Source organism: Panthera tigris, chromosome A1 (genome assembly GCF_018350195.1).
Source record: "Panthera tigris isolate Pti1 chromosome A1, P.tigris_Pti1_mat1.1, whole genome shotgun sequence".
Taxonomy (NCBI): Eukaryota; Metazoa; Chordata; class Mammalia; order Carnivora; family Felidae; genus Panthera; species Panthera tigris.
Genome location: NC_056660.1, coordinates 32,010,673 through 32,154,851, shown reverse-complemented (window position 1 = coordinate 32,154,851; position 144,179 = coordinate 32,010,673). Strand labels below are relative to the sequence as shown.

The 144,179-nt window shown below is 33.3% G+C and overlaps 1 pseudogene; it reads left to right on the top strand.

Annotated features, from left to right (window-relative positions):
* The first annotated feature begins 26,390 nt into the window (after positions 1-26,390).
* Positions 26,391-134,682, top strand: LOC102971125 (annotated as a pseudogene).
* Positions 134,683-144,179: the final 9,497 nt, after the last annotated feature.

Sequence of the window (144,179 nt, the reverse complement as noted above, 5' to 3'; positions counted from 1 at the left end):
TTGTTTTGTTTTGTTTTGCTTTGTTTTGTTTTGTTTTGTTTTGTTTTGTTGTCTTCTAAAAAGATTGAGGCTTTCTCTACAACTGTCTCTCCTTTTTTCTTTCCGAGCTCTCACCAGAATCACCTTTAAAGGCCCTTTGCAGCAATGTAGGCCTAAAGCATGCGAACTCCAAACTCTTCTGGACTCTGTTATTACCCAATTCCAAAGCAGCTTCCACAATTTTTGGTATTTGTTACAGCAGCGCCAAACTGTTATCAGTGCCAATTGCTGTCTTAGTCAGTTGGCCTAAGGCAGTGGGGTTGAATAAATTTGACGATCTGATGATAGACTTTATTCAAAGATTAATGAATTGGGCGGCGTCCCGTCTGCAAAATAGAAAGTAGTTCCAGGAGTTGTATAAAATGGAAGGTTTTATAGGCAGAATGAGAGAGGGACAAGCAAATTAAAAGAATGGGTTATTTCGGGCAGGTTGACCTTCTCTTAGGGACAAGGGGGTCTTAACCAGGCAGGTTACCTCACAAGCGCTGATGAGAAAATTCCAGACTGGTTCAAAATGCCACTTCCAAGAGAGGCTGAAATGGTAATTTGGGTATTAAGTAATTTTTGCTAAGCATGCGAAATTACTCCATTTGGGTCTTGTTGTTTCTTTTTAACAGCTGCTATAACATAATAGCATAAACAGGGAAACTTACAAACAGAAATTTATTTCTCACAGTCCTGGAGGCTAGAAGGTCCAAGATCAAAGGCACTGGCAGATTTCTTGTTTGGTGAGAACCCAAGGAATGCCCACTTTGTGATCCTACTGGAGTAGGCAGTGAGCAGCCATCCATTCCTCTTCACTGGTCCCTTAGAACAGTGGCTTTTCTATCCAGTGCTTCTGTACATGCAGAGCAGAAGCATTCTAGATGCCTCAGCCATCATTTTTGGGAAGGTTTTATAATTAGAAATAGTAGACAGTGCTTTGGAAGGCTTTCAATACTCGTTCATTTTCTACCCATCACCTGGGGAAAAATTAAATTGCGTATTAAGAACTTATTATGCTTTCAAGGGCCTGCATGACTATATTTATTCAGTCATTTCCTGACATTCTCTTCCTTGAATTTCATTCTATCATAACATCAAGCTGTTTGTACTCTGTATTTAAGTTATCATCACTCACTGTATAATTCTTCTTAGCTTTTTATCATCTTAACTTCTCAATCTCATGTTGATGTGCTCTCCCAGTAGAAGCTTTGCTTAAACAACCAGGTGGATCTGGTATCCTTTGCCATGCTGCCACTGTTCCCTGAGTATACTTTATCACAGCACTAATATATGTATATATGAACTTATTCATTTACCTGCTTATGGTCTTTTTAGATTATAAGAATCTCAGAAAAAGCACTTTTTTTCTTAATTACCTTCATATTTTCAATAACAAGTATACCTAGACATAACTGTCAGCCGGTAAAAACTTCTGAGCTGTTGCTCGATAAAAGCCTTTGTTATATTACAGGTAAAATATCATTCGGGTGCAATAAATTCTGAAGCCAAAGTTAGTCATTCAAACCCAACACACTTTTACCAAGTTCTGTTATACTTACATGATGTCAAAATTGAGGTTAGAGAGAATGCATATTGTAATAATAAGATTTTAATTTTACATCCTATCTTTCTTATAATTTTATGACTGAGAAAAGTCATTGTTCCCTATCTTTGTGTTCTGCAAAATTGGTATAATAGTTACGGCATCTAATTTGCACACCCGAGCTTTTGAAACTTTGAAGTATAGTTCTAGACACATTCAGTGCTGTTTACAATGAGCTTCTAACTTCTCACTGTACAAAATATATATATTATATATATTTATATGTATTATATATAATATTTATATATATTATATATAATATGTAATATTTATAAATATTATATATAATATGTAATATTATATATATATATTATATATATATATATAATATATATATATATAAAATCTAAGTGAACCCACTGGAAAAGGGTTAGAACATAGTTTATGCTCATAAATTCCTTAGACTTTTTTTTCCCCAGAAGACAATTTTATTTGGACCTCCAATCCTCAGGGTGTTAGACGAGCATCACATCATCTATAGAAGTAGGGGTAAATTTTGTCCCTGAAACTATTTCACCTGTGTCAGAAAGCCTACATGGTAGTTAATACATGCTTTTCTCTTCTCTGACTTTGTAATCCTACTCTTCCTCAGCTGACTGAAAATCACTGTATCAGATGTTTCCGGTATCTGTAAAGATCCTCTTGAAACCCACTTTTATTATGTGACTGCCTCCCTAGTCCAATACTAAGCTATTTCTAATTTTTACACCACACTTAAGCTTGACTTTTTAGAAACATTTTATTATGTAAGGTCTCATAACTTTGTAGGTCTCATAACTTTGTGCCTTCAACATTGAAGAAAAAATCATTCATTAATTCCTCTCTTTAGTAAAAATATTTATTGAACATCTGGTGTACGTCAGGTGCTGATTTAAGCCTTTAAGAGAGATTTATAAAGTAAACAGGTAGATTGCTGTCTTTTGCAGTTTGCATTCTGGGACGTCTCTATTGAATGACACACGTGGTACTTTTTTGTTGTTCCTACCAGGTAATTCTGGTGTTGTAACTCTATTTTCATTGCATTTCCTGGACTCCTCACAAGGTGGCACTAACATGCCCTTGTTGCAATGGAGCCTCTCTAAGCCATAAGGATATTCCAAAGTGTTTCCAATGATTGTGGTTGATTGCTATGTCTCAATGATCCCTTAGAAAGAAGTCCTTTCCTTAAATAATTAGCACTTTCAGATGCAGACCTCATCACAGTAGGGAAAGATATGAATAGTTATATCTTCTATTGATTATTCTTCCACTTTTCCTAGAACTCATTTGTACTTGAAAAATATGGATTTGATGTAGACTTTGTCTCGGTGAACAAAAAGAACTCCTCCTGGCAGCTAGAATAGCTGCTTTTTCTTGGAACTTAGATGTGGGTTGTATTGGGGTAGAACTCAATCATTCACGGTATTTCCCCCGCTCTTTGAGTGCCCATGCCCCATACTCTCCACAGAGTTTGTCAGGAATGTCAGAATAAGTCAGTCCAGGGTTTAAGCTTTGTCCCATTTAGTGCTCAAACTCTAGGTAAATTAGAAAAGTCAGGACACCATTTCTGTGCCTGAAAGTGTCCCAGGTGAATTAGGTAGTCTAGGAGTTGGAAGCCTGAACCTGCCAGGTTCTGCCATTTTGCATATGATACATATTTGTGCAATGTGAAAAAAGATAGGATATTAGTAATTTAATGGTTGTGCTAGTTTTCTACTGCTGTGTAATAAATACTCCAAAAATCTGATGACTTAAAACAACAATTTAAGATTTATTACCTCACACAGTTTCTGTGGTTCTAGAATTTTGGAGCAGCCTAACTAAGTAGTTGTGGCTCACTGTCTCTAATAAGGGTGACTGAAGTTATCTGAAGACTTGACTAAGGAAGAGAATACACTTCCAAATTGGCATAGTCAAATGTCTGTTGGCAGGAGGCCTTTCCATGCCCTGTGGATGTCATATTGTTGCTTAAGTGTTGTCTTTCTTTAATAGCTGGCTTCTCCTAAAGTAAATGATCCAAGGTGAAATTCTTTTTATGATCTCGTCTTGGAAATCACACAGTACTTTTCCACAATTCTTATAGGTTATACATATCAGCCTTACTCAGTGTGAGAGACAATACAACACAAAGGTGTAAGTGACAGGAGATTAAGATCATTGATATCTGCTTTGTAGTCTGGTTGCCTTCAAGGGTGGTGTCATTTTTTTACACTACTGACATCATTAACAAAATCCTCATGAACATACCATTACTGATATTGTCAGCAAATTGTATTGATCAAATGGAATAACCTATTAGTCAATCCTTTCATTTAAGTCTTGAATCAGATAAAACTTTTAGGCAACCTTTAATGCTCTCAGCCCTACAACTTACCCCAACTACTGCTGCAGTGATCAATTCTGCATAGGTTTTTTCAAAGATTTACGTCTGTTCAATTTTACAGTGCCTCACCTTTTGTCTGTATCATAAAATATTACTTTATAGCACCACAAACCTTTCACATGGGCTTCCTTTAAAAATATTACGCCTAAGGGAAACTGAAGAGCACTGTGAATGACCAACTTATAATTTGCAGGAATAAATGCACATAGCCCTATCCTTAAAATGTGGGGATGAGAGCTGTATGAATTAATTATTTTCCCTTTTGCTCCTCAGATAAATATTTATAAAATTCATTGCTGTGAATTTTAGAAACTTCCATGAGATCAAGCTGCATTGGCCAGCACAGGGTAGATGATACAGTAGATGCTTTCAGGAATGAGGAATGAATTCTTTCAGCTGCTAGCAGTGTTGGTTTCCAGTAGTTCATGGATGAGTCTCTCTCTAGGAATTGTCCTCAACAACAGCAACAGTAACAGCAACACCAACAACAAAAACCTGTCCATTTTATAAGTATGTCCCTCATTTGGGAAGATTACATCAAATGGATGCAGGACCACAGAGGCCCACATCCTTCACTTGATATGGAAAAATTGTGAAAAGCCATTACAGCTCCAGAGCTCCTTGTGGGATGAGAAAGTGAGGTCTCTGGCAACTGCACTGCAATTCAGATTCTCCCTCTGCCCAATCCTCCTTTGTTAAGCGATTGTCAGTGAAACTCCTGCATGCAAATTTTAGAATTTCAACCTCTGCTTTCCAGAGGACACAACCTGACATTTTCACCAGGATTAATCTGATGATGCAGACTCTTAAATGAAAACTGGTTCACCCACTGGGCAGCTGGCAATGAGAATTATCACCACTAATGCTGGTAGAGTACTGATTGCACTTGGCATGCAATTGTATTGAAATCATTAAAACTTTAACTGAAGGTGAACTGGAATTGGTTGTCAATGGAAGGGTATTTGCTCAAGGGTGAAATATGTCAGGATTTTGAGAGGTAGGAGAAAAAGAGTACTTACAAGTTGCAATTAATTTTTAGGCCCAAGATGGAGCTGTTCCTTTCTTGGATGTCATGCCAGCAAACTGAAACTTAGATAATTTTTGTGTCCCTCTAAATATTCTGCCTGACCAGCAATGTCATATATCCACCCAGCCAGCCAATCCCTGATCACCAAGCCAACTCTGGACTTTCTCACTCCAAATAAGTTGACTATGTGGCCCGAGCCAATTATATATTTCCTATTTATCTCCTCCTTGTTCTTTATTCTTCATTCTAAAAAAGCTTTCTGCGGGGCACCTGGGTGGGTCAGTCTGTTAAGTGTTTGACTCTTGGTTTTGGCTCAGGTCATGACCTCGCAGTTCATGAGATCCAGCCCTTCGTTGGGCTCCACACTGAGAGATTCTCATTCGCCCTCTCTCTGCCCCTCTCCCACTTGGGCTCTCTCTCTGTCTCTCTCAAAAATAAATAAACATTTTTTTAAAAAAGCTTTCTGCTTTCCACTCTTGTTGTAAGAGGTTGTCAAGAGGCTCTGACTGGTACTTGAATCTAAGAGTTAGACCCATGCAAATGGACCTTCTCTCCCGTCTTTGGAATGTGTGTTACACCCACCTTTCCCACACTAGGAACTATTTCAAGTACATAGATTTGAGATAGAAGGATGTTGAGACCGTCTGGACTGAATACGTGACTAGACCCAGTTAAGGCTTCTATATAACTTTTAAGATTCTGGAAAGGAGGTACAGACATCTACTCATCTTGTGTCTGCTCAGTACAAGCCTCATATGTACGTTACCTTTCTTGTGAAACCTGCCACCTACCAAACTGCAGTTCCCTGCCTCTTTCTTGGGTATCTCGTCCTCTGTGTGAAGGAGTCAGTTTTCAAACAAACAGCACTGTTTTGAGTTCTCTGAAAGAATTTTCCCTGCTTCATGAAGTGTTGAAGTTGTTTGTATCTCCTAAATTGTTTCTTTAATCATTTTTCACAGTTTTTGGTGATAAGATCCAAAGCTGACTGCTAATGTCCTATGAGACAATGAGATGCACAGGTGAGGAACCTGCTGAATCCTTTGTTACTTTTTCTGTGGTCATTACCGAGGGTTATGGGTAAGTCATTCTCGGATTTGAGCTCTGCTCCCTTGCATGCAGTTCTCCAATTCAAACTTTATTTTTAAAAAATGCGTGCACATGTGTGCATATGTGTGTGTGCGTGTGTGTGCGCGCGCGTGTGTTCCCAGAAAAGTTCTAGGTCCTGCCAAGTTTCTGGAGTTTACTAAAGTCTCCAGAAAGTTGGAAAGTTTCTAGGGTAGTTATATTGGGAGTCTGCAATGTTGGCAGCTGTTAGGGAGCTCACAATGCCTTCAGGGCAGTCCATAGCATAAACCACTGGGAGATTTGGGAAAATAAATTAAGACAAAAAGTTCAGATTATTTAGACCATCAAAATCAAAATCCAAGTAGTCACAGTTTACACTATTGAAAATCAGGGGGGTGTCTGCCACTAAAAAGAAATCTGAAAGGCTTAATAGATCCATTGCTAATGGGAATCTCAGAAGCCAAAGCCACAAAATTGGTGGGCAGGGTCGAGCACTCAAAAGCTGCTAGAACACTTTCTGTCTACCTCTAAAAGTAGGATAAGTTGGTCACAGAACTGGCCAGACTGATGCTCGGTCATCTGTCAAAGTTAAGAAAATTTCTGTGCAATGAGGTATACTGTAAAACACCTCAAAATCCCCAATGTCGTGCCATATCCTTCTTAGGTATTAATTTGCTCTACAAGATCCAAAGCTTAGCTAAAGAAATGGTATGCTCAAGTTTCAAAGAATTGAGCACAGCACCTTCCAGTACACCTGCATATCTTATGTCTAAGAACCGTGGTCCTGGAAGCTGTAGATATCTATATAACTGATTGTTTTATATAGTATTTTCCTATCAGTACTATTTATGCCATCTTCCAATTTAGTATCACCTCCAAATTCAATGAAGTCACTGTTCATAAATCTTCTAGGGAATAAAATTGTCTGTTGAAATTAGTTAGAATGCCCAATCTTATGAGAAGAGAATGCTTTCAACTAAATATATTTTCTCTTTAAATAATTTAACCTGTTTTTTTTTTTCAGATCATTTTGACTTATTTTTCAGTACACATTTAAGTGCATTTGTAGGAACTTACTTTTATGTTTAATGAAATTCAATAGACTATAATGGTTGGCATATACAGTGAAACCTCTTCCATAATTCATTAACTCACTAACATTTTATAATTTTGCATAAAATTCACAGTCTGAGTCTATATAACTATGGGAAAACAAAAAGTAAAATGTTCTGTGGTTTTACCTCACTGTTGATACATTACCTGGCAGGAATTCCTATTTCCAGGTTTCTAATAACCCCAAACAGGATCATCCTTGGAGTATCAATAGGAGAAATCTGTAGAAATAAAAAAATCTGTCACACTTGTCATGTGGAGGAAACATAATTTCCTTTTTCCTCATTACATATTTTAGTTAATATTTTCTTTGTTTGATATTTTCTTTCTGTTTAATTCTTTCCTTCTTGCCACTCTGGATTTGTTTATCACTTCCCCACTTTATCTCCTTGGATTCCAACGTGTTTTTAGTGTTCTTTTCTGCCATAAGTTTTATATTTAACCCAGTTTTGCCTTTCATAAAAGTGTTCCTTGCATTTAATCTTTACTGTAATGATTCTTAGTAATTTTAACAAATTAAGTTTAACAAATATTTACTAGGTTTCTACTTCATGCAGCATATTATATGAGCTGATGTGTTTCTGAGATATTTAAGACTCAGGTAAGTACACAGGCAGTCATGATATAGTAATTATAATAACATGGAATTGTAAATGCTATTGGATTAGAGAGAAGCATTAATGCAGTTTAGGAAAGTTAGATGATGTCTTTTAAAAGACTTGACAGAGAAGGTGACTGAAGCATTCCTTGAAGTTAATAAGATGAAAAGGAGTGAAAAGGGAATGACGAAAGAAAAATCAAAGTTAGTATTCTAAGGAGAAAGGGTAACGGTACAAATATAAGATGGTGTAAATGTTCATACCAATTTTTACTAACTGCATTGACTGTAATATTGGTTAGATTTTCACATGTAGAAGAATCCAGTAAACACTAATGTTGAGGTAGAAATTACTGGGAAACCCATGAATATATAAAATCCTCAAGACTGGAGTCAATAGTATCAGTTTAAAAATGGCAATAATTTATAAAAATTATGGGAAGAGCACTGGATAAGACTGTGAATGTAGCCATGGAAACAAACAAATAAAATGGGCTTGGTAATTTACAGAATGGGAACATTTTGTTAAACGAAGAAGTTCAAGAAACCTTAATTTTTAAATCTTGATTACCAGATGGATGATAGAAAGACCTGAAATCAGCAAAGAACTGTAAAAATGATAATGATGATGTTAATAATAATATTACTGCAACAGAACAATAACTATAGTATTCTCTTTATATGTGCTAGAATCTGTGCTATTGATTTTACATGCATTCTTACATTTAAATTTTTTTTAATATTTATTTATTTTTAAAAGAGAAAGAGACAGAGAGAAAGTGGGAGAGGGACAGAGAGAGAGGGACACACAGAATTTGAAGCAGGCTTCAGGCTCCGGGCTGTCAGCACAGAGTCTGACGCGGGGCTCAAACTCAAGAACCGTGAGATCATGACCTGAGCCGAAGTTGGATGCTCAACCGACTGGGCCACCCAGCCTCCCCAACATGAATTCTTACATTTAAAATTTACAGAAACTCTATGAGAAAGGTTCTGTAAATATTCTTTATTTACATCTGAGACTCAGAGGTATAAAATTATTTTTCCAAGGGTACAGAGTTTAGAAAATTTTGAATCATATTTGAAATGACTGGAACTCATACTCACAAACAGTGGACTTGATGTAAGATTTGTTAATATGTTTTTGCATGAATACAACTCCATTTTAGGTTTTATTGGGGTTCAGGTGACAATGGTTCATTCATGTGCAGATAGACATTTTTCATTTAGAGCTAGAGCCACATAAAAATGGGACATAAAAAATGGGAAACATCAACTCTGGAAAATTTCTTGTTTTGATTCTTTGATAACCCACCCCTCCTTGTATCCCCTGCATTTAATTATTGTTTTAGAATTCTGATAGCATGAATGATGAATCTCTTGGACTTGTTTTTATTTTTACTTTTTTAAATAATATATTCAATGCATTTTAAAGTTTTTCTACATTTGCACAGTTTCCTCAATTTACCTTATGAATAACAAGTTTTATTGTTTGGGCTGTACTTTAAATTGCCCAGTCAAAACAAGATGGGGTTTTTTTTTCTTTTATTTATATTTCTTTCTTTCCTCTTATGTATTTATTTATTTTAATATTTACTTATTTTTGAGGGACAGAGAGAGAGAGAGACAGAGAGACAGAGTGAGAGTGGGGGAGGAATAGAGAGAAAGGGAGACACAGCATCTGAAGCAAGCTCCAGGCTCTGAGCTGTCAGCACAGAGCCCAGTGCAGGGCTCGAAATCATGAACCATGAGTTCATGACCTGAGCTGAAGTCAGACACTTAACTGACTGAGTCACTCAGGCAACCCCTTTTATTTTTAATTTCAAAATCATGTTTTGAAAAAAAAAGTTATCAGAAACTGCTTCATTTTCTGATTTTTCTTTTTTATTATACTGTTACTGTTTTTTGGGGTATAATATCCTCTCAAATCTATCTGAACATATATAAAATGTTTAAAGTATTTTTCCTATACCTCTAAATGTTTCTAGTCTCTTTGTATAGAATAGTACTTTGAAACGTTTGTGAAAAATTCAAAAAAACCCCATGAATAGTGATCTAATGAACGTGTATGTTTTTATTCCCCAGCTTCAGTAGTCAAACCATGGACAGTGTTGTTTAATTTAAACTCTCATTCACTTACCTCACCTAAATTATTTAAATAAATCTCACACATATTAATACGTAATCAATAGAAATACTTCATTATGTTTAAAATATATGTATTATATTATGGTATCAAAATGTCTTTATCATATGTAAAGAAATAATTCTTTACTGTCATGAAAGATCTAGTAAGTATTCAAATCTCTTTCATTGTCTCTGTTTTTACAGTTTATTTGATGGATTTAAGAAAGTTACAAAGTATATATTTTCATTTTTTCATATCTGAAGTCTCTTTTTAATAGCCATTTCCTTTCCCTCTACTTTTTCTCTTTGCAATTTATCTGTAAAATAATATAGTTATGCCATTCTCACTTTCTGGATTTTGCATGCTCATGGTTTTATTTAAAATGTTTCTCTGGCCTTTTGCTTTCGATTTCCTGGCAATTAGATCTTGAGACTTTATCAGATTCTGATGTGATTTATTTATGCACTTAAGAAGACATTATACAATGTTGAATTTTCTCTGTTTATGTGACATAATTGATACTGGACAGGCCAAGACCCAGAGAGGGAGGTCCTCAGGACCCCTTGCCAAGAGGATTCTTGGCTTTGTATGACAAAGAATTCAAGGGTAAGCCATTTAGAAAAAGGGACAGAGATTTATTAAGTATAGAAGTAAGAAAGGAGCTACTTCACAAAGTAGCTGTCTCTCCTCCCAGGTAAGGAACAGGACCACACTTTGCCTCTAAGGGAGGATTTTAGAAGTTGTTTTTGTTTTTTTTTTTTTATGTTTATTCATATTTATTTATTTATTTATTTATTATTTTATTTTATTTTATTTTTTTTTTTTGAGATAAATTGTCACAGACTATGAGTCTGGAGTTCTTTCTTGTCCAGCAAGAGCACAGACACAGAATTGAATATGAGAGAGGCTAATGTCCAGGAGGAGACAAGAGCCCCAAACAGCAGTTTTAGCTCCATATTTATTGAGCTCACAAGATACTACCCACGTGGTGAACGTGAAGAAAACAAGATCTCACACATATGAACGTGGAGAAAATAATCAGAAAGTAGTGATCAGAAAGTTTGTGATCAAAGCACAATAGTATATTGGCGTCAGATGGAAAGTAATTTCTGGCAAGTGATATAACAAGTTATTAGTGATCCTATTATAATATATCATCAGCTATCCTCAAATGTTTTGCCCTGTGGTGGTGGCTTTCCGCCCTAAGTTTTTTTCTAACCCACTTATGTAAATAGAACCTATTTCCCCACAATAAATAAACATACTCACATGTGAATGCAAGCAAGAGAGGGGAGACAGAGAGGGAGAGATAGAATCCCAAGCAGGCTTCCTGCTGCCAGCACAGAGCCTGACATGGGGCTCAGTCTCACAAACTCATGATGTCTTGACCTGAGCTGAAATCAAGAGATGGAGGCTTAATGACTGAGCCACCCAGATGCCCTAATCTAAGTTTTTGTTTTGTGTTTTTTTTTTAATTATGTAACCTTATATGGAGGGGCTTACTCTTTAACTTTGGGTTTATCATTCACATTGGGTGGTTATATTTTCCAGTGTCTCAGGGCTGTGTAATTACCCACAAGGAGCAATTTTAAGAATGTCCAGCCTGAATGGCTTTTACTACTGGAGGGAGTGTGGTCTTGTAATTTATCATGAGTCACATCTTGTGACTCTTTGTATGACCTGCTAACTTTTAGGTTAAGGGTCAGCCTAAAAACAAAATGGCTTTACTTTGCTCAACTTGTGTCCTAAGCTTTCCTTCCCTCCTACCTCATAGGTAGTCACTATTCATCATTGCATGGAACAATTGTTTCATTAGGGATTGTAAAGTGAAAATATTATTTAAAAAAATTTTTTTAAAGAGAAAATATTCTAATATCATTCCCCTTTCACTTATTAGCTAGACTATTTCTATAGGGAGAAAATCTTTATTAACTCTTGTTTGACCTTGAAGTAAGTTTCTTACAATGAAGGAAGATAAATGTCTGAATCTCCACCACCACAATCTTTATTTATCTGTATTCAAAATATCTGGTAACATCACTAGCGTTGCCTAAAAGTGACTAAAGAGGCTTTATTTTGTTTGTTTTTGAATCATTGCAAACATAATTAATGTATTATGGTTCAATACATTGCAGTTACTATTGTTATTGAAAAGAATCTCATTTTTTTACCTATGTGAGTCTCTTAGAGTTTCTTGCTTCCTTTAGACATGATTGCAGTAGTTTTCTTTTCTTTCTTTCTTTTTTTAATGACTTTTTTACCTTACTGTATGATCATATTCCAGATTCATCTTCTAAATGTTCTGTCTTGGTGTAGTTATCTGCCATTTCTATTAGGACTCCTGACTTCTTTTAATAGAAAATGGTTTGGGGCACCATAATTAAGACACTAGGGATTATCATGGCTACAGGATTACTATGCCTTTTCAGTAAAGAGTAAATAGTTATTCTTATTAAAATATATCATAAGTTCATTCTGATATTTCCTAATCAAATCTAGGATCATGAGAGTTTTACTTACCATTAAAAACATTTTTTAATGCTTATTTATTTTTGAGAGACAGAGACAGAGCACAAGCAGGGGAGGGTCATAAAGAGAGGGAGACACAGAATCCAAAGCAGGCCCCAGGCTCTGAGCTGTCAGCACAGGGCTTGACATGGGCCTCAAACTCAAGAGTTATGAGATCATGACCTGAGCTGAAGTCAGGGGCTCAACTGACTGAGTCACCCAGGTGCCCCTACTTATAATTTTTTAATTTTTTAAATTATATTTTTATTTTAAAAAAAAACAAAAACACTGATAAAGGGAAGCACACAAACAAATGCATAGGTTAATGAGAAAACACTTATGCAAATGGAAGATGTAGCTTTTTATTGAAGTGAAACGAAATGTGTAAGAGAACAAATTTTCAGGAGTGTATAATAAATTCAGTTGAATTTATTCAGTTGAATTAGAGTTGCCATGATATATTTATTTTGAGACCTCTCATAGACTGCAGAATTATATAGTCATCAGAATAAAGATGGTTATAAACAGACATAAATAGGGTTGAAAATATACCCTGAGTTCGTAGAGTTAAGGGGGAAAGGGGTTAAGGATGGGTTCCTGTGAATTTAGGTTGTTATCAGATGTGAAAAAAGAAAGTAGACCCAACCATAAAGATTAAAGCTAACACAAAGGGAGGGATAAATCATGACCTTAGAGTGAAAAGGAAACAGGAAGAAAAGTTTTAAAATTCTTACATAAAAAACACTTTCAGATATCATAAACATGACAAATAAAAAGAGAAGTGAAGAATGCCCAGGAAATGGCCACTAGGTGGTCATCCATGACACTATTCAGAAGAGTTGTACTGGAGTGTTTGGATTAGAAATCACATTTCTGTGGCTGGGAAAGTGATGGGGATAAGAAAAAATAAATTGTAAAAATAATAAGTAGACTTTAAAGTTAAACAGCAAATTTCAGTTACCTGATCTGCCCAATTTATTAATCATACTAGTTTTGAACTGAGTCCTTAGAGACTCTCTCTAGTCAAATGAGAGGCCAGGCTGACTCAAGTTTTATAAAATTTTATATACTAGAGTCCTACTGAAGATACTATTTAAATGAGTTGTTGTCTGTTTTTAAAACTAAAAATTTGAAGACTGTTGCTCTCCAATTATCTTTCTTTTTCAAAAAAAAAATGTTTTACTTATTTTAAGAAGTATATGGTTTAAAGAAAGATATATAAATGTTTTAAGAAATAATATACTGTCATCCTTTTATCCTTTTAAAAGAAAAATTTCATTTTCTCCTCATGGTCCTTGTGTATTATCAAATTCTGTAATGTAATGTAAATCATCTGAAGTTGTCTAAAATTTTTCCTAGAATTTAGAAAACCAACAATATAGAAAATTATTACGTATTTTCAATAGATAATCAAATTATAAATATCACTTTCTCTTAAAAAGTAAAGCCTTTTTAACTCTCTCACTTATTAGAGGACAATGTTTTTGTATGTTTTGAAGTACTAAAATAGTATATTGTTGGAACGTTCTCATTTGTAAAAAAGGCATTGGTTAAATTTACTTTTTTCTTCAGTCAGCAGAAACAGCTGGTAAAATTCTCCATCATTATCCATTCTTTCATATATTTTTTCCTCTTAGTTAAAACAAAGCATATGAATCTATTTTGAAAAGAAAGTAAAATTAATTGATATAATTTAAAATTTTACGATTTAGTTGATAAAAGTTAATTTCCTAAAATACTACTTTTAGTAGTATTTTTTAGATAAATACAGTTGCATTATAGCTATCTTTTAAATGTACCAGTTATTTGATAAATAAACCTTTCTGAAAATCTTCCATTGATAAATTGACTCAATTTTTTTACCTGTCAATTATTTTTTGAAAAGTTAGGTCATAGATAGCTTTGCAGATTATTCTGATTAGAGTTATTCTCTTTTCTTTTTGCCAAAGGTAGCATTTCTCTAAACTTTCTTTCCTCCATGTGTTTGCTAGCTCTGTAGTATTTTTAAAATAGTGTTTTGTTAAACAAATATAACACCAGTGTGTCCACTCCTTTCCCTCAACAGATGGTCGACAGCAGATGGTGCAGATGATTGTTCATAGATTTTCTTAGAACAGAATCAAGAAAAAATAGTCCAGGTGTGTTCATTTGTTGATACTACACCCAAATTTAACCAATTAAATATGCTCAAAAGAGTGTTTTTGAATTTAACTCCACTTATATTACCCTGAGAAAGATATATACTTAGAGTCCTCTCTTGATTGATTCAGCCTGTTTCCTTGTCACTTTCATCCTAGTAATTCATGGCATTTCCTTGGTAATTTGAAATACTTTAGCTTTTAAAAGTTGGCTAATAATGTGTTAACAGAGAAAAAAGCCACATGAGCAAAACAAAAATGGTACACTGGAGTTTACAATGAAAGTTCCATTTTCTTCCTAGTCTTCCTTGCATATGTCAAGAAAAATTATTGTGTGCTCATATACGTATATAAACATTCATAAATATGTGTATCATGAGTAACTTGCAGATCTTTCATATCCACACCAGAACATTTATTTCATTGCTTTATTCCATTGTCCAGGTAATTTTAATATTCACCATTTTTTTAATTAACATTCATACATAAGAATTGTATAGTTCTTTTTTGTGCTTTCTCTATTCTTTAGGAAGGTTATAATGGAGAATATTGTGGTATTAGAAGCTTTCCTAATTCCCTGATGCCCTGCCCTAGAGAAAGTTAAATACTATCAGCTGGTAATCTTCTTAAAATTTGGTAGGCTTTTCTTATGTAAGTGTCTGTGTTTTTCCCTTGGCTTTAGCAATTTTAGCAGACACGTGTTTGTGCGCATGTGTAGTGTTTATTCATGCAGTGACTGTAACTTATCAACTTTCTTTTCAATGGCAGATATAAATTCATTTAATTTATTTAGTTTCCTTTGATTTCATTGTTTCATATTTTAATGAGGAAACATGTATTGTTATTAAGGAATATATAAATCACATAAAATAATGTAACCAACATACGTAACAACACTACTCAAGTGAAACTGATGTCAAAATTTTGCCTTCTTAATTCAAAAACCCAAAATATTATAAATGTATCTTATAACTTACTCCTTTTCCCAGAAGTAAAAAAAAATCTTGAAGTTTGTGTTTTTATAAATTATATTGAGAATTTTTTAAGAATTACATATATTAAAAATCATACATATTGCCATAAGTAGATCTAGTTTCTTTATTAAGTAGATCCATTTCATTTCATTTATATTTCTAATGAAATGTTAAAAAACATCTAATCTTATACTTTATATTTTATTAATTTCTAATTTCATCTTTATTACTTTTATTATTTTATTATAGTCTTCATTTTGTTACTCTTTTACTAAACTGGTATTTCAATTTATTTTATATAGCATTACTTTGAGAAGTAATTCATCAAAGGATGGCCTTAACTTATATACTGACCCATGAGTATTTCACTGTATTTGTTTTTTGACATTTTGCAATTTTGTAATTTTGGTTATTATTTTTTCTGACAGAATATTTGCCTTTAATGTTAAGATTTATTTTTTTTTAAATATCTGGAATTAGAGTTTTTGCCCCATTTTATGATATGTATCCTTTTTACTACATTGAGATTAGGAACTTGTCTTTACTCTCTCTGATTTCTATGGAAATTAACTGAGTTTTAATTCAAGGTCTAATTCATGACGATTTTAAGCTGATATTTTTTTCAATTAAGTTAATCCATTTAAAAAATTGTTTTAGGGGCACCTTGTTGGATCAGACTTCAGATTTCAGTTCAGGTCATGATCTCACAGCTCACAAGTTCGAGCCCTGTGTCAGGCTCTGTGCTGACAGTGTGGAGCCTGGAGCCCACTTTAGGTTCTCTGTTTCCCTCTCTCTCTGTCCCTCCCCCGCCCCTGCTCACACTCTGTTTCTCTCTCTCAAAAATAAATAAACATTTAAAAAAAATTTTTTTTAATTGTTTCATCTTTTGTTTCCAGAAAATAAAATTGCCTATTTATCTATCATCTGTATCTGTATCTCTGTATCTTTCTATATATAGCTATTTAATGAAAGAGTGCAGCTCTGGGGCACCTGGATGGCTTAGTCAGATAAGTGTCAACTTTGGCTCAGGTCATGATCTCACAATTTGTGAGTTCGAGCCCTGCATCGGGCTCTGTGCTGACAGCTCAGGACCTGGATCCTGCTTCAGATTCTGAGTCTCCCTCTCTCTCTGCCCCTCTGTCACTCATGCTCTGTGTCTCGCTCCATAATAAGTAAACATTAAAAAAAAAAACATTTGAAAAAAGAGAGAGGGAGTGCAGCTCTATAGGATGCAAATAAAAAGCATTACTTTTTTTTTTTTTTTTCCAATAGCCATTCAAAACCATTTTATGAGTCTGGTTTTTCATAGTTCCTCAAATGAAAGTTCTGATAGTTCCCATAACTTTTATTTACCCTTAGATAACATAATAGTCCCTACAATTTGGATAAAATTTCTACTTCATTCTAATGATGAAGATCTCAAACTTCATGTAAAAAAATTTACTCTCTCCCTTGGCAGTGCTTCAAGCTACAGAACTTTCAGTGAAGGAATAGGTCATGCTTGATTTGTTTTCTTTCCCTCTTTGTGTTATTCCCCCACTTATCCCCCATTGGACTACCTCTAGTTCCCGTAGGGATCCAGCTCTAAGAGAGAAGAGTGATATAGGTCAGGAAATAATCTGCTTGACTAATACTGTCTTTATCTGTCATTGGTAGTTAAGGGTTTAAGGAAAGCTCTAATTGATTTTCCCAGGATGCTCCTTCATAATTTCCTCAGAGATATCTTCCTGCAGACATCTAATTGAAATAGCTTCTTTAATAAAGCCAAAGCTGCCCTTTTCCTAATCATATAGCTACCATCTCAGCCTCAGTACCTGCCAGCATGTCTATAGCCTTTCCAGACTGGCCTCACTTCCAGCAGGAAACACTTTGGTTCACGGAGCTTTATGCTAATTCTCGGGCCAGGGGCATCCTGCCTACCCCAAATCTGATTAGAAGGAAATATTTATTATATTGAAAGTGCAGAAACTAAGTGGGGTGTTATCATAAAGTAAATATCTTCCACTCTTAAGACCTATAAATCTTTACACTCATTCTCCTTTTGTTCCTAGGTGAAACCTGAACTATTTTTAGAGCTCTTAGAGAATATTAAGTTATCTGGTCATACCCATCACAAAAAACAGTGTCACCTTGGTAATTAATAAGTCATTAGTCCTAGAAGATATCGACACATAGTGATTTTAGACCATGGATTCTCCAGACACTTTGCATGTGCTCAAATCCCAGTGTCAATGCTCAAAAACTCTGTGACATTGAGAAAATTCATGACAAATGTATGCTTGTTTTCTGATCGTAAAATTAGAAGAATAATAGCATGCACATCATAAGGTTTTGTGCATATTAAGTGTCATAAAAGTGACTGTTCATAAAACTTGGAATATCTAAAATATATCTTTTCTTGTAGCTTGGGCTACTCCAAGTCTAAAAATTTCATTGGGAAGATGTGGGGGTATACCTTGGGAGCTTTATTTCCATTTACACAAATTCCATTTCTCTCTCCACTTCCATAAATAGCTACTACTTTTTGCCAAGTTCTTGGATCATGTAAAAGAAAAATAAGAGAGTAGAAATATCATACCAGCCTTGACTTTGCATTACCAGTTTAGGGGATTGGCATGTGTCTGTTTTGCTCTCATTGTGGCTACGTGACTGTAACTCCTTTAATATTTCTTCACTGACTGGTAAAGACCATGTTCTTAAAGTTCTGAAAATGAGCTCTTGATGACTGGAGCGTATATCGGTTAAGTTATTTTGTATAGAATTTAATTATACCAGAAAGTCAAAATGCATGTACTTTATGACCTTTAAATTTCATTTCTAAGTGTCTACCCTAGAGAAACTCTCACACATGTGTACAAGTAGACTGATATGAGAATGTTTATGGAAGCACTCTCTGTAATGATGAAAAAGAAGAAACTACCTAACTAGTTCTCAATTGACATTTAAACTAGTTTTCTCCTATGTTACCTGAACTCTCAATATAACTCGTCACAGTTTCTCCATTAATTTTTATACTCATTATTTCTATACCATTTCATTTGAAAATATTAACTTATTTAAGTTGTAATATCTTTCCCACATTTGCCTTACTTATCTAGTATATGCACGTAATTCTTAAGGATGCATGGAATTACAATTCCCAAGTTTTGAAGGCCATAATACTTAATAATGCTTATCTCAAGTGATTATTAAAATTGAAAGTTCTGGATTAGCTTGGACAATAAAAATTTAAAGCATATCATCCTTCTCTGTACTTTCACTACAATAAAAACATTCAATATCTTTTTAATGCTTTTAAAGTGACCTAAGAGGTCCAACATGCTTTGGCCCCAGCCTGGATTTTTCGTTTCCATATAACATACTCCTATTATCCTTCTGTGGCTTTCTGAGTGGACCCATAGCTTTTCATGTTAGAGTTTAAAAATGCCTTTGCAAATGTCAAAATCAACACCCTTATATTTTCCTCACCCATCACTCTGTTTCTTTCTCATTCCCCGCACATTCTCTTTCAAATACACGCACACACACACACACACACACACACTCATACACCATGCACATAAATACAACCTTAACAAAGTCTATACTGATACAAATTTTTTGTCAGTGTTTAACATCACTTCCTTGGGGAAGTCTCCCTTGATGACATGTGGCCATAAGCTCTCATTGCAAACTACAATCTGTTTTCATAGTTATCATTACAACTACAATTAGATAATTATGTTTCAATTACTTTTGTTTTATATCCATCTCTCCCACTAGACTGTGCACATATTGTTAAATAAATGGATGAGTGCATGCATGAATGATTGAATGGATGGAATCAGGCCAACCTAAATTAGAATTTCCAATTAATGTCAATAAGCTACAGGTTTCTTATCTGAAAAACCTATGGTAATAATACATATTTTACAGAGCAGTTGAGTATTAAAGTCAAGTATGTAAAGTGCAATAAAGTATGTAATGTATATATAGTAAATTGATAAATCACTGTCTCACTGTCAACTATTAGTAATAAAGCTCTTTTCTCTAGAGGACTCTTTAAATATAAAAAAGTAATAAAGTATACAAAAACACTATATGAGAGATTAGATAATCTGAAAACTCTCTTAAATACAAACACTTAGAAACACTTCAGAAATGAGTAGATAATTTTCAAAGAAACTAAGGGAAATTTCCAGGAGTTAAAATCAAGTGGAAAAAAAAAGAACACTATCCTGAATATTTCATAATGTAGATTGATACTTATGGAACCAAGAAGATTAAGTTTTGATGTCTCACTAGGGATAGAAATCGAGATTTTGAACATGAGAAGTAAGAGGTTGAATTGAAATAAATATCTCTATTTAGCATCCATGAAAGGCTTTATACTCAGCAAGAAGCTGACTAGGATAATAAAATAATTAACACAGAGAGACAATAAGGAAGATGGGAAGAATTTGTTAGCACAGTGGGGGTGGGGCAAGAAATATCATCTCAGAGGGATGTCAGGAAACTTTTTTTTTTCCTCGGAGTGTGGTCCAAAACGATGAGTTCACTATCCAAAATTATAAAACACAGAAGGAGGAAAACAACCCAACATACTCTGAGTTAGCACACATATCAAATAAATCAATGGACAGTATACAGAAATAATATCTTTAACAACACTAACAGAATAGACCAACTTTTGACCAGTTTATAAGTGAAACAGAAGCAAGATACTCATAAACAAATGGAAGAAGTAAAATGCAAGTTTGTAAGTTTTTGGAAAACAGCCAATCTTATTAAATACTAGAGAATACATGCACTAATACTCAGAATCTATCAATATGTTGCTAGAAGGCATGGCTAGGCTAAATTAAAATTACAGACGGAATTAAGAATTAATTTGTTACAGCATCAGAAATAAGTAAATGATATAGTTGCAATTTGCCTTTACTCTAAAGTGACATAATATATCTTTGCCCAGATCCTTGTGGGGTACCTCAGTGGCCTTACACAAAACACTTACAGACAAGATCTTAACCCCATCCTATTTCCTCTAGGAGATATCATTCTGATGATATCTTCCTCTGGAGAGAATCATTTGAACACTACTCGAGAGCATACAAATACTCACAAAGGAGCTTACTGGAAGGGGGGTGGACCATTACCCTACACATAGTACAAGGTTCCCCTTTCTCAGTTAAAATCCTAAACGTTAGTTGGAAAAACCAGGGCCACTCCATCCCTGACATTGTCCAGTAATGATTACTCACCCTCTCAGCATCCACAATGTTACTACTAGCTCAGCATCTTTTAGTTGTCTTTGAGTTCTAGAAGCAACACACCCTTCACCAATAAGTTTTACTGAAGCTCATTTGTTGTTACTTGCAAATCCCCACAGTTTGTATAGGGCTCCCTCCAGCAAAAAAAAAAAAAAAAAGCCCTAAAATCTGCCCAAATTGCAATAAAACAGGTGCTTCTATTAATGCCAAAGAAAAGAAGAAATATTTTCTTTAGAGGCTTTGGCCTGCTGAGTCTCAGGACCACCTATGATGTCCATAAGTTGTCTGTTTATTCTCATAGAAGAAGTTGCCCTCCTCAGGCCCATTTTATGTTAATGAAAGGGACGATTGCTGGCCTTATAGTGAGCTATTCTGGAAACAAAGTCTCTGATAGGACCCATGCCCCCCATCCTCTGTACCTAGCTGCTTATTGTACTTTGAGACAGAAGCAGCACCCTACTCGTTAGGAATGGGCACCAAAGCCTGTCTGCTAGAGCATAGAGCCAAATCTGAGCCCTCTGGCATATCCAGTATGCAGGAAGGATGGCCTCCCAGTCTTCTGTCTTTTGCAGTCCCAGTTCTGGAAGATTTCAGTCTTCTCCTAGACTCTTGGTGCTATAATCTGAGTGTGACGCCCAAATTTCATTTAGTTGAAATCCTAATGCCCAATATGATGGTATTAGCATGCAGGATCTTTGAGAGATGTATAAGTCATGAGGGTGGAATCTTCATGAATGAGATCAGTACCATTATAAAAGAGACCTTATAAAGCTCCCAAATACCTTCTACCATGTAAAGACACATCTAAAGATCTACAGTCTATAATCCAAAAGGGGCTCCACTAGAACCTGATCAAGCTGGCACCCTGATATTGGACCTCTAGCCTTCAGAACTGTGGAAAATAAATTTCTGTTTAAAAGCTACCTAGTCTGTGGTATTTTGTTATAGCAACCTTAATGGACTAAGACACTTGGTTACCTAGGGAGTCATTTGGATCCAACTAAGTGAGTATCAAAGGAGTTCACAAATTTTATAGATGGTATCACTGTTATTAAATATCAAAAAGCTCTGTGGGGAGTTGCTGCCTTTTCATCCCTTAAAGAGAACATACCTAATAAAGAATAGCACCTGAGCCAAACATAATGTAATGTTAGCATAATGGGCCAAACATCAAGTAAGCATCTTGGCAAGGGATGCCCTGGCCAGAAATAAGCAATAAATGCACGTTAACGGAATTTTGAGGGGGTCACCTGCTGGCCAATGGCAGCAACAATGATTCTTTATTTAAGGGAGAAGCCTTGTCTTGCCTTGTATTTATCCAAAATATAAATCAAGGTTATGCTTGTCCCTACATCCACTAAAACAATGACATGAGGTCTAACCAAAACACTATTTATTCCCTTCATACAGTCTAGACATCACTGGTAATGAATGACCAAGGTTCTGATTTTACTTCACAGAATGCACGATGTTGAACTCTTTTTTTTTTAATTTTTTAATTGTTTATTTATTTTTGAGAGAACAGAATGTGAGCAAAGGAGGGACAGAAAGAGACACAGAATCTGAAGCAGGCTCCAGGCATTTTGCTGTCAGCACAGAGCCCGACATGGGGCTTGAACTCACAAACCGTGAGATCATGACCTGAGCCAAAGTCAGATGCTTAACCAACTGAGCCACCCAGGCATGCTGTGTGATGTGGAACTCCTAAATAAGCTTTCACCGTGATTTTCACCTCCCTTACCAGTCTCAGTCTGCAGGCATTATAATGCAATAATGGCTTGCTTAAGTAAGTTAAAATACAGTGAAATGAAACATGACCCATTTCATTTATCAATCAAACATTATAGGTTAAGTGTAATAAAGAGTCTGGCCATTTTTTGATCTTTGGCTGCTGAGAGCTTTTAATCCTCACCTCACTCTTCCTCCTGTCATTTTATCTCACATCTGGGAAAACTGGTAAGAAAATTTGGGTGCTCCCTTCTCTTGTGCTGGCAAGAATTTAAAGTTTAAACCATGTGTGGGAACACTCAGCAAGGCTTCATCCTAAAAAACACAAGCCAGTCTTCTTTGCCCACTCTGAAACCAATTTCAGACCAGCTTTGGAAAATGGACCTGCTCACTGCATATTTATTATGTAACCAACTTTCACACCCTCTTGGTGTGTGTGTACATCATTAGTCCTCACACTGAAAACTAACACCCTTGTAAGATGATCATAAAACACAGGGTATATAAATATTTACTAAAAATCAGTTGCAAAGACAAAAAATTAAAAAGATAATTGGGTAATAGATCTGTTCAGAAATTTTAGGAAGAGATCATAAACATAACGAGGTGACCATGGATATGCTAATGAAAACTAGAAGTATATAATTTTCCTACATCAGACTAGAAAATATGATGTAGGAAAATTTTGGCTAGAATGGAGATCAAAGGAAATTCTCAAATACTGTTGGTTTTATCTTAGCTTGGAACTAATTTACAATTTAGTAATATCTGGTTAATTTGAAGAGGCATATGCTATATGACTGAGATGATTCTAAACATTAGTTTTGTATGGGATAGTCCAACTATTCACCTGTTTTCTGGCATAATAATGAATATCTCCCCTTTTTGTTCCAGAAATGACCCCAGTTTGGGCAATAAATTATTTAGTTATTCTATTTATGACCTTATATTTAGACAACTATATACATCCTAAAGAAGTACATATACATATGTGTAAAATAAATTCATAAGAATGTTATTATGGTATTATTTATTACAGAAAAATTACAAATATAATTTATTCTCTTTTTCTTAAAAATGTAAACTTGATTTTACTTGGGTGTTATTGTGCCCAGTCAGAAAAGAAAATAAATTACCAAACCTCAATTGCTTTTAGGAACATCTGTATGACATGGCATTGGTTAATCATACGCATATGGAAAACTTCACGTGGAATTTTGAGGAAAACTCTTTAAGAGGGAGATCAGTTGGCACATACCTGTATGCACTTTTCTTCCTTTATCCTCCTCATTTCAAAATGACCATAATGTCTATAGTGTGGTCTTCATAATTCAATTAAGAGGGGAAGACCAAGAGAATCACATACCCTTCAGTACTCATATCCATGAACTGTGAATTCAATACTAGGAACAAACTAACTTCCTGTGGATAAACATTATTTGGAAAAAGTAAACTACTTTTTGTTAGATTAATGTTACTCTCCCCTCCCATTATATGCAATTTAAATATCCAAATATTGAATACAACAAAAAATCTGGTATAATCATAGACTGAATCATTATCCATTGGTTAAAATGATTAAACTAGAGTTGTATATAACAACATGGATATATAGTTTTTAAGTTGTGGAATGATAAATCCAATGTTTATATAAAAATTTTAAATATGCAAAAGTGCTCTACTATATTAGCGAATATATTTATATATGGAAAAGTTATATAGGGATAATAGGGAAAATATCAACAACAATATCATTCTTATCTGAGGATAGAAAGAGGATAGAGATTAAGGAGGGGACACAATGACTTAATTTGGAACGACTAATTCCTAGTTTATCTAAAAGTAATTATAAAAGTGAAACAAAAAATGGTAAGACAACTGATTTGTCACTGAATAGTGGTCAGTTATATTATTCATTGTATTTTGTGTTTTTTTCCTATAATAGCTGATGATAACTGACAATTTTCATGTATGAAAACTACATAGGACAGAAAATGCAAAATTCTCATTCACTACCATGAGATTTTCTTTTGGATCTAATATCTTGTGTGCTATAATTAAAGAGAAAATGTTAATATTTCTCAAGGTAGGGTTTTAGTCAGATTATTACACTTAAATGGAGTTCAAGTGAGAACCATACATTTCATGTAAGTATATAAACAGGTCATTTTATCATTGTTAGGTTTGAAATTACATTCATTAAATCTCAAATACATCCTGCTTTCTCTTGGAATGTTTTACCTATATAATTTCCCAAAGCTACTGCCACTTAATAAATTCTATATTTAATGGTCTGTTTACATATGATAATTATTCTGTTTACTTTCTCTAAAGACCTTTTACTTGTCAATTATCATGTGCCTTTTCCTTCAATGAAAGTTTGAAGTCCTCTAGTAGGTGGATGACAAGCAAAAATTTAAACCACAATAAAGAGATTTCATCCATCTTAATTTTTTTTGTTACAGAAAAAATACATGTTTTATATTAAATTCATCTTATTAAGTGAAAACTGCATAGTGGTTAATTTTGTCCATTTTTAGCAAAATTTTCAAATGACTACCATGCTAGTAGATATCATCAGCTATTTTATCAATTTTACCTAAATTAACACAAATAATAATGCTTTATTAGCATATAAAATAGAATATGAATGAAATAATCATTCAGTTCAAACGGTTCTAAAGGCATCCCTTTTATTCTTTGGCATTTATTTGCAGAACTGGGAGCGTACATTTTCTTTATGTGTTTGTGGGATTCTACTCTTTCTTACAATCACCATAATTGATTCAACACCACCAATGTCGTAGACATATACTCACCTACCTACTTACTAAAGAATATCATGGGCAATGAGGCCTAACATTTTGGCCCATTTTTCTATTAACATCTGGGTAATAATTAGTATACTAAGCTTCTCTAATAAATGATGCATTGTTTTTTCTTTCACTGCTTTTGAGAATTTCTCTTTAACTTTGACTTTCAATATTTTGACTATTATATGACTGGGCTGAATCTCTTTCATTTTACCCTTCTTGAAGTTTGCTGAGTTTCTGGGTGTATAGATTAATGATTTTCTTCAAATTATGGAATGCTCTCAGCCATTGACATTATTTCCTTGCATATAATTTCCATTAGTGTCCCTCTCATATTTCCTCCATAATATCCCCATTCCTCAACTTTGGTTGAATAATGGCGTTCCACATTTCTAAGAGAATCTGTTCCTTTGCCTTTTTTTGTTTTTTTCCAGATTGCATAGTCTCTGTTGATCTATGTTCAAGTTCATTAATTCTTTCTTCTGCCAGCCAAAATCCACTGTTGAAGACATTTTGGTCAATTTTTCATTTCACTTAATAAACTTTTTATCTACAGAATTTCCATATGGCTCCTTTCTTTTACAGCAATATCTTTAATGATATTTTCTCCTGGATGTGACATTATTTCATATCTTCCTTTATATTTTAAATGTTTCCTTTGGTTCTTTGAATATATTTAAAATAGTCGTGGTTTTTTTTTAATTTATTTAAATTCAAATTAGCTAACATATAGTGTAGTATTAGTTTCAGGAGTAGAACCTAGTGAGTCATCACTTACATATAACACCCAGTGCTCATCCCAACAAGTGCCGTCCTGCATGCCCATCACCCATTTAACTCATCCCCCAGCCCACCTCCCCTCCAGCAACCTTCAGTTTGTTCTCTCCAGTTAAGAGTCTCTTAATGCTGGTATGAAATATTTGTATCCTAAGTCTCAGTCTGCTATGGCTGGGTAGAGCTTCTGCCTGACAAGTGAGGGCAGGATGGGACATCAGAGACTTCATTTTCACAGCTGTACCTGCTGGAAGTACAGCTGCTGCTACGTGCTTCAGGGAGCGCGGGGATGATGAGGATGTCAGAAACCTGTCCTTTTCAGGTTGAAATTGCAGTATCACACCAGGAGGTGAGAGGTGAGACAAACCCCATCTTCGTGGCCATGCCTAACCAAGATAGAGCACCCTGTGTAAAACTTCCACACCACATAGCTAGAGTGGGAGTAAGGGAGTAGGCCCCGTCCCACATGCCACAGATGCTCTTACTGTTGTCACTGGGATTTTGTAGATTAAATGAAAGATTCTCCAGTGACTGTGTTCTTTTAGAACATTTTCCAGAGTTCTTAAGTGATTTTATTTTATAATTTTCAGGAGTGAAACTATTGTTTTGATGAGGAGCAGTTCTGTTGATGTTTTTTTTTTTCTTGTGCCTTTACAGAAGTTCTACACCAAAATGTATTATTTTAGTCATCACAATATAGAGAAATAAATATTATATAATACATGCCTATTAGTTCCTACCATTTATTTGGTGAGCTTAAATATCATGTTACCTTGGGAGCTAGTCCCACACGTGCAATGTAAATTTGCCTAATCCTCTTCCCTAGTTATATATCAGTTTTCTTTCATATCAGCTGTTTTTATTTCCATAGTAATTATAACTTAATATAACTTATATTAATATAAACCATCTTATTGTATATCTTCTGTCTCCCACAAGGACTATGTTCATTTATTTACCGCTTTTTCAGAGCACACAATATGTATGAATTTACTATTTTAATTTTTTTAAAGTTTTTAACCGAATGAATGAATGAATAAGTGAATACATTTTCTCCAACCTATCTGAATTACAGTATAAATTTAGAGTATAAATTAGAGTATAAATTTAGATGTATACTCTATGACAAAATTTTAAAAATATATCTTCACTCATTTTGATTAATGTGGTATAATACTAATGTAGTGTCATCATTTGTGAAATAAAAAATGTTATCTTAGACAGAGCTACCTTGAATGTAAAGAAGCTCAAGCCTTAGGGCCCATTGCTTGTAAAGATCCCTTCAATATTTACCCTATATAATATATAATATACTATATAGTATGTACTATAATTATATATAGCCTGTGGGTATATAAATTACATAGTATTTCAGTAAATAAATAAATATATATACACACACATATATAATAAACAAGCAATGTAATGCCTAATTATTTAGATTTATACACTATCATGTCAAATTCTAAAGGAATTTGAATTACTGTTTCATATGTCTTATTACCTTATTAAATTTATTTGTTTTGTAGAAATAATGATTCTATAAAATTAAAACATAATTGAAGAAACTATTGCAGTTGAGGCTCAAGGCATAAACTGAGAGAAAGAAGATTTCATAAATTTTGTAATGTCGAAACTTTTATACATGAAATAGAAACTAAAAATTTTATGGTCATTTTATAAAGACAGGGAATAGAGTCATGATAGTCACTAGACTAGAGATAATGAAAATTACAACAAAAGATAAAGAACATGGTGAGAATCATAACATTGCCAAACTAAAAATGAAAAAGCAGAAGGAATATGCAAGTAATGGTAAAGAAATACACAGTTTATAGGGTCCGAAAAGCACATAAAAGTGTGCCAATAATAGCTTCATTTTGAGGAACTAATTTTGGTAGATAAAATGAACTTGTACAATTTTTATTGAAATACAGTTTATGTCGTCATGATGTAAAATTCATAATAAACCAATTTGAAGTAGATGCTGACAGCAAAATAGTGAGCGTCAGGAATTAAAAATTATTTCAGAGTCGTCACTACACAAGAATAGTTAAAATACCTTGAACTCTTACAGCCCATATAATACAAGCACTTAAAGTTCTCCTTCTTGACAAGTATGAAAATGTACACCACATTACCAATAAAAAGTTGCAGTGTAGGAGCGCCTGGGTGGCTCAGTCAGTTGAGCATCAGACTTCAGCTCAGGTCATGATCTCACAGTCTATGAGTTTGAGCCCTGCATCAGGCTCTGTGCTGACAGCTCAGAGACTGGAGCCTGCTTCAGATTCTTTGTCAATCTCTCTCTGCCCTTCCCCTGCTCTCAATCTCTCTCTCTCTCTCTCTCTCTCTCTCTCTCTCTCTCTCTCAAAAATAAACATTAAGAAAATTTAAAAACAAAGTTGCAAAGTGGAGGTGTATTTCTTTAAGCTATCAATGCTGATGAGCAAAATTAGCCAACCATGCTAAAGAAAAGGTTGAATTTTCTTTCTGTTCTCTCTTTAGAATATTATTTTAAAAGTTTATTGTCATCTGAAGAGAAAATTTTTTAAAAAATAGGTAACCAAAATGTAAATAAAATGTAGTTATTTTGGAAAGTTAATCAATATCCTTTGTTTTCTTCTAAATTAAATGTTTGTGGTATACATAATAGTTTTATAATTTATAGTTCATTGTAATTTATCATTTCAAATACTCACTTTCATATGTGACATTCATAATTTTGTAGACTATTATATATAATTTTTTAGTCCCACAAAATTGAGATATGACCCAGGGTGGTGATAAATATTTAATAGATTATCACCTTTTATTCATTCATGTAACATGTATCAAGGTATGTGACATAAACATATAATATGTATCAAAACATTTGACATCAATGTGTAACATGTATTTATAAAGTAATGATAGGGCATTTTCCCTGCATCTGTAAGCAATAGGATATTATAGAGCCCACAGATGAGTCCAAAGTGACTCAATTGTTAAAAGCCCACATCAAAGAGACTTGGATCCTGACTCTTGTTATAAAATTTCCATCAGTCTGCAACAGCTGTATTAAAAAACAAACAAATAAACAAACAAACAAAACAGAAACAAAACAAAAAACTGAATCATGCCCAGTACATCTATGAGATCCTGAAACCTGAGAAGTTTTGGGTATTTTAAATTGCTGGTAGAGGCAAGAAAGTCCACGTGATTGCATCTCAAGGAAGAGTTGGGTTGGTTTTGACAAATATGACTATAAGAAAACATCACTGATGACAAGCTTGCCAAATTAGCCAAGGATATTAATACCAGTCTAACCAAGGGGACTTGGGGGTTCTTCTTTCGTCACTGAAAGCACGTGATTGTGCCTTTAACAGCATCACCAAATCTCACTGCCAGATTACAAATAGCTGCTACCCTCTCTGCTGGCCAAGGGTATTGTATCTTCCTCACTGGAGTCAAGTTGGAGGCAACAGGAGGAAGGTATGAGAGAAAAAAAGGCATAGGGAGTGATAAAGAGCCTGTCCCAGTTGAATTCCAAATCACTGAAGATTTAACTTCATCTTGTGTGGGATGAGGGGGTGAGCTACAATCAAATATGAAATCTAATCTTTAAAATACAAAACACATGATTTTAATAACATACAGTTATCATTTTTAATCCAATTATTCTGTGGAAACAAGTAGGTGATTTCTCCAGAGTATAGTGTGTATTAGTTACTGGCAAAAAAATATTCCGTGTTGAATTCAAAAAATTAACAGCAACAATAAATACCTAATACAAATGTGAAAATATTTTAAGAATCATATACTTAGTTGTAGATTCAGATTTCTAGTCTTTAGATATTACCTTATAAAAATAAGAGTAAGTACGCTTTAAAATGTTATTTCAAGAAATGATTATATATTAAATAATCTGGTAGAAACACTGATAAAATATTATGGTATCTGAGGGGAGGGAGATACTTCTTTCAGTTATTGTTAATAGAAGAATGTTTGTGGATGTTGACCATGAAAGACTAATAGATTTTTAAATTCTGGAGAGATGTGAAAGAATGTAATTTATGGCACAGAAATTTTAAATGAGAGATATAGTTTGTGTGGGAGATTAATGTCATGAAATATGCCTAAATTTACTCAACACAAACTCACAATAGTATTTTTTTCATTGGAGTGTAAGTGATAGAATTAAACATCTGTATGCTTAACTCAAAAACTGGATGCATTTCACATGCTTATGATTTTTATTGTACCATAGTAAAAGATTAAAGGTAAAGTTTTACATATTTTATTTGTGGGTCTTTTCTGTTGCTATCTAATTCATAAAGTGGCAATATGTTTTCTAGAAACATCTTTTTTTTAATGAATTACTATAAACCACATAGCTTTGCTATTAAAAAGGAGGCATGGAATCAAATGACAACTACATAGATGATCCAAAGATGAAAATGATGTCAACAAGGTCATATCTGCAAGAAAAACTTGATTCATTCAATTGGTTAATAATATGTTGCCTTCATTTCTCCCTGTTAAGTAGAAACCAATCTGACTCCTAAGCAACACAAAAGATAAATTGTACCTTTTCTACTTATTTCCTTTATGGGATATTAGAAGTTTACTTAAAAGAATCCCTGGGAAGAAACAGCAAGAATTCTCAATTATTTTCTATACATATGCATAGGGAACTTCTCTAGGGTAGAAATAAACTGAGAAAAACTCATTCTCCTTGAAAACAATCCTTAGCTGAAAACAGGGAAATTTCCTATGACAAAAACACTTTGTAACAAACACAAAAAAGAAAGACAGTTATGATCTTAACATACTCACTTCTGTTGATTTAAAAGTGTTTGGTAGGCATCTTGGATATACTAGAATTCGGTTCAGATATAAAATTATTTAAAAATGAAAAATAAATTTTGTCTCTTCACCCTTGAGATTTTAAAGAAACCTTATGAAAAGATAGACCAGTATCAAAATACATTTTATTCTCTCCTTGAGTCAACTATAAGCTCTGTGTCTTCAAAGGTTGCTTTTTTACTTCAGAATATATGTTTGAAAAATATTAAAGATCTTGTTTCTCTAATTTGATTTTATTAGTGGATAGTAAAGCAGGAGAAATTTAGATTAAAATGCTAAAATGTTTATGTAGGGTGTTTATGTGACACCAATGCATTTGTGTAGAAAACAGAATAAAATTACCAAACTAACATTTATGCTTATATGATAGATAAATGTGTCAATGGATATCTCCCATTTTGTGGAACTTGGTGTATGTGTGTATGTATATATATATATATGTTTTATAAATGTATGTCATGAATTTGTTTAAAGGATATAATTTGTTTTTGTTAAAAACTGTGAATGCATATACTTATTGTAATTTCCCTGATAGAACTTTGAGTTGATAGACTGAATACAGCATAGGGTGAAATGGGATTACATTTGCAATTACGAGATAATAGGTAAAGAGTTTGCATCAACTTCAACCAAAGATTATAAATTGCTGAACTGTGCAAGAATTTCATGCTTAACAGAAATCAGAGTACGTTTCAAAGTAAAACTTTTTCAAAAGCCACAATATTTTGAAGGTACACAGTAATGTGATCACTATGGACTCTTCTATATACATGTTTTATAAATACCTGTTTGCTTTTCAGCAATTGTTGCTGAATATTTTAGTGTTGTTTAAATTACATATTTTTTCAAGTTTTCCATGAAAAATTTCTAGAGCTTTAAAAATGTATTCAGCACAAAATTGCTGAGAGGATTAATCTATGTGTTTGAAAATAATTTTAGGTAAGTGTTTTACTGAAGTACATGATGTTATATTATACATAAATGTACATAAATCGTAAACAGATTTTCCCAAAATTAATGGACCATTGTAACCAGCACTGAGATCAACAAAGGAGGAGGTCTTGTTTTTTAATCTATTTTTATGTCTTTTGATTGGGGCATTTAGTCCATTTACATTCAGAGTGATTATTGAAAGATATGAATTTAGTGCCATTGTGTTACCTGTAGAATTGGTGTTTCTGATGATGTTCTCTGCTCTCTGGTCCTTTCTATTTTTGTTTTTGTTTTTCTCTCAAAGAGTCTTTCCTTAAAGCTTCTTATAGGGCTGGTTTAGTGGTCATATTCTCTTTTAGTTTCTGTTTGTCTGGAGCACTTTTTATCTCTTCTATTGTGAACGACAGTCATGTTGTATAGAGTATTCTTGGCTGCGTATTTTTCACATTCAGCATGTTGAATAGACCACTCCTTTCTAGAGGCCAAGTATCTGGGGACAGAGCTACTGTGAACCTGATCTGTCTTCTCTTGTAGGTTAAGGACTGTTTTTCCCTTGATGCTTTCAGGATTATTTCCTTGTCTGCATTTTGTGACTTTGACTCTGATACCTTGGTGATGGTCGTTTTTTGTTGAATGCAATGGTAGTTCTCTGTGCTTCTTGGATTTTGATGTCTTTGTCCTTTCCCAGATTCAGGAAGTTTTCAGTTATAATTTGCTCACATAATACTTCTGCCCCCTTTTTTTCTCTTTTCATCTTCTGTTACTCCTATGTTATGAATGTTTACATTTTAATAAATTGGTGAGTTCCCTAAGTCTGCCTTGGTGATCCCTGACCTTTGTTTCCCTCTTCTTTTTAGCTTCAGTATTTTGCATAGTTTTATCTTCTGTGTCACTAATTTGATCCTCTGCCTCATCTACCTTCCTTTTTATGGCCTCCATTTGGGTTTGCATCTGGGTTATAGCATGTTTAATTTCCACCTGACTTGATCTTAGTCTTTTATTTTTACAGAAAGGGATTCTCTGGTGTCTTCTATGTTTTTTTTTTTCAAGCCCAACTAGTTATTGTTATAATGGCTGTTTAAATTCTAGTTCAGACATCTTACATATATCTACATTGATTAAATCCCTGGCTCTCATTTCTTCCTATTCTTTCTTTTGAGGTGAATTCTTCCATCTTGTATTTTAGAGGAAGAAAAACCAGTAATAACAGAATGAAATAAAAATTTGAAAATAAAAAAAAAAATCAAATAAAGGAAGTAGATCCTAGGTGTGTTTTGGTCTGCTTGTTAAGAGAAACTTCATAGAAAAAAGAGAATAGAGAAAAGAAGAGAGAAAAAAATAAAAAAATAAAATAAAAAATAATTTTTTCTTTCTGTATCCAAGAAACAAAAGAAAAACAACAAAAACAAAACAGAAGCCACAGCAGCAACAAATAATGAACAAATAAACAAACAAACTAAAAAAACCCAAATGAAGCTAGATCCAGTTTCCCTTAGAGCTGAAACTTTGCAGCATTCTAAGGTCAGTAGATTAAGCTCATGGAAGAGATTTTTGCTGGTCTTCTGGGTGAGGGGCCTGCTGCTGCTCTGACTACCAGGCCTACTTGCCCTACTGGGGATGGGTCTGAGGACACATAGAAGGGCTTGATGTAACTGCTCTGTTCTCGAGTTGGTGGTGCTGTTTAGCTCATTGGAGTTGAAAAGTGTTGGTGGGCTAATGGTGAAAATGGTTTCACCCCATTCTCTAGTCTCCAGAGCAAGAGTTCATGCCCTCAGAGACAAGTGATCAGTCACCCCTTCCATGTCCCTTACTTCTGTCAGTTCCCTGCCTTCCCCATGTCTGTGTCCAAGCTATCTACCTACCAGTTGGTGCCTCTCTCCAGAGTTTTATCTCAGGTGTGGCTGTGTTTCAGAACCACACTTCAGAGACCCCTAGGGCTCAGACCCACACTGATCCTCTTAGGGAATGTTTCCCCACACTTTGCCTGGTACTGACTTGTCCCAGGAAATGGTCACATGACCACATAGAGGCTTCAGAGTTTGTGATAAATCACAACATAAAGCTGGCACCAGGATTTGCTGCCCTAAGCTGGTGACTTTGTTCCTATATGGGTGAACGTGGTGACTTGATGGCTCCCATTGTGTCTTTTGTCCGTGGAGAGGTAGTATCACCTCCACCAAATACACTCCAAGCAGGGTAACTGCTACTCCCCATGCCACCCAAAGGATCTTTAGACCATGCTGCCCGCTCCCAGGCTCTGCCCTGCTTCCTCCCTGGAGCACTTCCGGGTGCTGACCTCTGACTTCAGACTCTGTGTTCCTCTGTTAATAAAAAAAAACAAAAAACAAAAACTGGCGGTATTGCAATCCTCTACTTTTTCCCCCATCCATGGTTTTGGGGAACAGTTTTTTTTTGTTTTTTGTTTTTTGTTTTTTTTGGTACAGTACTCTGTGCATGTTTTCTTTCTTTCTAGCTGCCTTCTAGGAGAGTGCTTTCTTGTGCAAACCTGATGCACTGCTCTACCCCTCCTTCTGTCTTCTCTTCTACATGAAAATGGCTGCCTGCCCTCTGTGGTACTGTGGCTATTTTCTTCCCCAGTTTGCCTCTCTACACCATGTACCTGCTGCATTCTCTCCCTCAAATTATGCAGATTGTTCTCATAATTCTCACATTGATTTCCTACGTGTTCAAAATGGTTTGATGTTGATCTAGCTGTGTTGGAAAGATGAGACTAGCACAGGGTTCCCTAACTATGCAGCCAACTTGTCCTTTGGTGATTTTGAACAGCCTTCACCTATTACCTAATTGCAGAACTCCTCAGTTGTCTCCTTGAAGCTGAATTCTTGTAGTATTGGGTGTAGACTAGTCCTTGACTTACAATTAGATTAAAACATATGTTAAATTGAAAACCAATGGGTTGTTTGTTATCGGAATAAATAAGTACATTAATTGTCTTCTTATATCTATGATCGAATCTTTTTTTTCTTTTTTTTTAGTTGCATGTTGATGTGTGTACCATCCATAAGTCCCATCTCTGGCATTCTTTGCACATACTATTTTAGTGGTATTAGCTTATTATCTTAGGGCATGGCCCTGACTAATATGTATACATTAGTCCATGTTCCTCAAATATGTACTTAGCTAGCCACATTTTAGTGTTTATTGGTCTCCCTTGAAATTTTCTAAATCTGCTTGATTCAATAAGTTCAAATTTACACACATTTTTTCCTTCAAAATATAGTATCCATGTCAAGCCAGAAAGCTAGAAATCTTTTAAATTTGCATTATTATTTTTATTTCTTACCACTACATGCAGTGGGTTACCACATCTTAAGAATAGTGAAGTAAATCTAACTTTTCTTTGACTGTAAGTATAATAGAAGTCTCTATTAAAATATTTTAAAAATAAATTTAAAAGAAAAAATATGAAATGATCTTATGACCTAGTGTTAAAATCTACAACTTTGATCAATCTCTTCTATCTTATGCATATTTTTCAGTAGGTTCGATATTATAGACCATGTAATCTTGTTTTTGCTTTATACTATTAAACATCTACTTTTTAAAAACTGTACACTAAAAAATAATTACTGAATTGAAGATTTAGGCACTTTCCATTTATTTTACTATTATAAATAATGCTTTATTGAACTCCTTGTGTAAGACACTTTTATTTACAGTTATTTCCATATGATTGATTCCTAGAAGTAAAAATAACTGCCAATGATCATGAGTAATTTGAAGACTCTTTACACATATTACCAACATATTTCCCAAAAGAGATATAACAATGTATACAATCTTCAGGAGTGGCCATTTCCTTTTACCCTGGATAGTATTGACTATTTTCATTTTAAAGGGAGTAAAAGACATCAAAAATAAAATTTATGCTTGATATATATGTTACATTAATTCTACTTCTTAACAGTTTCTTAAATCAATACACTCCTGTTTGTTATTACTGCAACTGCCTTGGATTTGGCTCGTATAATTTGTCTGTTGTGTGGCATTTGCCTCTTAAATGGTATTTCAGAATTGGTTCTAATCTTCCCCCATTCTTTTGTCAACATTTTAAAAAATGATTTTCTAAAATTCTAATTTAGTTCTCTATCTCTCATGTGTATAACATAATCTGTAAATAATTCTGCATGCACAATAAATACACAATAGAATCTCAACCCTATGATACAGAATTCAGAAGAGACCTCATTTCAACAGATAAATGTTTCTGGCCTTTGAGTTGCTGCAAAATCCTACCTTACATTTCTTTATCAGGGCTGTATGTCCTCACACCATGTTTTTATGATTATTTTCTTAATACCTTTTCTGTACCTCCATTCCCAGTCCTTGCCCCTTTGATTGTAAGGTCTGTGAAGACAGGGATATGTCTATCTCATTTGTTCACATAATCTCTAATACCAAGCCTAGTGCATGATACAGACATGACATAATTTTCCAAGTGGATTGTGAATAAATTATCTTTACTGTCTCTTTCTTAACATCTCATTTTCATTCTCACAGATTTCTAAAACAAATATTAATAATATATTATCAGTAATTCACTGATATGTAGATAGTTTCCAGGGTATACTATGCTTTGTTGTTCTTCTTTTCTTTGAATATGCTTTTTGCTGTTCTATGTCTAAGAAATCACTTCTTACGATGGAGTCTTAACATGAATTAATCTTTCTTTCTCTGTAAATTTCTCACCCTGCCTTATCACTCATCTCAGGAAGATTTAAAGGGTCCCACACTATAGTCTCCATAAACCTATTTGAGAACCTCTATGTTAGCAACTAGCTACAATCCCTCTCTCCCCGTATTTGTCAGTTTCTTGCCCTGACTGAGATTTCCTTGAGGAAGTGTAGCTATGAATCAATTGCTGCTTTAACATTATTTGTTCCATTAAGCAAAACAACAAGGAAGAATCAACTATTTTTAGTGTTTTGTAAGGAGAGTGACTAATAAGCTTTAAAAAAATAAGTGATGTGCCCTATAGACCAGAAGCTGGAATGAGTGTTTACTAGAAATATAGATAAGAGTATAATTTAGATGAACCATGGAACCTAGTTCATATTGTTTAACATAAGGCTCTTATGCAGACTGTGTTTGTTGACCTTACAAGGTTCAGGTGAGTGAGGGGAAGGCTATGAGACAGACTATTTGTTCATGATAGTAATTTAAAATTGTATGCTGCATCACCAATCACTGGAAATTATTTGAATATTTTGTACAGGTACAAGCACCTGTCATTTAAGTCATGAAGGCTAAAATGAACCATATCACTAACCCTGTAAAATTGGGCCTTCAATTATTACTGAATTCGTGCTAACTTAAAACTGAAATGCTCTTAAATTCTAATTATACTATGCACCACATCGTTACCTGACTCCATGAATCTAGCTTGTGATCTTGCTACCTAACATCATAGTCAATTAACTCTGCTTATTGTTAACAATTTGAATTATTCCTCTGAAATTGATGCCTAAGGCCATACTAGTTAATCAAGAAGTTCCATTCAATTTAACCAAGTTCAGTGCCATATATTCTTTATTTGGTTCCATAACGGGAGTAGAGAGGTTGAGTAGGGAGAAAAGCTCACTTTATCCAGTATCAGTTCAACTCTTTCTTAACGTCCCAATTCAAAGGCTATGTCTTGGACTTCCAGAAGAGAGAAGTTTTAACATGTTTTATAGACAATTCAATATCACTTAAGGCTACCTTGAAGTTTCAGAGATGATAATATATACAACCCCAAATAATATCTATTAATACATTTAAAACAGCATTTTTATTTTAATGGTACTGAAACCTATAGATTGTTTTAAATTTTTAAAACATTTCCCTGAGAATATTTAAAAACTATAGAAGATGATAAAAAATAATGTTTCTGAAAATAATGTGGAATAGGCAAAGCTAGGATATGAGAAAATAGAAAATTAATGATGCTGCTTCCCAGCAGAGATATTGATATGCACATTACTGTGTTACTGGAATAAGACCAGAAGCAATGAAAGAATCAATGTGAGTCTGGTCCCATATTTCAAACATCCTTTTCTTTTACCAAGAGAAAAATATATAAGCATACATAAAAAACTACCCTGAACTCTATTTTCTCTCAGATTCATTTTTCTAGATCTTTATCTAGAATATACTGGCTTTAACTAGTTTGATCTCAGAATACTTGTTTTTCATGTTCTTGATTACTCTTGATAATAGAGAACCTTGCATTAAAACATGAAATTTCTGTTTTGTGGAAAAAGCACAGGTTGTAGGGGCACATGAGAATACTAATTCTCATTAAATCCTAAATCACTTTATCTGAAACAATCACTTACAAGAAAATATTGCCTTAGGTTCAATTAGAAAATTCACCTATCAATGGAAAATTTCAGTGATTCTTATAGTGTACCTTATAATAGTATCATTACATGCTGTATAATACATTATTATACATTATGTACCTTATAATAGCATCATTAATACCCATATTTCCCTTCACATTTCAGGCATTTTTGGGCCTTTTATATATTAAGACAATTCTGCAAAAGAAGGTGAATTCTAAGTAGACAAAGGAATGTTTTCTAAGGGCCATGCCAACATCTTACATGGATGTACCCTAATTAATGAATACATCCAACTTTTAATTTACAGATATTACTTAATTAAATACTTACAGATGTTAAATATTTTGTTTTAAATATAACTGTATATATTTATTTTCATATATGTTAATGTATGAAAATATTCTCATGCTAATTCCATAATATATGCCAACATTTTATAGTTTTGGGCACATAATAATATTACCCGTATGAAATATTTGGCTAATTCATTTCATTATTCTACTATCAATGTAAGATGATGGTAATTTTTGACATAATTATTCTTAATATTTCTTTTCTAAATATCCTAAAAGTTAAGATCTTTAAATTTTTTGTGCAACCATTTTCATAAATTTTATTTATGCATATACATTTTTAAAGAGATTCCTTAAAATATGTCCTTAAGAAATTTTAATTAGCTTTTTGCTTTAAATAGTCAGTATTTATTTATATATATCAATGTATTTACCTTTATCATGGTCTTCATTTCATTTCGCATGGAAGTATGGCTTCTTGCTGGGATTGGTTTCCTTCTGCTGGAAATACATTTGCAATCATGTCTGCTGAAATCAACTCTGCTGTAGACAAACAAAACTTAACTTTTGTTTGTCAAAAAAATTTTTACTTTCCTTTCATTTTTTTAAATCAGGTTTACTAGCGTGTAATTTACACACAGTAAGCTCTACTCTTTAAAAGGTAAAAATTCAATGAGTTTTGGCAAATCTTGACAGTTATGTAACCACTACCAGTATTGGTTTTGGAACATTTTTATCACTCCACAAAATTCTCTCCCTCAGGTGCCTTTGTAGTGAATCTCTTCTCCCCACCCACAACCCATGGCAGTCCTGGATATGATCTTGTCTCTATAAATGTTACTTTACGCAAATGTGTCATTTTCATCCTTTACCAGCAATATGTGAAATTTTTACTAATTCTGTTTTTTTTTTATTAACACATATATGTCAGATATTGCTTGTTGTTTTCGTCTTTGGTTTTATAAATTTTAGGCATTCTAGAAAATATGAAGTCATGTTTCATTATAGTTTAAAGTTTTATGTACCTAATAGCTAAGAATTTTGACCATCTTTGCATGTGTTTATTTGATATCTATTTTTCCTTTTTGGTGAATTGTCTGTTTTTGCCCAATATTGCCCAATTTTAATCAACTGTTTTTTTTTTCTTATTTAATTGTAAGAGCTTTTTAAATTCTGCTTATCGATCTTTATCAGATGTATGTTTCGGAAAAAATGTTCATCTTGTCAGTGATTTATCTTTTAATTTTCTCAACAGTGGTTTTAAAGAGCCGAAGTTTTAAATTTTGGCTCAGTATATTAATTTTTTAAACTTTTATTTTATTGATTTATTTTTTATTTATTTTTTATATTTGAGAGAGAGAGAGAGAAACAGAACATGAGCAGGGGACAGGTAGAGAGTAAGAGGGAGCCACAGACTCCCAAGCAGGGTCCAGGCTCCAGCTGTCAGCACAGAGCCTAACACAGGGCTTGAACTCATGAACCACAAGATCATGACCTGAGCTGAAGTAGGATGCTTAACCAATTGAGCCACCCAGGTGCCCCAGTCTTGTACTTATTGTACTATGTTTTGTTCTAAAAAAATCTTTGGATAACCCAGTGTCACAAAGATTTTTCTCTTCTTTTTACTTTAGAATTAAAAAGATAATGAAATTTAAGTATGTAACTTATTTCATCTTATTTTTTTAACTATAATATGGTGTAAAAGATGAAATATATTTCAATTACTTTTTCTTGTGAGATGTTCAATTGTTCGTGTAACATCTGTTGAAAACACTAGACTTTTTCCCAATTGCTTTTCCTTAATACCTTATTCAAAAAAATCAATGGATTCTATATGTGTGAAAGTATTTCTGAACTATTTCTTTTGTTCTATTTTCCATATGTCTGTCTTTATGCTAATATTAAACTTCCTTAATCACTGTCTTAATTTATATATATTAAATCATAATGTTAAGTTTTCAGGGCGCCTGGGTGGCTCACTCAGTTGAGCATCAGACTTCGGCTCAGATCATAATCTCATAGCTTGTGAGTTCAAGCCCCACATTGGGCTCTGTACTGACAGCTCAGAGCCTGGAGCCTGCTTTGGATTCTGTGTCTCTCTCTCTCTCTGCCCCTAACCCACTCGCATTCTGTCTCTGTCTGTCTCAAAAATATATAAACATTAAAAATATTTTCATTGTGTTAACTTTTCCAACTTTGTTTTTCTTTTCACAAAATTAATTTGACTGTGATAGCATTTAAGCTATACATCAATTTGAAAAAATTAACATCTTCAAAATATTGAGTATTAAATACATTGAGTCTTCTGTTCATGAAGATGGTTTATCTCTTATTTACATCTTTCATTTCCTTATCAATCTCCTTTAGATTTCAGAATATATATATTACACATGACTTGTTGGATTTATTATAAGAACTGATACAATGCTGGGTTGTCAAATTAATCTGTTGATTGACTCAAGTTATTGTCACAAATATATAAAGTATTAATTATAAACTCGTGCTCAGAAATTTTATTGAATTAATCTCAGAATTTTTGACTGATTTAACAATAATAATAACTAATATTTATTTAGTGCTTATTATGCACTGGATCACTTACAAAGTATTTTACACAAATTTTCTCAGTAATGCCAAAAATCCTAAAAAATGAATGCTATAATTTTCTTATTCTATAGACTCATAAATTGAGGTAGATTCTTATGTTGTTTTAAAGTGTATAGGTCAACACAAATAAGAACGTATGCATGCACATAAATACATATGCACATATGCACATATATATGCATATACATATATATAAACAATAGAATTCACTAATTAAAGCAGAAAAAATTGATAAATGGACTTCATTAAAGTTAAAACTATTGTTTTTCAAAAACTTCCATTTTAAAAAATGGAAAGTAAAGCCACACTGGAATACAGTGTTCACAGTAAATATATATGACCAAGAATTTGTATCTTGAACATCTAAAAAAAAAGTATAAGTCAATAAATAAGAAGAAAAACACAACAAAAGTATTTAGAAAGTTAAAGACACCACACGTATGAATGTACACACATAAACATGCATATAACTAATATCCCCAGAAAAATTGTTCAGGTTTTTAGTTATCAGAATAATGCAAATACATATGAAAATCACAATAAGATGCCGCTACACACTCACTAGAAGCCAAAATTTAAAAAGATGGACAACACTAAGTTTTGGAGAGGATGTGAGGATGTGCAGAAACCAGAGTGCTAATACATTATTGGTGGAAATTTAAAATTGTCCAACCAATTTGGAAAGCCATTTGACAATTTCTTATAAATGTAAATCTACACTTACCATATGCCACAGCAATTGCACACCTAGATATTTACCTAAAAGAAATGAAAATATATGTCAACAAAAATGTATAAGATTGTTCATCGTAGCTTTACTGTTAACAGCACCAAATTAAAAATAATTCAAATGTTCAAAACCAGAATAGATAAACATATGTAGACATAAACATAAAATGGAATACTATACAATAATTAATTTTTTTAAACTATAGATATCACATCAATATAATCTTTAAAGTGTTATACAATTATAAATAACTATGTGATTCAATTCATATTACTTTTTAAGATAGGCAACACTGTGTGTTGTGACCATTGTGATAATCAAATCAGTGATTTTTCTGGGATAAGAATGGGGAGTTGGCTCCAGGTAGATTTTAGGGTGGATGGGAGTTTTCAATGTATTAATTGTGGTAGGTATTACACAGCTTTGTCAAAATTCATCAATCTGTACATTTATAATATGTGCATTTTATTGTAGGTGATTTGTATTTCAATGAACTGATCTTTTCAAATTTTCAAAATAAACCAGGAATGAGATAGAATAAAATTTCATTATGGCAGTCTTTCAGTAAGCTTAGAAATCAATTGGTTTGTTCTAGAAATGACAGTCAGAGGTTTCTAGGAAAATTGTCTTCACAAGATAAATGAGGAAAAAACAACATATGTATATGATTGCATATAATACTGTAGATTATTAATGTGAAAGCATGCCTAAACCTTGTTATATATGAGAATAAGACATGATCTCTTTAGTAATGTAAAAATATATAAAATTTACAACAAAAATATGTTCCAATTTAAACAGATTTTAAACATATTTTGGAAATTTATGGTATTTTTTGAAATTATAAAGCAAGTTATTATCACATTATAGACTGTCTAATTAATAGTCTAGGGTTTCATTAGATTCTACTTATAATAAATTACTTTCCTATTCATGTAGGTTTTATGTACTTGCATAGCAAAGTTTTTCTATTATATATTTTTATTCTTAAGTAGTAATTCTTAAAGAATATGCAAGATTAATATATTATTTATTTTTATATATAAATGAAGAATACTTAATGTTTATTTTTTAACAATTGAGGTAGTCTTCTGATTTTTGAAAGTAGTTTGACTAGCCCTGTGATATTTAGTCATAACATTTAGTTTTTAAACTAAAAACCCTCATAAATATCCTTGTTCTTTTTAAAAATTAAAGAATCTTTTTTGAGAGTACTATATTCTTTTGAAGGAAATTATCTGAACTTCAAAAACTCCTCCCTTCACTGTATCTGTTTCTGTTTAAATATGCATTTTTATTTCAAATTGTAAAGAAAATCATTTCACTTTAAAGTGTCAAGAAAAATGTTTTACACACACATGAATTTTTTTATTTAGAAGATAATAGAATGCTATTAAAATGTTATGAAGACCTACAGAAATACATGAGATTTTTCAAGGAATCACTTATACCAAAGCTCTCAGTATTCAATATGTCATATTTCATATGAGAAAATGTGCAGAAGTGAACATTAGTAACAAAAATAATAGAACATTTTTTGTCTATTCAGAGCTGGAAAATGTATGCTGATACTCTTGGTACACAATTTCTGTTTCTATGGAAGAATAGTAATTGAAGATTTGTTTTTGTTTTCAATTTATTTTCAACTAAATTAATTTAATTAATTTTCAGAGTTAAAGTTAAAAAATAAATGGAGATTCTTTTTTCCTAAAATGAAGGGTTTATGACAAAACTATTAGGTACTGTTAAAATGTCAAATGTGTTGGAAAATTTTATTGAATATTTGTGGGCAAGAGGGAACATTTAAATTAAGGAGAATGTGGTAAGACCCCAAACAGCTTATATTCTATCAAGAAATACAGGGGAAAGGGCATGATAAGGTCCAAATAAAATGTCTTCTGGGGGAAAGAAAAAAAAAGGAATTTGTGAGCATAAACTATGTCCTTACCCTTCTCCCATAGGTTCACTTACACTTTGTATGTGGTTTTTTTGTTTGTTTGTTTATGTGGGGGGTGTGTGTGTGTGTGTGTGTGTTTTGTTTGTTTGTTTGTTTGTTTTACAATTAGAAGGAAGAACCTCATTGTCAGCAGCACTGAAGGTGTGTAGAACTATGGGGGCAGAAAACAAATGATGGACAAGAAAGAATGCAAAATGTACAAGGGAAAGAAGCATCTCAAACAAGCGGAGATTATAAGAAACAAGTACAATAGTCTCCAATATATCAATGTTGAAGGCACAAAGTTATGAGATCTCTGAGAAAGGATTATATAACAAAATGTTTCCAAAATGTCAAGCTGAAGTGTGGTGTAAAAATTAGAAATAGCTTAGAATTGGACAGATACTTCTTAAAACGTTTTTATATCAAAATATCTAATTCACTTAACATGCTCCCAGAGAGAATATTCATGCTTAATTGTCAAATGCCTATCCCTAAGAATATAGTAAGTTGTTAGCTTCCAACAATATTCTAATGAGTGAATGAATAAATGAAGGAATGAATAAGAACTTACATCTGCACATATAGGCACCTATACTTCTAATCTTCTTCTGTCTCTCCTCCTTGCTATATAAATAATGCCAATATTTCCTTATTCAGACTCTTGCCTACTTTCTCTTCAGCTCTCAACTTCATGTTCTTTATGTCAGTTTACCACAATCCATCCAAGACTGGGCTAGGTGATTTCCTGTGATCAATCATATATTACTCCTCACACTGTGTTTTATTGTCTTCTGTGCCCATCCCAGCCCTTGGTAGCAGGGAAAACCAGACATTGTTATTCTTCGAATATAGTCTGTAAACCTTACCTGCACAAAGTGGGTTCTCCAAAAATATTAGTTGAACGAACACATTCAAATCTTTGTCAATCAAATTGTAGATCTTGTTTCTTTGAGATCAGTTGCAAGTATTAGTTCCCTTTGGTGTTGTCATATTTGCCTGATTCTTCAAGGTGTGGGTAGACTTGTATTGGTGCCTGTGCATTGAAAAGAACAAACACCTCTTCCAGTCGCCAAAGACTGTTTTCTGCAGATAAAGTCCTCTTTCTCTGTCTGTTCCCTGGACTGATGGGATGACCTCCAGAAACACAGTTGTGCAATGTTGGAGCCACTTCTGTGGCTGTCACTGAGACACAGACAGGAGTGTCTTCTGCCTGGTCTCTATGCCAGCAAGCCTGAGAGGGGGCTGGTGCTTAGTATAGGTCTCTTTCAGGATTGCTAGGGGTGCAGACTAGTTTCTCCCATTGGGAATCTGGACCCTCAGGATCGCTGGTACAGTGGCAAACTATGGCTGTCAGGAAGCTGAAGCTATGGATAGGGCTTTTTCAGAATCTCCAATGGTATAGACAGAGATTTCTCCTTCCTAGTCCCTATGCCAGCAGGCTCCCTTGAAGACCTTGGCTGAGAGGGAGCCTACGCCCAGTGCAGAGTCCCTTCAGGATCTCTGGCAACACAGATGGGGGGTGTGTGCTGCCTGGTTCCTATACTAGCAGGACTGTTCATGGACTGCATCTGAGAAAGTCAGGACCCTTTCAGAATCTGCAGTCTGACTGAGGTTAGCAGACTCACCTCCAGGGGCCCTCGACCATGGCTGAGAGGAACTAGAGGCAGTTCATGGGCCAATTCAGGGTCCACAGCCAAGACCAATATCTGTATGCCTAGTACCAGATATGCATGGGGCCACGACTACTCCAGGTCTTTTGATATATGGTGCTGGTGATAAACACAAAGCCAAACGGGGGTATAACTGTTCTCAGGAGTGCAGAGCTGTGTCTGGGTTTGTAACCAGGATCATGATCGGTGAGCCAGTTGTCTGGGTGAGAACCTGTCTTCTCAAAATGGCTTTCCAGGGTCTTGGGGTGTACAGGGGTTTCATAACCTTCTGTTTTGATCCCAAAGCTCCCACAAAGACACTTTTCTCCATGGATGGATGGCATATTATTGTTGTTAATAAGGGGTTATGTGCAAAGGAAATCTTATTTGGTCAACTTGCTGTTGTCACTCCTAATTTAGTTTTTTAAATGTCTTAATATTTAACTTTATCTTACATTTTCCCCAGCCTCCCATTTATTAAGGGCTCATCAATAATCTTTAATCTCATAATGCCTCTTAATTTAGAACAAATTGTAGATATTTTTCATAGTTTCTACTCCTACATGCCATTGCTCTACTTGAGCCTGATACAAATGTCTGTAGAACCTTCAAACATTCTCAGCTCCAATAATTCATACTTTTTTACATCTTTCAGAAACATTTAACTCTATTATTCAAATGCATTAAATTGTTATGAGCCAGTTTGTGAAGTCTATTAATAAAAAGCTGATGCCAGTATAAATAAACCAACCAATTTAGTTTTTGAAAAAAATCCAACTTGACTTCACAAACTCTTTATAGAGTCAATCTATAGAGATAGTTAAAATACAAGAATTTGTGAATTTCATATGCATAAACATGTATATATGAACCCAGTAACCAAAGGATAATGCAAAATGAAGTAATTTCAGCAAAAATGTAAAATTTATATAGTTTGGTTTGATTTATTCTTTATAGGCTTATGCACATAGATTGATGTGGGACAATAAATTATCGATATTTTTGTCAACCTTGTAGTTACCTAGGAGGCTAATGGTAGGCCATGGAAATAGGTAAAAGTGGATGAATGAAATAGTTGCACATTTTGAAGTTTCACATGGAGAAAGCAGAGAGGAAGAGGGAGGAAGAGCTACTGAATATAAGAAAAATACAGCACTAGAAGTTTGGAAAATGGAACACAGAGGAAGGATCAAAACTTTGAGTAACAGGGTTAGCCATAGGTTTCCTGCTGTTCATATGGATCATTAGCTACCTTTTGAAATGATAATTAGGAACAACGATAATTAGGCATAGATCTTCAACATCTTTATGCCTCAAATTTGGTACATTGTACCTTGAAAGAAAGAAAAGTGACATTTTACTTAAAAAAAAATATCTCTCAGAGCATCCGTAACCTGTGCAACATAATTTCTAGGAAGACAAGGACAGAATTATATACAATACCAATTTTTTCCTTCTCAACAGTCCAATAGCCAGCTTAATTTTGGTTTTTCATGGTGATTTAAAGAATATGTGAGGAAATTGATGCTAAATTTGAGTCTTTATATATTACCATTTCTATGTATGGTGTGTGCGTGTGTATGGGGAGGGGTGTTTGTGTGTGTGTATTGGTATATAAACTACATAAAGATGAAATTTTTGTTTCTGTCTCATCTACATGAAGGGATACAATTATGCATTGTGTACATGATGCTACATAGCAAGGAAAGAGCACATTTGAAAAAAATGAACTTAAATGAATAGCCACAGTTTTTAGACAATTGTGTGCCAAACTCAGGCAACACATGAATTTTCTACTAAATTACTAGGAATGTGATGCTTCAAAAACATTGGCTTTCATCAAACAGACTTGAATTTGAATCATAGTCTCTTTTCCTGTGTGTTTCCTTGAAAGAGTTACATATTTATCCCAGAGTTTCAACTTAGGAACTTGTAGTGCAGGAATTAGTAAACTAGATTTCATATTTTAATATCCTTAACCAATAAGCATATATAAAGTTACAGAGTGTGTATATAGAAGACAGCCCAAAATGACAGCCATTATCTTTATTGTTGTTAATGTAATCATTATTGTTAATTGAAATTCACACTAAAAAACAATACTTGAGAAGTAAATTATAAATTATTTTATATTAGAAGGATTATTTAGGATTACTCTTAATAATCAAAACTGACTTTGATATAATTAAAATTAAATGTGAAAATAAATGAGTAACTTATTTTACTGCAAAATATTGTCTGTTTTTCTTGGAAAGGATTGTTGTTGTAGTTTTTCTGTAATTTAGTGGCTTGCTGTGGTTTTCCTAATCTGATTAATTGTATTTCCAAGTTCCATGTCCTCATTCATAGTAGATGTCGAAGTCCACTGCACATAAAACTTTAAAAATGGTCTTGATATTTCTTTCCTTAAAAATTTTGCCTGGTCATTTTTCATCCAATAGTACTTTTCCCATACTTACACACATCTTGTCATATACAAATGAGGGGTGACCACTGGCACACAGAATCACAGTATCAAAGTTATTTCATTACAGCAGACACTAAATCATCCAAAGGAAAGGTTATGTACTCTTTCTTCTCCCTTGCTCAGGTGGTAGTGCCCCATATAGTTTTCATAAGAAGAATAGCTTATATATTATCAACATGAAAAATTATCTTTTTTCTTTCATTACTGCAGCAGATCCTATCCTATTGAAGAAAAACTGCTCACATACACCAAAGAGTTTCTCGTGTCTAGGACATCTGAACTGAAATTAGAAATTAACTGCATTACTCTTCAAACCACTTAAGTACAGTGCTTGATAATGCTGTTATTTTGTTCCTAGTGTTGACACAGTTTTAGAAACAGTTATTTCAAGTTTATATTGACATATTATCATCAATTATGTTTCACCATCTGTGGATCTAATTAAGTTTACTCTTAAATTTGATTTTACCAGACATCATTCACAAGTGAGACATGTTTACTAAACATCCTTTATGCAAAGAGAAGAAATAGAAAATCAGTTAAAATAGCCCCCAAATAATTTTGATGTTAAAAAATTGAATGTCAATAACACTACTTAATTTAGACTATTCTAAGGACTCAGTAGTGGCTGGTCATCCTGGGATAGGGTGGTTGGTATAAGGATATCAATGGATAGCAAGAGCATTCTTGAATTTTATTATGTAGAAAGAAGGTTAAGTTCATTTCTTTCTACTTCCCACTTTATTGTTCACTATAAACAACTATAATAAATGTTATATTTTTAGATTTTTCAAAACTGGCCCCTCCTTAGAAACAATGGTACTATTATACTTGATTTTATGTTTTTATACATATTAAACCAGTGCCCTGGACTAAGTAGGCTCTTCATAGCCACTTTAAAAATGAATAGTGCAATGAATAATGAAAGGATGAAATGATCTGGCCTTTTCTCCATAGTTTATTTAAACAATATACTTTTTAAAGTATATTTTAATTTATTTTCAGAAAGAGATAGAGAATAAGTGAGGGAGGGGCAGAGAGAGAGGGAGACAGAATCCCAAGCAGGCTTCACACTGTCAGTGCAGAACCCAATGTGGGGCTTGCACCCATGAAGTGTGAGATCATGACCTGAGCCAAAGTCAAAAGTTAGACGTTTAACTGACTCAACCACCCAGGTACCCAAAAGAATATACTTTTAAAATAAGTTTTTTTCACTTTCAGTTTCGGGTTTTTGAAGAAATGGCAAAGCACACAAGGAAACAGAATAAAATATGAAATAAGGGAAGTAGGTATATGATTAAGTATCACCTTCCAATTACTTTGGGTTGTGAAAGCTGTATTTCAGTCACCTTTTATCTATGGTAAAATATATCCCTTTTTTAAGGAGTATATTATGAAATATTTTTGTCCTAGATTAAAAAAAAACAAATAATCCAGAAAGGGAAAAATGTGCCAAGTGATGACAAATAGAAGATATGTACTTATTTAATTGTAGAACTATTTTCCAAAACCTGAACATAAGGCAAAAAAGGAAAGAGCAGTATTCTATTTAGTGACTTTGCACTGAACCATATTTATAGTCATCTTTACCAAGATTAATGTAAATAAAACTTCTGGAATTATTTTTCAAATAAGAGATTTGTTGGAAGACAGTGAACATTCTGCAGAAGGATATTCTATTGCAGTCACTGGGCTGGGTTATAGTAAAAAAAAGAATATTTAAACTCAAAATAAAGAAAGGTATTATCTAGCATACTCCCCAAGTATTCCTGTGAAAATTGACAGAAGAATTGCATCTCTAAACCAATGTCAAGAAAATCACTCACGTGTAATTTCATTTTCAGCAGATATACTCTCGGCAGTCAGAAGGAAATATACAATTACAAGTAAGAAGATATCTGTGGACAGATATTTGCAAATAATGTTAGTATTAAAACAAACCAATATATGGAAAATTGGATGTTTAAAAAAACATCACACCACCAAAATGTCATTTAAAGATAACCAAGGTGTATAAACCTACCCAACAGTTAATAAAGTTAATCTGTTCTCAATTACATCCATGCCATCAGGGTATGGATCTCTAATCCTTTATATCACATCATCATTAGTATAATTAAGAAATGCTAAAAATGGACTTAGTATTATGAATGTTTTAAAGGCATTAATTTTTATTATCAGCAAACTAGATCTTTTTTATATCAGTGGATAGAAATCAAGAATTATTTTCACGGAGAACATAGTTCACAGAACTGAAATAAGGCAAATGGTAAGTATATAAAGTGTTGGGTATTTGAATTACACAATAAAAGATTCTTATAAACCCATATTCCCTTTGAGCAAAGGGACTGGCTTCACTAATTGTGTAGTAAGTCAACTCTCATAAAATTGCCAAACAGAAAATCTATATGAAAACGGCAATGGAGTGCCAAAGATGTGAGCATTTAAAATGCCCCTGTCTAGAATCCAAGGCAAATTCATATTTCAACACATGGACAAATAAAGCAGTGTGATCAATATTATATTGAAGCCTCTAAATACAATCCCTAAAACCTATAATCAAGTGCTAATAGCTACACTGAGGTCAATGTACCCTGGAGCGGTATTTCTCAGAATGAAGGCCTGATGGTTTATCAAGGTTTGTAAAAAGAGATTGTAGAGGTAAGATGCAGGAGAGATTTATCCTGTCTTTCAGAGATGAGAGATTACAGAATCAAGCCCTTAGAATTATAGTGACTGTGTGTGTGTGTGTGTGTGTGTGTGTGTGTGTGTGAGAGAGAGAGAGAGAGAGAGAGAGATTTTTCACAGACGAATGTTGGTCTCCTCTATCTCCTGGGATACATATCAATGTAGTCTTATTATGTCATCTTTCACTGTGTTTTAATTGTATGGTGTTATATCATTATTTTAACATCTTCATTTAAGTTGGAGTTGGAGAGCTTAGTGATGCCCCGTGTACACTAAACTGTGAAAATGCAGTAGTGGTGTAGATGAGAATCATGAAGTCATGGGGCACTGATGACCTAGGACAAGTGTCTGAGGATTAGCTTCTTACATGGAAAAAAAAAGCAAAATAGCATATATGGTAGTTAATTTTAGACTAACCTCTTTGGTTATGTTTATTCAGATACCAGCTTGGTTTGCTTTTTGTCTTGTTACTCAGTTTCCAAATATCAGATTTTTTCCCCAGGCATTTTAATTGTCATGGTTGTAATTTACACCATAGACTTCTGGGATTGAAAGCAAACTACTCATTCACTGTAGCCACTTACAACAGGGTACAACATATTTCCTTTCCAAACGTTTTGATTTTTTAAAGCCATGCCAGCATGGCATTTAGCAAATCTGCTTCCTGTATGCCTAGCACTGTTTCAGTTTTCTTTGATTTATTATATCTGAATTCCCCACTAACCTGATGAATCAGAAATAATTCTGTGCTAGAAAATCTGCTAAAACGAGATAAATTATCTTTATTTTATCCCCATATCTATACCCATATTACACATGAAAAAAATGGAAACACAGATATTTTCTTAAATACACACTAGTAAGTGGCAGAGCCAGAATTTAAGCCCAGGCTTCCTGACTCTAAAATGTACGTGTCAGTTAATATGCATGTTCATCCAGGCATTCATAAAGGACAATTAACCATTTGGAGCAGAGAAGGATGGGTGGACAGCAGAGTTAAAGCTTTTTGCTTCCTCCTCAAATAAAGGACATGTTGGATGTTGGTGTTCTTCCTTCTTCATTCTTAATTGGTTGAAGGTAACTTGTAGAAAAGTCAAAGGTTAAGATGCCAGAGGAGGAGAGTGACCAGAAGAACCATTACACCCAGATAATGGGAAAAGGATTTAGCAAAAAGTAAGTTTGGGGGATCTTAGCAGAAGTGGCGGAAATCGGATCTCTGTCAGTGATGGGTAAATGAGATGGCGAGAAAGAGAAAATATGGAATTCAGACTATTTAGGGAGGTTTGGATGAAAACGGGGACAGTCTGAATAGCAGCTGGAGCAGAAAGTGAGTCATGGCAATGAGAACTTAGGCTCGCTTTTTAAGTTTGAAAAGGACACAGGAAGAGTTTCATAATGAAGCATTGGGTAACTTGATGATCTCAGAATGAAGTAAGGATACTGCATGGTGTTTATAGATCTTAAATAGGGGTTGAAAAATTATAATCCTAGTATAAATAAATGCTTTCTTATTCATATGGATGCCTAATCAAAGTATCTATCACTTTGAAAGCTTAGACTCTTGTGGAATCATCAGAGATCCTTTGTATGGTATTGTCATTCTCAAATACTTGGTGTTATAGACATCAAACAAATATATTGTTATCACTGTTATTATTACTGTTAAAATAGCACATATTATTAAAAATTGGTCCATTGTGATGAGGGAAACAAAGACAAGAGAAATGTAGCTTAAATTAAATCTCCGTACAGCTTGCAGCTCACTGATAGACACTTGGAACACGCAGAGCGTGATCTTCCCCAAGGAACTCAAGGCTGCCTTAGTGCCTAAATGTTTTTGTTTTATTAAAGACTAAAAGTAACCTTATCTTAACAGTAGCTAGCCCCTCAGGATTCTGAAAGCCTTGCTTCCAAATTCCTTACAGACCTGTACTATCCCTAAACCTCACTAACTTAAAAATATATGATCAGTCACTCCTCCACAACCCCAATGCAGCTCTTTCTGCCCACAGGCCCTGTCCCCCATGCTATAATAAAATCACCTCTTTGCACCAAAAACGTCTCAAGAATTCTTTCTTTGCTGTTTGCTCATGAGCCCCACTTCATAATTTCATCAATTGTACCATACAACGTAAATGTATGTAAATAATTTGGTTATTTTGAATGAGGCCTGAATGGCCCTACTTGTTTTGTTGAATGAAGATTATGAATTAAAATGAAATTTCTTTGAGTATCTGGGGGGCTTAAGAGTCGGTTAAGTGTCTGGCTCTTTTTTTTTTAAGTTTATTTATTTATTTTGAGGGAGAGATAGAGTGTGAGCAGAGGAAGGTCAGAGAGAGAGGGAAAGAGAGACAATCCCAAGCAGGCTCTGCACTGCCAGCACAGAACCCAGAGTGGGGCTCAAACTCACAAACCGTGAAATCCTGACCTGAGCTGAAATCAAGAGTCAGATGCTTAACCATTTGAGCCACCCAGGCACCCCAGGCATCTGACTCTTGATTTTGACTGAGATCATGATCTCACAGTTGTGGGATGGAGCCCCATGTTGGGCTTCCTGCTGAGCATGGATCCTGCTCGGGATTCTCTCTCTTCCTCTCTCTGCCTCTCCCCTGCTCACATGTATGCTAAGTCTCTCTCTCTCTCTCTCTCTCTCTCTCACTCTCTCTCTCTCTCAAAATAAATAAATAAACTTAAAGAAAAGAAATTTCCAAGATTCAAACAGCACTAGGGTAATATACAACAACAAACTGAATAGTGATATTGCTAAATAAAAGCTGTACATTCTTGAGCGACTGTCAAAATGAGGACAGTGACAGCAGCAAATATTTTATTATGCATAGGTATGCAGACGATGAAATTCTTTTCTTGTTTTTTTTTTTTTCCTCTAGTATTTTGGGTAAAGAGTGTTGGTGGGGCTTAACGTTCTGATTTTTAGTTCATGGCTAATCGCACCTTGAGTGGCTGCCTTTAGACCTGGGGAGAGGGATGAACATCCTGAGCTTTGAGAAGACTACAGTGATTGATGGGACAATGTGTCTCTCCTTATTTTGGGACTGTAAGGGCAAATATAAACTACAAATAAAAGGCTTAATTCTCATTGTTGAAAATGATGTTTTTAGAACATTTACCTTAGAAAACTTATAATTGTAAATTCATTCTCTTGTTTCTTTGAAATGAATATAAATCTTGTTAAAATTTTAGTAAGGCTCTTGCCAGCTTTCAGACCTAAGGATTTCTTTCTCAAGGAATTGAGAACCATCTCCTTGAAATATAAACATCAGAGAAGATAATGTCCGTATCTCCAGTTTCTCTGGGGGAGTAGGAGTCTAACATTGGTGGACCAAATTGCAAATTGCAAATTTCCAGATTGCATAATTACCTTCTGTCATAAAGATATGAGAAGTTTACTTTCCTTTAGATAAAATCAATTAGCTAACACAGATGTCCACCCCAATTTTCAAGTGATTTTGGATTAACTACATGACGAATGATGCTGTTGAGTCCTCTTATTTGAAGACCAGTTCTCAAGTGTTTATCTTGAGAACATGCAAGTTACATGTTGTAAATGTTTGGCTATATACAATGATAAGATTTCTTCCTGCCTTTGCAATCGCTTCGTGGATTGCCTATGATGTGCATCATCATCTGGTTCAATGCATATTCAATGTATAATAAAACTTTTTCTTCTACCTTTGTCGGGAGGTTATCTGGGTTCAGAGATTTTGTTTTTAATTATGTTTTCCCAATAGGAGATAAGGTGAGATGATATCATTTTGTGTAAAAGATAATTACTTCATGTTAGGTGAAAGTGCAAACTTTTGCTTTGTGACACATTGGAAGAAAGGTTAAAACATTTACTCATTAACAAAAAGGGTGTAACCTGAAGTGAAGACATTTGCCTTTCTGTTCTTATGTAGCTTCCCCATACCACAGATTTACCAACCACGTTTTGTGGGATCCCCTGCCAACTCTTTTCCTATGAGTTTGGCCAATAAAAAGTATTGCCAGGAGATTGGAGAATAGGAGAGAGGAGAAGCCTAGGGTATTTCTTTCCCTGTTTCTGCAGCTGGCAGGTTCTCTTAAGGATGGCTGCCTCTTCACTGACTCAGCTCCATTGACCTATCCCGGTGCTGGGTCCTGGTACAAAATCCCCTCCCTCGGTTCCTTCAGTTTTTTAGGATATGTAGTAGGTTCCAGCTCTTTCTAACTTTGGAATTCCTCAAAAGTTCTTATTTGAATTGGTACTTATTCCATCTTTAAACCTGATTTTCTGAATTAATGTTCTATTGCACTACCTGGTTTGGACTTGCATTAGTTTTTTACATTTAAAATTCTTATGAGGATTTTAAGTACACTAGTGTTTATGGTTTTCCACTTTAGGAGAGATATAAAAATATTCTTCTCATGTTATGAATAAAGTGCCCACTACTGAGATGCCTGGGTGGCTCAGTTGGTTAAGTGGTCAACTCTTGATTTAGGCTCAGGTCATGATCTCACAGTCATGAGATCAAGCCCTGTGTCCAGCTCCCCTCTGAGTGTGGAGACTGCTCGGGATTCTTTCTCTCCCTCTGCCTGTGCCCTGCTTGTGCATGAGCCTGCACCTGTTTGCTCTCTCTCTCTCAAAAAGTGAAAATTAAAAAAAAAATTAAAAAGAGAATAAATCATCCACTATCATATATTCTAAGACTAATTAGTCTCAAATATATACATTCATATGTTAAAAGGGAATCATAATATAATGGAAGTGGCAGGCCTCTTGCTTTTTAGCAAGCACAATACCTGAACATTTGCAACCATTTTAAAACTCATATGACACATTTTTAATATAATATTCGCTTACAAAAACTAGGTTGTAATCAGTCTCTTGTTTGGGGCCACCATTTTTTTTCGGTCATTTATATAGTTCACAAATAAACATCCTCTGACTATAATACTGTCACTCAAATAATTTCTGGACTAATTTTATCCTTCTGAACATAATGCAGTCACTTAAATCATTTTGGGAATACTTTTTAGATGTATTGTGCAAACAGTGTTTACAACATGAATTTCTCTTAATATGTAGCAGGGCTTCAATAGGAAAAACTCTCAGAGGGTATTGAAAAGAATTGATAATAATTGCAAATATACTATGGATTTAAATTATTGCATGTGGTTTAGCACAGAAGGCTTCATCTTAATTATATGTAGCAATTCATAAATGACAGGTAGGTGATAGGATTACTCTTTAAATTTCCAAGTGCTGCTCACTATGAAAATGTAGAAATTCTTATTAAAATAATTTTATATTGTGTGGATGCTTGATTTAGATTTCTCTTTGTGTTGTTTTTTTCGTGTTATGCTGATATATTTCCTATATCCCAAACTGTTTTAATGGTCTGCTACACAGTAGGTTTTTACAATAGGGCTTTAATTCACAATCACAGTTCAAGTAATAGCTCAAAAAGCAGCCGAAGTACCATGTTATCACAGAAAAAAATGTGCCAAAAATTAAAAAGCCTATGATTTGACAGAATCAGTTTGATCAGACAGAATCAGTTTTCAATACAAACTGTACATTTACCAGTAATCTGGGTGTTAACGTGCAAGTTAACTACTTTTTTCCTTTGGTTATCTCTTTTTGAGGAACTATAAATGATTTATTATACAGCAAAATACTGTAATAAATGATATTACATAATATTTTATGCTCAGTTACTATGTCACATGTATATTCTCAAATTTCCAAGTACAGAAATTAAAGATGTAAAGGTTAATTGACAATACAGGTAAATAAATATGGTGTTTATTGCCATGTCTATAGAAAGTGGAGAATTAGACCCTAAGTCAGAAAATGAATTCCCTATTATTGCCTGTTTTAGAAAGAAAAAAAAGTGGCACAATTGATGTTCCTTGGATTTGCAGCACCCTGAGTTAAAAGGAATATACCATTTTATATTAGAATATCTTTCATGGATATTTATACTTTAAATGCTTTAAAGCTCATCCTCATGGATTGGAATGGTAGACACAATTATCCCAAGGGAAAAATGGACCTGTTCTGGTACTTTCAGCATCCTAGATATCTGAGAAAAGTCGGAGTACTGGATACATGATACTGTATGACAAAGTGATATAATGCCTTTAGGCAGATAGGATGGGGAAAAAAATGACCTCACCGAATTCTCCTGGTGGTAGGTTTTTAACAAATAGCAGGGAAGACAACTTAAATTAATGTAATGAACAAACAGGTGAGCAGCACACTCTAAAAAAATCCTTTAATCTAGTTTCAGAAGAGATGACAATTAAGTAAAAACCTGCAGAGCATGATCGCAATTACACAAACCCCCTGCCTTGCAAACTGTCTGAACTTAATCAGGCATGATTTCTTGCATAATAACAGAAACAAGGAACATGTTAAGTAAGGACATGCAAATCCCAGAGAACAAACTGAAAAGGTGAAAGACATATTCTATATATGTAATGTTCCTATACATATTAATTGTGCAGACAATTCTTATGGGGGGGGGGAACCTGAAAGACAGGAGATTATGACCATATGTACACATACTATGATATGTTTCTTTCAGAGAATAGCAAATAAATCCTCTATGATATTTTCTAGTAGAGTTTAAACATAATGAGCTCTGTTCACAAGGACTAATAATCTCTATTCGTTATTTAAGAAATGTGAATAACAGGATTTTACACAATTATTTACAAGGGTACTTATGAAATAAACAGAAGTAATACTATGTTTCCTTTTGCCAACTCTCCTAACAAACGCTGAACAGCAGGCCAAGAAATTTCCAATTAAGGAGAAGAACCCTCTTATTAATAAAGGACTGTTATCATCACAGATGCAGGCACATTAAGGATACAAAAAGGCCTCCTAATCTATCCCTCTGCCACATCTGGATGTCCCTTTTACAAAATGGTGCAGTTTATCCCATGTCATTTAAAATCTATAGAACATTTTATCTCCACAATATATTTGGCGTGAATATTAATCCTGTTACTTAAACGGTTTATGCAATGAATTCTACATATGTAACCTAGGAAATATAAAACTTAAGTAGAAGGGCTATAGAAACATAACATTTAGTATATTATTATCTCATTTTTATAATGTTTATTTTTATTCATTTTAGAATGTAAGAACATAAACGATGAAGAGGAAAAGAATACCAAAAACTTACAACTGTAAAATTAATATTACTGACAATATCAAATATTGACAAGGTTGGAAAGCAATGGGAACTTTCACACTCTACTGGTAGGAAAATATATTGGTAGAACCACATTGGAAAACTGTTTGGGTGTAGGTAGTGAAGTTGAGTTTAGACATGAGATGTGACACTGGCATCCTACTACTAAACATATAGGCAAAGAAATTCACACATACGTGCACCAAGAGATGTATGTAAATATATTCATAACAGTGTTATTTGTAAGAGCCAAAAATTAGAAAAAAATTTTTGATATACTTTTCCAAATCTTCTATCTTTTCACATTTGTGTTCTTAGGTTTTAAGGTATTAAAAATAGGCAACATGTGTTTTATTATTTTGTATACTGCTTTTTAAATTTTAATATTAAATACTAATCATTTTACGTACAACGGAATGTGTTTCAAAAATAATGTTATTCTGTAAATATGCAATAATACATTTGAGTTCAACATTCTGTTACCTATAAATTGCTCCTATGTTTTCTTGTTAAATTAACACAAAGGCAATGGCTCTTCTATTTAAATGTTATTTGCATTGCTGCTTTTTTCTCTCTAAAGATTAACAAATGTGGAAATATTGCTTATCAATACATGAATACCGATAAGAGTACTGATACACATTGCAAAACTTCTCATAAAGCTTATTTAGAAGTCACATTCCAAACAATAATGTACAAGTGTGTCTATATTAATAAAATGTTGCCATTGTTGATTTAATAGACAGTAAAACCTTGGATTGTGAGTAACTTGTTCTGTGAGTGTTCCTCAAGTGAGCAAATATTTCTAATAAATTTTAACTTGATAAACTAGCGATGTTTTGCAATACGAGTAATATGTGATGCCGAATGTCACATGATCACAACTGAACCAATGGCTCTTGAAACTTGTTTTGATATACAAGTGCTTTGGATTACAAGTATGTTTCTGGAATAAATTATGCTCACAAACCAAGGTGTTACTATAATTTAATTAATGTTCATTTATTTTTATTCAATAATACAACTTACTAAAAGTGTAAAGCAGTACTAAAATGGAAGTAAAAGCACTAACTCCCATAATCTCTTTTCCTCCTGATAATGATGTAACTATTTAGTGTATCTACAACATATTTTACCTATTTACCAACAAATTGACAGTTTCAGGATTTTTGTGAATACATTGCTGAGTGTTTCATAAATGAATTAACATATTGAAATACATTTTCGAATCTAAAATAGTTACATATCTATGAAACGTATGTCCTCTAGAATATATATAAATACATGCATATATTTAAATTTTATTTATTTATTTTTAGAGAGAATGTGTGTGAACACAACTGTATGCACACATGAGCAGGAGAGGGGCAGAGTGGGAGGGAGAGAGAATCCCAAGCGGCTCTGCACCGTCAGCACAGAGCCCAGTGTGGAGCTTGATCTCATGAACTGGGAGATCATGACCTAAGACAAGATCAAAAGTCAGATGCTTAACCAACTGAGCCACCCAGGTACCCTTCTTCTAGAATATATTGAATAACTACCAAGATGATTTACACAAGTTGCTTTAACACACCAAACCATTTTTTCTTAAATGTTTTTATGTTTATTTATTTTTGAGAGAGAAAGAGAGAGACAGAGCATGAGTTGGGGAGGGGCAAAGAGAGAGGAAGACACAGAATCTGAAGTAGGCTCCAGTCTCCAAGCTGTCAGCACAGAGCCCGAAGTGGGGTTTGAATGCACAAACCATGGGATCATGACATGAGCCAAAGTCAGACACTTAACTAACTAAGCCACCCAGGCACCTGATAATAAATATTTCTAAAATAAATAGATGAACATTTAAACATTAACCACTAAGTAACTGCAAAATGAGAAAAAACCCTTAAGATATACTAATTAACAAAAAGCAATGTACAGGGTATATAGCATGCATATAATTTGTTTAAAAAAAAAAGAACTTCCAGCTTTAGCTACAATATATAACTGTTTTGGACATTGTCACTCCTATCCTAAAAACAAGGAAAAAACATTTAACAAATTGAAATTCAGGAACTTTTCTTAGATCCATTAGAGATTTGAAATCACATCCAATGGAAATTTGAGAGACAGACAAGTACAGAGAATCAAAGCTGAGATTAACTTACCTGAAATAAACCACAGGAGCTAGTAACTGGTAAGAACATTAACCGGTAGTTTGGCAAATTGATGGAGACTGAATATAGACTCTCTTGTGAGTTAAAATCTGCTAGGCCCTAGTTTTTGAAGTCTTTTGAACTTTATAAGATTTTGTCTCTATGAACCATACCAGATTTTCATGATGAAGATCTGAAAAATATCCTTTTATGTTTCATGCAGCATCAGGGAAAAAATCTTGAAATATGCCCAGAATATTCTCCATTACAAAGATCTCCCCTTGAAAGGAAATTTACCAGATACTTATCTGCTATAGAGAAAGAGCACGTATCCAATCCCAGCCCCCTTTAACCTGCTCCTCTGAAGTAGAGAGGAAAAGGCTAAGAAAGACACTCAAAAGTCAGAGCTTAGGAAGTCAGGCTCACCAATAACTTAAATTTAATCATACAATTAACAAATACATTCTACTGTCAATCCCTTTCCACCACATTAATAGAAAGAAGTAAAAGGGAATGCTAAAAAAAAGTTAAACTGTAACAGAAATAAAGAATGCCTTAATGGTCTCATCAGACAGGACCAGGCTGAGAAAAGAATCTGTGGGACTGAAGATAATGTCAATAAAAACTTCTCAAACTGAAATGGAAAACAAAACAAAATGAATGGATGAAAACAACTAACAGATCATCATGAACTGTGGGGTAATTACAAAAGGAATAGCATACTTTGCTAGAAAGATCAGAAGGAAAAGAGGGAAAGGAGGAAAAGAAGTATTTAATTAATAAGAGCAGGAAAATTTCCAAAATTAATGACACATCAAACCACAGAACTCAAAGCTCAGAGAATACAAAGCAGGATAAATACCCTACATCCAGCTTCATCTTAAGAGACTGCAGGCAGTAAAAGACAAAGGGATAATCTTGCAAACAGCCAGAAAGAGAAAACCATCTTTCCTACTGATGAAGGATAAGAATTACACTGGACTCCTCATCAGAAACAATATAGACAAGGACAAAGTAGAATAAAATACATAAATTGTTAAAGAAAACAACCCCAGAAACAAAGAAATCTGTATCCAGCAAAGTTAGCCTTCAATAAAATGAAGGGAGATAAACACTTTCTCAGATAAACAAAAACTGAGAGCATCTATTACAAATAGATATAAGAGATGTTAAGTATTTCAGAGGGAAGGGAAATAAAACAGATCACAAATGCAGATTACATAAAGAAAGGAAGAACATCAGAGAAGGAATTAATTAAAGTAAAATAAAATCTTTATTTTCCGTACTTTTAATTAATCAAATATATAACCTTAAATTAATAAGAACCACAATGTGTAGAGTGGTCATAGAATATTCATAAATGAAATAAATGATAGCAATGATTGAGAGAATTGGCCTAATCTATTAAATCTATCTGCAGTAACTGAAGAGATACAGGGTTATTTGAAAGTAGAGTTATATTGGGGTGCCTGGGTGGCTCAGTGGATTAAGCACCCAACTTTGGCCCAGGTCACGATCTCACGATTTGTGAGTTCAAGCCCCGTGTCCAGCTTTGTGCTGAAAGCTCAGATCCCAGAGCCTGCTTCGGATTCTGTGTCTCCCTCTTTCTCACTGTCCCTCCCCTGCTCATGTGCACACACTCTCTCTCTCTCTCTCTCTCTCTCTCTCTCTCTCTCTCTCTCTCAAAAATAAATAAACATTAAAAAAATGAAAGTAGAGTTATATTATTTGTAAATGTATAGGGAAATATAGAAAATTAAAATAAGTAGTACAACTGATATACCAAGGTATAAAAGTTCATAACATCTTACAAAATGGTTTAAGTGGTTTATTAATTTAAACTGGATTAGTAAGAAAAAAAGGAAGGTAAAAATGAAACAACAAATGTAAAGAAGATAAAGAGCTATAAACATACTAGATACTAATTCAACTGTATCAATAGCTACTGTAAATCTAAAAAGTCTAAATATACCAATTAATGGACAGAGTTTAACTGCATGGATTTTAAAACACCAAACAAAACAGAGACACAACTATGTTGCCTATAAGAAACCCACTTTAATTATAAATACATCATTTAAAATTAAAGAGGTGGAGAAAGATATATACGATGCTAACACAACTCAAAGAAAACTGGAGTAGCCATATTTATTTTTGAAAAAGCAGTCTTTGGAACTACAATAACAATATCATGACAAAGAAGAACATTACTTAAAGTTAAAGGAGTCTATTCTCCAAGAAGACATAACAATCCTCAACATATGTGCAACTAACAGTAGAACATCAAAATATGAGAGAATAAAACTGATAAAAGTACAAGGAGAAATCTGCCAAGCCACTATTATAGTTGGATATTTCAACAGCCCTATGTCAGTAATTGGCAGATTCAATTGGCAGAATGTCAGTAAGGATATAGTGGAACTGAATGGAACCATCTATGAACTGCATCTAATTAACATTTCTAGAATATTTCATCAATCGATAGCAGAATACAAATTCCTCTGAGGTAAAATGGAACATTTGCCAAGATAGACCACATTCTTGCCCAAAACACAAGCTTAACAAATTTAAAAGAATAGAAATCATACATATCATGCTCTCAAACCACAGTGGAATTAACTAGATACCAATAACAGAATGAGCTGAAAAATTTTGAAAATATTTTGAAATTAAACACCACACGTCTAAGTACACATGGGTCAAAGTGGAAGTCTCAAGAAAAGTGAAAATGTATTTTAAACTCGATGAAAATAAAAATACAAGTTATCAAAATTTGCGGGAGGTAGTGAAAGTATGCTTAGTGGGAAATTTATAGCATTGAATCCACATGTTAGAAAAAAACGTAAAATCATCAATCAAGGTTTTTACATTAGGAAACTAGAGAAAGAACAGTACTATAAGCATAAAACAAGCATAAGAAAAACAATAATTAAAAGTTAAAAGTGCAATTAAAAATAGGAAGCCAATAGATAAAATTGCATGAAAAGCTTGTTCTTTAAAAATATTAATAACATGATAAATATCTAGACAGGTTAATCAAGAAAAAAAGGGAAAAGACACATATTACTGACCCAAAAATAAAAGAGACGTTGTCACTACTGACTCTGTAGACATTTAAAGGATAATAAATAGATAATATTTACAAATTACAAATATGACCACAAATTTAACAAAGTAGATGAATTTAACCAAATCCTAAAAGACCAAAATAGCAAAACTCACAAAAGAAGTAGGTTTTCTGAACATACCTTTATCCAGTAAGAAATTGAATCAACAATTAAATTTGGAAAAATAAAACACCAGTCTTAGATGGTTTCACTAGTGGCTTCTATCAAAGCTTTAAAAAAGAAATATTAATTCTCTCCAATCTGTTCCAGAAAACTGAATCCAGAAATTTCCAGAAAATTGGTACCCTTAATACATTCTATCAGGGTAGCATAACTCCAATACAAAAAACAGATAAAGCCATTACAGAGAGAAAAACTACAAATCAAAACTAATGGATGCAGATTCAATATGTATTAAGAATATTTTAGCAAATAAAACCCATCATTACATAAAAAGCATTATTTTGCATCATGGCCATTTGGGATTTATTCCTATGCAAAAGCTGGTCAACATTTAAAAACCAATTGGTGTATTCCATTACATTAACAGGCTAAAGAAGAAAATCAAATGATATAACAACTGATAGAGAAAACATTTGACAAATCTAATACCCATTCATGACAAAAATTCTGAAAAAACTAAGAAGAGAGGTAAATTTTTCAAATTGCTATAAAACATCTACAAAAGCCCTACAGCTAACATATTTTTTAAAGTTTATTTATTTGAGAGAGAGAGAGAGAGAGAGAGAGAGAGAGAGAGAGAGAGAGAGAGAGAGGATGTGGCAGAGAGAGAGGAATAGAGAGAATCCTGGGCAAGTTCAGCGCTGTCAGCATGAGATCTAACAAACCGTGATCATGACCTGAGCCAAACCAAGAGTTGATAACTCAACCAAATGAGTCACCCAGGCACCCCTATTACTAACATGTTTAATGGTGAAAACCTAAATGTTTCCGTCTTAAGATTAGGAACAAGGCAAGGATTATTCTTTTCATTACTCCTATTCAACAATGTGAGAAATCCAGCTAATGGAAGCTAATATAGGATGAAAAAAAGAGAGTTCTATAGTTTGGAAAAGCCAAAAATAAACTGCCATTATTAACAGATAATACGATTATCTATGTAGAAAATCTCACATAAAAAAATTCCTGGAATGAATAAATTATTAAAGTAAGGTTAGAAGAAAAGCCATTTCTTTCCTATATATTAGCAATGGACAATTGGAATTTGAAATTAAAAACACAAAATCACTTACTTTAGCACCAAAGAAAGAAAATAAAGAAAAAAAGAAATGCTTAGATGTAAATCTAACAAAATATGTACACAAATTATTTTCTTTAAGATTTTTTTTAAGTAATTCTATGTCCACCATGGGGTTCGAATTTACAACTCTGAGATCAAAAGAGTCACATACTTTACTGACTGAGCCATCAGGCACCCCCATTAATTATTTTTGAAAAGTAATGAAACTCTGACGAAAGAACATAAGATGTAAATAAATGGAGATAAATATTGTGTTCATGAATGGGAAGACTTGATTTGTTATGATGTCAGTTGTTTCAAATAGACCTACTGATTTAACACATTCCTAAGCAGCATTCAGAAAAAATTGTTTTGCGGGTATTGACAAATTTGTATCTAAAGTTTTTACTGAAAAGTAAAAGATGTAGAATAGGCAAAACAATGACAAAGAACAAAATTGGGGGACTGACATGACTTGATTATAATGCTACTATAATCACCACAGTTTGGTATAAGTAAAACAATAGACAAATATATCAATGGAACAGACTAGAAAGCTCAGTAATAAAAGAGCAGAGGGTGTTCAATGGAGCAATAGCCTTTCAACAAGTGATACTAGAACAATTGGATCTCCATATACAGAGAAATTAATCTAGACACAGACCGTAAACCTCTCACAAACATTAATTCAAAATGGATCACATACCTGAATGAAAATACAAAACTATGAACATTCTTGAAAGTAACAGAGGGGAAAATAAATGAACTTGGGGTTAAGGATCAGTTTCTAATACAATCCACCAAAAGCATGATTTGTTAAAAAATTGAGGTTGGTCTTTATTAAAATTAAAACCTTCTCTTCTGTGAAAGGCACTGTGAAGGGAATGAAAAGCTAAGCCAAAAACTGATTTGAAATACTTGTAAAGCACATACCTGATAAAGAAATTGTACCCAAAATTTATAAAGAGGTCTTAAAACTCAACAATAACAAAACAGATAATCCAGTTAGAGAAAGGGCAAAGCATCTGAATAGATATCTCACCAAGATAAACATGCAGATGACAAATAAGCCCATGAGAAGATGGTCAACATCGTATGGTAAGACATTGTACAATGAAACAATGAGACACCACTTCACATCTATCAGAACGGCTAAAATCCGTAAATCTGAAAATACCAAATGCTAGTAAGTATGCAGAGCAAAATAAATTCTCATTCATATCTTGTTGCAATTCAAAATTGTATAACCATTTTAGACGACAGCTGGCAGGATTTTTTTAGAAAGCTAAACATAGTCTTACCATATGATCCAGCAACAGCGCTCATAGGTATTTATCCAATTGAGTTGAAAACTTATGTCCACACAAAAACCAGCACACTGATGTTTATTCCAGCTTTATTTGTAATTGCCCATCATTGAAAGCAACCAAAATCTCCTCCAGAGGTGAATGGAAAAACTGTGTTTAATTCTTTCAGTGAAATATTTTTCAACGTCAAAAAAGAAATGGATTTATCAAGGCATGAAAAGATGAGACACAAAACAATTTTAATTACATAGTGCTAGTGAAAGAAGCCAGTCTGAAAAGGCTACAAGCTGTATGATTCTACTATATAGCATTCTGCAAAAAGAAAGACTGCAGAGTGAAAATACCTGTGGTTGCTGGAGTATTAAGGGGGAGAACTGAATATGTGAAACACATGATTTTTAGAACAGTGAAACTATTCTGTATAATACTATAATGGCAGATCCATGACATATATTTTTCAAAACTCTTAGAAAGCAAAACACAAAGAATTAAACCTAATGTAAGCTATGGAATTTAATTAATAGCAATGTATAAATACATGTATTTTTTGTAACGAATGTAATGTATATATACATTATATACATATATAACGAATGTAATGTAATATAATGTAAAATGTTAATAATGGGACAGCTGTGCTGAAGGGTGGGTGTATGGTCTATGGAGACTCTGTACTTCCTGCTCAATTTTCCCTAAATCTAGAACTCTTCTAAAAACATAAAGCCTATTAATTAAAAATAACAAAAAGTATATATCTAAAATATCATAATTTGCATGTAAATGAACAAAATATTCTTGGAATAATTTAGAAGAAAATTATACCAGGTTGCTTTGGGTAATGAGTAGCTGTGGGACACTAATGGAAGGCAACTTTTTACTCATTTCCTTTTGTAGATTTTAAAAAGGTATGAAAGACTTGCAGTTCAAATATAATTAATTAAACTGCATTAAAAATAGGAATAGCAACAATTCCAAAATGACTTCAGCATTATCCAAACCATTTATTGTGTATAGCTCATACTTTGAGAAGACTTAAACAAGAAATATGCATTTTCAGAAGTACAGTTTTTTCAGTCCTTTTGAAATTTGTCAGTTTCAAAAATAAAAAAGTCAAATAACTACACATTAGTACTGTAAAAAAGCAAAGTGCTAATATCAAGAATTTTATTTCTCAGTCTAATTAATTTTGCCCTCTCTTGTGCCCCCAAATCACTTATTTGATTTGAATGTAAAACAGTGTCTATAATTTATCTTTCTGAATTAATATCAAGTGACTTCTGTTAGTGCAAAAGTTAGAAAAAAAAAAAGAAAAAAAGCATTAAAGTTAACATGATTAAGTCTCTTCCTTGGATATTTGTTCCAGGGCATTTTATTGAGGGATCTGGTTGGAATAAAATACACTTTCTTTGTATCTCTAAATAAGTAAGGTCTGAAAACCTGGAAATTTTCTAGATATTGCTTACAATTTCCTACATTCCAAATTTTGTGTATTCTTTTTATTTTATTTTATTTTATTTTATTTTATTTTATTTTATTTATTTTATTTTATTTATTTATTTTTAATGTTTCAAATTTTTATTTAACTTCTAGTTAGTTAACATATAGTGTAATATTAGTTTCAGGAGTAAAATTTAGTGATTCATCACTTACATATAACACCTAGTGCTCAGCCCTCTTTAATATCCATCACCCATTTGGTCCATCCCTCCACACACCTCCCCTCCAGCAACACCGCTTTTTCTCTACAGTTAAGAGTCTGTTGATATGCCTGGGTGGCTCACAGTTGGTGAGATCAAGCCCCGTGTCAGGCTCCTTGCTGGCAGCACAGAGCCAGCTTGGAATTCTCTCTTTCCCATTCTCTCTCTCTCTCTCCCTCTCCTGCTCAAGCATATGTGCTCTCTCTCTCTCTCTCTCTCTCTCTCTCTCAAAATAAGTATATAAACTTTTTTTTTAAAAAGAGTCTCTTTTATGAATTGCCTCCCTCTCTTTTTTTCCCCTATATTCATCTATTTCTTAAAATCCACGTATGAGTGAAATCATATGGTATTTGTCTTTCTCTGACTGACTTATTTTGCTTAGAATAATACACTCTATTTTAAAAATGAACATGATAGATAATTTTCAGAGAAATTCTAGAAAATGAGATCCTCGCCACAAGCAAAATGTCTGGTAGTGGGATTGGATTTTTGTTAAACATATTTACATTATTTTGCTTTCTTCATAGTATCCTGGTGTCCAGTAGCATTTTAGTGAAAATATTTATGTGATTGATTATTCTATTTATTATTTTTTTCTATTTATTACTCTCTCAGATATATTTGTACAAAGAAAGGACAAAAATGTTTTGTTTCATATAGACTTACTATTTTTGCTCTTATTTCTTATAATGTATCAAAATGGCATGAATGGCATAATGTTAAGCGGTAAAAAGCCCATCTGCAATTTCACTAACACATTAACTTTTCCAAGTAGTTTTATTTGTTCAGCTAGTTTACCCTAGATGCAATGAGAGACCCAAATGTACAATTTATCTGTTACATTTTTTTCTGTTACAAAATCATAATTAGATAGTTTCTTTCCTGGTGAACATATTTTAATGATCATGAGTAATTCTATTACATAAATTTTAAATTAAAAACTTATTTTTATTTCAGTGTGGCACTATTTTGAAGTTACTGTAATTTATTGATTTTATATATTTTAGCATATGTAACAGAAATTACAGTTTTGCCAAAAATATTTCCAGTTTCATGCAATAATAATGATAAAATTTGGTGATAAATATATGAGTTTATTAACCTGGTTACTTTTCTATTTCTAAGGAAATTTCTTTAATGTACACATCATTTTTTTTTCCTGGGTTGATTTTATTATTGAGTAACAATTGACATACAATGATTTGTGAATAAAGTACAATTTAACAAACATTTCCAATATTGTTACACCAATATTTACACCCATGAAACCATCAACACTACAAGCAAGATGATGATCATATCTAGACCCTTCAAATGTTTCCCCATGTCCTATTGTACTTTTCTTCCTCCTTACCCTGTGCCCAGACAACTACTAATATGCTTTCTCATTATAGACTCATTTGCATTTTCTAGAGTTTTATATTAATGGAATCATGCAGTATGTATTCTTTCTTTATTTTTACTCAGCTAGTTATTTTGTGATTCACCTGTGTTGTAGCGTATGTTACTAGTTCACTCCTTTTATGGCTAAATAGTATTCTACCATAGGTATATACAACAATTTGTTATTCATTCACCTGTTAACAGTTATTGGGCTGTTTTCAGTTTTGCCTATCGCAATTAATACGGCTATAAGCATTATCTCTAAAAAGTCTTTGTGTGAGTCTATGCTTTCATTTCTCTTGCAAAAATGCCTATAAATGAATGATTAGATAATATGGTAAATGTGGGTTTAATTTTTTTGACTACCTAACTGACTTCCAATAGCGTTCTTTCATTTTACATTCCTCCTAGCAATTTATGACTCTTTCGGTTTTTTCATATTCTCACTCTTTTAATGTAGTCAGTCTTTTGAAATTATAACTATTCTAATAATTATGCAGTACCATTTCATTTTGTCTGTAATTTTCATTTCCTTAATGAACAATGATGGAAAGCATCTTTATAAGTGTTTAATTGCCATCCAAGTATCTTCTCTGGTCAAGTCCTGTTCTAATCTTTTGGCCACTTTCTATTGAGTTGTTACTGAATTTGAGGACAACACATGTAATTGCATTTTATGTTGTTTATTGAATAAATGAATTTCAAGTGTTTCTTCCCAGTTTAAGGCTGATCTCTTCATTCTCTTAAAATTGTCTTTCAAATAGAAACTATTTTTAATTTTGATGAAGTCCAATTTATCAATTTCTCTGTTTTTGTATAAACAAAAACATAAACATTTTGTATAAACATAGAAACATATTTGGTATCTTTGACTAACACAGCATTTTTTAATGTATTCCTCTAAACATTTTATAGATTAAGTCTTTACACTTTAACCTATGATTTATTTCAAATTATTAATATTTTGTTTGGTGTAAGATTCTTCTCGCTGTTCAGTTTTTTTATATACAGATACTCATCTAGTCGAGCACAACTGTTGAAATTTTTTTTCTTTCTCCATTTACATGTCTTTCAACTTTTGTCAAAAAAAAGTTGTCTATATGCAAATAGATCTACTTCTGAACTCTTTTTTGTTCCATTCATCTATGATTATACCAATACCAAAATGCTTTGGTTGCTTTAACTTTTAAGAGTCTTGAAATTAGGTAGTGTTAGTCCTTCATCTTTTTCACTTTTCAAAGTTTACTTGGCTGTTCCAAGACATATGCATTTCCATATGAATTTGGGATTTTGTTGGACCTCCAGATCAGTTTACAGAGAACTGCTACCTGAGAAATACTGAATCTTCCAATCAATGAACACGGTGTGTCTCTATTTTTCTCAAAATCTAGTATTTAGTTTCTCTCAGCAGTCTTATATTTCTTCAATGTACAGGTTTTTGCATTCTTGTCATATATATCCCTTAGCACTTCACTAAATTAATTGTATTATAAATAGGATTTTCTTTTAATTTCTGATTTTCATATCTGCTGGTATATAGAAACACAATTGCTGTTTGTATGTTGATCATGTATTCTACAACCTTGCTAATATAACTTATTAGTTCTGGTAAGATTTACAGATTCCATCAGGATTCTACCTAGATGATCATGTAATCTGTGAATAAATATAGTTTACTTTTTCCGTTTAAATGTTCATTCTTTTTATTTCTTTTCTTTTTTCTTTTTTTGGATTATTTTGCTAGGTTGAACTTTTAGGACAATTTGAGCTGGAGTTTTGAGGTCAGATACCTTTATCCTGTTTTTTTTTAGGGTTCCCCCTAAAAACTCAACTTTCAAAATATTCAACTCTTTTATTCAAAACAATTCAACTATTCAAACTTTCACAATTAAAGATAGTGCTAGCTTTCAGTTTTTCATGCATGCCCTTTATTGGGTTAAAAGGTTTGTTTCTATTTCAGGTTTACTGAAAGTTTTTATTTAGAATGGATCCACTTAAACACATTATTTTTTCTGTATGTGTTGATATGATCATGTGGTTTTATGCTTTTGTCTATTAATGTTAACATGCTGACTGATTTAAAAATATTACACCACCCTTGAATATGTGGGGTACACTCCATTTTGCCATGTGCTAAAATATGTGTAAAATAGGTAAATGATATGCTATTTTTTACATATTGTTGAGTTTGGTTTGATTTTCATAATTTTCATGTCACACACACACACACACACACACACGCACACACACACACACACACACATACATATACATATTTTATTATTATTATTTGTATTTTGGGTAATAGTTCTCTGGATATTTGTTCAAATTCTTCCTTTCAGTTTTGACCATGAGGATGTGTTTCAGCTGACTCCTGTGCTCACTGATGTGCCCCCCCATCAATGCGTGCACGTGTGCGTTATTTATTTTCTGAACACTTTCTTTTTTCTGACGCTGTAGGGTGACCCATGCTTGTCATGTATTTCCTATCCTAGTACTAGAATAAGCTATTTCAGTAAGGAAGACTGATTCCTTTCATTGAAGAAAGGTATTGGAAGCTAAGATACTGATGTGAGAGCAATGCTTGCTGCTCCTAGAGTCTCATTTCTTCTAGGTTTTTCAGCAGACAGGGCACAGAAAAACGTGTGTATACTAAAGCATGCATAAACACATATCTGTAAGTATTCTTATATATAACAAAATGTTATAGGTTAATATGTAGATTAAGCTAAACATCAATATTTCCTGATGTCTCAAACTCTAACCTATTACCGCATAGAGCTTTCTAGCCTCCTCTTCTGGCTTCTCTGTAAATTCCCACTCTAAGAGTGGGAAACTTAACTTCTACCATCTACCATTTTTTCAAATTCAGTTCCAGTATTCCAGTGTGTATACCAGTATTACTTCTGTACACCATGGGAAACATTTTATCAACTAAAATACAGTTCATTTGTGCTTTTAATTTTACAGATTCTACTCATTTCCAAAGTTAATTTGGCCCCCACCCTATCTCCTGCTCCTCTTCTGATTTTTTTCAATATATTGTAATAAAATTGAATTCTCTGATCTTTATTCCTTTTTGGTTCTCCCACCTCCTAAGTGATTTTTTTTAGCTGCACACATTAAGGTCCACTCTTTATGCTTTTATGTTCTATGGGTTTTTACAAATGCATAACGACATGCATCCAGCATTAGGGTACCAAAAAAAATTTTTTTGCCAACATAAGGTTTCCATAAGGATAAATAAGTTATTTATCACCTTACTCCTGTAAGCCACTGACACCAAGTGATGATCTAGTTAGTGCATCTATATTTTTTTCCCTTTTCTGGATGTCATATCATTGGAATGATATGCTATGTAGATTTTTCAGACTCTGTTCTTTCAGTTGGTGGTATTTGATTACGTTTCTTTCAAATCTTTTTGAGGTTTGAGAGCTCATTTTTTTTTCTTATTGCTGATATTCCTTTGTAAGGATATACTACAGTTTGTTTATACATTCATCGATTAAAGGATTATCTTAGTTGTTTCTAATTTTTGGTCATTATGAATTAAGCAGCAATAGATACTTGTCTGCAGATTTTTATGTGATCATAAGCTTTGAAAACAATTGCATAAATACCTACTGACAACTTTGCTGGATTTCATGATAAGACTGTTTAACTTTGTAACAAACTGCAGAAGTATCTTCCAAAGTGGCTGTAGAATTTTGCATTTCAATGTATAATGAGGGAGAGTCTTGCTGTTCTACATCCTTGTCAGCATTTGGCATAGTCAGGTTTTCTTTTTTTTTTTTTTATTTTAGCCATTCTAAAAGATATAAAGTGGTATCGAATTGTACTTTTAATTACACAGATGAAAAATAATGTTGAATATGTTTTCATAGACATTTAAAATCAGTATATCTTCTTTGGTGAGGTATCTGTTTAGATCTCTTGCCTTATTCTTATTTTGTTTTCTTTTCTTACTTTGAGTTTTAAGACAGATCTTAACTATTTTGGTTACAAGTACTTTTCAGATATGTGCTTACAAGTATTTTCTCCCAAATTTCTAGTTGTCTTCACTTTTTTTAACTGCTTTTTTTTAATGTTTATTTATTTTTGAGACACAGACAGAGTATGAACGGGGGAGGAGCAGAGAGAGAGAGGGAAACACAGAATCTGAAGCAGGCTCCAGGCTCTGAGCTGTCAGCACAGAGCCCGACACAGTGCTCGAACTCACGGACCATGAGATCGTGACCTGAGCCGAAGTCGGACGCTTAAATGACTGAGCCACCCAGGCGCCCCTGTCTTCACTTTTTTTAAAACCATGTCTTAAATCAGTTTAAATCAGTTTTTAATTTTAATGAAAAGATCAACTTATCAATGTTTCATACCATGGGTTATGACATTGGTTCTGCATCTAAAAACTTATTGCTAATCTCTAGATAACTAGATACTGTCCTATGTTTTTTTATAAGTTTTATAACACTAAATTTGAAAATTAGTCCTGTTATCCAATGATCCATTTTGAGTTGTTTTTTGTGAAAGCTGTAAGGCATTTGATTAGATCTATTTATCTATCTATTTCTTGCTTACACTCTTACAAACTAAAAAATTTTTAGCACTTTTGCTGAAAAGAATATCCATTTTCTACTGAGATCCCTTTGTACCTTTTTGAAAGATCAGTTAGTGTCAGTCTATTGCTGGACTCTCTCTTCTGTTCTATTGATCTATTTGTCAGTTCTTTTGCCAATACTAAACCGTGTTGACTATGGTTGTTTATAGTAAGTCTTGAAGTCGGTAGTGTCACTCCCCCAAATTAGTTCTCCTTCCTCAATATTATGTTGGTTATTCATATAAACTTTCTATGTCCAAAGAAGAGTTTGCTGGGATTTGACTGAGGATGCCTTAGTGTAAATGTTTATTCTAATCTGGCTAGGAGTTAGGCTGTTTAATGTTTCTTGTAGTTGTATATGTGAGAGGTTTACCCTTCTCTTGTGTTCTGATTTTTTCCCCTTTTGTCTTTGGATATCCATAACTCCTCTTCCTCCTTGTCTTGCAGGTCTTTTAGCTATAATCCAGTTATACTGAAGCCCTGTTGATGTGGCAGTAAGTGTTGAGGGGAGAGGTAAAATATTCTATAATCTTACAATTAAATCTGTCTTCTCCCATATCCCAGGCTCCTCACAAATGTTTCTCAACATTTGTTTATTACCTTAGTTAAAACTGGAGGGCTAGTGTGTGCTGGAATAGGGTATTTTTATTTTATCCAGGAATAAGTTTCAGGTTAAGTGTTTACTTCGCTTGATTAGACCTTTGTGATGGAGAGCGCGCCCGGGCTATTTCAGAATGGCTACTTTTTCCCTTCCCTCTGCCAGAAGCAACAGGGTTTTTCTTGGCTCTTCAGGATAAGAACCTGATGATGCGTGAGCAGGTTAGCTCCTTAGCTAAGAACTTAACTCTTAAATTTAAATTTCATGAATACATTAAATAAAGTTTCCGCTAACAGAATGCTAGACTCTATTGGGATTTGTCCTTTGTCTTATAAATTAAAATCCTGTTATTTTCTCACCTACAACTATTATCAAACTTCGATTAGAAAATCATGTATTTTCATCTGCCTTACCCAGAATTTTCAAAACGCTCATAGTACTTTATGTTTACTTAATAGTTTTATGATTCTCCCAACCTACTTGAAAAATTCCTTTGCAATATAATAATTTAGCAAAAGGCACTGGAGTGGTATATTGGAACACCAATTAAACTATCTATTAAAATAAAATCTTATAAAGTTATCCAAATGACGATCAGCCTAAATCACTAAGTTGGTTATTTATTTTTATTATTGATCATTAATTATTTCATCATCACAAAATTGAAAAACACAATTTTAATAAATAAAGCATTTTTATTCCTCTTTATAATCTCTAGCATACCAAAGCAGTTCACAGAAGAAAGTAATTACATAAGTAGAAATAGACATAAAAGTTATCAAGGATTCAGGTGCCTGTCCAAGCGTTTTGCATGTACTCACATTGTTGCTTGACAACAAATCCATGAATAGATGCAATGTAAAGACAAGAAAATTGTGAAACATGGAACAATGGCTCTCCAACACGATTTTCGCAAACTAGACACTTGGTTAGCTAGGTAAAACACCAATTCTTCTTTGAAGATAGTTATGTACATTAAATTATGTTCTAACCAATGGAATATAACTGTTAGTGATATGCTAAAGTTGGTCAAAAGGAAATTGTTCACCCTCACAATTATTCTTCGTAACTCTTTCTGCAGGTTGAAAAAGCAGACTTCATCATGGTCTTATTTTGACCATGAAGAATAGGGCAATATCTAAGTGAATAAATGAACAAAATGATTCTTAGTGCTGTGAAACACATTACTGGGCAGATGTGCCATCATGTGGACTGCTCAGTTCTAGAATATTATGTAACTTAGAAGTAATCATCTCTCTTAGCTAAGTCACTGCAATTTTTTGTATGTTTGTTACCATGTCTTAACTTGTACCCTAACATATTGCCCTAGTTTACCCAGCTAGCAAGTGAGAAAAGTGGAAATGGAAAATCAAAACATGGAAGTCTGACTGAAACACTGAAGTTCTTAATCAATACATCGTATTTTCTAAAGTGATGATAAACAAATGATAATTCTTCCCAACCTTCTATAGCATTCTGGCTCTTTCCAGTGACACTTTGCATATACTGGCTTCTAAACAGACCTTAAAATTAGTTTCTAAGCAAAACTTGATGTCTAAATCATAGGAAATTGGGGGAAAAAACCATAATCCTTATAATTTTAGAAATTCCTAAAATACTTCATTTGTGGGTATAAGTCAATTTCACTTGTAATCAACTCTTCTGATTATACAGCATTTCTGATTATTCAGACTACAGAAGAGATTTGTGGTTTTCTTACAATGACAAAAGTATACATCCAAGGCAATTTACATTCTACAGATATGCAGTTAGCAGGTGCAAGAAGTGATTCTCTTTAAACTGGCATTATTGCTAAAGATTGGCAATATGAAAAGTGATTTCTTATACATGTGATCAAAGGCAATCCTTCTGGAAGAAATAAAAACTCTACAAATTACATGACAAATGTGTTTGTGAAATATGCCAAAGTCAAACAAAATCTAAGGTAGTATCTTTTACTTTTAAATCAAAGTTCATCTTTTTTAATTTTTATATGTCCGAATATGAACAAAGGTGTAATTTTTATGCAGAATATTATGAAGACTGAGGAATAAAAATATATATTATGATTCAAAATATATATTACGTTCTTCAAATGTTTTGTTTAAAAAATAAACAAGGAGCGCCTGGGTGGCTCAATCAGTTAAGTGTCTGACTCTTGATATGCGCACAGGTAATGACCTCACAGTTCATGAGTTCAACTTCCACACCAGGGTCTGCACTGACAGTATAGAGTCTGTTTGGGATTCTCTCTCTCTCCTTCTCTCTCTCCTCTCCTCTGCTCATGCATGTTTCCTCCTTCTCTTTCAAAATAAATAAACTTTAAAGAATAAAGAAAAAGTATTTAAAAAGCATTTTGTGTCACTCTGGAAGAAAATATTTACATGTAGCTATTATATCAATATATGTTTATGACAGTTAGACTATTGTTTAGACCATGGCCCAGCAATTCAGCAATTTTTTTTAAAGATTCCAATTATCAGTATTTAGACTTTGCTGGCCATATGGTCTATGTTGCAAGTACTTGATTCTGCCAATGTTGTATAAAGGCTTCCACAGACAATAAATAAATGGATGGGCATAGCTGTGTTCAGCAAATTTTATTTACAAAAATAAGTGATGGTCTGTGAATCATAGCTTGCTGACTCTTGATTTAGACCAGTGCTGTCCAATTGAACTTTCTGCAATGATGGAAATGTTTTATGTGTCTGTTGTACAGTGTGGGAGTCACTAGCCACATTTGACTACTGAGCACTTGAAATAGATGTAATGTTACTGAGAAACTAAATTTTTAATTTTAATTTAAACCAATTACTTTAAATATGAATGTAAATAATTACATAGGGCTAGCGTCTGTCTGGTGGACCGTACACATTTAGACATGCATATTAAACATTAATGAACACCCACATTATTTTTCTTTAGTATAATTATTTCTATTTTATGTAGTTAGTTTATAATATTCTATTTGATCTTATAACAATCCCTTTTGAATTCATAGGCCTTTTAATTCTATGAACACTTAACAGACACTGTATATTAACTGTAGATCACATTAGTTTTGGGATTTTGTCTTTTTCTGGAAGCCAAGACATTTTTATGCCATAGAACAAAGTTTTTGTGGACAAAGGATGATTACAATAAAATTCTGTTCCACTGTGATATAGGTAATAATGTGCATAGCCTTACTAACAAAAATCTAAATGAAATTACTTTAACCAATATCAAAATTCTAGAAACCAGAAAGTTCCATTATGATTTATACAGGGCTCAACATTGTTTTCCAAGTTCCAAGTTCTTTCTGTTTTTTCAAATTGTCCCTCTCAGAATATTCTTTCTAGAATAACTTTTCCCATGGTTTATAAAGGGAACTACTGCAATACTAGGAATCATATGTAAAACTGAAAATATCTACTCAAAAGAGGAGTGTATCTCATAATGAGCAAGTAAAACCACTCTCAAGATTATTCTCAATATATTTTCATTAATTACATTGCCCAAATTGTTGCAAATACCATTACATATTTTTTTCACCGCCATATGCAATTGGACTTCACAATGGGATGAGACAAAATTGTAGTCCCACCCTTTGGTTGAGAACTGTGTTACATGTATCCTGAATCCAACAAAGTTGAGATACCTGAACAAACTTTGGATTTTGTTAATAAGGAAGAGAGGCAAAAATTTGTTGATGATCAATAAAAGTTATTTTCAACAACTGCATATTTAGGAAACAAAGAATTGGAAAAGTACTATGTAATAAAAATAGTGTAGGCAAAAAGTTTGGAGAATATGTAATGTCAAAAAAAATAGATTGCTTAATTTGAAATAATTAGTGACTATTGTTAATTCATTTGTTGTAAAAATGGTTTTAATAAATCAGTTGACACTGTGTTTCAAAAATCTTAGTAAGAAATTAATTGAAATTGACTTAGATATGATTACTGTCACATGGACTGAAACTGACTAACAGACCATAAACAGAAACTAATGATAAATGGCAACACATTGACAGGAAAGCATGTAGAAAGTCTTTTCAGTTTAAAAAAATTAACATCTCTATAAATGCCATAAAATGTAAAGATTTTTATTAATGGGAATTAAATTAATTTTTTCAAAGAAATTATAAATCCAAGTAAATTAATCCAAAGAGTTTTTACATTGTTTTTTATTGCTCATCGCTTTTTTGGATGCTTGTAATTGTGACAGAAAAGGGTTAATGAAAGATTGCACACAAGAATTTTTTTATTCTAGAAAAGGCTTGCAGCTGTGAACATCCGTGTAAGGTTTAGGTTTGTGGTTTATGGCTTAGAAGACATTTCCCTTAAAAGGCTTTTCTGGTGTGAGTCAAACTGTCAGCATTTTTTAATAAAGAGGTTATTTAAAAGTATCAATTTTCCTTTCTTGGGGTTGTTTTCGTATACCTACTTTTTCATCTTGAATTGCATTTTAGTTGCCTAATATTATGTCTGCACAGACTATATGTCTGTCTGACCTTTATTATACATTTAAGTAGCCATGCCAAAATCACTGAGATAGCCTAAATGAAAGATAAGTTTCTGAATTCGTGGCAATTATAGATAACTAAAAAACAGTTTTTTGAATAAATTTCTAACTTTATTTAATCTTTCATGTTACTGTTTTTCTTGCACTGTTCCAAGGCTTTACAATATCTTCTTTATGGATAAAAGTAATTATATTGATATTCAATAATAAAATGTATTTTCTCATTTAGAACAAATCAAAATGCTCACACTTCCCCCCATTATCTCCCCAAGCCCTATAGCCTAGATTCCAATAGTTAGTCACAAAACTTCTGGAGCAAAGTACTGAAGCGATTGTGGCAAAAGACACCATGGAACCATCATATTGGCTTGACAACTTCGGAGATTTTACATTAGAGAGGGACACTGCTATTTTCTTCAACCCACTACTATTTTAATTTTTTGGCTATATGTAAGAAAAAGTAATACAAAAAATATATATATATATATATTTAGAAAGCAGTATATGTTTCAAAAACATGCATACAAATACACACGCATACATCCCACACGCATCTACCCATACCCACAAAGTCTATTTAATATCAAATTAAAATATTGAAAATAAATCGAAATATGTGATGAGTGGCTTCCATCCTCAAAGTCACTTTATGGTCCAAACCTAGGTAGGTACCGATCTATCACATCTGAGTTACATGCCTGAAGAAGGGGAGAGAGAAGGATAAAGGGGGAGACCCCTTCTGACTGAGTTAGCTTCCCTAAGTAGCCCTTTCAATGTCTTAAAATGTTTTGCTTGAAGTTAATAAATTATAACTTTATCACATAGTCATGCAGAAAGGAGGTTGGCAATGCAGTCTTTACTCCAGGAGGCATTTCCTAGCTAAACATCAGAGCTCTCTTTCTAGTAGGAGATGGATGTTTTTTAGGCAACTAATGATCTGTGAAACCATACATAGCATAGGCTGAAATGAGAAGTAGAGCTCACAAGCCTAATAATCATCTTAAGAGTATATTTTCCTAAAATGTAGATCTGATCATGTATATGTTAGAAAATCACAGTTTTTCCCCAGTATTTATTTTTCCCTAAAGGATCGTATTCTAAATACATTTTGACAAAATTTTTATGATCAATTATATCACAGTCTGGAAGTACAATGATCTTAACTTGAACATTAGTGTCTCTGTGTATCCTTGGAACTCCTCCTGATCTTAGACTTTTAAAAGGCTACATAAATGGTAGCACAAATACCACATTCATTACACAAAGATGATCACTTTATTATACTCTCAAAACATTTGTGTCTCTACTCATGGCCAATTTAATATTATAACACATTTTATAAAATACCAAGCTTCCTCCTCCTCTGGTCATGTCCTTTTTTGAGTATCCTAAGTGATAAATGAGGAAGCAGCCCACTAAATTGAGGGATTTTCTTTACACATGAATTCCTCAAAGCCATGAAATCAGGTGTTGCCAACTCTAAACTTCACTTCCCAGGGAGATTTCTGCACAGATTTTGTAAGCTTAAATTCCTCAATCTTCTTCCCATATCTTAGTCCCTTCTCTGATACTACATTATCATCCCTCTACTTTTGACAAACAATAAGAAGTATAAGAAATATTATTTTGATATTTGAAGGTGTTTCAACTTTACCATTTTTCCAAGTATCTTAATTCATCTTTTGATATTACAAATTTGTCATGACTAAAACTTTTGGCACTCACAGTCAATCTTAAATTCTGGAGTTTACTTTCTATCTCTAACACACACACACACACACACACACACACACACACACTCCACACACACACTCCACACAGAAACACAAAATTTAATCAATAAAAAAGAAAATATTCTTAATCATAATTTTATTTGCTTCTCCCTTACTAACTTGCTTGCAAATCATACATTGAACACCTGCTATGTACATACCCATGGGGTAAGTACCGAAGAATAATTTTAAAAATCAAAAATACTATGTAGTTGTTTTTGTTTTGATTTTTGTGTTTTATTTTTGCTTTGCTTTGATTTTATTTGCTTTATTCTAAAATGACTTCCTCTGTATTTGGATAATTAACATAGACATAAAACACAATATGAACAAAGCTAATGCTAATATTAAAATACCACAAAACTAAAGCTAATGGTACTATTAGCTGAATGTAAGAAAATTATTGATAAAAGAATACAAATAAATACATTAAATGGATAATAAAGGATTAGATCTAATTCTGTTGTGCTTATGGTTATTCTTTATGGAAAACTGTGAATTTTATATTTTTTTTAATATCTTTTCAGTCTAATTTAACCTTTAATGAAACATGGTATTTGATATGTCCCCTGGAGGTATGTGTATGTTGTTCAAGATATTAATTGATTTGGAGTTTATGTAACATAAGAGAGAACATCATGTAAATCTGTACAAATGTGCCCTGCTTTCTTGTTTATAATTTCAATATTTTCTCTTTTTTTGTAATTACCAATCTTTTCTACAAAATCGAAGGTCCAGGATGCCAAGGCAAATCACTTATAGGTAAGAACGAGCAAATGCCATTTCCATTCTTAAATCACTTTCATCCAAGACCACAATTGAAGGGATTCACATCAAAACAAAAATATATTATTAGAAACAGATTTTCAAGATTTTCCTGAATAAAATTAAACAAGATTATTCAGATAAAGACACTATACTAACTTCATTATTCCCACAATTGCAAAATTGTGTTAGTTCATTACAATGAGATTTAGTTTTGATATTAATTTGCCCATATGTAAATACACAAATGGTAAAATTGAAGGAGCCTGAAAATGGTGTTTCATACTATACATATTAGGGCACTGAAAATTTTTAGTTGTTTTACAATTTTTAGTAAATAGGGCTTAAGAATGTTAAAATCTTATTCTTTTCCATTTGTATGAATAATGAAAATTGAAGAGAATACTTCTATTAGTAATGGAAAAAATCCACCAGATTCTAGGGTATTATTATTCTAATAAACAGAGACACTTATGAATACATTCTCAATGTTTCATTACTTTTCTTTGATATCGTATAGAAATAATATATATTTTTAGGCTAAATAATGACCATCTACTTTTAATGCAGAATATTAGAAAGAATTACTAAAGGAGCAAAGTGTCATAGCTATAACAGATTTTAGTAATTACAACCTAAGTATGACTGCACCTGATAGGTTAAACGCAAATATAGAAAATGATAACTAGTGGTATGAGCTTTGAACTAGAAATTTTCAGTTATTGACTATGTCTAATTATATATTCTAAAAGCAACTTGTTTCATAAACTAATAAAGGTTTACTTCATATCCTATGGGCAAGTCCTGGTATTGCAGTTTTTGATAATATTTGCATTGAAATTCAATCTTCTATTACATGGAATGAATATATACCAAGGTTGACATATCTTTGGCTGAAATTATAATCTAGATTGCCTGAAATCATTTCCCCAGTCTTCCAAAACATAAATCCATAAAACCACTTACTAATATCTTTAAACTAATGTTGTTTTTCCTTCCTGTGTACCTAGAGTATTTTTTTTTTCAGTTTATTTATTTATTTTGAGAGAGAGGGCAGGGAGGGGCAGAGAGACATGGAAAGAGAGAATCCCAAGCAGGCCCCATGCTGTTAGTGTGGAGCCTGACACAGGGCTCGATCCCAGGGACCATGTGATCATGACCTGAACTGAAACCAAGAGTCAAAAGCTTAACCAACTGAGCCACCCAGGTGCCCCTTTTTAGCCTATTTTTATAGTACATATATTAGTACTTGAAAATTTATTTTTTTTTCGTGTTCATTTTTATTTTTGAGATAGAGAGAGAGAGAGAGAGAGTGTGAGCAGGAGAGGGGCAGAGATAAGGAGACACAGAATATGAAGTGGGCTCCAGGCTCTGAGCTGTCAGCATGGAGCCCCACGAGGGTCTCAAACTCATGAGCTGTGAAATCATGACCTGAGCCGAAGTTGGTCGCTAAAAGTACTTGAGAATTTTAAACATGGCACATTGTACATGCATTTTGGTTTGTAATTATTGAATTAATTATTTTTCAGAAAATTCCATGACAGTTTGACATTTCTTTATCAAAGACTTTTTAGAATTCATTTATAAATAAGCTGATACTTATTCTCTACAGAGCAGTCTCCATATATAATACTTGAATTAAATGTCTTCTTTAACTAAAGGCATATATAAATTATTTAACTTACACTTACGACAAAACACTAATGAACTATTTACTTTCTAAGTAGAAAAGATAAACATTAAAGAAATTATATAAGAAAACTTGGCAAATTTTACCCAGATGTTCTTATATCTGCTAAATTAATTATTATTCATATTTACTAATCAAGCCCTAATCAATCTATATCAAACCCACTTCATGCTTTTGGTTTCAAAAAATAAGTCCTCCCTTAATTAAAGGAATATGTCATATATGTAAGCTAAGTGAAGGAATTTTCAGGAATACTATATCATCCCTAAATTATTTTTATAATCCCTATATAAGCACATCCATTTAAACAGTGTGTAATAGTTATAAAAGTTGTGGATAAGTGTCAACTGTACCAATTGTCCCAGCTGAAATTGCAGTAAGGATGTCTGATACCTTAAAAAAAATAAAATAAGATAAAGTAAAATAAAATGAGAATGACTTGGATTAGAGTCAATAGAATATGACAAATTAGGGCACAAATTTTGGAATAAGACCCCAACACTGAAAACACAACATTAATTTAGATTAGGAAATATGAGCAAATTTCTTGAAAAACAAATATTCAAAATCTCACTAAAGAATACGTGTTTAGCTATTAAGAATAATTTAATTTGTAATTAAAACTTCTCCACAAAGAAAACTCTAGATTCAGATAACTTCATTGGAAAAATATACCAAATATTTAAAAAGGAATAATACTAACTCTACTCAAACATGCCCAGAAAATTCAGAAGGGGTATATATTAGTAGAGGTTCTCCAGAAAAACAGAACCAATAGGCTCTATATTAATAATAGACAGATACAAGAGATTTATGATAGGAATAGTCTCATAAAGTTATAGAGGCCAAGAACTCTCCCACAATCTGCCATCTGCATGCTGGAGAGTCAGGAAAACCAGGGTTATAATTCAGTGCTAGGCTGAAGGCCTGAGAACCAGGGGAGCCAATGGTTAATTCCCAGAGTCCAAAAGCAGGACAGCCAACAGCTCTAATGTCTGAAGGCAGGACAAGATCAAAGTTCCAGCTTCAGAAGAAAGAAATGATTTGCCCTCTTTTTCCTTTTTTTTTGCTCCAGTTGAACCCTCAAGGGATTGAATGATGCCTGCCCATGTTGGTGAGGGTGAACCTCTTTATTCAATCTATTGAATCAAATACTAATCTTTTCCAGAAAACTCCTACAGATACTGCCAGAAATAATGTTTCACCAGATTATCTGGTCATCCTATAAGCCAATCAAATTGACGCATAAAATTAATCATCACAGGGATATTTAACAGTTCATTGAATGATGTCAACATTATCCTGATACCAAAACTAAATTAAGACATTATAAGAAGATAAAACTAGGGGCACTTGGGTGGCTCAGTTGGTTGAGTGTCCAACTTCAGCTCAGGTCATGATCTCACAGTTAGTGAGTTCAAGTCCCACATCCGGCCTGCTGCTGTCAGCACAGAGCCTGCTTCAGAAACTCTGTCCTTCTCTCTTTCTGCCCCTCCCCACTGGCTCGCTCTCAAAACAAATTTAAAAAAAAAAAAAAAAAAAAGAAAAGAAAACTAAAATTCATATCCCTTTTAAATATATATGCTAAAATTCTTAACAAAACCTTAGCAAGTCATATTAAAAATACCTCCCTCCCCCCAGAAAAAAATAGAAAATACATCTTGGCATCTAGACTAATTGCAATATATTTCATAAATACAAGTTTGTTGTTACACATGTAAATCAATCATTTTAACTTATGTTCATAGACTTTAGAAATCATCTGAAAGCATCAGAAAAAGCATTTGGCAAAATTTAACATCCAGACATGATACTAATGCTCAGCAAGTTAGAAATAGAAGGGAATTTCTTTAACTTAATAAGGGGCAATATAGAAAATTCAGTTAACATCATACTTAATGATGAAAGATTAAGTATGGGTCAGTGTGGTGACATGACAAAAATTGGAAGGAAACAGAAATCAGAAGAACTGACAAAAAAAAGTACATATATAAAATAGGAAAATGTGAAAAAGTATATTTTGAACCAATGGTATATAGTAAATATATAATTGCAAACATAAATCTTAATGACTTGACATTGTTTTTACCATAGTGTTAACATGTCTCTAACAGTGATATGTATCTACTATACATTGGGGCCAAGATTGCCAGTTTTCCTCCAATATGATTTTTTCTTTTTTACATAGTAATAATATTTTAGCCTTTTCTGGAAGTCAACCTAAAGACCCCAGTCATCTTAGAAGCAAGATATGCCCTTGTAGCTAATTTCTGGCAAACAAGTACATTAGGTCTTTAATATCCACATTAATTAATGTCCTGAATTCACATGCAAGGTTTGTAAAATACAGGATATTTTTATTATTTACTTATAAGTAAACAGTATCCCTCCGGTTGCCAATACCCAGTTCTTACCCCTAAGCATACTGATAAGAACTAAATGAAACACTCATATACAGAGGAAGTCGACATTTTAGGCTAGAAACACACACGTAAAAATGAATTTGGTGCATTTGTACTGCGAAAAGGAGCAACCATTACACTTCCCCTTCTGAAAGAATTCCCTTGGAATGGTGACTGTTAGGAAGAATCTTTAACATTTTGGTTTATAAATAAGTATCTTCAGATAAATGATAAGGGTACATGCTCAGTAGTGTTGAATGAGTCTGGTCACTGTTCTGATTTTCATTTTTTCTACATAACAAACTACCCCAAAACTTATCAGGTAAAATCAGCAACTATCTTATTACATCTCATGATTTTGTCGGTCAGTGATATGAACAACTCGCTGGCCAAGTCTTCTGCTCTACATGATTTTGAATGACTTTGGCATGTGATATTCTGTAGGTGGCTTGATTTGAATGGAGAACCCCAAATGCCTTTACTCACATTATAGGCATCTTGGTAGAGAGGCCTGCAAAGCTAGGCCCATCACCCTTTCCACTGTAGTCTCCGCATTTTTCTATGTGTTCTTTCTACCAGGTGAATGAATGTCTCACACAGGAACTGTAAATTCCAGGAGCAAATCTTTCAAGATTTATAAAATGAAACCTCTCAGCTCTTAAGGCCAGTGAAAGGAAACTGGCACAGTGTCCATTCTGCCATAGTCTATTGGTTAAAGCAATTATAGAGCCCATTCAAATTGAAAGGAGGAGAAAGCACACACATTACTTGATGGGAAAAATGTCAAATGTTTCCATCTTTAATCTGCTAGAGTCTCTGTCATTGAGAAAACTCCGTACTCACTTGGATAAATATGATTTTATGTTAGAAATATTATTTTACACTTTAAGCAGCTACAGTGAAATAGAGTATCTTTTTTATAATGGTTCCTTATGCAGAATCTTTTTAAAGTAATTTTAATGTTTACTTATTTTTGAGAGAGAGAGACAGAGTATAAGTGGGGGAGGAACAGAAAGAGAGAGAGACACAGAATCCGAAGCAGGCTCCAGGCTCTGAGCTGTAAGCAAACAGCCTGACACGAGGCTCAAACCCAGGGACTGCGAGATCATAACCTGAGCTGAAGTTCGACACTTAACTGACTGATGTACCCAGACACCCCAGTTATGAAGAATCTTTTTGATGTTATTATTCTTTAAAAAAATTAATGTTTATTTTTGAGAGACAGAGAGAAAGAATCTGAAGCAGGCTCCAGTCTCTGAGCTGTCACCACAGAGCCCAACGTGGAGCTTGAACCCACAAACTGTGAGATCATGACCTGAGCTAAAGTCTGATGCTCAACCGACTGAGCCACCCAGGTGCCCCTTGATGTTATTATTCTTAATATGACCTAACTAGATATCAAACTCACATCTAGAATATCTTGATTAACTGATTGTATTTACTTTTCTATTTCCAATCTAGACCACCTTTCTCAGTCATCTTGTACACCATTTTTTCTCAAAAAATTATATCACTACATTTTCCTTAAAATTAAATGAATAATATAAATTTAAAAATTACTCTTCACAAGTTGGGCATTTTACTCTCTTTGAATATAACAGCGATTGCTAAGCCTATTGCTTCAATTTCCTCATAATAATAATGATAAAATCTCACTATTGGGTAATTTTCTCAGTGTTATGAACAATATTAACAATATGTTGAAATAAAGTACTAAATAACTTGATAAAAATTTAACATATGTGTCAGTGCCCAAGATGCTTTATCATATTGAGTTTTAACCATACTTTAAAAAAATCTCAGTGATTAAATATATATATTTAGTGTGGGTTAATGCTCACATCTCTTTTTGTTGCCATATTAGAGCTGCAAGATTTTATGCACAGAAACTGTTAAGACTTATGGGACTACCTTTAATACCGTGGAGCAAATGTTTTACATTGACAGAAAAGCTAGAGACAAAGTTTACAGATTTTCTTCAGTTCTATTTCTATTGCAAGAATGAAGAATTGAGGTATTATGGTGAGGTGGAAAACGTTTATTTGATGTCATTTGAGGAAAAACTAATAACAGATAAAACAATAAACTGTAGTTCATGTGAAAGGTACAAAAAGAAAGGGGTTACAGGCTCTTTGCAGCACTTGAGAGAAGTAATCATTTCTTTTGATTGCTTGACATTCCTGAAGAGAATATCTTGCATACAATTTTATGCTAGTATCTGAGCATCTATTTTTATGATAAAGACATTTTCCAAGCAATCAGAACTTCAACACCTAAAGAAGAAAAAAAAAAGGACTAGCGTGTTTTAATAAAAGGCATTTCCCAACATGAAAAGAAAGTTTAACTTAGCCTTTACAAACTTCTCTAAAGCTAGTGCCAGAAATTTGGCATACTTTTAGACCTAGCTAAATGTGGGAAATGATATTGATAAGGCAGTAATAACATTGGCCCTTAAAGAACACGTGTAACTTCAGAATATTTCTGTCAGGAACAAATGTATAAATGAAAACTGAGGCACAGAATTGAAGTGAGAAGTAAGATAGGCTGGCATTTAGAAGAGATGTTCTCATCAAATAATATTGAGATTCTGTGCCTGATATAGAAGCCGTTATAAAACAAAGCATGATAATGCTAGATATGGAGAACAAGCTTTTAAAATCAGTGAACTAAGACTGGATCTCTGTTTAAAATGTTTTACCTCTTCCAATGGGCATTGTTTATATTGTGTTTTATTAGTGAGCAAGGTTAAGATCAAGGTTATTTATTGTACTTTGTTTTTACCTTTTTTTAATGATCATTGTTCATATATGTGATAGAAACATAATATCGAGAATTAAAACAATAATGGAATAATGGATTTTATTATTATATTGACAACAATGTCAATAATGGAAATTTTTATGTGATAAAATCCAAGATTTTAGCATTCTTTTACTTCTAAAATTTCATAAAGTTTGTTATTTAAAAGATACTTTATAATGAATATCTTCAAACATAAAAGAAGAGATAATGGCAAGATAAACCATGATACATACACCATGTAGATTTAAGAATTACTCATATTTTTGAACATTTGTTTCTTATTTTTTCTTTTCATTGAGGTATTTAAAGCAAATCCAAGATATCATGACATTTCATCTCTAAATATTTCAATATAAAATACTGAAAAATAAGGACATTTTCTTGAATAACTGCAATATCATTATCATAGTGAAATAAATTTACAATAATAGTTCTGCATCAACTAATTAGCAGCTACTTTAAAATTTCTGTAATTGCCCCCCAAATGCTTTTTTTGTAGTTCAATTTTTTTGATGGTGATCTAAATAAGGCCTATCTATGGGAATTACTTGTGCTGTTTCAAATAAATATTCTTTGTTTTCATTGTTATTGTTAAAATTGCTGTTTTTGTTCTAGTTTTAGAATCTATATGATTGAATCTATATGATTATTTTATTTTTTCATTTTCTTTACTTATTTCTTAAATTGCAGTATAATTCATAGAACATGAAAATGACCCTTTGAAAATGTAGTTCAGTGCTTATTAGCATATTCACAAATATGTGCAACCATCACCATTTTCTAAATCCAGAATATTTTCATCATTCCCTCAAAAAAGCTCATATCCATTGTCAGTCACTTTTCAATTTGTCTCTCCTTCCAATGCCTGGCAACCCCTAATGTGTTCTCTATGTATTTGATTACTATGCTTTGATTATTCAATGTGTGGTCTTTTGTGCTGCCCTCTGTGTCATAGAATAGTGCTAAGAATATCATCCAAATAGTACTGCATATCAATACTTTACTTCTTTATGGCTGAATAATATTTCATTTTATGGAAAATCCACATTTTTTTATCCATCCATTCATTGACATACTTTGGGTAATTACTACTTTTTGTCCATTATGAATAATCATGTTCAACTTTGCAGGTAACAATAAACTTTCAGTTCTCTTGGGAATAAACCTAAATTGTTAGGTCTGTAACCAAAAGCACAGGCAATAAAAGCAAAAACAAACAAGTAGGAACTATCCCAAACAAAAAAATCTTCTGTACAGCAAAGGCAAAAATCAACAAAACAAAAACACAACCTACAGGAAAGGAAAATATTTGCAAACCGCATACCTGAAATCAGGGGTTAGGACTGAAAATATATAAGGAAATCATTAAACTCAAATAACTCAAAAATGGACAAAAGAATGAACAATTTTCCAAAGAAAACATACAAATGGCCAACTGGTGTATAAAAAGATACTCAACATCACTAATCATCAGTGAAATGCAATTCAAAATCACAATGCATATTGCCTCACGTCTGTTAAGATGGCTGTTATCAAAAGATAGATAAATGTCAGTGAGAGAGTTTTGAAATTGAGGAGTCCTACAGCTTTGTTCTTTTTCAAGATTGTATAGCTATTACATCTAAACAATGCTTGAGGTGACTCTCATACGTGTTGGTATGTTGTTTTCATTTTCATTAATCTCAATGTATGTTCTAATTTCCTTTTATATTTCTTCCGTAACTCTTTGATACTTTAAAAATATGTTTAAAATTCACATATTGTGAATTTCCTGAATATCTTTCAATTACTGCTTTAAATTGTATTCAGTTGTGAATAAATATATTTTGTATGTTTTCAATTTCTTCTAACCTTATCGAGACTTATTTTATGGCTTAATATATATTATGATTTCTCCTGGAGAATATTTCATGTGCACTCTAGTACACACGAATGTGTATTCTCGTGTTTTGGGGTAGAGTGTTATATAGAAGAATGTTAGGTCTTATAGTTTTGTTCAAGCCTCCCAATTCTTTTTAGTCTTCTATCTAGTTGTTATATGTGTTACCGAAAGTGAGATATTGATGCCTCCAACTCCTCATTACTTTTTTTTAATCCCCTTTCATTATAATGGATAGTCACACATGAGGAAAGAAAAAAAAAATTCTGGACAGTGCCATTATACAGCAATGGTTCTTGGGCCCAAGTTGATATGAGAACTGTTTGGTCATAGACTGTAACATAAATACCAAAAATGAGAGTAAGAATTTAGATGTTTTGCTAACAATTTAGTATGATAATTTTGGTTCTGTTGACAATATTATGAATTTTTATTCAATATGACTTTTATTTCATTTTATTTTTATATATTGCCTTTTATTATATTTTTTAAAAGTAATGGTTTGTGATAGATTGAAAAATATTTTCTTCTACATAGATAATTTGGAAAAGATTGAGCATTAGCATTCTCACCAGCAGTAATTTGTCTTTGGGCCTTATCTTAATTTTTAGAAAAGACACTTCTCTTTCTACCACCCCTGCCAACCTAGGGAAAAGATCAGATCTCTCTGTCACTGTAAGTATGCAGGTGGATAGATAGATGGATCATAGCTAGCACAGATTTCTTACAGAAACTTTCCATTTTATGTATGTGTTCAGTCCACATCTCAGTTCTAACTTTACAAGAGATTACAATTCCATATAAAAAGAATACATATCTAGATTCTGATAGGTCAAGAATTGAATGAGAGGAGAAGAAATAGACATGGTGTCTACGGACCTTAAAGGGAGGTAAAGTGTCAAAAATTGTTTTGTGTTTGTTTCATTAGGTCATTAGTTTTATAAAGTTTTTGAACCTATTATAATCCTTAGGGGAGTAGCACTAAAGATAGAGCAATTAAACATTGAAAGCAGAAAATAATAACTATAAGATAGGAATATAAGTTGGGAGCAGGGTGAATGGGTCAATCTTAAGTAGCAGAAAGGAAACATACCATTGTGACTATCATGATGGTACTAGGCATAGATAGCTGTACGTTTGCATGAGTATGTATGTATGCTTCCTCCTATTATTTGTTCAGGTATTATGTGAGATTTATTACTCTTGAGTACATTATTCTAATGATATTGAGGTTGAAGGGATACAGGTTGTTCAATGGCATGTCTTTGGAACCCCAGAAGCAAAATTCAGATAGCATAAAAAAAACTCCTCACTAGTTGGGTGAAATGTTTACTCATATGAAACCAGTCAGTTACTTCAGGCATTTGTACTTTATTTGCATAAGTTACCATTCATGAAATTCTCCTTTTGTTTACCAAAACAGCTTAAGTATGCAGGAACAAAAATTTTAATTTAATAATTTTTTAATGTCTCATAATATTTATTCCTAAGATATCATCTGAAACTTTAAATGCTCTGACATATAAGGAGAAAAATGCAAATTACCTGTATAGGTATAGTATGTATATCATATATATTGTAGTATAGAGTGGAATGTAAGTTTCTATGGTAATTAATCTCCCATGTGGCATCCCAGATAATATACAGAAAGCAAAGACCAATTTGGATCACACCATCTTGGAAAATTCTACTGATAATTTGTTATGTACCATCATGATGGGAGAAATCTATATCTCCTGTAATACTGAGTGTGGGGAGGACACTTTTACAATCTTAGTATCATTGAAACTGTATCATTAAAATGTCTTCCCATTTTCATCCCAATTTTCCATCAGCCATCAAGACAACAACATGATATACACATAAAATAGAATCATTAGGAAAAACGAAAACAAAGTTAGGAAGATACTCACCTATAGGTGACTGTCCTTGTAGAATAACTATTTGAGTAGATTTTTTCCCAGAAGTCTAGAGTATCTCATCATTCATCACTTATCTGCTTATAAGAATTGTTTCCTCTAGAAAATCCCTAAATCTGTGCATTTAATATGCTATTTTAAGACGCAAGATTTCTTGCTCAATATGTTCAGTATCTGATTATCAAAGATATAACATTGTGCAATTTATATATGCCATAGAGGAAATGTGACCTTTCTCTCATATATATACAAAAATGATAGATGATAGACCAGAGAATAAAAATATATGATATAAGGGAATGAGTGCTCTAAAGAACTCGTACTCAGTGCATTTATGAAAATGAAGAGAACAAATAAAAGCTGTCAGGAAACAGGTAGATTCTCAGTAATGATACAAATGAAGACGAGCCTTGTCCCAAGTCTTGTATATTTCATCACCAATCATCTATCTTATATTTGAAAGTTTTGGTTAATATTATACTTCTGCAACACTTAACTCCAGAAATTTCAGGATAAACAAAAAATACTGATTTTTATACTGTTCTTTTCTAAAACTGAGATGAAATTCACATAACATAAAAGCAACCTTTTTAAAGTGACCATTCAGTATAATTTACAGATTTACAATGTCATTCAATTCACAACTCACAATGTTATGTTGGATTTTTCATAAACATCACCCCCATGTTTATAGCAGCACTATCAACATAAACATATTTAATCATGTTGAGGATTTCCCTTCTCTTTCTGGTTCTCTGAACTGTTTTGTTGTTTTTTGTTTTGTTTTGTTTTGTTTCTGTTTTTTTTTGGTCAGGAAAGTAAGTTAGGTTTTGTCAAATTTTTTTTTTTTGCATAAACTAAGCTGGTGTGTGTGTGTGTGTGTGTGTGTGTGTGTGTGTGTGTGTGTGTTTTGCACTCTTAAGTAATATTATTGAGTCTGTTTCTTAATTTCCACATCCTTACGAAGTTTTCAATTTTCCTTCTGTTAATGGATTTCTAGCTTCTAGCTTTTAAGATCTATTGAGCATTGTTTTGTGGCCTTACATATGGTCTATCCTGGAGAATGTTTCTGGGTACTTGGGAAGAATGTGTGCTCTGTTATAATTGGGTGAGGTGCACTATATATGTCTATTAAGTTTAATTAGTTTACAGTTGTATTAGCTTGCCAGGGCTTCTGTAACAAAGTACCTCAAACTAGGTGGTTTAACCAACTAACATGTATTGTCTCATAGTTTGGGAGGTTGGAATTCAAAAGCTCAAGACATGAGGAGGGTTGGATCCTTCTGAGAGCCATGAGGAAGAATCAGTTCAGAGCCTCTCCTTCAGCTTCTGGTGCTTTGCTGGCAGTATCTGGTATTTCTTGGCTCAATGGAAGCATCTCTCCAATCTTCTTCTTCATCTTCCTGTGGTGTTTTCCCTGTATGTGTGTCTGTGACAAAATCTCTTTTTATTAGGTCACTAGTCATTTTGGAATAGGAGCTCTCCCTACTCTAGTATAACCTCATCTGAGCTTAACTAATTACACCTGCAACCACCTGATTTCCAAATAAGGTCACATCCTGAGGTACTGGCATTTTGTACTTCAGCATATGAATTTTGGAAAGGACACAATTCAACCCATAACAATGGGATTGTTCCAGGCCTCAAATTCACTATTGCCTAGTGTTGGGAGAGCTCATTAGCTAGTTGAGTGGTTCCGAAGTTGAGATGCTCTTTGGGATTTTGGTCAGGGCCCTTGGAGTCCATGAACGGTTGGTAGGATTGGTAGCCAATTGTTGAGTTCCACCCCTTTTCCCTGGTCTTATCTGTTTCCAGACTATTCCCCTGTGCCAATCTACTCAGGGTTCTGCATGGGTGAGACAGGAATGGACCTCTTAGGCCAGGTCCCACAAGGCTGAGGAAGCTGGGATCTCACTGCTTTCACGTAATCCTGTTTGAGAACTTGCAGGCTATGAGGTCTTTCCTGGCAGTGAGCTGTACCACCTTGGAGGAACAGTGACCCATGTAAAGCAACACTGTTCTTTTTATCCTTTTCAATACATCTATTAGCATATTTGCCTCATTGGAACCTCTCAGCTGAACTTAATGGCTCTTATAAAGGTATTCTCAGGGTGCCTGGGTGGCTCAGTTGGTTAAACACCCGACCTTGGCTAAGATCATGATCCCTCGGTTGGCAAGTTCAAGCCCGGCATCAGGCTCTGTGTTGACAACTCAGAGCCCAGAGCCTGCTTCAGATTCTGTCTCTCTCTCTCTGTCCCTCCCCTGCTTGCACTCTGTCTCTCAGAAATAAGTAAACATTTTTTAAACATTTATTTAAAAATGCATTCTCACCTAGAGATATTTGTTAAAATTGTTCTTCTGTGAGGTTGAAAGCTACAAGCTCTTATTCTGTCATCTTGCTTATGTCACTCCCTTATTCTTACATTTCTTTCCACAGTGTTTTTTTATTAAGTTTTCCTTATACCAGTCTTATACCTCCTTTGTTAAATTTAACACTAGTTATTTTGTCCCTTTGAGTCCAATTGTAAATGGAATTGTTTACTTAATATATTTTTCATATTTAGTTATTGTGGTCCCATTCAAACAATTGATTTTTATCTTACTCTCTTACTTTGCTACTGAGGTTAGTCTTTTTTTATCAACTCGAGTATCTTTCTTGTGGAATCTTCAGATATTGTATGTATGGAATTATACCATTTGTAAACAGAGATTATATTGATTTTATTCTGATGTTGAACTACCCTTGCATTCCTAAAATAAATTGCACTTTGTCATAATGTATAATTTTTTAAAAATATGCTATCGAATTTGTTTTGCCATATATTGTTGAGAATTTTTTCATCTTATATTCAAAAAGGTTAGTAGTCTATAATTTTCTTTTCTTGTGATTTCTTTTTTAATGTTTACTTATTTTTGAGAGGGAGAAGAGCATGAGCAGGTGAGGGGCAGAGAGAGAGGGAGACACAGAATCTGAAGCAGGCTCCAGGCTCCAGGCTCCGAGCTGTCAGCACAGAGCCTGACATGGGGCTCAAACTCGCGAACTATGAGATCATGACTTGAGCTGAAGTCAGACACTCAACCAGCTGAGCCACCCAGGTGCCCCTCTTGTGATTTCTTTATGTCTTGATATCAGAATAATGTTGACCTCATAGAATGAGTTAGGAAAAGCTCCATCCTTTTCATTTTTGAAGAGTTTGAGAAGGATGTTGTTAATTCATCTTTAAATTTGTGGTAGCATTTTTTCCTGGACTTTTATTTGATTTGATATATTTGGTTACCTATTCAACTTGATTATTTGTTATAAGGTGCTGAGATTTTCTATTTATTATTGAGTTTGTGTCTCTAGACATTTATCTAATTAATCTAGGTTATTTAATTTGTCAATATATGACTGTAGAATTTTCTTATAATATTTTTTTATTTTTAATACTAAGAGTAGTAATGGTTTAATAGTAATAACCCTTCTTTTATTTCTGATTTTAGTTATTTCCATCTTTTTTTCTTTGTCAGATTAGCTAAAGGTTTGTCAATTCTTTCAATCTTCTTGAAGAACCAATTTTTGGTTTTATTGATTTTCTCAATTTTATTTCTATTTTGTGTTCCATTTCTCTACAATTTTTATTACTCTTTTATCATCTGGTTTTTGATTTTGCAAGTTTTTCATTTTCTAGTTCCACAAAGCATAAAATTAGATTACTGATTTGATAGTTTTCTTTTTTTAATGTAGATATTGACAGCTCTAAATTCCCCAGTGTATATTGTCTTCACCATATCCCTTAAGTTTTGGTATGCTGTGTTTTCATTTTCATTAATTTCTGACTTCTTTTGTCATTTCTTCTTTGTCTTATTCATTGTTTAATAATATTTTGTTTAATTTCTACATATTTGTTTATTGATTTCTAGATTTCCTTTTTAATGGTCTTTGAAAACACTTTGTATAATTTAAATATTTTTAAATTTATTCAGATTTGTATTTTGGCTTAACATGGTCTCTCCTGGAGAACATTTTGTATATTTAAAAATATGAGTACTTTGCTACTGTTGGCTGGAGGGTTTTATATATGTTTGTTAGGTCTGGTCATCTTTAATTTCGTCCAAGCCCTTAATTTCCTTATCAATCTTATGTCTAGATGTTATATCCATTGCTAATATTATGTATTGAGTTTTCCAACTATTATTGTAGAACTATCTAGTTCTCCCTTCAATTCTATCTATGTGTGCTTCATACGTTTTGGGGCTCTGTTGTTTTTTGCATATATGTCATACTGCTTTTTTACTGAAACTTAATAACCTCCTAGTTTATTAAGACTTTGGGCTTTTATGTTGAAGTTTCTCCTCTTTCTCCTACATTGTATTAAACATATTTCCATCAGATCCCTTGCCTCATTGTTAGTATGACTTCTGATTGCCTTCAGTGAACAAGAGGGAAAGGTGTATAGAATAATTGATTTAGTAGTTCATAAATCTAATGTAGGTGATCAATAAATTTGTTTGAATGAGTGAATGCAAGTAATGAAATATGCCTTAGCATTTATTTTACTTCTAGCAGAAATGATTATTGCTATTAAGCAGTTTATTTACAATAATATTCAAAAGGCCCAATTTTCCACATTCATATTTTAAAATTATAATCTTTATATGGTGTTTTAATATACTTTGTAATTCTCCACCATAGGAATAGTGTTGTGTCCTGTTTGGTACCTAGTATTGTGCTCTATAGTAGCAGTTTAAAATTTTTCTTAAGGCAAGAGCTGGTTTAAAAGTCATTCTAATCATTGTGTCCAGCTGGTTCGTAAAAGCAAACAAGACTGATGATAACATTAAACCCAAGGGGCTTAAACATAATGGGAGTCAGGATAAAATTCTGCTTTTTCATTCGTTGTAGAAAACTGAGAAGGATCAACACGTTTAGATCACTGTACCTCTCCATTCTTAGTGGATTCCTGGTACCAGGGTACTCCAACATCAAAGGGAATAAATTCAGAAAACTTTACCATATGAAGGCACGAGAAATAAGTTTTATGTTTAGGTGTAAGCTAGAATCTACTTGTGTATGATGATGATGATGATGATGATGATGATGATGATGAATATAGTGTATTAGAAACAATACTACCTTATGTTTCCATTAATTCTCAACTTGCAAAACATTTTAGCATGCATTAATTATTTTATCTTTTTTGGTATCCCTATGAACTAGTGGAAACAGCTTGCATAATCCTCCCTTTATGAAGCAGAAAACAAATCCTCTGATACAGTAAATGTAATCTACAAGAACACACTCAGACTACATGGAAAGTCAAACCTAAACTTCCTCTTCCAACTCCTGCTTCTTTTGTCTTTACATATACTACTCTGGCAAAAATTGTTACAATCTGTTAAAACAAGTGTAACCAAAAGTTTTCCTTATGTAATGTGAGACAGAGCAGGTTAAATGTATCATATTGTTTCTCACATTGATTCTACTTTTAATGAATTAAATCCTTTAATGTTTGACAATGTTTATAAAAAAACTTTTATATGTGATTCCTTTAAAGTTATCTATATATGTGCATTAAAAAGGAAGTCAGACATTTTCTGCAATATTTCCAAAACTCTTTCTTTCCTGCAGAAAGCAATTTTAAAATTGCAGAAAGCATTTTTTCTGTGTGTTTTTTTTTTGCAGAAAGCAATTTTAAAGAAAGCATTTTATTTTATATTTTATTTTATTTCACATTTTTATTTAAATTCCAGTTAGTCAACACTTAGTGTAATATTAGTTTCAGGAGTAGAATTTAGTGATTCATCACTTACATGTAACACCCGGTGACCATCACCAATTTGGCCCATTCCCCTGCCCACCTCCTTCCTCTCCAGCAACCTTTAGTGAAGAGTCTGTTTTATGGTTTGCCTCTCTCTCTTTCTCCCCTGCATACATGTGTTTCATAAGAAAACATTGTGACAAAAATAATTCTTATTCATTTTCTCAAAAAATATAAGAATTAGAACTTCTTTTTTTTTAATGTTTATTTATTTTTGTGAGAGAGAGGGGGGCAGGGAAAAGGGAGATACAGAATCTGAAGCAGACTCCAGAACCAGCCATGAGATCATGACTTGAGCAGAAGAGGCTTAACTGTCAGAGACACCCACGTACCCCAAGAATTAAAACATCAGCACATTTTAAGAAGCCATCATAATCTGCCTATTTCAAAAAGTCAAATGAAAATGACAAATTAGATAAGAAAACCTCATTTCTCTCATTTTCAATAGTAAACAGAATTAAAGTTTAGAGGATTTGAGATGATAACTGTGTTTGAAATAACTTCCCTGTGTATCACAAAATGCTTTTTTTTTTGTTTTTTTTGGTTTTTTTGTTTTGAAGCTACTTAAAAAAAGACAATGGTGCCTGAGTGGCTCAGTCAGTTAAGCCTCTGACTCTTGATTTCTGCCCAGGTCATGATCTCATGTTCTGTGGGTTTGGGCCTGTATCAGGCTCTGTGCTGATAGTGTGGAGCTTACTTGGGATTCTCTCTTTCTCCCTCTCTCTCTGCCTTGCACGTTCTCTCTCTCTTCGCCCCTCCCAAATAATAAATGAACTTAAAAAAAACCAAATGGATTAGTTGAAACTATTTATATGGATGCAAGAACTATCAGTGGAAATATAAATTATCATTTTTACACATCTGAGAATTTGCTATTGAATGTTTTTTTTCTTCTACTTAAATTATATCCCTTGCTAGTTTAGGTAATGTCAATTACAAATGAAAATAAAAATGGTGTTAAAGGATATAATGTGTATTGAACTCTTTAATCAACTGAAGGAAATGCACATTTTATATGAATACACCTTATTGGACCAAGTCTCTATATAAATGAATCTGTGGAAAATATTAGTTTTAAATAATTTTATACCATAATATCAAAAATAGGATGGTAAGCATAGTTTACTTTAATCACAACTCAGAGGCGAATTTTAAGGGACCATGAAAAACTTATGAAATAAATTACCAGGCGTCTTCAGAATTGCAATAATGCAATAGCTTGATATAACTTGGTAATGTTTAATATTAGATATTCTAGGGGATTTTGTCCGTGGAATAAAGCACTTTAGCTTTACTGTACCACTTTTTAAGTGTAAATATAGATGCTAAATGTCATAACTTTATCCTATGATGTTTTAATACCATTTTCTGAAGAAAAAACTAACTCATAAAATATGATGAACAAATACAATTCCAATACTGCAAGGGCCACATAATTGTCTCTTATACTGACTGGGTGTCCATGACTTATGATATGTATCACCCATAATATATTTTTGTGTTAATCTGTGCTTAACTAAATAGAAATACAATGTTAAAGAAAAATTATTTAAGTGTATTCACAACATTAAACAACAATTTCAAGGATTGCATGTCTAAAAAAAATAGTACTGGTAAAGGAAATTAACATTTATTAATCTACTACTAGTAGCCAGGAACTCGCCTAAAAGTTTATATATTTTTCACCTGATTTTTTGATCAAATATATGAAATAAATATTGCTATTTCTATTTTACGTACTCAAAAGCACAGTCCCTGAGATAAGTAACAAGTGGCCCAAAGATATAAGGAAGTAGAGAAGTAAAAATGCAAACATGTATGTGACTAATTCCTCATGTTGTCCCTTGCCAACTATTTTAGACACATTTAAAACATCTACTTATTTAGGTTCTCTGAGAAGTGAAGCAGTTACCCATTTGATGAACAAAAGATACATAGTTAAAAACAAAATTTTTTAGTTTATATAAATGTCATGCCTTTTATGACTTAAATTGCCTACTAATTTCAATGGACTTTTACACAAATATGACAAAATTAGCAAAATTTTATTTCATTCTAATTTATTTAGGTTTCCTTAATTTAAAACAATATATTCTAGAATAGTTTTGTTTAATTTAATTCTTAGAAAAAATGTTTTGGCTTAGCAAGGCAGTTTGCTTCAGTTTTCATTACAATATTATTTTCTAGATTGGAATCTTTTAAATTCATGCCATGTCAAATATCAGATGCCATCTATCAGCATGATATGTGAAATTACAGGATGACATTAAAGTTGTAGTATGATGACAGTTTTTTCTGATTAAATATGCAGCATTTTATTTTCAGAGGGAATTTATTTTCTATTTCTTTTAGCATTCTCTTTTGGAAGGCAATTTATCATGTTTGATCTACATTGTTCATTATTTAAGATTTTTGCTGGTATTGTTTTGACACCTAATGCAAGAATCTTACAAAACTGAAAACATTTTTTTCTGTATCCCATATTCTAATTTAATCTCATGTTGTCATACTTCATTTTGCATAGAGGAGTTTTCACTAGTGGCTTTAAATATAACAGAGTTGAAAATGAAAACATTTTAAAATAGGTTTATCTTTCATTATTATACCAATTTCATCTTTTTGAGTATTGAAATCATACACATCCAGACTCTAATTAAATGTATTTCTAATATATCACACCCAGGGTATATGCATTTTAAGCCACAAAATAAAAGAGTTGCGCTGTTACATTAAAAGAAGTTTGGTTTAATAGAAAATGCATTTCCATCATCAGGGACCTAATTACCTATTTATGAATGAAGATGAAAGTTACAGAACCAAGACAGGTACTTTGTTGTTAAATAAAGCCTTAATTTTTAAAATCCAGTACAAAGTAGGAGAATTGGGATTCACTCTATATAGGAAATCTATCCCTCCGTCCTTCATAATTTAGATTTTTGGGACTTTCTAATCACTGAATTTGATGCATGCTCTATTGACTTGAGAAATCTGAGAAGCAGCAAATTTCCAACATATCCTCCGTGTCATTTTTTTTTGTCTGTTAAGAGTTATGACATAAAGGCCTGCAGTGAAATGCACAGATTTTAAGTATTATATTTTAGTAGCTTTGGCAAATGTGTATAGTCTTATATCCCACAATCCTATAAAAATACAGAATATTCATCAGAGAGCCAATTCTGTCCCAAATCCTGATAAACCATAATAAAATAGCCTTAATTAGACCTTCATATAGTGGAAATACAAAGGCTGCTGGAAGATATAACAAACTCCTATAACATTAACTCTGTAAAACATTATTTTTCTTCTTTTATACATTGTCTATGGTTTAAGGAAAGATGTAACGCCTTGAAATGCAACTCTGTAAAATTTGTTTTAGTTTAATTATGTTCTGATTAATGGGAGGTAGATGCCCACATTTTTTTGAATATATGATTGAATGTGCAGATGTATCATTCAAATTTCAGAGTCATTTTCTGTGATATAGCCTAGGTTATTTTTCAAACTGGTGTTGGAGAATAGTACAGATTTTTTGCTTATCTTACAAATGACTATCTTATTAAGCATCCTGAGTAGGTCTGATCAGTGGATTTTTTTTTCTTCTTTTGTTTTTCTTGCTTGATGGTCCTGGTTTAAGCAAATAATACTTAAAACACACATAAACGCTAAATTTTATATTTAAAAAACCCAAATGGAACAATTATCCAATCATACAAAGTTAAAAAGTCAGTCTCATTTTTGTCATTTACTAAGTTACCTCCTCTCTCTCTCTGAAAAACCATTTATTCGTCATGAATTTTGATGAGTTCCATGGGGTTTAAGACAATGGTGGTATTTTTAATTCAATGTTAGTGCTTTTGAGAAACAATAAAGTGTATTAACATTTGACCTTTAACATTCATGCCACTAACTAATGTAGACCACACTTGTATCCTCAGGATTCTTCCTGGGTCAACATTGGACCTTTCTTTAATAAGCAATACAAATAGTTATAAATAAAATAATTTACACATCGCTATAGAAATAAAACTTCTGTCTGGGTAGTAAGACCACCTTATCAAATAACAGTATAAGACTCACAGCAATAATATATTCTTTCATCCTTGGAAAACTTATAGCTAGTAATCTTTAAATGCATACAAAATATTATGAAAATACTACCACTTGCCAATTGTATTTTAATCAAGCTTCAATGTTATATTTAATAATGATTTATTATGAAACCTAATGGTTGAACTTATTATTAATACATCATTTTTTTCTTTAACCAAACACATATTTATTAAATGTTTCTTTGATTTCTTTCTAGAAAATTGCATTCCTTAGTTGGCAACCAAAACATAAATATCCTAATTTTCACAACTCCCTACTTCCCCTACTCTGTGTTAGATTTTAGATGACAGTCTCTGAGCGACAGAGAGCAAAAGACAAAACTACAAATCAAACTAAGATATGGTAGGGCAGTGTTTTTCTGAGAAGGTCAGAGTATCAAGTATGCTGTCATAGAATAAAAGAGCTATTTGTTGGGAGTAGTAGGGATTTGTTGGTAATGCCTTCTCTCTTTGGGGCATTACCTGCTGATACTTCAATTTACTATCCATCAACATTCTTTACTGATTTAAAGGCTGTGAATGGAGGATTGTGCTAGATTTATTCATTTTTCTTCATTCTTTCATCTCTCAAGTTTTCAATTATCTGCTATGCACCGGTTGTATTCTAATGTCTGAGCTTATCTCTGTTATGTGTCTTTGAGAAGCTTGCAACCTGAAATTGTGGGAACATTGTCAGCAAATGCAGTACGTGCTACGTTAGAGACATAGACAGAGATGTGCATCAGAGCAGAGCATGGAGATCTCAGTCAGACTGTACCAGGCAATCTGTAGAAAGAGAAATACTGGTTACATATTAAAGAGTGACTAAGAACTCATCAGAGGAAGAAAAGGAAGAAGGACAATAATATATCTGTTTCTGTGCTTTTTAAAGATGTGAGAGAACTCCAGTTCTTTAAATTCTTTACCTTAGAAACCTTATTTAATTAAATAAACGATATGGTAAAATAAGATAAATCATCTCTCTTAACCAAATTTTGCTGAATATCCGTGTCAGATTCTTTTGGGAATAAAAGAATCACATGATCATCCTGGTTTTTATGAACCCTTGTCAAATAAATCTTTATTCTGATGAAGTGTTAGAGAATATCCTTAAATTTTTCTCTTCCCCTGGATCCCTGAATGTAAAGCACATTAAGGGCTCAACTGATAAAATAGAAATACAAATGAACATTATCAAGTTATCACCTGCAAATGTTTTCTTTGAAACCTCAGTGGAATTTAGCAATTTTGATTATATTCATGTACTGCAAAAATCTCTTACAGTCTTCTGTTTTGGTAAATATTCTCATTTGTGGCATTTACATTTTCCTTCTCTTGTTTTCCAACTTTTCTCATAAACGTGGACATTCCGTACATTCAGTTGTTTTTTGCACTTTCATACCTACATTTCATCATGTATAATTCATTCATTCACAGTTTCAATTATTTTATTGCCTTTTACTATTTTTTCTCATTTGTATATAGTTTCAAATGTATATAACAGTTGCAAGAATGATACAAAGAACATCCATGACCCATTTATCCCAGATACTATCATTGTAAGCATCTTGTCTTCCCTCTCTTTTTTCCCATCTTTTCCTCTGTCTCTTCTCTGTTTCTCCTTTTTCCCTTCACCATACAGGCATGGAAAGAGTTGTACAAGTGGAATATAGATTTTAATTATGTTTCATTATGCTTGTGTACTGAATGCAGTACATACTCTAAAAACCAGGGAACTGTCTAATTTTATTAAGGTGCAAAACTCTCCATCAGGAAGCCAACATCCCAAATCTCATTTAAATTACACCAGCTGTCCCAACAAAGACTGTTTTCAACTCTGTGCTAAGGTCCAATTCAGAAGGAACATTATATTTAGTTGCCATATCTCAAAAATCTACTTATTTCTGGACTATTTCTCTCTTGTCTTTCCCTGTCTTGTATGTCTTTGACAGTCTCACAAGACATAGGCTGACCACCCTGTAGAAAAATCCTCTATGAATTCCCGGCCAGTATTTTCTCACGACCAGACTTTGGCAATGTGCTTTTGGCAGGAACACTGCAAAATGATTTCTTAGCTCTTCTCACAGCATCATATCACATGTGCACTCTGCAGACCATCCTCACCCCTGGTGATGTTAACCTTAATTAGGTTTTTTTGTCAGACTTCTCCATGTAAAGTCATCTTCCCTCCCTTTATGTGTCATATATTTTGAGGAAGATATTCTGATGGTACTACTACTGTATGCTAAGCATCTTCTATGCTCCTGAAAAATATCAATAGAAAAGAAGAGTGCTGTCAAAAACTGACCTCTGTGCTTCTGGTCCAAAATATATCATGAAACAGAGTTCGGGATACAGAGGAGCAATAGCTTTATTACTTTGTGGGGCAAAGGAAGCTACAGCAGGCTATTGCCTTCAAAAACTGCAAGCCCTCCAGTAGCAGGGGGCTGGAGGGTTTTGTAGGGAAATACAAAATCTAGCTGGTTTCAACAGAAATTGTGTGTTTGATTTCAGGCTCCTTTGTCCTATCTTTAGGGTGGTACCAGGCTCCTGAAACAAAAGGCTAAGAAGGGAAGAGGGGAGATTTGCGGAAGACAGGAAAAAGGTTACTTAGTTTAAATTGGGTTTTGAAGCATTAGTGTAGCCATTTTGATTTTTGTTCAACTTTAATGCTTCTTTCTTCTTCTTCTCCTCCTCCTCCTCCTCCTCCTCCTCCTCCTCCTCCTCCTCCTCCTCCTCCTCCTCCTCCTTCTTCTTCTTCTTCTTCTTCTTCTTCTTCTTCTTCTCTTCTTCTTCTTCTTTTCTTCTTCTTCTTCTTTTCTTCTTCTTCTTCTTCTTCTTCTTCTTCTTCTTCTTCTTCTTCTTCTTCTTCTTCTTCTTTTTGCTTTAAGGCCAAACTTTATCTGTCATTTGTGCCTAGGTCTGACCCCACCCCACTTTCTTTTAACGTTTTATTATTTTTTGACAGAAACAGAGAGTGGGCGGGAGAAGATCAGAGAGAGAGGGAGACACAGAATCTGAAACAGGCTCCAGGCTCCAAGCTGTCTGCACAGAGCCTGACACGGTCTTGAACCCAGGAACCATGAGATCAAGACCTGAGCCCGAAGTCAGATGTTTAACTGGCTGAGCCACCCAGGTGCCCACAACTTTAATGCTTTTAAGGGGTTTCATTAAGCTAAAAAAATTCCTGTTTACATAAAGGTTGTATTACAGCTAAGGAAGAAAAGCCTTCAGTTAAATAAGTAAATTGTGCAATAGGTTAGGTCTTTGTAAGTTAAAAAAAAAAATAAAATAAAATAAAAAAACAAAAAAAAAGGCCAAGATAAGCAGAATTTGTAGGCTTATGGAAGGGTTCCAAGGTTGAGTTGATTTTGTTTGCTTGTTTATTAAAGTAGCTTTATTTAGATATAATTCATATATCATGCAGTTAATTTCTTTAGAGTATGAAATTTATTGGTTTTTAGTATAATCACAGAGTTGTACAAACATTATCACACTCCATTTTAGAACATTCTCATCAGCCCAAAAGAAACTCCATGCACATTAGCAGTCGCTTCTCATTTTCCTCTAACTACCCCCTGGCCCTGTGCAATCAGTAATCTATTTTCTCTCTTAATTTTCTATTTGAAACTTCCTTATAAATTTTACAATTTGTGCTCTTTTGTGACTGGCATTGTGTTTTCAAGTTCATTTATGTTTTAGTATCTATCAGGAATGCATTCATATTTGTTGACATAGTAATCTATTAAGTGGATACATTGCTTTGGATTTATTAATTCACCAGATTATGGACCTTTGTTTCTAGCTTTGGGCTCTTATGTGTAATTCCTTTTAAACACTGTTGCACAAGTTTTAGTGTGGGCATATGTTTTTATCTCTCTTGGGTATATGCATAGAAGTGAAATTTATGGGTCATATGGTAAGCTCTATGTTGAATTTTTTGAGGGACTATCAAATTTTTTTCAAAACAGCTGTACCATTTACATTACCACCTACAATCTATAATGGTCTCAGTTTGTGCACATCCTCACCAATCCTTATTACCACCTATTGTTTTTTTTTTAATTTTACATCCAATTTGTCTGAAGTGGTAGCTCTTTGTGATTTTGAGTTGCATCTTCCTAATGGTTGATGATGTTACACATCATTTTAGGCACTTATTGTCAATTTGCATATTTCCCGTGGGGAATCTCTCTTCAGATACTTTTTACATTTTTTGAAAAATAAGATATCCTTTTATCATAGTTATAATTGATCTTTTTATGTTCCAGGTACAACTTCTTTAAATATGATTTGCAAATATTTTTTTCCACTCTGTGAGTTGCCTTTTCACTTTTTTGAAGTCATCTTTTAAAACAAAACATTGTTAAATTTTCATGAAGTTCAATTTATCTACTTTTATCTTTTGCTTTTTGTGTCCTATCTAGAAGTCTCTTTGCCTAAAATACAGTTAACTAGATTTATTCTTCTTTTCAATCTAATAGCTTGATATGTTTAGCTCTTATATTTAAGTTCATGATTTATCTTATTTTTTTGTGTATGGTGAGGAAGGAATCCAACTTTATTCTTTGCCTATGGGTATCAGTTGCTCCAGACTGTTTGTTGAGAGGACCATTCATTTAGGATTGAATTATCTTGGCTTGTGTAAAATATTGACCATAATATGAAGGCTTATTTATGGACTCTTAAAAAAAAAAAAAAAGACTGCTGCAAAAGCCAGCTGAGCTGTTATGAATTTGTAGATGAATTTATGGATTATTGTCTCCTAATAGTATTAACTATTCTAATCTATGAGCATATGATTATTTTTATCATGAAAGGTTGTTGCATTTTGTTCAAATGATCCTGTGGTCTTTGTTAAATATAAATATGTATTTCTACTTATTAAATTATTGACTTTTGGATGGTAAAACAACATAGAATTCTGGAATAAATCCCAGTTAGTCATGGTCTGTACTCCTTTTTATGCACTGTTGATATTACAACTCTGCTTTTACATTGGATGATTTAATCCATTTATAATTAATATAACTATTGATATATTATCAATCACATCTACTATTTTGATTTCTAAATTTCTCATGATTTTTTTGTTCTTCCATACACCCCCATTTTTTTGCATTAAATAAATACTTTCTTGTTTGACATTATAATTCCTTTACAATTCCTTTAATTTCATCTTCACTATAGTTTTTTGAATTATGTTCATAGTGGTAATATTCTGAGATTTATCAGATAAATCCATTCTTTGCAGAATTTCCATTAGACTTATACTAATCTAATTTCAGTGAGATACAGAAATTTACTCTTATATACCACTATTCTCTCATCTCCCTTATTATATTACTATTTTATACAATATTACATCTATATATGTGAAAAAAACAATAATATTATTACTTTACATAATTTTATTGGTTTTAAAGGAGATGAGAGGAAAAAAGAAAGTAAAAATATGCTTTTGAGAATTTCCTTACCATTTCTGTGTGTCTTCTTTTGTTTCTCTGAATTTGAGTAATCATCTGGTGTCATTTTCTTGCTCCAATAAGAATATACTCCCCCCAACTTCTCTTGGACTTCTTTTATTCCCAACAATACATGTTGTTTTATGCTATTGTTTTATTTGTGATTCAGAGTAGTAAAAATATGCTATAATATTGTTTGATATTTACCTTCATGATTACCTTTAATGGTACTCTGTTTTTCATTGTTGTTGCTGTTTTTAATATACATTTTAATTACTCTCTGGTGTTTCTTTGTTTCAGCCTGAAAAGCTTCTATTATTATTTATCATAGTAAAAGTTTGTTAGCAATGGATTTTCTCAATTTTTGTTTATTTGTAAAGGTCTTTATTTGCCTCTATCATTGAAACATAGATTTACTGTATATAAAATTCTTGGTTGACAGGCTTCCTCTCCCCCTTTCTTTCAGTACTTTGAATATGATGTCTCAATGCCTTCTGGCCTTCATTTCTTTTTACGATGAGAAGTAAGCTGTTATTTTTCTTGGCATTTGTTTGTAAGTGAGGAGTTATTTTTCTCTTGCTATTTTCAATAATTTTGTCTTTCAACATTTTTTGTATGACTAGTCCAGATATGAATCTCTTTGATTTATCCTATTTGGAGTTAGAGATTCTTTGATGTGTGGATTAATGTTTTTCATATAATTTAGGGAGTTTTTCCAATATTTTGGAAAAATATCATTTTTTCCAATATTTTGTATGCTCTACTCGCTTTGCTCTGATTTGGGTATTTTGATGTCCTAGTTGGCTTCCTCATATTTCTCTGAAGCGTTTTTCATTTGTATTTATTCTTTTGCTCTCTGTTATGCAGATTGAAAAATCTCAATTGATCTATCTTCAAATTTCTGGATTGTTTCTTCTTTCTGCTGAATTTGTCGTTGTGGCTATTGTGCTTTTCAATTTCAGAATTTCTATTTGCTTCTTATTTTTGAATTTTCTGTCTTTTCATCAATATTATTTTCTTGATAATACATTGTCATACTGTCCTATATTTGTATAAGTATGTTTTTTTAGTTCTTTGAATTTATTTAAAATAAATAACGTCCTGTCTGCTAAATCCAACAAGTGGCCCCTCTTGAAGACAATTTTTGTTGCATACTTTTGTTCTTTTTATGGATTACACTCTTCTGTTTCTATGAATTTCTTTTTTTGTTGAAAATGGACATTTTAAATAATGCATAATTCTGTACACTGACCCACGAACACTAGGACTTTTTGTTGTTGTTTGCTTATTTGTTTACTGATTTGGCTGAACTGTTTTAATGATTCCTATTACCTCCATAGTGTGCAACCTCCAATATTGCTTCTCAAATGCACAGCTACTCTAAGATGACAGTGGCTTTTCTAGGGTTCTCTTTGACTGTCTCTTTCCCTGACCTTTCTGTTAAGCTTTATGCTTTTGTTGCTATTAGACCCTGAATAGAAGACTCCTTCATAGATTGAGAGGAATGACCAATAAATACCTAGTTTTCTATGACGATGGTAAAATGAATGCTATTATTTTAATATCTTCAACCACCAACTCCCTACCAGTGTTTTCCAAACATCTATTTCTGTTTACATAGCTCTTACTAAAATTAACTTTATTGCCTCTAACTCATATCTAAAACTAGCATCTTTTTAAAAATAGCTATGTCGTGAGGATAGCATAAAGAAGAATAAGAGTCCGTGTTGTTATCATTGATCCTATTCTAGTACCTTCTATTCTAATTTTTCTCAATTTCTCAACTTACAGTACATTTTTAGCCATTACCATGACCATCATGTATTTTTCTTTTTTCTCTTTTGGCTGAATTCACAAAGGGACAATTTCATTGGGTTAATTTAGTTGCCTAGAAAGTCAATATCAGTGTTCATATTTATGAGATGGATTGAAGAACAAGATTACTCTTACCAAAAGTTTGGATGCTTGCAAAAAATTTTTTTCTGTTAACTGGCATTATTTGTCTTTATAGGAATGCAAGGATGGGACTATTTAGTTTATTACAGCTTTATTTGGTTATCTGTGTATTTCCCTCCTCTTAAATCTTACGTAGTCTCTAAGACTATAGTAGACTGTGAAAAGGGCTTATTCTGGTGCTACAGACAGAGAGAGACACTTCTCCATTCCCCAAGAAGACATAATATAATTGCTTCACTGCAACCAAAGAAATGAATTGTGAGATAATAATAGCATGTAATTCAACCTTATAGTTTTACAAATGAGATGAAACTGAATTGTAGCATTTGATATCATCAACAATTTAAAACCGTTATTTCTCTACACTCTCTAAAATGAAAGGTCACTGGGGTATAAAATCCGTACTACTATGATGTAGAAATCATAATTACATTAACATATATTTGAAATGTTTAAATTAAACCACTGAAAGTACTAGCTTGGACACTTTAACACCTCTGTCTTACTGAGTTTTAACTTTTCAAAGAGAAATGTGTAGCTTAGAGCTTATTTACTTTCAAATCTAAGTAGATAAGATATCAAAATCTACGTGTACCACTCTAGTTTGTGTTTAGATCAGTATACACTTTTGGCCCAGAGCATGCCTTTTTCCAACATACATACCATATACACTATTACTAAAAACAACAACAACAAAAACTAATGTCTTTCACTGCAGCCACTGCTTTCTTTGCTGCATAGTTATCTCTCTGCATTTGTTGACCAATTTTCCCTAGGCCTCATTTCAAAATCCTCTTTCCTACTTCCAGTAATCTGATGTGCCATTGCTGATCTTCACTCCCATGTGTAGGGCCTCATGGCCAAAAGTTTCTCCTGTGGATCATTTTAATAGGTACATTAACCTAAATAGGAAGAAATCATGGTTGACAGTAGACACCCAACTGAATGCATCTGGCATCACACAATGCCGGCCCAGAATAAGCTGACCCATAAGTTATTACAGCAAAAAGGAAAACAAATGTGAATATCTTCTCCTGTGTTACTCGAATTGCCCAAATAATAGCTGTAATCACAGGTATTTCAAGACTCTTCAGAATGACTGAGAAGCTACTTGAAGGAAAATTGGTTATTTAATTTTATTTCCTTTCTTAATATCCAAAGGGTCCACTGTGATAACACACTTAATGCAGTGACTTTATGGTAAGTATTTCAAAACCATTTAGTCAGGAAATGTATTTTAAAATATGGCTTATTCAATTTTAAAAAGTCGAAATTTTGAAAGTTGATAACACCTTTCTTCTAATATTCTATTTATTTTAATTTTATAACATCATGAAATTGCTCTTATTCTGCTAAATACCAAGTGAGCTCCATGAAGTTAAACATGTGATAAGGCGTGAAGATATTTCTCAATATTATTTCTTGTCAACTTGAAATAAATGGTTTTACATAATAGTTTTCAAGAAAAAAGACTTAATATACGAAAACAATGTAAATTAATTGAAATTAGTCTACTTTTTGTGAAAAATTGAATAAAATGCAAAAGTCAATTAAGAACATATTTTTTTTCTGTATGTCTATCTGTCTGTCTACCTATTTATCTAATTTATTTATGACCCCATATTTCTGACCTGAAGGGTAAAATTATATTACAGTGATAGTGACTGTTAGTTGACTTATTTATGTACTTATATTTACCTTTATACTATGAGACATGGAAATCCTATTAACTTAACAGACGTTAAATACTTTCTATCAGTAAAGTGATTTACTAAAGAAATGTAGGTCTGACTCTAAGGATAGGTATGTTATTGATGTTGATTTTTCTCGTCATTAACCATATCTTATTTATGTTTAACTGCTATCATCTTTTTATGATGGATATATTCAGCAGAACAAACTACTGTTCAACATGAGTTAATGCAAAGTTTTTGCTGGTCAGAGGTCTTGAATATATTTTTTAAAGAGAGCTAATCTGATTTTTAACTTTAAATTGTCTTAGCTGGTGTATAACTTATTTTGCATGTAAATCATTAAGTTTTAAAATTTCTTATTATTTAATTTGCATTACCTTGAAATAACAATAGACTCATTAGATTTCTAAATTTCATTTTCTTCTAAAATGCTGCAAATTTGATTGATCTTTATGCAAAAGTGCATAGTAAAATATATCCTCTGATATTGGTATCTCACAGTGAGAGAAGAAAATAGAAAAAGAAGTATAGAGTCTTCTTATCTTTCTACCTACTGTTTCTATTATGTATGAGGGATCCATAACATCTAAGCATTTTCTCTGTCACCATCTAAAACAATGTGAAATCTAAAAGGTGTATGCACCTAATAAGAGAGCTTCAGGATACTTAAAATAAATAGAATGGAATGAACAGAAAGGACAAACACACACTATAATTGGATACTCCCAAGTTTTATCCTAATAAGTGATATAATAAGTTGAGAGAGAATAAATGTGATGCAGATGGTTTGAACAACACTGTCAACTGACTTGGGCACTCCATCCAGTAGGGCTCCCAGCAGAATATGATTTCTTCTCATGGGCATGTATGACACTGACAGACCACATGTAAAATACTTCACTACATGTAAAACAATTATTATCACATAAAAACATATTCTGACCACAAAATCTAAACTAGAAATCAACAATCAAAAGATATCTTGAAATCTCCAGTAAATTTCTAAATTCCCCATGAATTGAGGAAGAAATAATAAGAAAATAGAAAAGATTTGAAATGAATAAATATAAAAACAAATCATAAATATTTGTGAGATGCAGCTATAGTCATTCTTAGATGGAAATTCATAGAATTATGAGAGAAGAAAAAATACTCTTAAATCAATGATCTAAGCTTAACTCTTGGGAGATAGAAAAATAAGAACAAAATAATTTAAGCAGATGGAAGAAAATAATAAATATAGACATAGAAATCAATGAAATTAGAATCATAAAAATATCAGATAAAGCCATAAAACCAAAAACATTTTCCTAGAGATTCATTTGGCCAAACTGATAATAAAACAAGAGAGAAACCATAAATTATTAAGAATGAAGTTGACATTTATGCATATATTTTACACATTAAAGTAATTTTAAGAAAATATTATGGAAATAATGGGAATATTATGAACAATATTATGCCAACCAATTTGATAATATAAGTAAATGAAATGGATTAATTTTTTGAGAGACTGAAATTAAAATACTCAAAAATAAATAGTTTTCATAGCTGTATATCTATTAAAATATTATATTTCACAATAAAATAATTCCCATATAAACTCTAGGCCCAGATAACATTACTGTTGAATTCTCCCAATATTGAAAGAAGAAATGAATCTATTCTATACCGTTTCTTCCAACAGTTGTAGAGGAGAGAGAGAGCCTTACCAGCTCATCTTTTGAGGCCAGAATTACCTTACAGCATACCCAGGCAAAGATACAGCAAGAAGAAAAAGCTATAGAATAATATTACTTATGAATATGGCTACAAAAATCCTTAAATATTAGCAAATCACATTCAATAATTAACAGGAGGAAATTCTTCATGACCAGTTTTTATATTCCAATAATGTAAGGGTAGTACATTTGAACACCAAACAATATAGTTCATCATATCAACAGTCTAAAAAAAGGAATTCGTCCAATCTTACTAATAGATGCAGAAAAAGAATTTGACAAAATATTGCATCTCCTCATGAAAAAACTCTTAGCATATTAAGGCAAGTAAGGAACTTATTTTGGTACAGCAAATACTTGGTGCCCAGGAAGAGAGGAGCAATATGCACTTGGGGAATCAACAAAGACAGTTTATTTCACACCAGTGCTGGCAGAGCGGAGTCACCTCCAAAGGCTGAGCCTTGAGCCTTGGCACTGGCATCTTTTTATGGGTGGGAGTGCAGGGGTTTGAAAGGAAAAAAAAGAAAAAGGGGAGGGGGCACTTATCAGTTGTGCTACATGAGCAGGTGGCAGATGCAGGAGGCAAGCAAGATTACAGAAGCCAAAAGCAAGCAAGGGGAGTATCCAGCCTCCAACATCTGGCTCGTCCCTTTTATCTTGTTTTTACCAGCTTTCCTTCTCAATTTAACTTAATAAAGGAAATGTAAAGAAAACTCTATGGCTAACATTATAGCTAATAGAAAGAAAGAAAAAGAAACTGACAAAGCTTTTCACCTAAGATCAGAAAGCAGGCAAAGACGTGTCTACTCTCACTCCTTATTCGACATTATACTGGAGGACATAAGTAATATAGTAGAGCAAGAAAATATAATAAAATCATAGAGACTGAAAAGGAAGAAGAAAACCTTTCTTTATTTTCAGACAAAATGACAATGTGATTATCTATGTAGAAGATACCAGGGGTGCCTGTAGCTCAGTTGGTTAAGTGTCCAACCTCAGCTCAGGTCATGATCTCACAGTCCATGAGTTCTAGTCCCACACTGGGCTCTGTGCTGACAGCTCAGAGCCTGGAGCCTGCTTTGGATTCTGTGTCTTCCTCTCTCTCTGCCTTTCCCCAGCTTGCTGTCTCTCTCTCGCTCTTTCTCTCAAGAATAAATAAATATTTTAAAATTAAAAAAAAAACCTAAGATTGTACATAAAATATCCTGTAGCTAATAAGTTAATTTAGTAACATTATAGGATAAAGTCAATATGCAAAATAAATTGCATTTCCACATAATGATTTAGTGAAAATAATCATTGGGCATTATTTTTGTAAATCCATTTATATATATATGTGTGTATATATATATATATATATATATATACACACACATATATATATATATGTATATATAGCATCAAATAAAAATTAATTTTTAGGATAAATTTAAGTTAGCAAATTAATATATTTAATATAAAAGATGCAAGACTTATGTGATAAAAGCAACAAAACATTTGTGAGAATATTTAAACCAGAACAAAATAAATGAAGATGTGTAATAGGTATATTGATTAAAATAATTAATATTGGACTTAACAATTCTAAAATGCATCCTACAAAATGGGAGAAGATACTTGCAAATGACACATCTGATAAAAGGTTAGTATCCAAAATATATAAAGAACTGATATAACTCAATACCTAAAAAGCAAACAATCCAATTAAAAAATGGGCAGAAGACATGAATTTACATTTATCCAAAGAAGACATCCAGATGGCCAATAGATACATGAAAAGATGCTCAATATCTTTATCATCAGGGAAATGCAAATCAAACCACAATGCATTATCACATCACACCTGTCACAATGGCTAAAATCAACAGCATAAGAAACACAGCTGTTAGTGAGGATGTGGAAAAAGGGGAAATCTCTTGTACTTTGGTGGGGATGCAAACTGGTGTAGCCACTTGGGGGAAAACAAAATGGAGTTTCCTCAAAAAATTAAAAATAGAGCTACACTATCATCCAGGAATTGCACTACTGGGTATTTACCCAAAGAATACGAAAACACTAATTCAAAGAGATACATATACCAATATGTTTATAGCAGCATTATTTACAATAGCCAAGATATGGAACCAGCCCAAGTGTCCATGAATTGATTAATGAATCAAAAGAAAGAAGATGTGATATATTCAGCTGTAAAAAAGAATGAAATCTTGCCACTTTCAACAACATGGATGGATCTTATAATGCTAAGTGAAATAAATCAGCCACAGAAAGACAAATACCAAATAATTTCACTCATGTAGAATTTAAGAAACAAAAGAAATAAGCAAAGGGAGAAAAAGAGAGACAGAAAGAGGCAAACAAAGAAACAGATTCTTAACTATAGAGAAGAAACTGATGGTTACCAGAAGAAAAGTAGGTGGGTGGTTGGGGGGGGCGGGGGGGATGGATAAAATAGGTGATGGGGATTATGTAGAGCACTTGTCATGATGAGCACCAGGTGATAGATGGAACTGTTGAATCACTATATTGTATACCTGAAATTAATATAATACTGCATATTAACTACTGGAATTAAAATTTAAAAAGAATAGAAGAATTTATATTAGACAATGGCAATTTTCCTCAAATTGATTTATAGATCTAATGCAATCTCCATCAATATCCTTGAAGTATTTTTTACAGAACTGTCAATCTGATTCTAAGAGTATACATGAAAAACCAAAAGACCTAGAATAGTTAAATAGTTTAAAAAGAAAAAAGTAAAAGAGAACTCATCTGAATTTGAGACATGGTATAAATTTACCATAAATAAAGCAGTGCAGAATTGGATGATAGATGGATAGATAGATAGATAGATAGATAGATAGATAGATGAAACAGCATAAAGAGACTAAGAAAAAAAAACAGGTAAACATGTATGGTCAATTGATTTTTAATAAATTCTTAAGTAAATGCAATAAAAGTCTTCTCAGCAAATAGTGCTAGAGAGTCAGATATCCACTTAAAAAATAACTCAAAGTGGGGAGCACCTGGGTGGTTCAATTGCTTAAACATCTGACTCTTGATTTTGGCTCAGGGCATGATGTCACAGTTGCTGGGATCAAGCTTATGTCAGCTCTATGCTGACAGCGCAGAGCCTGCTTGGGATTCTCTCTCTCTCTCTCTCTCTCTCTCTCTCTCTCTCTCTCTTCCTCTCTCTCAAAATTAATAATAAAAAAACATTAAAAAAATAACTCAAAGTGGGCCATGGCTCAAAATCAAGGGTGAAACCATAACTTTCTATAAGAAACTTAGAATACATTTGTGATACTGGGTTAGGGAAAGGTACAATACCATGAACTATAAACATGATGTATTGGATTTCATTCTTAAATGTAATGTAAAATGTAAAGACATTCTACAGATTGGAAGAAAGCATATGCAAAACATGCATGTGTTAAAGAATTCTTACAACTGAATAATAAGGAGACAAAAAAACTCAATTAAAAAAGAACTAGGCAAAAGATTTGAGCGGACATGTGACTAACAGAAAGATAAGGATTATAAATAAGCACATGAAAATATGCTCAATGTCTTCATTTTTGGAGAAAGGCAAATTGAAATCATAGTGAGATATCACTACAAACATTCTAGTATAAATAAAATGAAGATGAAAGATAGATGACAGATAGGCAGATAGATAGACACAAGTAGACAGATGGATAGATAAACAGTAACAACCCTGACAATACCAATGGCTGATAGGATGCAAAACAATTGTATTTCTTTTATATTGCCAATGGGAATTCAAGTTGGCACAGCCACTTTGCCAAACAGTTTGACAGTTGCTTATAAAATTATGTGTATACTTCTAATGTGACCCTGTAATCCTACACATAGATATTTATACAACAGAAATGAAAATATCCCCACAGACATCTGTACATGAATGTGTATAACGTTTTCTGTGACTGCCAAGTTCTGGAAACATCACCGATGTCCATCAACTGGCATATTGATGAACATATTGTGGTACATCTATAAAAGGAAATACTATTCAACATGAGCTATTGATGCAAACCCCTCAAAATGGATGGAGTGCAAAAGTTTTGTGTGATCAAAGAAAGAGAAATGAGAAAGGCATACTATCTGATTCTGTTTATATAAAATCTTGAAAAGGCAAAATAATAAGGATGGAAATCAAGTTAGTAGGTGCCAGTATCTGAGGGAGGGGGTGGATATTGATTGCAAATGACTCCAAGCAATTTTTTTTTTTTGAGTTTGTGGTAACATTCTATATCCTGGTGTTGGTATTGGTTACCTTACTGCATACATTTGCCAAAATTCCCCAAACCATATACCTAAGAAGTGTGACTAAAAAAAATGTAAGTCATATATCAATAAACGTAAAAAAATAAATTTAAAAGTTGTAAGCAATAAAGATTTAAAAAACAGTTGTGGAGGTTACAGTGACATATCTCTATTTCCCTTTTTCAAGGCATCGCACTGTTAATGTGTGTTCAAAGCCGCCATTCAAGAACCCAATCTTCAAACCCATGGCTTAAGCATAACTGGGATACACTTCCAGAAATTTTGGCCATTGTGGAAGAAATAAACCCATTTTATGATAATCTTTCACGGTAGCTAAAATCCCCACAAAATCAGAGGCTACTGAAACTTAGCAAGCTAGGTTCCTTTGATGCCATTTAAGGTGAGGAGAAGACAGAGGACATAAGAAGGATTTATAGGGAATACATTACAAACACTAGCTCCATCTCAGAACACAAAAAGGAAAAAAAATATCAGGTGGTTTATGTTTGCAATTTGTCATGCATGCTATTCCACGGACTTTGACAGTGATGATTATGTGAATCAAACAGTAAATTCACCCTGGTCTATTATGTACATAACTCCCCAAAACTATTTTGGTGAAAGATTTTCTTATGCTTTAAGGATTTTCATCTGTATACTCTTCAACATAAGGCAGATTGTAAAACTCTAAAATTCATTTTGAACGGAGAGTTATTTGTTCTATTGTGAAATATAGATGGAAATCAGATTTTACCTATGAGTAAAAGGAGCCCCTATTGCTAACATATTTTACATTTTCCTGAATATGAATATGTACTTATTTATCCCCTTAGATTTAGATATTCATATCTGTATAGTGCAATTGATTCATGTTCTGTTTCCTTCCTTTGTCCCCTTTCCTATAATAAATGTTAGTGATTTCTTTGAAATAACTGAAGCCTCACTAAGTACAATACCTATTCCTAAACAATGTACCTTCGTGTTCCATCTGTATGAAAATAAATAAATTATATAATGAATACATGACATTAAGAGACAAAATACAGATAATTATCACCATGTATTGAAGTAATAAATGCACATTTTAAGTAAGTAATTTTTTCTTAGATGTTTTAATGCTAAGATTAAGCTCTAGCACTTTCTTCTGGTTTTGTATATATCTACTCTCTAAAGGCAGACTACAATTTATAGCCTGGTTGTGTTTCAAGAACTTGTTTATCATTACTTATGAGAAACCTGAAACATATTTTCCCCATATGAACAATAGTATTATAAAACATTTAATTTTCTAAGCCACACTTCCATGTTCTGTTACTATGATTAGGTAAAATACTTTATTTTAAGTTAAAAAGAACAAAAACCCCTAAAATAACATTGTTCCTGGGCAAAATGGTGTGCAAGTCAACCATTTTCAAAGAGTTTTGATTAAATTCACTGGAAGCACGCTTCCCTGTGTACGGAGTCATGTGGGTTTGATGTTTGATTCTTACTGGGTCACCATTGGTTGGACGTGCTTGGACCTGAATCACAAGTTGCTCTTTAGGACTGCCAGTATCAGATATGAAATGTAAACATATTGGAAGTCATCATTGTCTTTATGACAAGAAAAAGCGATACAAGTTGAAAACCTTTGGCTTTTCTGAGACCCATCAGATTATTGACGTAGTTGCACAAACGCCTACACTGAGATCTTGAAAAATCAGCACATCCAAAGAGATAAAAATCCCGAAATTTTATTACCTGCAGCAGAAGCTGCTAGAATAATAGGGTGGTAGGAACACTAAAATGTCTATTTTATAAGGTTGCTGTAAGCTGAGTGAAGCATATAGTGAGAGTGAGAAACTCCTGGGGCTCACTGTCATAAGTCATCCCTCATAGGTATGCAGAGTTTTATGTAAGGATTCCCTGCAGTTCCTCAAGGATTGGATCTGAAAAAAATTCTTTCCTGGCATGATCAGAGTGAGGGGACAGTAATGACCTGGAAAACTGCTGAAACTCTTCTTCTTTTAAAAGTTCTAATTTTGGGGGCGCCTGGGTGGCTCAGTCAGTTAAGTGTCTGACTTTGGCTCAGGTCATGATCTCACAGTTTGTAAGTTTGAGCCCCACATTGAGCTCTGTGCTGACAGCTTACAGCCTGGAGCCTGCTTCAAATTCTATGTCTCCCTCTCTCTCTGCTCCTCTCCTGCTCATACTCTGTCTCTCTCTCCTTCAAAAATAAATTAAAACATTAAAAAAAATTTTAAATAAAGTTCTAATTTGGGGGCGCCTGGATGACTCAGTTGGCTGAACCTCTGGCTTTGGCTCAGGTCATGATCTTAGTTCACAGCTCAAGCCTCACACCAGGCTCGCTGCTGTCAGTGCAGAACCTGCTTTGGATCCTCTGTCACCCTCTCTCTGTCCTTGCCCCACTTGCACTCTCTCTCTTTCACTCAAAAAATAAACATTAAATTTTTTTAAAAAAAGTTCTAATCTTGAGGGGGAAAAATTACCTAAAGGGATATTCTGAAATGTTACCTTAACTGGAAAAAGAGAATTATGTCCCAGTTACAGGTTTTTTGTTTGTTTGTTTGTTTGTTTGTTTGTTTGTTTTATCAAAGGGGAAAAATCAGCAGAATATAAGGTTTCAAAAAATAGATGTGAATGCTGCTCATAGGAAATGAAACAGATGTCTGGGGCAAAAGTCTATTTCATTGGAGGGGGAACAGAAACACTTGTGAAAGCCATACCCCCAAAAGTAGTCCATGAAAAGACAGACAAAATCATGAAATTATAGAATACTCCCTCCCCCATGTCCCACCACCAAACCATGAGCCTCCAGGATAATAGCTATGAACTACAGCTAAAAGAAATGTCAGACACAGAATCTCTCTCAGAATCTGCACAAAAGGAAACCTTAAAGCATAAGAAGACAAAAACAAGGACACTAAAGGAATTTGATGTCTATGGTACCTATATCCAAAATATATAGTAACATAGCCCAACCCTCAGCCAGATTAACATAAATCCTCGCAATGAAGGCCCATTTATCTCAGTCCTTATCACTCTATATAGCATGTTGGCATCACTTGACAAAAAAACCAAAACACATTGAAAGGCATGCTAAATGGCAAGAAAAACAAATTCTGAAGAATTAAAGCAACCATCAGAATGAGACTCTGAAGTCATGAATTACTGAATTCTACACCTGAAACCAATTTTACCATATATGTTAACTAATTAGAATTTAAATAAAAACTTGAAGAAAAAAAAAACAGACTGAGATATGACCCATGTGGGAATTATCAGACAGGAGATATAATTATTTTGGTGAGGAACCAAAAGGAAAAAATAAACAGTGCAAAAGAATATGTAGATAATATATTAACAGAGACATGAAAATACTGAGAATGAATTAAAGGAAATTCTCGAAGTTAAAGATACAGGAACAAAACTGAAAAATGGCTTGAACAGGTTCCTTAATAGATTCTACACAGCTGAGGAAAGAATCAATGAATTTGAAGATAGGTCAATAGAAACTTCCCAAACTAAAACCCAAAGAGAAAATGAATTAAAAAAAAAAAAAAAAAAAAAAAGGAAAAGTGCACAACATCCAAGAACTGTACAATAATAATGATAATAACCAGGAATAACTTACACATAATTGGAAAACCAGTAGTAAGAAAAAAATGGTAGAAGAAATATTTATTTATTCATTTATTCAATGTTTACTCATATTTGAGAGAGAGTGGGCATGCGGGTGTGAATGGCTAGGCACAAACTGGGAAGGGGCAGAGAGAGGGGAAGACAGGACAGGAAGCAGGCTCTAATGCTGGGCTCAAACTCACAAACCCCAAGACCTAGACCTGAGCCAAAGTCAGTTGTTTAACCGGCTGAGCCACCCAGGTGCCCCAGAAGAAATATTTAAAGTAATATGGCCAATTATTACTAAATTAATAATAGGTACTAATCCATAAATTCAGGAATCTCAGAGAACCACAAGCAATATTAGAAAAACAAAAACAAACTCCCCCCCAAAAAAAATAAAACTAGGCATATCATATTTAAACTCTGGGGGGAAATAGAAGAGAATATTAAAGGAAGAAAAAGAAAAAAAATAAAATAAACTCTTACATATAGAGAAATAAAGATAAGTATTTCAGCAGACTTCTCATTAAAAAAACATGCAAAAAAGCAGTATGGATTAAAATAACTGTTCAGAGATGGAAAAAAAATCTAGAAATCTATTCCAATCTATATCCAGGGAAATTATCCTTCAAAAGTGAAGGAGAAGTAAAGACTGAAAAAAAAAAATGAGGGAAATCATTTTTTAGCAGAGTTGTTATAAAAGAAATGTAAAAAAAAATTCTTCAGGCAGGAACAAAAAAGATATAGGTCAGAAACTTAGAACTACCTAAAGAAGAGGGTTGCAAAAACCACAAATGAAAACAAAATAAAATCATTTATGTTCTTTATTCTTGTTGATGTAAAAGACAACCACTGTTCAAAGCACTGTACCAACAATGTGTTGGGTGTGTACAACATATGAATAATTGATATAAATGGCAGCAATGTCATAAAGCATACCAGAGAGGAATGGAGGATAAATTCATAAAGGTAACTGCGAAGTTTGGTTCCTAGTTAAAAACCTATGTGTGGCTTATTTCACTTAGCATAACACTCTCCAGTTCCATCCAAGTTGCTACAAAGGGCCATATTTCATTCTTTCTCATTGCCAGGTAGTACTCCATTGTGTATATAAACCACAATTTCTTTATCCATTCATCAGTTGATGGACATTTAGGTTCTTTCCATAATTTGGCTATTGTTGAGAGTGCTGCTATAAACATTGGGGTACAAGTGAAATAAGCCATACAGAGAAAGACAGATACCATATGGTTTCACTCTTATGTGGATCCTGAGAAACGTAACAGAAACCCATGGGGGAGGGGAAGGAAAAAAAAAAAAAAAAAAAAGAGGTTAGAGTGGGAGAGAGCCAAAGCATAAGAGACTCTTCAAAACTGAGAACAAACTGAGGGTTGATGGGGGTGGGAGGGAGGGGAGGGTGGGTGATGGGTATTGAAGAGGGCATCTTTTGGGATGAGCACTGGGTGTTGTATGGAAATCAATTTGACAATAAATTTCATATATTGAAAAAATAAATAAAATTAAATTAAAAACTTCAAAAAAACAAAAACAAAAAACCTATGTGTGATTTTTCAGGCCTGAGTACAGGCAATTACAAAGGTTTTACTTGTCATATCTTACAGAGGAAAGCTGCTCTCTCCACACAGACATGGTATACTACAGTCTCTGAAGGAAGTTGAGTCAAGGTCTGAGGCCCCCTGGACAGTCATGCTCTTCACACGCGTGCATTTCTACTGCCATCACCTCCATTTCTAGGTCTCTTTATCTGAGGCCTTGGACAGAGGTCTTTTTTAGGCTCCTCCGCTGATGTCTCATATGGGGGAGGAAGGGGAAGTAGAAACAACGAAGACACTTTTCCCCAACCTCAGTTCCTAGTACTTTTCCACTCCTATCCTTTCCCTCTAGCTCTCCCTGACTTCAGGGTCCATGAAAGTGCCAGAGACTTTGGGCCAACAGTGAGCCGACCCCCACATCTGCATTGCCCCTTGATTGGTGGGGGCAAATGGAGCAGGAGTGGTTCTGTGGGGGAAAATGGACTAGGAGTGGGGGATGGGCTTCCTTGGTTTTAGCCTTTTGCTTATTACCCATTGCAGCAAATGATTAAACACTTAACTCTTCCACTTTTTTGGCTTGTTCCTTTAATTGGCCAATTGACTTCAGTCAGCTCAGTCTCTCTTTCCCAACTCTGCTGAAATCCGTTCAGCAACTGCACCACACATGAAGCGTTACAGTGAAATTTCATTGTGTATATACATTACTTACATATACATGTTGTGAATACTAGAAGAACCACTAAACTAGTTTTAAAAGAGGATAAATAATACACAAAGAAAAAATATAAATTACAATTAAAAAGTTGGAGAATTTGAAACTTCTTTGTTATAAAAATCAGCTAGGGTGGAGTTGACCGGAACAGTACTATCAGTTAACTTGGTCATTTTAGCATTTATAGAACACTCCGTCCAAACCCAACAGAAAACACATTGTTCTCACCCACACATGAAACAGTTGCAGTTAGACCACATTCAGGCCATCAAACAGAAGTTGGCAAACGGATCAGAAAGCCTGAGTGCGCCCTCCTTTGGCGCTCAGGGGAAGTTCAGAGCACACCCAGCCCTCACATAGGAAACGTTCACCACAATCTCACACTGCAACCCCAGTCAATATGCTTTTCCTGCTTTTTCAAGTTATTTTCAGACCTCCTTGGGAGTCAGCCCTGTTTCATGACTTCTTGGTGCGCATGTGATGTCATCATTCTACACACTCAAACCATTAAATACGTGTGTTTGTGTGATTTACACACATATGAGCTAAAGGTAGAATATAACATAATAGGTACTCATAATAGGTACTCACAAATATTATCGTAAGGAATTTAACATTTAGTTTGTCCTAAAATAAAATTCAATGAAATGTTCTTGCTAGTCCTAAACCTTTTCTAAAGAGAAAGAATTGTGATTTCTCTTTAGATGCATTTAATTTAGTGAAGCTTATAGATGATTTAAGAATAGATGATTCTTTCCAATTCATTGAATCTTTTCAGGTACTATTGACTTGCTCATCCCATCTTAAGCCCATATATTTTTCTATACCCTCACTGTTTCCCAAATATATAAGAAAATATATCTGTGGATCTGAGTAAAAATCTTTCTCATCCAACACAAATTCCTTTAAAAACCTAATAAGAAAGCAATTGGAAAAAGAGACAGGGGTTCTTCTTTACTTTCTCTCATCCTTCCTGTTTGATTTCTTTCCCTCATGACTTGGATTTATTTTGGTCTTGGTTTGTGATCACATGCTAATTTGCACAGTTCAGTTCACCCAGATGGAGCATATAGCTACCTACAGGGGTAACAGTACATTTCTTTAGATACTTTCTCAAGGTCTAATGGTTTATATATCCCCAGGATCAACTTTCTTAAGCAGCAGGCAGTAAGTATCTTCAAAATTGTTAAGTTATAAAAGTGTTTCCTGAACTCTGTGTCTTAACTTCATGAGGTTCCTATTTAATAGCTGTATGTCCTAATAATTCTATAATATCAGAAGAGAGCAAAAACTCACAAAGAAACACTTTCTGGAGGGGAATATACTTATGCAGAAGTTTGTAGAATGTATCACATTTATATATTAGGTACATCTTAGGTTCTGTGTGTATTCCACAATTTATTTATCTTATCACAAGCTTAGCTACTTTGGGTACTAGGTTTTGATTAATACCTTCAGGAAAGATAAAAGTTTTCTTTCACACAAACTGAATGTTTTTATGAACATATCTAACACCCGATCCATTTCCTCTTCTTCTTGCTTGAGGGTAAATGTAAGGCAAAAATCAGTTTGCCAGTAACTTTTAAATTTTAATTTAAAAGGAAGGGATATTCATTTAAGGGGAAATAGATTTTATTATCTGAGGAAATTTTTGCAATTAAGATACTGAAGAGTTCTGCCAGTAGAACAGGTCTATACCCTTCCAATGAAAGGGAATTGCTTTAACATGAGGAAAGCTTTAAAGTTTCACTCTGTAATTTCACTTGCTTTAATGGAAATACTTTAACACCTCTGCTCCTATCAGCCCCTGCCTCATGTTATAACATCCCCATCTAGATCAAAAGCAGAAACAGAAACATTGACATTATCCAGGGTGGTCTGATTTGTATTGTGAAATCACACTTCAAAATGTCTTCTTTTATTATTCTAGCTGACACTCAATATTCTATTAGTTTCGGGTGTACAACTTAGTTATTTGACATTTGCGTACATTACAAAATGCTCACATGATAAGTCTAGTTACTGTCACCATACATAGTTATTACAATATCATTGACTCTACTCCCTATGATGTGCTTAACATCCTTAGGATTTATTTATAACTGTAAATGTCTTTTATATTTCATTTTTATCAATAGCTGCTACCTTAACAAAAACTAGTCTAGATGCAATGAAAAAAAAAAAAAAGGAAATGTTATCTTCCTCACGTAGGTAGCTGAATTCATGTGCTGTCTTCCATTTTTTTAATCCTATTTCATACAATTACACTTTTTCCCCCTCTGGGACCTTAGAAAATTGTATTGTGATTTGCTTGCTGAATGCATTAACTAGCAGGGGGTAGAGCACCATGATATGATTCCTTGATGCTATGCTCTCTTTATGTGCTACCTCTAAGGCTTCAGTTTTCACTCAATAAGATCATCATATTCATGGGAGTAGCCAGAGTAGGTTTTTACATAAAGTAAAACTTCCCAAGAAATATCAGCTATTTTAACTCTTGGTCAGTAATTTAATGATTAAAGGAACTTGATCAAACGTGAAACTGTTTGCTCAAGATTTCACATTAAGGCAATGGAAAAGCCTGGACTAGATTCTATTTCTACTGATATGTAATGTCCATGTCTCTTTTCTGATACCTGCTACTTTGATCACTTTGTATCTGTCTGCCACTGATAATCTGCATTTATATAGTACAGGTATTTTATATACTGCAATACATGATGATTTCATTATAATGTCTTCCCCAATAGATTGCACTGTACTAAAGGAACAAGGAAAGAGAGAGAGAAAGATCATGACATTCTCTTAAAAATCTCTAGTGCTTAGCACATGATTGCAAATTTCTAACATCACTCAATATTTGGCGATCTGAATGAAAGTGCTATATCAATGACATTTTTGTAATGCAGGTATTGAAATGAAATAAATGAAAAAAATTAATTAAATGCCAGATGTAATCAGAGTATATTAATCTAGAGTCTCACAAAAATATTATAATTTAAATTATACCATTTCTCTTCCTCCTAGTACTTAGCATTTTATTATTTTTACTATAATAGTATCACTATAAAAAAACAATAACAAATTCTCAAAGCATCCATGCTAAAAGTCATCTTGTAGGCAACATCTCATCATAATTATTTTTTGATACTTGTATCAGAAATGAAAAAATATTCATTCTTTATTAAATTAGGCCTTAGGGAGATCTTTGGTATATTGACGTAGTGGTTATACTGTTTACACTGCAGAGGTATAAGAACAACAGTGAATGATATCTTTGGCAAAACACTGTTTATTTTTAATTTTTTTAAGTTTATTTATTTATTTTAAGAGAAATAGAGAGAGAGAGACAGGGGGTCACAAGAAGGCTCTAAGCTGTCAACACAGAGCCTGATGCGGGGCTGGAACCCACAAAGCCGGGGAATCATGACCTGAGGCGAAACCAAAAAAGTTGGACGCTTAGCTGACTGAGCCACCCAGGTGCCCCAAAACACTTTAAAAATAAAATGCCTAGGTTAAAGTTGTCCTATACCTCAATTTCCAGAATCGTATCTAGTTAAAATCTAAACTTAGAGGTAAAGAAGTCCACTTCAGTAGAGAAGTCATTGTTTACCCTGGAGGTGGAGCCAAGAAAACTGATTAGATTTTGGGGTGAACATATGAATTCAAGTAACTTCACTGGATTCAGTGCAAAATATGGTGGGGAGGGACAGAGTTTCATATGGAGAGTAGAAAGAAGGATTTCAGACACATAGCCAGTGCTGTAATCTAAGCCCTGTCATGTTACATGTATTTTTCACCTCAGTATAAGAACACTTCAATTTCTCCAGATGTATTAAATGGAGATAATTATACATGTATTAACTCAGCTATAATTTTGGAAAAGTAAATTTTAAATGAATATCTCAGTATTACCAAAGTAAATTTATTTACAACTGGTTTTCCATTGCTTCAATATGATAGCATAATAAATTTACATTTATCCTCTTAACTTTTATAGCATTATATATATATTATATATATATATATAATTCTTAAATTTGTGAGCATGATATTACCTATTTGAGTTGGCAGTAGCATATAGAAAGAAATGTATATGCTTCATAATAATAATAATATTTGTAATATAAAATGATAATAAGTAGTAACATTTATAATAATAATAAGACTAGTATATCATTATTATTATTTTAAAGGGCTTTATTTTTTTAATTAATTTATTTATTTTGAGAGAGAGAGAGAGAGAGAGAGACAGAATTCATGTGCAATTCGGGTAGGGGTAGAGAGAGAGAATCCCAAGCAGGTTCTGCACTGTCAGTGTGGAGCCCAATGTGAGGCTCGAACTCATGAACCATGAGATCATGACCTGGGCTGAAAACAAGAGTCAGATTCTTAACTGACTGAGCCACCCAGGCTTCCCTTAAAGGACTTTTATAGATAGTTTTAAGTTCACAGAAAAACTGAGAGGAAGATGCAGAGATTTCCCATAAATCTCCTGTTCCTACACATGTAGAGCCTTCCCCCCATTATCAACTTCCTTCACCAAGAATGGCACATTTATTACAGTTGATAAACTGATGTTGACACATTGTAGTCACACAAAGTTCATCTATAGTTTACATTAGGGCTTGTTCTTGATGTTCATTGTATGGTTCTGGACCAATGTATAAAAATATATGTCTATCATTATAATATCATACAGGATATTTTTAGTGCCATAAAATTTCTCTGTGCTTATTCTATTCATCCCTCCTCACTCCCAAGCCCAGTTCCTGGAAAGCAGTGATCTATTTATTGCCTCCATAATTTAGCTTTTATAGAATGTCATGTAGTATATAGGCTTTTAGATTAACTTCTTTCACTTGGTCATTATGCATTTACGTTTCCTCCATGACTTCTCATGGCTCGATAGCTCATTTCTTTTTAGCACTGAATGACAGCATAATATTCCATTGTCTGTATGTACCACAGTTTATTTATCCACTCGCCTATTGAAGAACATCTTGATTGGTTCTAAGTTTTGGCAATTATGAATAAAGCTGCTGTAAACATCCCTATTTTATGTGGATATAAATTCTCACCTCACATCTTTTGGATAAATGTATTTTGAAAATGGTATTTTTACATGTAGGTTTTTGTTGTTGTTGTTGTTGTTGTTGTTGCATTTATCTTGTTTGATGTTTTCATAGCTTCCTAGATCTGTGGTTTGGTGTCTGACATTAATTTGGGGAAATTCTTGGTCATTATGGTCTTAAATATTTCTTCTGATCCTTTCTTTTTTTCTTCTCCTTCTAGTATTTCTATTATCCTATGTTATGCCTTCTATTGTTACCCCACAGTACTTGGATATTCTATCTTATTCTTTTTCAGTCTTTGTTCCCTTTGCTTTACAGTTTGGGAAGTTTCTATCGAGATATCTTTAAGACCAGAAACTCTTTCCAGTCTACTAATAAACCTATCAAAGTCAGTTTTCATTTCTGTTACAGTGATTTTTTTATCTACAAAAAATTTTTGGTTCTTTCTTAGGATTTCCATCTCTTTATTTTGCCCATCTGTTCTTGGATGTTGCTATGTTATCCATGAGATCCCTTAGCATATTAGTCAGAATTGTTTTAAATTCTCCTTCTGATGATTCCAACATTCTTGTCATGTCTGCTTCTGTCTCTTCAAATTGTGTGGGGTTTTTTTTGGTTTGTTTGGTTTCTTTTTTTTTTTTTTGCCTTTAGGTATGTCTTATAATTTTTCTTTTTAGTCAGACAGGAGAGACTGGTAAGAACTGCTGTAAATAGACCTTTAGGATGTGGTAGTGAGATGTGTGGGGGGTGGGGGAGCATTCTACAGTCCTGTGATCAGGTCTCAGGTTTTTAATGAGCCTATGCCTCAGGACTGTGAACATTACAAGTGTTTTCATTTTTTTCTTACCCTCCCCCCACTTCCTTGGATGGGACACGTGGGCTAAAGTAGTATGAAGTTGGGTTTTTCCTTCTCCCAGGTAAATTAGGTTCTGATAATATCTCATCAGGTTAAACAGTTTCTCCTAAGGGCAGGCCATGTCTGGTATATTTCAAAATAGCTCCTTTTTCCTTACCCCTGCCGGAAGCTGCAAGGGATTAGTGAGAACCCGGTTGAGCCTCTAGAGGTAAACCTCATATTGTGGGTGTCCCCCGAGGACTGGGTTCCCCATGGAGTGTTTTGTTTTGTTTTGTTTTTGCTTGAGAGAGAGAGAGAGAGCCTGCAAGTGAGCAAGTTGCAAAGAGAGTGAGAGAGGGATAAAGAGAGAGAGAGAGAGAGAGCCTGCAAGTGAGCAAGTTGCAAAGAGAGTGAGAGAGGGATAAAGAGAGAGAGAGAGAGAGAGAGAGAGAGAGAGAGAGAATCCCAAAGTGAAGCGAGGCTGGAACTCACAGGACATGGGCTGAAACTCACAAACCATAAGACCATGACCTGAGCCAATGTCAGATGCTTAACAGCCTGAGCCACCCAGACACCCCTTCCTGTGGAGTTTTTAACACTGAGTTGCACACACTGAGCCTCCAGCAATTTGGCAATTACAGCTCAGGTCTCTTACCCTGACACTGGTTCTTGCAGCAGTTTCTGCTGGAGTCTGTACTCTGCTAAGTTTGTTATTCTGTGTATTTGTTTGTTGGTCAGATTCTCTTAGGGACAGTGGTTTGCCTTGTCTTCACCTTTCTAAGGGATTCTAGAAAAGTGACAATTTTGTCAGTCTCTTCAGCTTTTTTACTTGTTTTTAGGATGGAGTGGTACCTTCCAAGCTCCTGACATGCAGAACTGGAAACCCCAGAATTATTTATTTGCTATATGTTCATTGAAATTTTACTAAGTGCCAGGAATCTACTACAAGGGGAGTCAACACAAATAAGACAGACAAAATTTCTGTCTTATAACAGAATTTACCAATGGACAACTGAAAAGACATTTAATATTAACTGCTTTAATTTTAGAGTTAAAAAAGGAAGTATAAGTCATTAAAAAGAGGCAAAACCTAATTTTGCCATCAATGCATACCGAAGTATCACTGAAATTTGGTATTTATATAATCTAATTGATCTCATAACAACATTGCCAGAAAAAAAAATATTGTAGAATACTAAAGATACTATGAAACAAATCAAAGAAGTAAAGTAATTTTCTTATAAGCAACCTATAAGGCAAATGAGAATTCAAATCTCATAGCAGATGCTATGCTCTGAATGTTTTTATCCCCCAAAGTTCGCATGTTGAAATCCTAACCTCTGGAGGTGATGGTATTAGTAGGTGGGACCTTTCAGAAATGCTTAAGTCATAGAGATGGAACCCTGCTGAATGGGGTTTAATGCCTTATAAAAGAGGTTTCAAAGAGATTCCTGGCCCCTTTTGCCACGTGAGGACACAAGAACACTCATTTGACCATGATGGCACCCTGATCTCAGACTTCCAACTCCAGCAGAACTGGGAGAAATGATTATCTAGTGTGTATACAGTGCCCAGTCTGTGGCATTTTGTTATTGCAGCCTGAATGGACTAAAACAGTAGATAGTAGACTTGTATAAACTTCAGTGAATTGTTTTCATAGTATATGGAAATGAAGAGAAAAGGTAAAACCCTATATTACTTTATCTTTTTTTCACAATTAAGTTTAATGAAACTGACTGAATATGATAACTCAGAGATAGAGCTGGTTGATGGATATGGCTAGGTAAGAAATTTTCTGGAATTACTTTGTTGCAGAGTTTTTCTTCGGCACTGTATATTAATAATAAAAATCTAAATGATTCTCAATAGCCATTATTTAGGAAATCAGATAGTTTCCTTACTTTTATTTTTGAGTGGGAGGAAATGATTAAAAAGATTAATAAATCATAATTTTAAAAAAATATGTACCTAGTGACATGGCTTTCAGTCCTGGGGCTGTGAAGGAGATAATCTTAATAGTTTGGCAATACGTGGATCTCTAGAGATTTCCTCATTGACCACCTCCTGCTCAGTGGTAATAAGGAGACCAGTTGCCTTATTATTCATTGGATTAGAAATGCAGGTATTTGAAGAGTATGTAGACTTTTATTGTCTCTGTTTTTTCCCCCCTTTTTTCTTTTTTACAGCTAGTATGCTTGTTTGGGGATTATTTATAACTTGAGGAAGAAAAGCCTGAGGACCTAGTTTTTCATATTTCTAACTTTCAGGGAACAAACTACTAAGTTCAAGGGACCAAACGACCACTAATCTCCCCTAATTAAATCCCACACTACACAGTTTTGGGAATGTTTGCTCTCCATTTAAATAACCATAAGGAAAAATGTTTTGATATTTCATTTGAGAGCTGAGGGTTCAGAATGTAAAGTTAAGCTAAAGTATATATTGAATGTTATGTCATTTGAACTTCTCTTCTAAAATTATATACATATAGTTTGTTAATCTTCCAATTTTAGTAGTTGCGAATTAAGGTATGTAAATATTCTGATTATTTATTTTTAGTCATGCTGTACTGAACATATATAAAATTAGAAAACATTGATTCTCTAGTATGTACCACCATGTTCACTTTGCATTAATATTTTAAAGCAAGAAAAAAAAAATAAAAGGAAGAGAAACAAATCAGGAGGGAGGGGGAGGGAAGGAAGGAAGGATTTTCCTGAACTAAAGTTTGATCTTCTCTATTTTATTTCCTCAGAAATCATATATAAGGTGAAAAAGCATACATATTTCACATACTTAAACATTCTTCACCAAGAATGCTTAAATTATCACCAAATGCAAACTTCTAAACATATGGCTTGCCCTCTCCTTAAGCCTTTTGCTGCAATTATTTATGGGACATTTCTGAATATCTGAGAAAGAGAAGAAATTAATTTTCTGATATGCAATGGGTTTTTGTAGAGGTAGAAAATTTCACATAAGGTAGAGTTTGGAACAACTGTGTACTCAGAACAAAAAGAAGAAATCTGATGGTTATTTTCCTAGTTAATCCAGAAAGCATAATCATTGTGAAACAGAAAGGCTGAATTCAAGGAATAATAGTATCAATGTGAAACATTCCTTTATTATGCATTTGTGTTAGCTGAAAGGAAGGGTTGTATCTTGTAGAGAAAAATACATTGACCTAGGAATCAGGTATGTTGATATTCTCTCAAATCTGTCGTAGATAGCAAGCTGGACATAGGCAAGTCTGTTAACGTCTTTACCTCCATTTCTTCATCTATAAAATTATGGGCCAGGTATATATTTTTGTAGGTCTTTTACAGCTTGAAAATCATGTCATTCTGAAGGCTTGTATTTCATTATCCCTTATCAATAGCAAAGAAACAAAAAGTACAAAAAGCATTGATTTACTTTATCTGTGCATAATCCAGAAAACATCACTAATAAAATAATTTATTTTGTATTGGGAATTGGATTATTTGCATTGTATCTTGGGACCTGAAAAATTCTATACATAGAACAGGATTATGGAAATCTATTAACCTGTGGCATTTACTCATGTTGCATTTTACATGTAATATTTAAAAGGAGGAGGGTGAAGAGTTTGCACAGCACCTGTCAACATTTAACCTTGAATATGTCAAGAAATATTAGCTATTATGTTTGTTTGAACAATATGTTCCCAGATCCATATAGTCATAGTGATTCTATCTATACATAATATTTGATACAAACCCATTTATGATCAGAATTGGATTTCAAAACAATTCCTAAAATTATAGCTTTGATTTTGTAGTATTACATCATGCTACTTGCAAACCATTAAGTGAATTCATAATTCTTTGTTTAGTGGCCAAAAACTTAATTAAGTAAACTCCTTATTAAAGAGAAAAGTATAGACCATAAATCACACTGTAACTCAGAATAGAATAAACAAGTAAAAAAGTTCAAAATCACAGTCCTTTTGACTGAAATGTATATAGTAATGTTTATTCTAAAATGACAGCATGATTAGAGATTTATCAATTAAACAAATATGAAGAGATGATTTTTAAATAATTTAAAATTCATCCAGAAACTGTGTAAAATGTCGAAACATACCTGTATCAAATAGTTTGCTCAGCCATGCTTTATAATTATTGAATAATAATGTCTTAAAACTTTTTTTGAGTCATAATTTGTTCAAAAATACTTTTCTCAAACATGGTTATATATCTGGAGACCTCATTTTTTGAAACAACACTCTGCACATTTTAGAGAGCCATGGAAGAAGATTCTGAGTTCTCTGTACTCTTCAGATATGGATCCTGTGGTGGTATAAAATGAGTTCAGACTGAACCAGCAGCTTGCTAACGCATATCTGAATTTTTCTGATAATTCAGCATAGAGGAGTTACAGATGATAGCCAAGGGTGCTATATTCCTCCGCATTTAAGGAACAGAGAAGTTACTAAAACAGTCTATGATAAAGACAGTTCATAGTTTGAATAAAGGATGTGCACAACAGTTTTGAGGTCCATGGTGACTCAAGAGGAAAGTCTAGTTTCTCAGTGATTGTGGAAGTGGATAAAGGGGAAGGTTTGGTGATCACGGTCAAGGAGACTGATAGCACTGGCAGCCATGATTACGGAAGTGGCTCTGACAAACTTGAATATGGTGGAAACAGTTGGTGGTATGACAAATCAGATGACGATGATTGATCAAAACCCCTCCCATTAAGTGAATGCTTGGAACAGAAACCCTTCTCTGGAGATAAGACTGGAATTAACTTTGAGAAATATGACATTCCAATTGAGGCAACAGGCAACAATTGTCTCCCACATAATGAAAGTTTCAGTGATGTTGAGAGGGGAGAAATCATCCTGAGAAACAGTTTATTTGTTATACTCCCCTGACTTCAGTGCAGAGGGACGCTATTCTTACCATCAAAGAGAAAAGATATTTGATGGCTTGTACCCAAACAGGTTCTGTAGAAACTGCAGTATTTCTCTTGCCCATCTTGAGTCTGATATATTCCGATGGTCCAGGGGGACTTTGAGGACCAGAAAAGAAAAGAGAAGGTTTGGGAGCTGCAAAAAAATATCCAGTTTTCTTGGTATTAGCACTAATGAGAGAATTGGCAGTACTGACCTATGAGAAAGCTATATCTAGGGTTTTTCATACCAATCTAGGGTTTTTCTTTGGATTATTTCTGGTGGTGCCAATATTGGTCAGCAGATTTAAGACTTAGAACATGGATGCTACTTGTTAGTACCATTTAAGAGGCCTTGTAGATATGATGGAAAGAGGAAATATTGGATTAGACTTCTGACAATATTTGGTATTGGATAAAGCTGATAGTATGTTGGCTATGGAGTTTGAAGCTCAAATATGTAAAATACTTGAAAAAATAGCATGGTATCAAAGGGAGATCACCATTCCATGATGTTTAGTGCTACTTTCCCTAGGGAAATAATGATGCTTGCTCATGATTTCTTTGATGAATATATCTTTCTGGCTGTGGGAAGATTGGTTCTACTTCTGAGAATATCCCACAGAAGGAGTCAGACAAATGGTAGTTTCGGCTTGACTTTCAAAAGGCAAGGATTTGCTGACCCTTAGCGTTTGCAGAGACCAAAAAGGGTGCAGATTCTCTGGAGGATTTTTTTTATACAAAAAAGGATACACTTACACCAGTATCCATGAGGAACAGCCTTATAGAGACAGAGAAGAGGCCTTCACCTGTTCCTTTCTGGAAAAAGTCCAATTCTAGTGGCTATATCAATAGCATCAAGAAGATTGGGTGTTTCAAATATGAAACAACTTGTCAATTTTGACTCGCCAATGATATTGAAGAAACGTACATCACATTGGCTTTGCAGAATGTATAAGAAAACTGCTACCTTGTTCTCTTAAGAGAAGCATAAATGTTACCAAGGGTTTGTTGGATCTTCTTGCAGGGACTAAACAAGTACTGCCATCTTGGTTAGAAATACGGCATATGAACACCACTGCAAGGGTAGCAGTTGTGTGCATTCCAGGAGTCGTAGATTCAGTAGACAATTTGGTGCCAGAGACTATCAACATAGTACTGGCACTAGCAATTCCAGCTTCTGTAGCAACTCTGTGTGGGAGCACTTGCCACAGTGGTAGCAACTCTACAGCAGCAGAGAGTTTGCTAGAGATGGTTATGGAGGCTTTTACACTAGTAAGGATTTAGAGGAAATTACAACTCCCAAGGGGTGTACTCAGGAGTTGCCATGAGACAACTGAATCTGCTTGGCAGTGGGTCACTCCGTCCAACAAACTAATAGGGAAACCACATGTAATGTAGCCCGACAATACCTGTATAGCCTCAAGAACTCACAAGTTACCAACTGTGATATTCCACTGATTTGTTTAAAAGAACTTAAGGTCATAAGAAGAGATGAAAGGAGTAATCAGCCCTCTTCAGAGATACTTTCAAGACGTCAGTTCCTATACTTTAGAGTAACTGCCCTCCTGCCCACCCCATCCCAAACTACATTTATAACTTTATAACAGGATCATTTGTCTGTTAATGTACTGTGCCTTTAACTTTACACAAATTTTTGTTTTGATGTCCTGTCGACTTGATAATACTCAAGATATTACTTGTTTTGACAAAACAAACTGATGGAACATAAGCTAAAGTTAAAAAAAAATCTGTGCATTTTAAAACAAGCACACATTTACAAACAAAACTCGATTCCCTATTTAAGTATTTAAGGAGTAGACGGACTTTATTACAGTAAACCTCTCTCTAAAGGCTATTTGACTTCCCAAATATGTCATTACAGAGAACAGCAGATATATGTTTTCCAGATTAAAATATTGTAATGGCAATGCCATCCTTTCTCCTTAATATAAGAATGTGTTTTGCCTTATGATTGCAAGGAGACCTGATTCTAATGAAGCAAATGTCAGACATAAGGGGATGTGGAAAATTACTAGAGAGACTCAGTGAGTCTTGATGAATATATCTAGTACAGGAAAATTAAACAGAACCTGATTACTGTTTGCTAAGACCGGGCTCATCTGTGCACACATTTAATTTATGGTTTTAATTTACCTTTAATGTAAAATATAACTTCCAAGGTTTTAATATATCACTTGTCCTTAATAAATCTGTCATGAATGTGAGTTCGTCTTATATAATTTTTACAGGCAATCTTGCAGTCTGAGAAAAATTTAACTAAATCACAGATTTTAATGTTTGCTATATATAAAAAATATGCCTGCAATAATACTTCAGTATTTAGTGGTGATATTTGCAGTGAATAGAAAAAAAATCCAAAGATTAAAAAAAAACAAAACTCCATCCTTTAGAATTTTATATATTAGCATATTTTAGTAAGGTAGGACATACGACTCTTGAAATGGCTAATCTTCTGGATATTCATTTTCAAGTGATTGGTGTTTACAGAAAAGAGCTCAAGGAGCATAATCTAGGAGGATGAAAAGAAATGAGATGCTATTGTGAGACTCAAGGATAGAAGTTAAAAACTCTTAATCATGAGCTAAAGGTTCACCAATGTCTGCTTATTCTGATCACATATGCCATATTAACCACATTTGAGCTATTAATGATTTTCAAAAATCCTTCCTTAAGGATGGCACTTCAAAAATATTTTAGTGGAAGTTAAGGGAAAAAAAGTAAATAGAGAGAAAAACAAAAAGAAAGCCTTGTGCACAGTGATCAGTATGCTTTTCTGGCTTATCATGCTTCTGTGTCATGGATAAGGTTAGATATGTAATTTTTTTTACTCAGTTTTTATTTTTATTTATCGGTCAAGCATGTCGGGAATATATACCACATCATTTTTCTGCTGAAATTTGTCCTTTTCTTGGTTCATATTAGAAAGCAAACACATAATTTCAATTATATAATGCTGGGGAGTGGGGAATATAAAATTGAAAACCCTTTCTATACTTTTTTTTTTTTTTTGGTTGGAATAGAAAATATGTCTACAGAGCCTTGACTTAATTAGAGTACTAAAAGAAAAAACTGGAGTTAGGGCTGAAGGCCTAGGAGAAGGTCATACAGAAATTCCACCACCTGACTGAGAGCAGAGGGCTGGCCAGCACTTGCACTCAGCACAGGTTCAAGCTAAACTGACCAAGTGCTTTACATGCTACACTGTAGTAATTAATTCAGTAAACTTTGTTACATGAAGTTGGGACATAAATGTTTCCCTAATAATTATAGTGCAATGTTAGGTAAACCCAAAAAGTAGTAACATACATAAAAAACAATTCTTCCCAATTGTATGTGTTTAATATATATTTTGCCAAAGTCATAAGTTTTTCCACGAATCTGAAATATCAATAGACTTTACTTGTTGAATTGTGACTGAATTAATTATATAACTATGAGCTTGAGAACACATTTTTCACTTACCAAGAAATAATTTAAAAATTAATAGAAACACATAAAGAATTAAAACTACTTAGGCATCTTACGAAGGGACAGCATAGAGCTATATAGATAAGGATACAAGCTATTTGAGTGTGAATCTTAGCTCTTTTTTCCTTCTAACTGAACTTGGACAAGTTATATAATATTCCTGTGTTTTATTTCCTTATTTGTAAAAGGAAGATAATAATATCTACATCACTAGATTATTGTGAAGATTAACAATTTCAGATGTGTGAAAACAGAACCAGGTATTTTATAAATGTGTGGTAACAATATATGGCAAATCCCTTATTGCAGCAAATATAATATTTCCCTACATAATGATCATTAAGTGATTGATTATATCCTTTTTTTCTAAGTTACTGCTTTTAGTTCCTATCTTATTTATCTATAATTTTAGTTTCCTTTATTACATGAGGATTTTTAAGCAAATAATAGAACCAGTATTATTTAAGTATATCATATATTAAAAGTACTACAATGCAATATGATAAAGGTATTCTTTTCAAAGAGATTTCAAGTGAAAGCAAAGAATTTCCTTAAGAAAATGTGGATTTTACAATGCAAAATAACTGAATAGAGTGTACTAAAATTATTACTCCAAAAGAACAATAAATTAAAAATATGCTCTTAAAAATATCTAACCTGATCCTATGAACTTTATAATGCAATGATAAAATTGACAGAGCTATATTTACCAAATTAAAAAGGTAGCAGTACTAAAAGTGATGATACTCAGATCATACTCAGAGTGATACTATACTATAAAATCAGTACTTCTGATTACAAAGGAAGTTAGCTTGTAAACAGGTAAATAAATAAATGATTGATTTTGAAGACTTTTTCATATATCAAAAAAATGAACAATAAGATTTAAGAACTGTATCCTAAAAACACATTAACACATGATCATATGAACATGCCAGCTCACTGTAGGAGTACATGACCTACTCAGGTATTTGAGTCTACAGTTGCATTGGGCATAGTTCATTAAAATCCACGTTCAAAGAATGAAGGCTTTATGTTGAAAATATGTCATTTTTCCCAATTGGTGTATACATACAGTAAAATTACTACCAAAATCATCAAAAAAAATACATGGGCAGCCTACATCAGATTCTTATACTAGAAAAACATAACACCCTGTCATGAGTAATGCCAAAGGGGAAAAAAATATCTATCTATATCTATATCTATATATCTATATCTATATCTATATCCATATCTATATCATCTACATCTATATCATCTACATCTATATCATCTATATATAGATGATATCATCTATATATAGATGATATCATCTATATATAGATGATATCATCTATATATAGATGATATCATCTATATATAGATGATATCATCTATATATAGATGATATAGATGATATCATCTATATATAGATGATATACATATAGTATCTATATATAGATATAGATATAGATGATATAGATATAGATAATTCATTAATTTAATCTGATTGAAGTGTTCTATTTTATGACAAAATTTGAATTTTGGGAAAACAAAGATCAGAAGAGATTTTTAGACATCGTCTGTATTAGCGTTTCCACGTATAGAGAGAATCATTATTTCATTCCAGTAATACTGGTAGACCGAAAAACTATAGATGGAGCTAAATTGCTGAATTCACAAGATTCACATGAATTTTGGCTCAAGTATCACTGAGTGATGGTTTCAATTTATATCTCAAGGTAAGGAAGCCTCAAGTAAAAATAGATCTAGGCATTATTTAAAAATTAGTGTTAATGTTTATTTTTGAGAGAGAGTGATAGAGAGAAAGAGAAAAAGCATGAGCGGTGGAGGGGCAGAGAGAGAGGGAGACACAGAATTTGAAGCAGGCTCCAGGCTCTGAGCTGTCAGCACAGAGCCTGATGCCTGGCTCCAGCCCAGGAACTGTGATATCATGACCTGAGTCGAATCAGATGATTAACCGACTGAGCCACCCAGGGGCCCCTAGGCATTACATCTTCATATAAGCATTATGTCCTTAAAATTTTAATGTTACTTATCAGAAATAAATCAGTTTATTGAAATTAAAATGTGTGTTTTTTCTTCTACATTATTAAAATTCAATTAAGTTTTTCTCAATGAAAGCAAAATCCTTCAAAGGAGGGATGGATAACAACAACAAACTGAAAATATGATTCTCTATGTTGTTAATTGAAAAATAAACTAAAAGTTAAAATTAACTGCATAAAAGAAAATTTTATCTATCCAGAAAGCAGTTTTATATATTTTTTTCTGGAAACAAAATATCATATAATATTTAATTATCAAAATAACAGATTACTCCTTACATAGTACAGAGAAATATATCAAAGTTTCTAAAAAAAATCTATGTCTATGTCAAATATAGTTTGACATAGACTATACTATATACTATACTATATACTATATATAGTATACTATAATAATTGTCATAACAAAAAAGAAGAAAATGTTTTAGCATATTAAATTGTGTATTATAAATTTAATCTGATAATCTAGAATTCAGTGATAATGGCAATAATACATTCATAGATTACACATTATTTATTTATGGTTACATGAAACACAAACTTCCTAAAAATGTATATAAATACTCAACAAATTGCATTTCATTGGGCTATAGAAACTTATAAAGTTTGAATATCAATTCAAATTAGAATAGTCCAAAGGAAAAGCCAGAATACATATTGATCTCCATAAGAAAATAGGGTGTTTACTAGTGCTTTCTCCATTGAAACAGAATTAAGGCCAAAGAAATGCCAAAAGTAACCCATTTTTAAAAAGACAAGGTCAGTTGGAGTCAGGAGATTTTATTAGAACTAAGAGGTGATCACGGTATACTTCTTAAATTCCCTGGCTCTATAAAACTACCAGGAAGGAGAAAAAGATAGAAGGCAGTATGGAAAAGCAGGAGTCACATATGCGTCATCATTGTAGTCAGATCGTGAGCACATAATGTCCACACTTTGGGGAGGAATATGTTTTTCCCTCCCATTAACCGAGCATATGTATGTGTGTGAGGATGTGTGTTCCCTAAAACAAGGAGAAAGTTCGTTTGTCAGCTGGAATTCTGCTTAAGCAAAAGGTTTACTGACCTCTCCTGTGCATCTCTGCCCAGTGGAGAAGAGAATTGGAGATGTATCTCAAAGCATTGTGTTTCTAACACAGAAAGGAGTGAGTTTTTCACAGGGCAAGTGGATCCCCAGAAATTAATAGAGGTTGAGTTTCTGTTATCCCAAGAGGATTGTCTGCCAGATTGTGAACTCCAACAGCATGAGCTGGTGGATGCATGAGGTACAGGAGGTAAAGGGATTCATGGAGGAGGACTAAATAAATAGAACAGGGTGTCCATGGTGGGGAATGACAGAGCCTTCCAAAAAACTCACACATCAACTCTTTGAATCAGCAACCCCTCAACCCCGTGGACTTGTGCCACAAAGAGGACATTAATGACCAATTAATGTCAGCCATAGAATAAAAAAACAGCAAAGTAGAATAAAGCAAGTGTCAGTTGGGTAAAAAGAACTTCCGTTATACCTTTCTTCTTTCTCCTCAATAGTATGGAAGAGGGAAAAGAGAAGGAGTGACTCAAAGTTAACCAAAATTCCTTTTTCATTTAGACCATTTAGAGTCACAGACAAAACATGAACTGGGGTATGGACTTGAAGAATGGGGAAAATTAAACCAGTTCGTCGTTAACTGGATTGATCTTTAAAATATTCAAATTGCTAGATAATTGTGGAATCTGCTCAAGGTACAGTTAAGAGACAAACATGGAGATTTGACAGGTGGTGATTAAATTTAGTTAATGGAAAAAATAATATTTCATTCATAACCCTATGATTTGAGACTTCTTAATATACTAGCTGCCATATTTAGAACATTCTGTAATATCTGTGTTCCTTCTAATAGAGCTCTTTTTCTTTTTATGTACTGCAAAGACTTTAGGTATCCACTTCACTTAAAAAAATGTGTACACATATGAAAACAAAAAGCCTCTCTGCATTAAAGGAACTAATGCATCTGAGATAGATGCTTATAGGAATGAGACTCAATTAATGGTTGTTTTTCTTCCATAGATATTGCAGAGGTGACAATGTCATGCTCAATATCATTTCCCTACATTGCTTTAAAAATGGATAGAAGAAGGCAATACATGAATTTCATTCTGTATTTATGTTGAATAGAAAACATAGGAGGGGAAGCACCAAAAAAAAAGTCTCCAAAAATATCTCTTCCTCCTTACTTAATCAAGAATATTTATTGGCAAAAGAAAATAAATTTTACGAGTTTTTAAAAAGTGATTCTTTTAACTAACATTTATATTATCAATGAAAGTTTTTCTCTTCAAACAAGCACCCTCAATAAAAATACAAAAAAAAAATTATGTCTAACATATATAGCTTGTGTTCTTAAATGAGTCACCTAGAACATAAGTGATAGTATGCTACTAGGAAACATCATTTGCTTTGATATGTTAATTCTGTTTCAGAACATCCACTGAATGCATAGCTAATTACTCAAAGGTAAGATTATATTTTCTATTTTTGTGAAGTGTACTATTCAATGGGTAGGTAGGTACACAGACATAGTTTTTAGTGACATGTATTGCATTTGAAATCAAAAATATTTTTCTCAGTTAAATACTAAGCATCAGAGTTTCTGAATACCAATCCTAAAATAAATTTCATTCTAATATAAGGCTTCATGAATAATGTCCAATTTTATGTAGTATTTTTAAGAACTATTTGTTAGAAATGATGTTAAAGAAATGATAAAAGGGGAAACTAGTGGAGTATGATAAAAATGTTGTTCAGGTTTCTAATGGGACAGTTTAATACTTGGAAATCATATATTTTTTAAATTATTAATCCTTTATTTCATGTCATCAATTCAATCAGTTTGTTAGCCTAGTGCTTCTTCCCAGAGAGAAGGTGTTTAGGAGGTAGCCTGGATTGTTTCTAAAAGCCTATTCCGTTTGAATAGTCTACGAAAGTGGGTTTCTAAGGATACTACGAAGAGTTGAAAGACATGTTGGTGAGGAGAGATAAAGGAAAATTCTAGAAAGAGAAAGAAAACATTTGAGTCCTATTTCTCCTATTTCCATGTAAGAGTCTAAAGGTGATTTCAAATTCAAGTATTCCGTGGGATATGATGGTCTCAGTGTATGTGGTTTTATTCATTCAGTTTGACAGGACATTTATTGGGCTCTTCCTAAATGAAGAGATGCATCTCAAATTTATTGATTCTAATCAATGCAAATTATACAGAGTCACTTAATTCTAGGAAAGTAAACATGTAGAATGTTAAGTATGTTAATATGTAGGTATTTAGAAAAAATATTAACTGACAGTGAAATAGTATTTGCTTAGGTCAACACCAGTTATTATTTTGACAAGTAGCATTTAATTATTGCAGTCTATACCTGTGTCTCAGTATTTAAAAACTATACTACCTAACCCGTATTTTAAAGTGTGTCACAACATCTCACTCGACACAGAGTCCCATATTTGGTAATATCAGCTATCAAGAGAATTGCCAATAATTGCCAGAAACACAAAGTAATTTTAATAGTTCTTAAATAAAGTCTTTACTTACAGGCTATTCACTCATAGCCAATTTTCACACAATTTTAATTTGCTTGGTTAGCTGGTTTCCAGTATTACAAGAAATTAGAAGCTATAATTCACAAGTGGGCAGGCTGATAAATACAGGCACAATAAGAACACTTTTTAATTATGAAAGACTGACAGTGACAGCATAAAGTACCTGAAAGTGTAAATAGAGATGACATTAATATATAACTTGATAGGAATAAATAAGAGCCTAACAAGGAACATAAAGGAAACAAAATAAATCAAAATAAATCCAAATGGAAATTTTATTTTAGTTGTTTTTATGCTGTTCTTGTTAGTGTAATAAGTCCAATTGCCAACTCTCAATTACTTCACAAGCATGTGTGTGCACACACACACACAACTAACAGCACACTCTAATGATCTGATTGTTGCCACGGACATACATCAAAACTCCTCTTGTATATGTTGATTAAAGAAGAAAAGTTTCTATCACAGAAGTCTTAGCAAAAAAGGGGAAGTATGTAATTGTGAAAATATCTCATAGTGAATGTCGCTCCAGTTATTATGATAAAGGCAAGTGTACATATTGAGGAGATATTCTGATACTCTGCATAAAGACAAAACTGCTTCAGGCCCCAAGGGAGTCGGCCATTTTGCACATGTCAGGCAGCCTAAATCTGTGTGCTCTGGGAATATCAGGATATAGTGACCATAATCATGGACACTTGGCAAGCTTATGTGGGAGAGTGGAAATACTCTAAGTGTGTCTAAGTATCTTGCTGGGGTAAAACAGAAAGAAGGATAGAAATGCCAAAAGATGACTGCAGACTCCCTTGTAGAACATACTATGTGTAGGATTCTCAGAAATAACTAGCAACTGCTTTGGGAAGTGCTGAGGTCCTGTTTTAACTAACTTAGGGATTATCACTGCAGTAGGTATTTATGACTTATTTTGGTTCTTGAAGATGAAAGCTCTTCAGGAGATTCATATCTGTACAACTATTTATCCCCAGGTAAAGTTGGTGGTACCTTGTTGTCCTGAGTTTTGATTGCAGTACACAGGGTTTTATAAATTTCAACCAGAAATTTTTAGGCAAAAGGCCACATCTTATATTTTAAGAGAAATTATCCTCTGAAATCCTAACTCTACCTCTACTTGGTGATCCCAGCTGGACCTCTTTTCACTTGAAATTCTAGCCTACAGCTCTAAGCAGTTTGGTCCTTGCTGATTCTCCCTGGGTCTCATGGTGACCCCTTTAGTCTTCTTAGAATCAATAGTTCTTCTTAAGCAGGGAAAATAAAGCTCCAGGCCAAAATAAGATAGAAAGAGCAAAGAAAAAAATAATAAATAACTGGCACAGCTTTCTCTCATGTGATTCCTTTAACTTCATTCACTAAAGGCCACATACTCAGTTTTTTTTTTTAAGTCAGAGAATCATGATGGGACGGAAAAAATCAATATAATCTTCTTTTCATTGTAAGTTAGGTATTATTCCACATCCTTCCAATGACTCTTGGTCTAGTTCATAAATACATTTTTGTGGTGTTTTTATTATGCCATAGTCTTTTCTCAGTACCCTTTTTGTATGTCCATCATACTAATTGGTTCCCACTACCACTCTAAAGACACATGGGCACATTAGGTGGATGTGGGGCCAATTTGTATTTTGCCTTATATCATCATCTCATTTCTAAGATAGTTTTTATATTATAGTGGTATTGAGTACTGCTGTAAATAAGATACAGCCCAAAGCACATCTTAGGAATGACAAAATATGTAAAA